The sequence below is a fragment of the Lynx canadensis genome, chromosome A3 (assembly GCF_007474595.2).
Source record: "Lynx canadensis isolate LIC74 chromosome A3, mLynCan4.pri.v2, whole genome shotgun sequence".
In the NCBI taxonomy this organism is placed as follows: domain Eukaryota; kingdom Metazoa; phylum Chordata; class Mammalia; order Carnivora; family Felidae; genus Lynx; species Lynx canadensis.
The window spans coordinates 102,468,438-102,583,093 of NC_044305.1; the positions used below are offsets into that span (position 1 = coordinate 102,468,438).

At 39.6% G+C, this 114,656-nt stretch overlaps 2 protein-coding genes, 1 long non-coding RNA gene and 1 pseudogene across 3 annotated transcripts; 2 read left to right on the forward strand and 2 right to left on the reverse strand.

Annotated features, from left to right (window-relative positions):
* Window positions 1–3,774: 3,774 nt before the first annotated feature.
* LOC115511270 lies at window positions 3,775–18,394 on the forward strand. Its single transcript, XM_032592782.1, has 3 exons — window positions 3,775–4,775; window positions 16,001–16,184; window positions 17,930–18,394. The coding sequence occupies exons 1-3, from the start codon at window positions 4,570–4,572 to the stop codon at window positions 18,392–18,394; spliced, it is 855 nt and encodes a 284-aa protein (XP_032448673.1). The 5' UTR covers window positions 3,775–4,569.
* An 18,075-nt stretch (window positions 18,395–36,469) lies between these two features.
* On the reverse strand, window positions 36,470–111,528 carry ZC3H6 (zinc finger CCCH-type containing 6). Its single transcript, XM_030311130.1, is given in 18 exon segments — window positions 36,470–44,322; window positions 47,726–47,959; window positions 48,515–49,011; window positions 50,301–50,554; window positions 51,438–51,547; window positions 56,193–56,261; window positions 56,264–56,302; window positions 57,139–57,163; window positions 57,165–57,208; window positions 57,211–57,256; window positions 62,996–63,129; window positions 65,461–65,707; window positions 79,188–79,311; window positions 85,029–85,030; window positions 86,495–86,557; window positions 86,559–86,588; window positions 86,590–86,680; window positions 111,106–111,528. Coding segments are annotated over 18 exon segments (3,510 nt in total). The 5' UTR covers window positions 111,138–111,528; the 3' UTR covers window positions 36,470–42,853.
* LOC115510850 lies at window positions 86,602–107,222 on the forward strand. The gene is made up of 4 exons (XR_003967858.1): window positions 86,602–86,682; window positions 94,563–94,568; window positions 97,606–97,612; window positions 107,210–107,222. It is a non-coding gene; the product is annotated as an uncharacterized LOC115510850 (long non-coding RNA).
* Window positions 99,229–99,329, reverse strand: LOC115511389 (annotated as a pseudogene).
* Window positions 111,529–114,656: the final 3,128 nt, after the last annotated feature.

Consider the following 114,656-nt stretch of genomic DNA (forward strand, 5'->3'; position numbering starts at 1 on the left):
GAGGGAGACACAGAATCCGAAACAGGCTCCAGGCTCTGAGCTGTCAGCACAGAGCCCGATGCAGGGCTCGAACTCACGGACCAGACCGCGAGATCATGACCTGAGCCGAAGTCGGCCGCTTAACCGACTGAGCCACCCAGACGCCCCTCTCTTTTCAATTTTAATGATGTCTTTTGTAGTGCAAAAGTTTTAAATTTCCATGAATTCTAATTTCCTGATTTTTTTTCCTTTTATGGATTTTAAACCTATACATTTCCCACTAACTACTGCTTTAGCTGCATCCAGTACATTTTGATCTGTTGTGTTTTCATGTTATTTCAATTCAAACAATTTTCTAAGTTCCCTTGTGATTTCTTCTTTGGTCTATAGGCCATTTATTAGTGTGTTGTTCAATTTTTAAATATTCAAGGATTTCCCAATTTTTTTCTAACGTTTATTTTATTTTTGAGAGAGAGAGAGAGAGAGAGCATGAGCAAGGAAGCGCAGAGAGAGAGGGAGACACAGAATCTGAAGCAGGCTCCAGGCTCTGAGCTGTTAGCACAGAGTCCAACATGTGGCCCGAACTCACAAACCACGAGAAGATCATGACCTGAGCTGAAGTCAGACGCTTAACCAGCTAAGCCATCCAGGTGCCCTTGTATTCATTTCTTTTCTTTTCTTTCTTTCTTTCTTTCTTCTTTCTTTCTTTCTTTCTTTCTTTCTTTCTTTCTTTCTTTCTTTCTTTCTTTCTTTTCTTTTCTTTTCTTTTCTTTTCTTTTCTTTCCCTTTCTTTCCCTTTCTTTCCTTCTTTCTTTTTTTATTTCTTTCTTCCTTTTTTTTAGAAAGAGAGAGGGCACAAGTGAGGAAGGGGCAGAGAGAGAGAGAGAGTCCCATAAAGGGCAGAGAGAGAGAGAGGAGTGGGGTTCACCCAAAGTGGGGCTCAAGCTGACCCAACGTGGGGCTCAAACTTATGAACCATGAGATCATGACCTGCGCTGAAGTCCCATGCTTAACCAACTGGGCCACCCCAGCAACCCTCATTTTTTTTATAGGGCTGCTAACAAATTGGGTAGCTTAAAACAACAGAAATTGATTCTCTTACAGTTCTGAGGCTAGAAGTCTGAAATTAAGGTGTCATCAGGGCCATGCTTTCTCTCAAGGCTCTAGGAAGAATCCTTCTCTGTCTCTTCTAGCATCTGGTAGTTGTCAGTAGTCCCTGGTGCTTCTGGCTGATAGATACATCACTGCAATCTCTGCCTCCGTCATTGCATGGCATTCTGTCTCCCTGTCCAAATTTCTCTCCTCTTATAAGGATATCAGTCATTGAATTAGGGCCTACTCAAATCTAGTATGACCTTATCTTTAACTTGATTACATCCTTCAAAAACCATATTACTAAGTAAAGTTGCTTTCACAGTTCTCAGTAGAGATGAAATTTGGAAGGACACTGTTCAACCCAGCACAGCACTCTGCTGTCTTTGGTTCCTTTTTGCAAGGATAGCTTGTTCCATCACTTTGTGTTCTACCCTATTTGTGTTTTGAATCAAGGTTGTATCTCTTATAGATAGATGGGTTTGCTTTTTAATGCAGTTTGTCGATGTCTGTGTTTTGATTAGGGTGTTTAGAGAATTCAGATTTAATATGATTATTGATTTAGTTATACATTTGTCATTTTGCTATTTGTTTTCTATTTTCTCCTTCTTGATTGCCGTCTTTTATGTTAAGTAATGTTTTCATTATTATTTTTTTTTTTAAGTAGGCTCCATGCCCAACATGGGACTTGAACTCATGGCCCTGAGATCAAGAGTCGCATGCTCTACTGACTGAGCCAGCCAGCTGCCCTTAGTATGCAATTTTAATTCATTGTTGATTACCTTTAGTATTTTTGTAAAAAGATTTTATTAAAAGTAATCTCTGCACCCAATGTGGAGCGTGAACCTATGATCTCAAGATCAAGAGTCACATGCTCCACTGACTGAGAAGGCCAGGCATCCCTACTTTTAGTATTTTTTAAAGTTATTTTCTTGGCATTTGCTTTTGGGATTATAAAGTGCATCTTAAAAAAAACTTTGCTTCAGCTCAGTACTAATTTAATCCTGGTAAAATAATGAAAATTTGCTTTAATGTAGTTCTATTCTCCATCCCCTCCTTCATGCTTTTATTCTTGTAAACCCAACAATATAGTGTTATAATTGTTATTTTACATAATCTTATATTTTTAAATCTGTTAAGAGAAAAAATGCATGTATGGTTTTGATAATTCCTTATGTAAGTAACTGTATAGAAATTTTTCACTGCTTTCTGTTGATTTGAATTACCATCCAGTGCCATTCCCCTATAGGCTGAAGGATAGTATGTCTTGTAATAGACAGACTCTCCTGCCTCTGGGAAATCACTTTCACTGACAACGATCCTGGGTGTCTTCACCCATTGCTCCAAACTGGGTGAGCCAGTTTGGCAATAGAGAAGGCAATAGAGAAGCTGCTGGTCCTCATGGACTTCCCTCCCTCGTAGAGCCCCATGTTGATGGCATAGGTGGAGTCAGCCGCATAGTAGAACTCCATAGAGCTTCACAAAGTCCAGCAAGTACTCAAGCATAAACACACCTTGGATTGTTGTATGCATTTGGTCAGTTTCCAGAGTGCTGAAATGGTTGTTTTAGGGCAGTTCCATCCCATATTTCCAGTTGCTTCTAGGGAAGAGAATTTGACAGTCTCTTCACTCAACTGTTACCAGAAATCGTGCCTCAATCACTATCCTTCCCAACATTTTTGTAATTAATTCCTTGAACCAAATTCCCTCCATTTACAAAAAATTTTTTAGAGAGAGAAAAAAATATTTTTGAGAGAGAGAGAGAGAGAGAGAGAGACAGAGCATGAATGGGGACGGGGGACAGAGAGAGAGGGAGACACAGAATCTAGAACAGGTTCCAGGCTCCAGAGCTTCGAGACAGAGCCTGACGCAGGGCTCAGACTCACAAACTGTGAGATCATGACCTGAGCTGAGGTCGGACACTTAACCAATTGAGCCACTCAGGCAACCCCAGATTCCCTCCATTTTAAATACCTAGAGTCATTTCTGTTTTCTTGACCAGACACAACTCAGACACTGTAATCTTTAGAAACTTACTGAAAGTCCGGGGATGGCTAATAATCTGAATAGGAAATCGTTCTCAAAGATTTGGCACCATTCATACACCCCAGTCTTCAGCTTCCTCACTAATGAAGTGAAACTTTTCATAACAATTAAGTTGTTCCATGGAATAAGTGAGTTGATGTGTGGAAAACATCTGAAAACAGTACACACCTAATATGAATTAAAGTCTATTTTTCCTGTAGCTTAAGCCCTATTCCTTTTATTGTTCTCAAGAAACTGCCAGAATATTCCCTCAACAAACCCTTGTGAAAACCCACACGAGGGAACTAGAAAGAAGCCAAGTTAATTAAACTGCTCAATGATTCATCGTCTGCCTTTCATTAGCCCTGGTGCCAGATTTCCTTTTCATTCCCCACAACAAAACTGACTGAAGACTCAAAGTTGAATCTTATTTTTATGACTGGATTGATTAGAACAGTTCACTTTTCCTCATAGTTTAGTCTAGTTCTTATTCTTTTGAATAAGCATGACTTTAAATACTGCAGAAACAGCAGATCTTCCATAGCTCCATGTATAAATTAGATGTTTGTCAGCAATCCGCCTGTGACGTCAGTAGCAGAGCAGCTAACAGTTGCTGGGCGATTGCCACAGTCTTGAACTGTCGCGTGGATGTAAATAGATTCCTGCTGCCTGGTTAAAAACAAAAGACAAAAAACTGGATTCCTTACATCTAAGTGATTCCGTGGTCTACTGTTTGCCTTAGAGAGTGGGAAGTATCATCTCATAAAGGTAAGCAAAAACCTTCATCTTCCCCCCTCCCCCACCGCCTTGTTGGTTCTCTATGGGAAGCTACACTCTTGGAATTATCGATCAAACATTTCAGCATTGCAATTTTGTCCATTCACCCATACGATGCTTGAAATTTCCATATGGTATCCTCAGCTTGTCATTCAGCCTTGTATACATCCAGGGAAGGAAGTTTATTAACCCCAGGTAAGAGTATTCTTAGGATCTTTGAGAATTTGATTGAGATGCCCATTCAATCTAAGAGAGAACTTTGTCTTGCCACATGGCTTTCTTTCATTCCTTGTTCTGAGAAGCTCCGAAGAATTAAAGACAATATTTCTTTCCTCTACTGTATTAGTTCTACAATAAGAAGACCTCAGTCATATCTTCGTAGTTAGATTCACCATTGGTTAAACTATCTGTTTCATACAGTTTGTGTATGTAAGTCTGTTTTCCATCCTGTTTGCCTTCCTCTAAACCTGTCCCATGTGTCCTTATTTTACTTTTTTACATGTTGCTGCTAAGCCACAATATATTCTGTACTTTGAAGGTCCTGAAAATTACCCCCATTTAGCTCTTTAATATTTTATAGATTTCTTTCCCATTGTAGGGGTAAAATTAGGTGAACATCAAGGCAGAGAAATATTTATACATGTCGGTCAGCATGGGCTAAGACCACATCACACTTCTGTTCAGAGACTAGAAGAGATGGAATCTTTTCTCTCAGAAGACATTGGCTCTATGATACAGAACAAGGCCATTGAGAGAATCATCTCCCCAATGACTGTTCAGCTCTGCCATCTGATCATTTCGATGGAGAAGAAAGACATGGAAAATGAAGCATTTGCCTGTTTGGAGAAGATGGCGGAAGAATTGGCCCAAGCTAGTGAAGACTTTGTGCAAGTTGCCAAAAGGTAAAAAATAATTGCAAAGAACTCAAGCCCTTTACTCTGACAAGCTTGCAGAAGAAGAGGGTTAACTAGAGCCTTGCTGTAGTCTCCTTAATGTTTTCAGAAAGGAAGTCAGGTGGGAAAATAAATTGGTAAAACATAAAGTAAACCTACTTCATAGGTTGTTACTTATTAGTTGGTGTGTACTTTCAGTATACAAACACTTCAGAATTAGTTGGGTTTTCTACTAAGAAGCCAATTATATGCCCCATCAAAAGGTTTCTAGATTTTTTTTCTTCTTTCACAGATTATTTTTTGTTACAGCGATAAGCATTTTCAGGGTTGTCCAAACATAGCTTGCATTATCTGTCATTCAGTGCATTGGGCCTGATCATGAACAAACTTGCATACAAGTTATTTACATATTAAATTCAGTTCCGGGGTTCATATAAAAGGCCTAGTTGTAACAACAAACCAAACTCTATAAATGAAACAGAGTGAACACTACAACAAAAGTTTTACATTTTCACTGCCCCAGACTATAAAAAAACATTTTAATGTTTATTTATTTTTGAGGAGAGACAGAGGACAGAGCACAGGCAGGGGAGAGGCAGAGAGAGAGAGGAGACACAGAATACGAAGCCAGCTCCAGGCTCTGAGTTGTCAGCACAGAGCCCGCGTGGAGCGGTGAACTCATGAACCGTGAGATCGCTTAACAGTTGGACGCTTCACTGACTGAGCCACCCAGGCGCCCCTCACTGCCCCAAAATTAACATAAGTGCAGCAGGTAGACTGACTTTATTTTTTTTTATTTTTTTAACGTTTATTTATTTTTGAGACAGAGACAGAGCATGAACGGGGGAGGGTCAGAGAGAGGGAGACACAGAATCGGAAGCAGGCTCCAGGCTCCAAGCTGTCAGCACAGAGCCCGACGCGGGGCTCGAACTCACAGACCGTGAGATCATGACCTGAGCCGAAGTCGGATGCCCAACCGACTGAGCCACCCAGGCGCCCCTAGACTGACTGTTTAAATGCCAGCCCCAACCACTTGCTGGTTGTCTGGCCACAGCTAACTTCTGAAATCTCTGGGAGACTCATCTGTGAAGGTAGAGACAATAATGAAACCTCCCTCAGACGACTGTCATCAGTGTATGAGAAATAATCCACACAAGTCACTGAGTACAGTGTCTTTATCATGGTAGTTGATAAATAATTCCTGTAGATATACCTTTAAAACAGGAAGAGGACTCATAAATATTCCTCTCTTTCATTCAACAAGTATTTATTGACCTTAGTAAAGTATCAGGTACTATTCAAAGTGCTGAAATATAGCAGTGAATAAGGTGTTCACAGTTTCTGCATTCAGGAGCAGTAGAGCACACAGAAAAGAAAAAAAAAAAAACATAAACACATAACTTCGTCAACAGGAAAAAAAAAAAAAACCAAAACCTAAATAGAAAAGTGGGAAAAGTACAGGTATTTCACTAAAGAAGAAATTATAACAAATTTAAAATTTCTTTTTACATTTATTTATTTATTCTGAGAGACAGAGAGAGACAAAGCACAAGTGGGGGAGGGGCAGAGAGAGAGGGAGACAGAATCCGAAGCAGGCTCCAGGCTCTGAGTTGTCAGCACAGAGCCTGATGTGGGGCTCGAACTCACAAACCGTGAGATCATGACCCGAGCCGAGGTCGGACACTTAACCGACGGAGCCACCCAGGCGCCCTAAAACGGATTTTAAATATGAAAAATATATATAATTTTAGACTCAGTAGTTTGTTTAGCAAACAACAAAATGCAAATAAAAATGGTAAGATGCTATTTTTCTGGCCTCACAGAAATAAAAATTGTGAAAAACTAGAAATAAGCTCAATGTCCCAGTCTAGTAAAGCATGATGTAACTTTATGGTGAGACATAAAATACAAACTAGATGCTAAAAATGTTGATGAACATTTGTAATTAGGGACACCTTGTAGCATTCCTTTACATGGAGAAATTTTTAAGCTAATGTAGAGCCTCAAACTCATGAACCATGAGATCATGACCTGAGCTGGAGTTAGACTCTGAACCAACAGAGCCACCCAGGCGCCCCTGGCTTGTACTCTTCATAAAATGTCAGTAGTCAAGACAGAAGGTCTCAGGAACTATTCCAGAGTAAAGGGGACCGAAGGGACGTGTATTAGTTTCCTGCTGCCTACTGTAATAAGTATCATCAATTTAGGGACCCAAAACAACACAAATTTGTTGTCGCACATTTTTGCAGATTAGAGGTTGGTGGCCTTGGCTGGTTCCTCTGTTTTGGGTCTCACAAACCAAAATTGAGGTGTCTGTGGGTCGGGCTCTTAGGCAGATGCTCTGGAAGAATCCACTTCCAGGCTATTAGGGTTATTGGCCCAATCCAGTTCCCTGTGGTTTATGGGACTGAGAAAGCCATTTCCTTGCTGGCTATTAGCGGAAGGCTGGGCTTTGCTCTTCCCGGCTGCCTGCATTCCCTGTGGCCCCTCCAGCGATGGCAGGTCAAGTTCCTCTCATACTTCAAACCTTCTGACTTCTCCGTCTGCCTTCCTCTTCTATTATTTTTTTTTCTTCCTCTTCTATTTTTAAGGGCTCATGTGAGTACACTGGACCCACCTGTGTAGGTCAGGATACTCTCTCTTTTTTAAGATCAGCTGATTCTTTTTTTTTTTTTTAATTTTTTTTTTCAACGTTTATTTTATTTTTGGGACAGAGAGAGACAGAGCATGAACGGGGGAGGGGCAGCAGAGAGAGGGAGACACAGAATCAGAAACAGGCTCCAGGCTCTGAGCCATCAGCCCAGAGCCCGACGCGGGGCTCGAACTCACGGACCGCGAGATCGTGACCTGGCTGAAGTCAGACGCTTAACCGACTGCGCCACCCAGGCGCCCCTAAGATCAGCTGATTCTTAATCTTAGTTACATCTTGGTTATACCTGCAAAGCCCCTTCATAGAAGTACCAGATTAACATTTGATTGACTAGCCAGGGGATGGGAATTTGGACTGGGACACCTTTAAACTGCCCACAACAGGACTTGACAGTTAAATTTAATGCGTGTTCTCAGAGTGCAGACAACCAGCAAAATTTGAATATTGACTTTAGATTGGATAAGAACATTGTATGAATGTTTAATTTCCTGATTTTGATGATTGTTCTGTAGTTATGAAATTGAATGTCCTTGTTCTTTTTTTTTTTTTTCTAAGTTTATTTATTTATTTTGAGAGAGAGAGAGAGAGGTAGCTCATGCGCATGTACAAGCCAGGGAGAGACAGAGAGAGAATCCTAAGCCAACTCCGCACTGTCAGCACGGAGCCCTATTCAGGGCTTGAACCCACAAACTGTGAGATCATGATCTGAGCCAAAGTCAAGAGTTGGATACTTAACAACTGAGCCACCCACGTGCCCCTGAATGTCCTTGTTCTTAGGGAATGCACATTGAATCATTTTGGGCTAAAGGAGCATGGTATCTGGAACTTTCTATACATACACGCAAACACATACACAAAGAGAAAGAGAGAGAATAAGACATGACAAAATGAGAATAATTAGTGAATCTGGTTGAAGGATATATTGGAGTTCTATAATTTTTGCAACTTTTTGGTGTTTGAAATTATATAAAAAGTTACAAAAATATTGTTGGAAAAATACCCATGCTCAAAAGTTAAGTGAATCAGGGGTGCCTGGGTGGCTCAGTCAGTTGAGCGTCCAACTTTTGCTCAGGTCATGATCTCACAGCTGGTGAGTTCGAGCCCCACGCTGGGCTCTGTGCTGATAGCTCAGAGCCTGGAGCCTGCTTCGGATTCTGTGTCTCCCTCTCTCTTTGTCCCTCCCTTGCTCACTCTCTGTCTCTCTCTCTGTCTCTCTGTCTCTCTCTCTCTCTCTCTCAAAAATGAATAAACATTTAAAAATTTTAAACAAAAAGTTAAGTGAATTAGAAACAAAAAGGATTCAAAACTGTACACAAGTCCTCAAAAACTTAAAATTAGAATTACCATGTGATCAGGAAATTCCAGTTCTGGGTATATATCCAAAAGAATTGAAAGCACAGACTCTACCAGATATTTGTATTCGTGTATTCATAATGGCATTGTTTTTAAGAGCCAAAAGGTGGAAGCAACCAAAGTGTCCATCAATGGTCGAATGCATAAACAAAATGTGGTAACATATACACATATACAGTGGATCATGACTTAGTCTTAAAAAGGAAGGAAATTTTGGGGCGCCTGGGTGGCGCAGTCGGTTAAGCGTCCGACTTCAGCCAGGTCACGATCTCGCGGTCTGTGAGTTCGAGCCCCGCGTCGGGCTCTGGGCTGATGGCTCAGAGCCTGGAGCCTGTTTCCGATGCTGTGTCTCCCTCTCTCTCTGCCCCTCCCCCGTTCATGCTCTGTCTCTCTCTGTCCCAAAAATAAATAAACGTTGAAAAAAAAATTTTTAAAAGGAAGGAAATTCTGACAACATGGATGAACCTTGAGGACACTATGCTAGGTGAAATAAGTGAGTCATACAAATACTGTGTGATTCCACTTATATGAGGGATGTACAGTAGTCAAATTCACAGAGACAGAAAGAATAATGGTTGCCAGGGGGATAAGCAGGGATAAGGGGAGATAGGGAGCTAGTGTTGAATGGGTACAGAGTTTCAGTTTGGGAAGATGAAAAAAGTCTTAGTGATAGATGGTGGTGATGTTTGCACAGCAATGTGAATGTACTTAATGCCACTTTAATGGTACACTTACAAATGGGTAAGCTGATAAATTTGGTTCAGTATATTTGAACATACACATACAAAAAATATGGAGCCGGGGACCGTATATAGTGTGACTCCAATTATATAAAAAGAAAAACATTCATGGAAAGAAACTTGCCAGAGTATTTATAGCAATTTACTTAGGAGTTTGAGAACAGAGTGAATTTATAGCAATTTAATACTCTTTTGTACATTCTTCAGTTTTTTAACACAGTGCGTTTGTAACCACACACACAAAAAAAAAGCACACAAAATTTTGAGAGAAGCTGAGTGTCTTTTTTGTCTGTTTCCATATGAATGCCTTTGTTGTATTGTATTGTCTGTTCCGGGCAAATAAGTGATTTATAAAGAGAATTGTCCATGCTCATGACCATGAGAAATGGTCCAGCTCACCAATCAGGACAATACTGCAAATAATTCATATTCTGATTCGGGTTTGGCTCCATTGGCTTTCTGGGCAGCTCCTTGGGCACTTCTCAAGACAGGCCAAATGGAGGCAATCAGTACAAAACGTGGTAAGTGTTCTGCTGGCAAGTTTCCTTGTCTCTCTCTGCTGGGTAAGCTCTCAGGAAGCCAGAAAGAACTTGCTACATCAGCAGAATAGTGTTGGCAACAGGACAGGCTTCAGGGAAGATCCCACAAGAAAAGGTCAACACAATATATGTTTCCTTTTGCTTAAAAATGTATTGGATGATAAACATTTAGAAAATATGAATGAGATGAGGAAGAAAATAATTGCCCATAAGCCTACTGCCTAAAGATAACCACCATGAACATCTTGGTATACATTGATTAATTTTCCCTTTCTTCCCTCCTCCCACTCCCTTCCCATCCTATTCTCCCCTCTCCCTTTTCTTTCTTTTCTTTCTTTTCTTTTCTTTCTTCTTTCTTTCTTCTTTTTTTCTTCTTCTTTCTTCTTTCTTTTTGAGAGAGAGAGCAGGAGAGAGGGGCAGAGGGAGAAAGAGAGAATCTTAAGTGGACTCCACACTCAGTGCAGAGCCTGACGCAGGGCTTGATCTCATGACCCCTTGATCTCATGATCTCATGACCTGAGCCAAAATCAGGAGTCAGACATTTAGCCAACTGAGCCACCCAGGTGCCCCTCTCCCTTTTCCTTTTTTTAATTCATATAAAAAATATCTGTGTAAATCTGTCTATCTATCTATCTATCTATCTATCTATCTATGTATCTATCTCGTACTGTTATCTCCAGTTCCAGTCTAATACCACAGGGTTCTTTCTTGCCTTCCCCTTTCTTTGTAGCTTCTCCAACATGAGAATCCTGGCTCTCATTATCCAAAATATGTCCACTTATCTGTTCAGCCCTAGTGTACACATTAAAAAGTTGCAAACTTAACCTGTAGCCATATGAGAAACAAATTGACTAACTAGAGGGCAGTATTTGTGTGTAATTTGTTTTGTTTTTAGTCTGACCTTATCCAGGAAAAATACTGTTCTGCAAAGTTACTTAGGTTAGTTCTTTTTCTTCCCAATCCCTTTCAGAGTTGTCATGTTATCCATTTGTAATCATAATAGTTTTGTACTGTTGCATTGCAAATTGCCACAGCTTGAAACAGTACGTATTTATTATCTCACAGTGTCTGTGGGTCAGGAGACTGGGCCTGGGGCAGCTGGTCCACTGCTTTGGGTCTCAGCAGGCTGGGTGAGCTGTGTGACTCAAGTGTCAGCGGGGGCTGCAATAGTTGTGGCTTGGGTCTCTTTTCTAAGCTAACTGGTTGCGGTGGAATTGTTTCTTAGGGTTGCAGAACCAGGGCCCTGACACACGGCCCTCTCCAGAATGTGGCAGTTTGTTTCTTCAAGGCCAACCAAAGAGTGTCCTTGCTGCTTCAAATCTATCACCCACACCCTCTTTTGAAGGCTCACCTGATTTGGTCAGGCCCACTCAAGATACCCTCCTTTTGATGAACTCAAGCCAACTGATTAGAGACCTTAATTACATCTGAAAAAATTTCCTTTTCCATATAACATAACTCGATCATAGAGTGACATTCCATCCTATTCATAGGCCCTATTCACATGTAAGGAAGGAGAGACCATTATACAGGCTGTGTGCACCAGGGGATGAGAATTTGGGGGCCATTTTAGAATTCTGACAATTTTAGTAACCAGTTAAATTTATTTGTTCCTGTTCATGTTTCATTCTGTGTGTTTCCCCACATGCTGGTTGATTTTAAAACATGTATTTTTGGGGGGTGCCTGGGTGGCTCAGTCAGTTAAATGTCCGACTTCAGCTCAGGTCATGATCTTATGGTTCATGGGTTCAAACCCTGTGTCAAGCTCTGTGCTGACAGCTTAGAGCCTGGAGCCTGCTTCAGATTCTGTGTCCCCCTCTCTCTCTGCCCCTCCCCTGTCACACTCTGTGTGTCTCTCTCTCAAAAATAAACAAACATAAAAAAAAAATTTTTAGGGGCACCTGGGTGGCTCAGTTGGTTAAGCGAATGACTTCGGCTCAGGTCGTGATCTCACAGTTCGTGGGTTTGAGCCCCACATCGGGCTCTGTGCTGACAGCTCAGAGCCTGGAGCCTGCTTTGGATTCTGTGCTCCTCCTATGCTCATGCTCTGTCTCTCAATAATAAATAAACGTTAAAAAAAATTTTTTTTTAATTTTTAATTTTGCCCCTCCCATGCTCATGCCCCTCTGCCCCTCCCATGCTCATGCTCTGTCTCTCTCTCTCAAAAATATTAGAAAACATTTTAAATATTTTCTATTAATGTTTAATATTTAAATATAATATTTAATATTTAATATTTTAAAAATTAGAAAATTTTTTAAACATGTATTTTTTTTAAATGTTTGTTTATTTTGGGAGAAAGAGGCAGAGAGAATGGGAGGAGCAGAGAGAGAATCCCAAGCAGGCTCCACTCTGTTAGTGCAGAGCCTGACTTGGGGCTTGATCCCACAAACCGTGAGACCATGACCTGAGCCAAAATCAAGATTCAGACGCTTAACCGACTGAGCCACCCAGTCACCCCTGAATTTTGAATCATAGTTACAAAGGTTTCCTGATACCAAGATTAAAGAGGCATTCACTTATGTTTTTTTCTAGTACTTGTATGTTTTTGATTTCATATTAGATTCCCTAATCCATTCAGAGTTCAATTTTGTGTATATCTTGAAATAGCAGTCTCACTATGTTTTGCCAGATGGCATTCCGTTCTCCAAGCACTGTTTATTATGAAGTCTATTTTTCCCCAAATAATTTGAGATGCCACCTTTATTTTCTCATGTGGGAGGTAATTTTTAAAAATTAAATGCAGTACAGAGGTGCCTTGGTGGCTTAGTTGGTTAAGTTTCTGACTGAATTTTGGTTCACAGTTCATGAGATCGAGCCCCACATCAGGCTCTGCGCTGACAGTGCAAAGCCTGCCTGGGGTTCTCTCTCCCCGTCTCCCCCTGCCCCTGCTTGGCTTGTGTGCACTCTCTCTCTCTCTCCCTCACTATCATTCAAAGTAAATTTTAAAAAATTAAATATGGTACATTATGAATGAAAAGTTTTAGTGCTTCTATATAGCATTGCCTCCTTCTAGAGAAAATTTAATATATTCTGGTGGGCATTTAATGTAGGGAAAGGTCATGCTTATCCAATTGAAGCCTTGAGATGATTCAAGATGAATTTCAGTCTTTGGGAAAAGATATCTATTTCTCGTTTGTTCTTATTCCTGGGGTGTGGCCTTTGGGGGTCACAGCTGGAATCCTGGGGTGTTCCTCAGGCTTGCTTCACATTAACGAGACCCAAACTCTAATTTTTGTCTTCTCAGCATGTTAAGATTGCTGAAGTGGTGTAGCTACCATTTTGTGCATGGCTTTTCTGCCTCGTGGCCTGTTAACTCAGGAATAAGTCCTGGCTGTCTCTGCTGCCCTCTGGGTTTAGTAAACTACTTTATCCATCTTTTAGATCTGTTCTTGGTGAGAAGTTTAGTCTGATACCCTCATGGCTTAAAGCAGAAGGTTGAGAATGTTGGTAATTATGACTCCAAGCATGATCTGAAAGATCATCAATAATACAATTCAAACCAGAGAGTAAAAGCAGATAGAAATCATGCATGAAAACAACAACAACAACAACAACAACAACAACAACAAACAGGGGTGGCACAGTCAGTTAAGCATCAGACTCTTGACCTCAGCTCAGGTCATGATCTCGAGGTTCATCATTTCAGGCCCCACATTGGGCTTGGTGCTGATGGTGTGGAGGCTGCTTGGGATTCTGTCTCTCCTTCTCTTTGACCCTCCCCACTTTGTACTCTCTCTCTCATAATAAATAAATAACCTTAAAAATTTTTTAAAGAAAAAAAATAGTAGAATTGGAGGACAGATCCAAGAGACCCATTTTGCAAATAATGGGGCTTCTAGAAGGATAAAAATGAAGAAATTGAGGAGAGGACGTAATTAAACAAATAATGGAAGAAGATTTCCCTGAGCCTATTAATGACCCAAGTCTGTACACAAAAACTGCTCCCCTGTGGTTCTTGGTGAGGCTAAGGAGAAAAGATACACATAAAACATGTCAAAATTCCTGAACTCTAAGTGCTTTCAGACACAAGAAAAATGAATTACTTACAAAGGAAAATCAATTGGACTGGTATTTGGATTTCACACCTGTAACTCTGGAGGCCAGCAGGTGCTGGAATCGGGTCTGTGGGCAGCCAAGAGGAAAGTCACATCAGATAGAATGGCCCCTCATCATTCCGTTCCCCTGAGCATAGGAAGGATGTATATAGTGCAGATGTGCAAGGATGTAGTCACTCTTACCACCATGTACCCCAACTGCAAAAACCAAGAAGATCAAGGAAAATAAGGATAAACAACACTAACCCACAAGCAGAAACCAGACCTCAAGGTAAGGGAAGATGAAGAAGAAAAGACCTTTGTACAGGACAATATCTTGGAATGCTTAATAGTCAAAATTCTAGGAAGGGAAGATACAATGCTGAGGGAAATTCCAACGGTAGCTTCAAATGAATAACATTAAATGATCTCAGCCAAATCTGAAAGCAGGGATGGGAGTGAGGGGCAAGGGGAGGACAGAAGAATGTCTCACAAGTCTCAAGGAAGAGGGAGGAGCGTGGGGAAGTCCAGCAGGTCACCGTGGGGTGTCTGCTGACATTCTCTGTATGAAGCATCTGTACTCAAGGTCCTATTAGGGCATAGTCATTTGAATCGCCTTAACACAGGACTCCACAGCCTCCTTTCACATATACAGCCCTGATCCTTGACAGTTTTCTCTCCTCTCCTTTTTTTTTAAAGTTTATTTATTTTGAAAGAAACAGAGTGCAAGTGGGGGAGGGGCAGAGAGCGAGAGAGAGAGAGGGAGAGAGAGAATCCCAAGTAGGCTCCACACCGTAGCACAGAGCCTGATGCAGGGCTTGAACCTACGAACCTCAAGACCATGACCCAAGCCCAAGTCAGATGCTTAACCTACTGAGCCACCCAGGTACCCCTCCTGTTTAACATCGAGAAATGAGAAAACCCAGGAAGTCCAGCTGCGTGGGTGGAAGTCCCAGTTCTGCCACTGAGCAGCGGCCAGGATGTGGCAGGTCATATTTACGGGCACGTCCACTGCAGCTGGTGTGCAAATTCTCCAAGAGGAATTAAACGTAAAGTAAGGGAGGGAGGCAGCTGTCATACATTCCTTCCCTCTTCCCTTTACCCCTGGTGTGTCAGCATTTTGCCTTGCGGGGTCGTTTGGTTTGTGTGATTCTGTGTACTGGGAACTCAAGGGATATTTCACATGAGGGTAGCTGGGATGTTGGGAGCCGGCTGGGATAAGGGGCTTTGAAACTGGCTGCCACTAGATAAGGGACCAAAAGCTGAGAGGAGCTTCTCAGTGATTAGCTGGCACTCCTGTGTCTTCTCAGCCTGCAATTCCAAAGGCACAGAGCTCAGCCTCCTTTCCAAAGGATAATCATAAGGGAGCAGAGGACTTTTCTTGTTTTGTTTTGCATGATTGGGGATTACTCTTGAGAGAGAAGTGTTTCCATCACATGAAGACAGTTGCTGTGGACATCTGTGTTATGCAAAATCTCTCCTCTTGATAACATGGATTGAAATGACATTCTAGATATTTCTTTCTTACAAAAAGAGGCTTTTTTTCTTTTGTAGTATTTATACATGTTCATTGCAGCAGAGAAAATGAGAGCAATTCAAAAAGTAATTAAACATATTTTTACATGCCAAGAAAAAAAACAGTTTGATGATTTTCCTTCTAGAGAGAGAGTTCTCTATGTAGATCTGTACATAACTGAAAACAAATCACATCTTGCCATGCATGCCATTCTATAATTTGGTTTTATTTACTCAACACTATGTCTTGGAGAGGCTTCTATCACCATAAATACAGACCTACGTCACCAGTTTAAGGGCTTCACAGTACTCTAAATTCTATGTATCATAACTTCCTTATGGGTATATTTTTTTGTATCACTGTATGTTGGCAATTCTGACTAGAAATGTGTCTGTCCAGGCTGGCAGGAGACTCTGAGGAGGAGTGGCTCTGGGAGGAAATGAGGCCTACTGCTGAGTCTCTGGTCCTGTCTGGAAGGAACATCGTGCTGGTGGCTCAGAAGCTCCATCTTCAGCCGGGATGTCAAAGCCACCAGGAGGAGCTAGTGACTACAGCTCAGCAGATCCTGGTGGACACCACAAAGGTGAGGCTGGTATCAGACTGGCTAGCTGGTTGGTTGGACATAGCTCATTGCTGGGAAGCATGGATGGGGCAAGTCATTCCCACAGTGGATGCCCCTGCAGAGAGAGACCTCTGCCCAAGCTTCCGGCAGGATCACAGCACAGAGTTCATTACCAATTTAATAAATGCTAAGTGTGGAAGCTGCCATGGGGAGCTACTAAATTAGGGTCTTTTAAAAAAAATTTTTTGGGGCGCCTGGGTGGCACAGTCGGTTGGGCGTCCGACTTCAGCTCAGGTCACGATCTCGCGGTCTGTGAGTTCGAGCCCCGCGTCGGGCTCTGGGCTGATGGCTCAGAGCCTGGAGCCTGCTTCCGATTCTGTGTCTCCTTCTCTCTCTGCCCCTCCCCCCTTCATGCTCTGTCTCTCTCTGTCTCAAAAATAAATAAACGTTAAAAAAAAATTTAAAAAAAAAGTTTTTTTTTAAAGTCTTTATTTTTGAGACAGAGAGAGACAAGAGTGTGAGCTGGGAAGGAACAGAGAGAGAAGGAGACACAGAATCCAAAGCAGGCTCCGGGCTCTGAGCTGTCAGCACAGAGCCCGATGCTGGGATCGAACTCATGAACCACGAGTTCATGAGCTGAGCCAAAGTCAAATGCTTAACTGACTGAGCCACTGAGGCGCCCCTAGGGTCTGTGGTCTTAAACCCATGTGTGGCACCTCATCCCCATACTTGGCAATCAACCCCCTAATAAGAAGGTATCACTGAGGGACTCACTTTTCACCTTGCCCTTGGCCAGGAGCTGTGGGGGAACATTTGCTGAAACCTCTGCATGTCTCAACCTATTTGGCAAAACCCGCTCCAAAAGTGAAAAACCTCTGCTGTTAGATCTCCCGAGCTAGACCAGCCGCTTGGCCGCTCCAAGACTCCCCATTTTCCGAACATTCCACCATATGGCACAACTCTTTTAGGTTGTTCCCTGTTAGGATCTATATATATTATCACAGTATTACAGCATTCATCATTAAAGCTTTCATAATGTGGATATTGTTGTGTGGGGTGTGTGGGTGGGAGGGGATGAGGAGTGTTGGCACTGAACAGATCCTCATTAAAGTGAGATTGGAAATGGGGACAAAGCCCATAGAGAGGCAAAGCCATAGGGCTTGGGCCCCTGCTGATGGGAGTAGCAGAGGGAAGAAGGGAGGGTCGTGGAAGTGGTTTGGGTTGCCAGCTCTGTTGCAGGGGATGAATAGAGCCATCCAGGAGGGGTAGAAATCAGGCTAGGAAAGATTCTCAGAGTCACTTCTGGACAGGCCAGTCTTTCCAGCCTCCATCTCCTCAGTCCAAATAGTAAATCCTTCCTGAACACTTTGTGGTAACACGTGGGTTTCCCAATAAGGCAGTTGGTGTACCTCTTCTGACCTGGAGGGTATTCAATCCAAAACCAAGTTGGACCCCACATTAAATGTGGGTCAAAGTTAGGAAGCCTCACGTATTCAGTTAGGGCCAAATATTTTTCCTTAAACATCGCTCCTAGATGACTTGTTGTTGTTTTGGCCCTGACATTCCTATACTATTTAGCCTTGGGGATTTTTGTAAAACAGGGGGGTTAGGAGGTTGAATGGGTGGTGAAGGGGGTGGCAGGGGGTGGAGGGGGGGGGGGGGGGGGGGGGGGGGGTGGGGAGGGAAAGCAGCTGCCGTTGCTTCTGCTATCGCTCCAGGAACATGCCAGCATTTTCAAGCTTCTCTTCCCCTGGCTGCCCATACAGGTCCTGCTCCTAGAAGACGCGGCGATGGCGAGGAAGATAGTGCGGGCGGCGGGTTGGTGCCTGACCTGCCTGGACGCGCTGGAGGACGCGGACGACGCGGCCTCGCTGCGCGGCCCCTTCGCCGACCTGGCCGCCGCGCTGCTACGCCTGGGCCGCCTGACCGCGCGCGGGCCCGGGGAGCGCCTGGACCACGCCGGCCGCCTGCTGCGGGGCTGTGTCCCCGCGCTGCTCGAGGCCGCCCGCGGCCACCTGCAGCGCCCTTGCGACCCGCAGCTGGCCGCTTCCCAGCGCCACACTTTGGCCCAGACCAGGAAGACCCTAGGCGAGCTGCTGGCGCAGCTGGAGCCCAGCGCCGCGGCCCCAGCGGCCAGCGCCCAGACCGGCGCGCTCACCTGGCGCCTGCGGCGGCTGCGGGAGCTTCTGTCGGCGCCCGGGTACGAGCGCATGGCGCGGGCGGCCCTCTAGACGCCCTGTTGGCGGCCGAGTGTGGCCTGCATGCGTCTGGCCGCTTGCTCCGCACCGCCGGAGAGGCTGCGCCTGGTGGCCCGCTGCGGCCAGCTGCTGGAGCTGTCGGAGCGCCGGGCGCCTGGGTCGGATCGACAGGCATCCGGCGAAAGGCCGGGCCTCCGGGAGCCTGGAACCCGGGCAGGAGTGTGCGGATCTGCAGGCCGCCACTGGAGCCCTGTGCCAAGGGGTCCGCTCTGGGCTGCTGCAGCCAGAATCCTGGACACGTTCACTGACACGCAAAGCCCTCTTCAACGACTGGTCCAGGCCGCCTTGGCCACTCGCCCAGTCAGCTCCCTGTGCGATGGCCAGGCCTTGCCAAAGAATCTCCAGCTTTTCCTTGCTGCTTTCCGTGACCATGCCAAGCAGATGCTTAGAGTGGCTCACTTGGTCTTGGTTTGCTGCCCTCGACAACAAACTGGCAAAGACATGGAGGTCACCATGGCAGGCCTTTGGGGCTTGTGGTCAGAGTGCAGCAACTTTCTCACAAAGTCCACAAGGATCTGGTCTGGACTGGAGCCCAGCTGCCTTGCAGGCCTGCTCAGGCATGGACCAGGGCATCGGAAGGCCTGTTGGATGTTTTGATGATGTTCTCAATATCCTGAGTTACTGAGTGGTACCATTCAAGAAATGACCAAGCACTTGGACTTCTTTAGATGGGCTTTGAGAAAGGGAGATTCCAGAGACTTTCCCCAACTTGTGGCATATTTACAGGGTCGGGCCACTCACATAGTGCAGGTGATGAGCAGGTATGTGGACCAAGATCGAGATCCCATTTTCCGGAATGGCCTGAGAGTCTTGATCCAGCAGCTGGAGCAGTCTTCCCTGTTCCTGAGTGCAGCTGCTGAGTGCTGTTTGGGTGGGCACAGTGCTCAGGACACAGAAGTATTTTTAACCATGGCAAAACATCTGATCTGTTCAGCCCAGAGCATCCAAGAAGGGCTGGATGGGACTAACCACCCAGATATCCTCAGCCCGCTTCGGGACCAAGTCCAAAGGTTTGACACTGCTAAGGAACAACCTTATTTTATTCTCCCCAGCCTCCAGGACTCCACAACTCCTGCACTGGAACACCAGGGAGAACCTGGGTTGGGGGAAAGCAATTCAGGCATCTCCTATCCACTGAGGAACAATCTTTCCCACCCTTTGATTCCTGACATGCATCTACAGAGTGGGGACCCTCCACTACCAGCCATCGGCAAATTCATCGTTGCTGTAGAGAGCCAGAGCCACCAGGCAGCGACCACAGCTAGCACCAACCTGCAGGAACAAAACGCCACTGTGGATGCAGCTCAAGAGGCCTTGGCTGGGGAGGGACCACTGGGGTCAGAGGGGATGCCTGGACTCCAAGAAATCCCAACACTAACACCTTCTATTGTTGACCTAGGAACAGAGATAGAACCTTGCACGACTGCTAGAACCGGTGGGCTTCCGGAAGTGGCTCTCCAGCTGTCTGGGAGACCCAGGGAAACCGGGCAGGGCTTGGTAGCCAGGGCTGGTGACTGGTACCCTCTGTGTCAACAGCTCTTTTGTCACAACCCAGCAGGTGATCTTCTAGGGAACATGGCCGTGTTCATGGAGCTGCAGCAGAATTTGGCCTCAGTGGTTCAACTAGCAGCCAAAAGTGAGCCTGTGGATTGGGGTAAGAAGGACCCTGACTCAGCTGGGCGTCCAGAAGCACTTTTACAAATGCAAGGCAGGTTGGAGGAGGTGCAGACCCATGCTAAACAGCTGTCGGACAAGGTTCTGGCTTTCGATAGCCTCCAAGCCCCTACGTCATGGGACGAAAGCTTTGAGGATGGGTGCCTTCGATGGTCAGTGGCTGTCCAAGACCTGCTCCAGTGCATGGAGAGACTCAGCAGGAGACAAGGCCTGTTCTTACTGCCCCTGCGGCGGGCCGTGAAGGACCAGCAGGGACTGCAGGAAGAGTTGGCCCAGGCAGCAGCTGTTTCTCAGAGGCTACTAGAGGCTGCCAGGCTGTCTGGCCTCCTGTGTGGGGACGCGCAGATAAAATGTGAGGTCTCATTTTTGTGCAGGGAAATCCATGTGCTCACAGATGCTCTGCTGGATGTGGCACAGATCCTGGCCTCCTCCCCCAAACCATCTCCCAGTCTGTCCACACGCTTTGAACTCCTCTGCTTGGAGCTCTCCTTTCAAGCCAAGGCCCTCACTGGCCACCTCAGCATCATCAACGCAGACTATGAACATGTCTTCCAAGATGCCTTCTATCCAAGGCTCTCTGTCTGTAAAGAACCTCAGGCCAGGCCACAAAGCTCCCTGGAAAGAATGGTGTCTGGTATCCAAGCTGCACAGGGAATTGTGGCAGGAAGTCAAGAGTCTGGGCCCTGCCAGGAGAACCTTCTTAGGGCTCTGGAGAGCATTTTTGTCCTCACCCAGGAGGTGGCCCAGAGGGTCCCAGTGCTCCAAGAACACTCAGAGGAGTGGAGAATGCACACCCTGGACTGGCTTCAGTGGGAGTGGGCAGCCAAAGCCCATCATGCCATGGCCCAGCTCCAGGCCTGGAAAGGTGGTCACACCAAGGCCTGGGCACTCTTGGCCCAGTGCCTGAAGCCCAGTGATGAGACGACAGTGATGAAGCCCAGGGATGAACAGGCCTCTGCCCAGCCCCAGCTCCACTGTGAGGAGGGTGCCTCAGGAGCTGTTGCAGTGGGCAGTGTGGATTCTTGGGGTGCTGCCCCAAAAGACACCCCAGGGAACTCAGGGGGGGCCTGCACTGTGGACCCAGACGTCACTGGGACAATTGCAGCAGACCTGGACACGGTAGGACTGCCAGCATCTTTCCTTCTCCCCCACCACCGCCCTCTTTCTAGTAACCAAAGGCCACTGCCAAGTTCCAGAAAAAGCTGTCTTGGTGCCCACGTGTGTAATTCACATCTGGCAGGCAGCACAGTACAGCCTTTGAGAGCCTGAGATCAGGAATCAGACTGCCTGGGCTGTGCCTGCCTCTGGCATTTCCTAGCTCTGAGACCTCAGTGAAGCTTCTTAGCTACGTTGGCCTTCAAGATTCTAGTCTAGAAAATGGGAATATTGATACTCTTCTGGCAGAGAGTTAATAAAAGCTTCCATGTAAAATACTCGCACTTGTCTGGCACATAGGAAGGGTCCTCTAAGTAGTGGCTATAATTACTGACTTATGTGAAGTTTTTCCCCGTTGGCCCAACTGGAAATGGTCCCCCTTTGCTGTGACCGACAGCACCTCTCCTGTGGGTCAGGCTGCTTCATGCCGCCTGCACCAATGTGATGTTACCTCCCTGTCCCAATCAGGGTTCTTGTGTTTGCAAATGGCGGGGATCCAGCAGGAAGCAGGGCAGGCAAAAAGAAAGATTTATTAGAAGGGCGCTGGGTCTGTTCAACACCTTCCACACATAGTCATTTCCTTCTAAGGCACCAGACAGGACAGTCAGCCATTGTGGAGCCCAAACATCTGATTTACTTATACCGGCTATCACCAAAGTAGGTTGGCAGTGCCCAAGAAATTCCCTAGCAAGCGTGCTCAGCCCAGCATTTAATTCACCACTCGATCTATCCCCTCCATGACCTCATGCTTGGCTGCATGGACCCTCCCAAACCCTTCCCTGGGCCTTCTCCCAACACAAAGCCCATCAGACCATGTGCCCCCACCCCCTTACTCTTCCTTTTTCTCCCTGAAGTGTCATTACCATGAGAGGGGACCCTCTTCCCAAAGTAGTTGGGAGGAGAGCAGACACAGTGCCTTTTTCCCTACAGCCTAAGGCCTCTTGCCTCAGATTCCCAACCCGCCTAACAGAGGGCTGATGAACAGTTTTGAAGAGGCAGGGAATTATTAAATTGAAGAAGCAACAAGAAAGGATAGCGAAGCCAGATGACGCCTCAATACGCACAAGCACAGAGGGGCGTCTGGGTGGCTCAGTCTGTCGAGCCTCTGACTTCGGCTCAGGTCAGGATCTCGCTTGTGGGGCCTGCATCAGGCTCAGAACTTGTATCTCCCAATTTCGATAGAATTTATTATCATGTTCAAGACTTCACACCTTTCCAACAGTGACACCTAACGGTTATATCCCTTCTGAGGCATTAGTATGCTGCACTGGGGGACTGGAGAAAAAGCAGGGCTGGGGGCAGGCCCGAGGTCCCTCCCACCCCGTTCCCTTCCCACCTGCACCTAGGGCACAGCCCTTGCCCTAAGGAGCTCAGGATCTGACAGGCGAGGCAGAGAGAAATCAAGGCCACTCTTGATCCTCTGCTATTGGATTCGCCTCCAAGCCAGAACAACTTGTCTCAATTCCAGAGTCTGGAAAAGGCTTAGGGGAGGTTCCAAGAAGGGTCCAATAAAAAAATCACCTGGTCCAATAAAAAAATCACCAGGCCTAGTGCTGAATGCCCTGCCCACTTCTGGGTGCCAGCAGTAGCTCTCTTTCTCACTAGAAAATTAACAAGGAAGTCCATGGGAGAGAATTCCTAAGTATTCATATCAGAACTGTAAAGTGCTTTCATGTAGAATGATTGGTGAGAAAGTGTCTGGGTCCCAAAGTTAGAACATTCAAGGATTCCTGCATTTCCTCAAGAAGCTGTAAATTCTCCCATGTAAGGCCTAAAACTTGACAGAAGGAGAGAACAGGTGGTATTTGAACCGTACTGGGATCCCAGCATGCCAGGTTTCTGGATGAACAGAGCCTGGAGGAACAGGGATTCACTGTTTCCCTACCCACGTGGAGTAAACTGCCTGGAGGTGCCAGCATGTGGGGAATCAGCAGGGTGGGAGGGACCTCTTGACTCCCACTCTTCTTTTTTTTAATGTTTTTTTATTTTTGAGAGACTGCATGAGTGGGGGAGGGGCCGAGAGATGGGGACAGAGGATCTGAAGCGGGCTCTGCGCTGACAGCAGGGAGCCCGATTTGGGTCTTGAACTCACGAACCATGGGATCATGACCTGAGCTGGAGTCTGACGTTCAACCGACTGGGCCACACAGGCGCTCCGCCCACCCTTCTTCAAAAAGTGGCGAGAGGGCCCTTGATAGCAGCACAGGAGTTTCAAGGCCTGAGCATCTGGAGTCTCATTAGCTGTACCCTGTCCTTTGGCAGGAGCAGCCGCACAGCCCAGCACCTGGCTCCACAGGCCCCCTGGCCTGGCTGGGCCCTGAGCCGGACCAGCTGCTCCCGGAGGATGGCGGCGTGGAAGGGGGGAGCAGGATCATCCAGATTACCCGCGAGATGGCTACAGAGGTGCTCCTGATGGCTCAGAGTCTGAGGAGGAGAGGACCCGTCTTGGTACTTGGCCTTCAGCGGGCAGCCGTGGTAGCGGGGCTGGGTACCCTGGGGGAAGAGAAGCCCCCGACTGCTGCCCTGCAGGAGGTGGGCCAGGCCAGGCAGGGCAGCTCCCAGGAAAGAAAGACCACACTGTGGACTAGTGGGATTGTAGCATTCTAATGTGCTGCCTTCTTCCTCTGTCTGGGTGTGTCCTAGAGTTCACTTCTCTTTTTCCCTCTTCTTTTGTGCTCAGTCACTAAATCTTGGTCTTATGGCACCAGGGAAGGTAATTTGCCGGAAACTGCAATTCAGTAAAACCAAGGACTCATTCATATCCCCAGAAGGATGAGCTGAAGGGAGCTATTTACATTCTTAAAAATTCCCCCAAATGGAAATAACAGAGCGGCACCCTCCTGATGGATAGCCATTCAGGGCCAGCACAGCCTAGAGGGGGAGGGGGTGGCTTTCCACTGGCTTTTGGAGACCACCTGCAGTGCTGTGTGGCCGTTCTAACTCTCTTTAGTCCTCTTCCTGATTCAAACCCAGCAGCCACCACACCCAAGGCTCAGACCTTTCATTGCCCTGCCCAGTTGAAACAGTCCCTTTTTCACAGGGTCGTTACATCACAACGGGCAGTGGTTACTTCCTGCCGACTCCCATTTTCTTTCCAAACATCTCAGGTATTCTAATTTATATAGGACTTGGGTGCTGGTGGTGCTGTGTGGCTGAGGGCCCAGGAATATACTAATCCTCTACCCCATGGAGTGTTCCCTGGGGAAATGCACACATAAGGGGAAATGCCAAAAGAAATATCAAATGATAATTTTAAAATGTGTGTTTGTTTTGAGTGAGCATAAGTGGGGGAAGGGCAGAAAGAGAGGGAGAGAGAGAATCCCAAGCAGGCTCTGCACTGACAGTGACAGGGCTCATCTCACAAACCGTGAGATCATGACTTGAGCTGAAATCAAGAGTCGGCCACTTAACTGACTGAGCCACCTGGCACCTCAAATGATAATTTTTAACAGTCAGGCTAGTGCCTGGTAAGATGAAGTGCCTCTGCAGAATTCTCCCACAAACCTCCCAAATCTCAATGTTAATACCTCCCAGATTTTAACAACCAAAGTCAAACAGAGAAAAGAATTTAAAATAGCTGGTGAGGGGGAAACTGGCAGCACAGGGGTGCGGGACGTAAGTTTTCCTGAAGCAGAACGTCAGATCCCATGACATTAATCTAGAACCCACCATGCCAGCAGCTCTTCAGCTCAGAGCTGGAGGAGACGAGGAGGGAGGTGGGAAAATTGGAAGACGGTGTCCCTTGGAGAGACAGAAAAGGTAAACACTTCCTTTCGTGGTGGAGGTCTGCATACGCTTACTCTCATGTGGTTACTCGCATCTCTGAGACCTCTTCAGGGGAGCCCTTCCCCTTCCCACATGGAGGTGATCTCATGGTAGACTTGCCACAACATCATGGCATCTCACATCTTCGTTTGCTCAACAAATACTTGTGGAACATCTTCTGTGGGCCAGCAGAGAACAAAGGCATTCCTTAGTCATTGTCCAGCCTGGAGAACTGTAGCAGTACTGTTTACTGTATCAAATATCCCCAGGAAAAGGGGGGGAAAAGGTCTCTCACCTTTTCAGTGAGTCACAGAAGACCAGTGATTCTGAAATCAGGTCATCAAACCCACACTTAGCACATCAAGAGAGCGAGTGGACGCAAAGAGCTTGTCTGTGTCTGTCTTTTATCTATTTTAGTTGCCTCAACATACACCATTACGTTTAAGATTTTATTTGGATAAAAGGTGCTGTTTTCTGTCACCCATTAAGGATCATTTCCCATCTAAGAAGCTGTACGTGTAGCTGTAGTCTACACGTACCTTTGCACCTTTGTTGCAGCCAAGATCACCTTCAACCTGGATGTTCCCCATACCTGGACCTTCTTAGGGGCCTCATTTCTGCCCTGGGCCTGCTGAAAACTAACCCTGAGCCAGTGCAGGCCACAGCCCCCGTGGGAAAAGGGCTAGATCACAAACAGGAGGCTGGGCTGCTTTCCCTTCAGCAGTTCCCCCACAAAAGCAAGGGCGTGGACTTCTTCATTCTGCTGGCTTTCAGGAGAGTAAGCATCTGAGTGGCTGGTCTTGAAGTCTGTGGAGGAGGTTCGAGAGCTTATGGTTTTAGACCAAGCTAAGACACGTTCACTCTGGGGCTGAAGTACATTGTGCTAGGCAAGTTTGGGATGCTTTACGATTTGCCACTGATTTCTTCTGGAAAACCTGTGAGGGCTTTACCTACTTCTGACTTTCATCTCTTTGATATAGACCAAAGATCAGCTCATTACCTCTGCTAGGAAAATCGCGACTTCTGGACAAAAGTTCGCCAGACTTATCCGCATCATCGCCAAGAACTGCATAGATCAAAGATGTTCCCAGGAGCTTTTGTGTGTGGTAGACCAGATTCAAACAATGAGCAACCAGCTCCGCATCATCTCCAGGTAGGAAACGGTTTTGGTTGTGACTGCTGTGCTCTGCTTTCTCAAGAGCCAGAGGGAGGGCTTAGGCAGTTCTTTTTCTTTTTCTTTTTGTATACTTTTAAAAATATTTCCTTCAGGAGCCTACATTTATGTTGAGGATACTAAACAAATGTTGAAAATATAGAGAAGTATTACAGAGGACAAAAAAATACATTTTTAGCCACTGTCATTTCTCCCTTTATCTCAAAAATATTAGATCTGGTAATATACATAAGAAAGGAAAAAAAAGATTGAACATGGAAAACTAGTTCCTGAGGAGGTGTGAACATAAAGTAACCATAAGGGATGTTTAAAACCCAAATACATCAGGACTTCTGTTCCCCTTCAAGGCTCCCCTTGCTTCACAGTGCTGTGCACCTTCTCCAGCGGTCCTATGCCCTCACATCACATCAGAGTTCCATCTGCAAACGTAAATGCCTGATCTCTACTTTATAACCACAGTTAAATTTTGACCATTAGTTCTTTTATTTCTTTTTATACTAGGCATATTTAACCAAAAAATCAGTTATCTAAAAATACATTAATTACAAAGTGAAAGCGCCATGAATGTAATCGGCCTAAGAAAAACTATACCAGTACACGGCTTACATTAAGATTTATTCATTTAATGTGCTCAGACTTTGGAGTTGAGCAGTTTTTATTAATTGTCTCCTTATAACAGCTTTTGTGTTGGTAATATAGAACATCATAATGGCAGCATGGAATGGTTTCATTTCTCCCTGAGTCTCCTGATACCTGCATTGGCACATTTGTCAGTAACAAACTTGTATTCATAATATTCTTTTTTTTAATTTTTATTTTTTGACATTTATTCATTTTTGGGAGATAGTGAGAGACAGAGTGTGAGTGGGGGATGGGCAGAGAGAGAGAGAGAGAGAGAGAGAGAGAGAGAGAATCTGAAGCAGGCTCCATGCTCTGAGCTGTCAGCACAGAGCCTGATATGGGACTCAAACTCACGAGCCATGAGATCATAACCTGAGCTGAAGTCGGACACTTAACCGACTGAGCCACCCAGGTGCCCCAGTATTCTTTTTTTTAAGTTTATGTATTTATTTTGGGGGGAAGAGGGCAGAGAGAGAGAGAGGGAGGGAGGGAGAAAATCCCAAGCAGGCTCCATGCTGTCAACCCAGAGCCTGACACTGGGCCTGACACTCAAACCCACGAACCATGAGATCATGACCTGAGCCAAAACCAAGAGTCAGATGCTCAATTGACTGAGCCATCCAGGTACCTCCTGTATTTGTAATATTCTTATATTATGGGAAAGCTTGATAGCTAAAACTATTATCAGTCACTGTGAGGCATAAAAATAACATTGCTAAGACCAGGGTATATAAATTTTTTAAATAATTATATAAAAATAAAATGTGGCTACTCTTCTCTAGGAAATAATATTTCAGGTATATAATCATCTCAAGGATAGCTACTCAAACTTTACTGCTTAGGAAACAGGAACTGCAGTTAATGTTAGCATTTCAGTTATGGGTCATGTTATAAGGGTACCTGGGATTTGTTTCAATCAGGTATGGTAACACCTGCAAAGGTAGAAAGGACTTTCTTGGAGGAAGAAGATTCCTAGGAACAGGAGGCATAGCATGCCATACAGGACCATGCAGGAAAGTGCCAGAGTTGGTCAAAAAGCAGAGGGAGCAAAGGGGAAACCTGACGAGAGCCTTTACTGGAGTTTTCGTGGGAAGGAATGGGCAAGGCAGGGGAAGCAGGCAAACAGATTTCCGATAGACTGGATTGAATATTTTCAATGACCCCTGGAGTATGGAGATTATCTCTAGTTGTCTGGTACCTAGCCCTGGGGCAGGGCTATGGCCCCAAGGGTAAGAGCTCCACAAAGGAGGTATTCAAGACAGGGCTTTGCACTGGCTAGTTTGCAGGTGTAAGTGCCAGGAGTCGTTTACTGACTCTCTAAGAAGCGGCTAACGCCGCAGGGGCCGTCTTTCCAATGTCAGTAAGGTCCTAAAATGTCAATGCATCAGAAATACAGAAAATAAAAAGACATGATTAATACAGGTATATTTATCAAGCTCTCAATCCTTTAAAGGAGGTGAATTTCATAACATCTTTATTTACCTTTGTAGGAAACAACTTGTATAACTAAATCCAGTTACATTCACTATAAAACAAATATCATTGAGGTGTATAATTTAATTAGGAGGTACCGGTCTGATCTTTGAGTAGAATGTTTTTGTTTTTGTTTTTGTTTTTAATGTTTACTTATTTAGAGAGACAGAGACAGAGAGCATGAGCAGGAGAGGGGCAGAGAAAGAGGGAGACACAGAATCTGAAGGAGTCTCCAGGCTCCCAGCTGTCAGCACAAAGCCTGATGTGGGGCTCAAACTCAGGAACCATGAGACCATGACCTGAGCTGAAGTTGGACACTTAACTGACTGAGCCACCCTGGCGCCCTGAGAACTATTAAGTCCTGAGTACAATTGTATGCAAAATTTCTTGTTGCCTTCCTCATATATGGATGTTGGCATTTGTTCTGCCACGTCTCTTCAGTTATTTTCTTTAAAAACATACTTCTTGTTAATTTGTAGATACTGTCCGATTCATACTTTCTTAGTACTAAAACATAAATTTTATTTTAAAAATGTTACATTTGCCTTCGAAACATTTTTTTTCCCCCAGAGTAGTCCCTGTAAATGCATCCCAGCGTTCTGGAAGAGTCTCACATTGTAGAACCTTCCAGTATTTATTTGAGACGGCATCTCTTCCGAAAAGCCCACAGCTAACATCATCCTCAACGGGGAAAAACTGAGAGCTTTTTCCCTGAGATCAGGAACACGACAGGGATGCCCACTCTCACCGTAGTTGTTTAACATAGTGCTGGAAGTTCTAGCATCAGCAATCAGAGACGGCATCTCTTCCCTGGTGTAACATTGTCTGCTTTCTTCCTGTAAACTCTCAAGTGTAAAGGCCTCTCTGGCAAGAAGCAGGTCCTCTGAAGAGCTCCTGCTGGAAAATGCTCAACAGCTCCTCCGGGCCGTGTCCAAGACCGTGAGGACCACAGAAGCTGCAAGTCTGCGGGTAAGTGCTGACCCCATCTGAAAGTGGCCACTGGCAGAGACTACACACATATGGCACCACGGCTCTGGGCCACAGGCAGAAAGAAACATTTATGAAAATGTAAACTCTGGGGCTTCTGGGTATCTCAGTCGGTTAAGTGTCCAACTCTTGATTTCAGCTCAGATCATGATCTTACAGTTTGTGGGTTCGACAGGGAGCCTGCTTGGGATTCTCTCTCTCCCTGTCTCTCTGCCACTCTTTCTCTCTCTCTCTCAAAATAAATAAATTAATTATTTAAAAGAAATTGTAAACTCCATGTGCACTTGTGATGAGCACTGGCTGCTGCATGGAAGTGTGGAATCACTATATCGTACACCTGAAAATAATCTAACACTGTATGCTAACTATACTGGAATTCGAATTAAAAAAAAAAAAGTAAACTCCATGAAGCCACAGACCTAGCATTGTGGGCTGGTGCATGGAGGTGCTAAGTAAATAGAATGAGAATTTCCATTTCAAGTTTAAAGCAACTTTGTACTGGCTAAGCTCAAAGAGTACATTGAATAGACATGCATTTGAAAAATGGGCATAGTTTAGCTAAGGTTCCAGAGTCTCTTGAAGGCTGAGCTCTTCTGCTTAGGCCTGGCCCGGAGGGAGCCGAGTCCTTCCTTACTGGCATGGCCACAGTCCCAGCCTCCCACTCACCCTGCAGCACCACCTGAGGTGGGACAGTCACCACAGCTCAATCTCCTAGCCACTTGTGTGCAGGAGAACCTGAGGGCAGGGCTGTGTCCTTACCGTGGGCACCTGTGTCCGGGCTCTGCTTAGGCCACTGGCCAAAGACCCACGGATAGTTTGCATAAACCAAAATGAAGAAGGTGAGATCCAAAAGGAGGCAGAATTTGGGGCAGAGAGAGCATTTTTAATTGGCTGCATTCTCCGAACATTCGATTCTGACCAACATAAGATCCTTTGTTCTGTTGTGCTTCTTTCATGAGAGAGGGAATGAGTGGGCTTTAATTCAGAGGATCCCTTCAAACACAGTTCCTTAATCTCTGTTCAATTAGGGCCAGTGGTGCCTGGCCTGGCTCAGTCAGAAGAGCATGTGACTCTTTTTAAATTTAATTTAAAATCTAATCTAATCAAAAATAAAATAAAATCTAATCTCATTTTAGACAGAGCATGTGAGCAGGGGAGGGGCAGAGAGAGAGAGAGAGAGAGAGAGAGAGAGAGAGAGAGAGAGAATCCCAAGCAGGCCCCACGCTCAGCATGGAGCCCAATGCAGGGGTCAATCCCATGACCCTAGAATCGTGACCTGAGCTGAAATCCAGAGTTGGATGCTCAACTGACTGAGCCACCCAGGCGCCTCAAGAGCATGTGACTCTTGATCTCAGGGTCATGAGTTTGAGCCCCATGTTGGGTGTAGTGATTACATACATACATACATACAAGGAAAAAAATTAGGGCCAAAATGTCAGAAAATGAGCTCCACCGTCAGTCAGTGGAGTCTGCTAACTAAGCAAGAGCTCATGTCAGCTGACCTTGGGAAGGTGTGCACAGTGTCCCCCAGGACATGTAATTACCTCTCTCTCCTCCAGGGCTTGAGACAGCCTTCCTCAGATCCAGAAGAACTGGAAGTTGCTGCCTTCTGTGTGCAGTGGAGAAGAAAACTGCTAAGGCACAGACTTCGAGAAACTTCAAACCTGGACTATGATGAGCTGGGCCTGCGAAAAACAAGCACAGAAGGGCCCCCAACATTAGCAGCCCTGTTTCTAGAAGCATTCTAAAGACTGAGAAATACTCTCTGAGTCAGACTGTCTGTTGATGTGTGCCTTGGCCCTGAGATGGGCAGCCCAGAGTGGGGAGTGACTCTTAGGCTGAAATAGGCTCACATTGTAGAACCTTCTACATGGGGGTTGGGCAGGTGTGGGGGGGGCAGGGCCTAGGCCTTGCACAGAGCTGCCTTGGCAGTTCTCCCAGTGAGGAGGAATGTCCCTGGGCCCCTGGTGAGGCTGATCCCCTGGGAATGATACTTAAGTTTCTGGGCTTAGAAGGAACATCACATATAGACTGTGGGAGGAGGGGGGAAAACATCGACGCCCTGTTAGCTTAAGCCTTTATTAAGGTGTTGCAAAGTGAGAACAGTATCAGTTGTGCAGGAAGCCAGGTACTGAAAGATGTGTAAGTTTCACTGGGGAGGTCAGTCAAGTTCAAGGTGTGGGGAAACTGAAGTTTGTGTTAGCCTGGGATGAGCTCCCTATAAGGACTGGTTTGCATGGCTGCTTGAAGATTGGTTTGCACTTTCTAGGATTTTTATTAAACTGGAATCATGTAATAGTGTTCTTTCCTACCCCCCCCCCCCCCCCCCGCTTCTTTCCTTCAGCATGATCACTGCAAGATGATCCTTTTCAGATGCTCAGGACTCTTGGCCATACTTAGGTCCAAAGATTTCCTCCTACGTTTTCTTCTGAAAGTTGGATGTAGAGATTTATCCATTTTATTTATCTTTTTAAATAACCAACTTTTGGTTTTATTGACTTTCTTTCCTAGATTTCTGTTTTCTACTTCATGGATTCCTTCTCTTTAATATATATTTTTTTAATGTTTTACTTATTTTTGAGAGAGAGAGAGAGAGAGAGCACATGTGAGTGGGGGAAGGGCAGGGAGAGAAGGGGACAGAGGATCTGAAGTGGGCTCTGTGCTGACAGCAAGTGAGCCCAATGTGGGGCTGGAGCCCATGAACCAGGAAATCATAACCTGAGCCAAAACCAAGAGACACTGAATTAACTGAGCCACCCAGGTGCCCCTCTTTGATATTTGTTATCATGCCTTTGCGCTTAACTTGTTCTCCTTTTCAAGTTTCTGCATGTGCAACCAGAGATCATTATTCTGTAGCATTCTTTTCTATTACAGGCTCTTACTGCTGTGATTTCTAAGCACTACTTCAGCATTAGCCTCCAATTTTTATGGTTTTCTTTCTCATACATTCTAATTTCCTTTTTGAATTCTTTGTTGACCATGGATTATTTGCAACTGTGTTATTTAGTTTCAAAGTATTTGGGGGGAATTTCCAGGTATTTTTTTCTGTTTTGATTTCGGATTTAATTCCTTTGTGGTCAAAAGACATTCTTTGTATTATTTGAATCCTTTTAAGTTTACCGAGCTTTGTTTTGGGGCCTAGGGTATAGTTTATCTGGATAAATGTTCCACGTGCAGTAGGGAAGAATGTACATTCTGCTGTTGGTAGGTGGAGTCTTCTATGAACACCAGCTGGGGCAAGTTGATCGACTCTTTTGTTCAAGTTTTCCATGATGTTCCCTGATGTTCATTCTACTTTTTCCAACCATTTTGAGCGAAGGGTATTGAAATCTGCAACTAGAAGTGTGAATTTGCCTGTTGGGTTTAATCTCTCTTAAGAGTGACTGTCCTATGCTGCCTGGGGTCCAACTCTGAACTCTATTGTTTTGTATGTTTCATCTGGCTGTTCTGGGGATGAAGGGTGTGTGTGTGTGTGTGTGTGTGTGTGTGTGTGTAACCTAGCCTCTGTTACTCCCTCTTGGCCAGCAGGGGAAGTACTTGTTTCTCTTTTCAAACTACCTTTTCTCTGGCTCATGTTTGAGTCTCCTCTTTCAGAAACATTCCCTGGGTCTTCTCCTGCTATTCAGAACCAAGGTCCAAGAAATATTAGTCTATCACTGCTGTTTTGTTTCCTTACCATCCACCAATCCTTCAAAACTCTGGCTTCATTTTTCATTTTTTTCCCAATTTGTCAGATGCAATGGGCTCTTCTCCAAATTTGGTCTCCCTGAGTTCTTGACTGGTCCAACTCCAGGGACCTCTTCCTTCTTGACACTCTCTCCTCCGTGGGCCTCCTCTCTGCAGTTTTCCCCTTTGCTGACTGCAGCTTTTTATTCCCTTTGCTCCCTTCCCCCACCTCCACCTGTTCTCTCCTCCACATTGTCACCCTTTATCCTCTCTAATTGCAATTTTGTTTAGGTCTCTTTGTGGCTTCAAATCCTTTGCCCCAAGCACAGGGGAACCAGGAGCCAGACTGCTGCCGGCTCTTTGGCCATTGCTGAAGAACTACTGCACCGTCAGAGCAAAGCGTTTTAAGGATAGGCTTGTCGCTTCAGGCATCCGGTCTCTACCCCAGTGCCATGGTGGGGAGGGAGAGCCCTTCCCAGTTGCTCCAGACAGTTGGGAGGGGAGGCTTTTGGAAAGGCCTGTGAGGGAGACAGGTACCAGTTTGGGGGTGGGGTGAAGCTGGGTTGAATCTTGCCACAAGGATGGGATCTGTATCGTGTGTGTCTCATCCGTTCACCCCTGACACCTAGCACGGAGCCCAAAGCGTTCAGTGTTAGAGGTGTGCGAGGGATGGGTTTGCTACTCCATCTGTGAGCGGTTATCCAACATGGCCTCCAGATGGCGATCAGACTCAGCTGTCCTGCCTGTAAGGGGCTGAAACACGTACAGGACCAGTTCCTCCCTGGAAGAGAGGGAGCATTGCAGCATTGGGTCCTTCTCCAAGCACCCTGTGGCTCAGCGGCCACGAGAAGTGGCACCCGGCCACTGTAGTTACATGCTTCCTGCATCTCAGTCTCCTCCATTCAACTGTAAACTCCAAGCCCATCTGCCCCATTTGCATCTGAATCCCCAGAGCCTATTGTGGAGCCTGACAAAGGATAGGGGCTTAGTATTTGCTGAATGAATACATAAAGCATAGGTGGTTATTCACAACTAGCTAAAATATCTTCCTGGTAAAAATATTGCACAAAGTACAGAAAACTAGGCAATCTCCCCATTTTTCTTGTATGTGTGTATATATATGTATACACACACACACACACAGAAATATAATTCACAGCAGTGAAGCTCCAGGTTTATAGAATAAGCCCCACTTCCTGTCTTCCAGGATATTTCTTGGTTTTAAATTCTGGATTGGAAGCAGGGCTATGTGTTGACCTCCTGATAATTTCTAAAGATCTCACTCCACGGGGCACCTGAGTGGCTCAGTCAGTTAAGCAAGCATCTGACTTTGCTCAGGTCATAATCTCATGGTCCGTGGGTTCAATCCCCATGTCCGGCTGTGCTGACAGCTCAGTCTGGAGCCAGCTTCGGATTCTGTGACTCCCTCTCTCTCTGCCCCTCCCCTGCTCACACTGTGTCTCTCTCTCTCAAAAATAAACATTAAAAAAAAATTAAAGATCTCACTCTAGTGTAGTAAAGGCACCCAATCTTCCACACTGTGTATGTACACATATATTTATGCATGTGTTTCTATGCATGTGTAAAATATAAAGTTATGTAATTATTCATTATACACACTATGACAGTATTCAATAATGTTGCTTTCAAAATAAACATTTCACCTTTACAATCTCTTGTAATATTTTGAAACCAAAATTCAAGTCTCGAACTTTTTGTAGACTTTTGACAAGGCTGTGGGAGCTGGAAGCGTGCCACCCATGTGGATAAAGGCCTCTGATCTGCAATTCCAGTCTGTCACGTCCTAGCGATTATTGAGGGAGCTCCTGCTGAGGAACAGAAACCCAGAAACCACGCGAGGTCCTGGGGAAATAGAGGCAAATAGAATAAGAGCTCACAGTGCAACAGAGGACAAATTCTCAGCTCATTCGCACACAGCACAATTAGTTCTCTGCTGATCCAGGGGTGTGACAACCAGAGTGGGGAAGGCACTGGAAAAGAATCCTGGAATGCAAAGCCACAGAGTTTGGACTTTTTGTGCAGATAAGGGAAACCCTGGAGGGCTTTTAAGGCAATGAGTGAAAGGATGATAGCTGCATTGTACGATGAACTAACTGGTTGCTTGCAGCGTGGAGGATTCAGATGTGGGCTCTCGCACTCCATTCGCGTTCCTTTGAGGTGATTCAGCTGTGGGATCTGGCACCCTACCCCAACGTCAGCCAGAGTGTCTCCACTTTCATCCAGTTTGCACACTGGGGTTTCGCATACATTTTTTTTTTTTTTAATTTTTTTTTCAACGTTTTTTTATTTATTTTTGGGACAGAGAGAGACAGAGCATGAATGGGGGAGGGGCAGAGAGAGAGGGAGACACAGAATGGGAAACAGGCTCCAGGCTCTGAGCCATCAGCCCAGAGCCTGACACGGGGCTCGAACTCACGGACCGCGAGATCGTGACCTGGCTGAAGTCGGACGCCTAACCGACTGCGCCACCCAGGCGCCCCTCGCATACATTTTTCATTCGGGAAATGTAGGATATGAAAGCAGTCTATCCTATCCATCTCTGTAACCCAACACCTACTAGCATATGCTGACTGTTCAAACAATCTTTCTCAAATGAGTGATGGATCCCAATTTTGTCTATGAGGAAGGTGATGCTCTGGGAAGTCCCGACTCGCCCAGTATTGCACTGCTCAGGAGAGTATGCTCCAGGACGAGATTGCTAGCTCTCAAAGAAGACTTTTCCACAGAGTTGCTCAATAAGTAAGTCCAGGAATCTACAAGTTCCCCTTATTCAAGACGGTGTGTCCTTGGCCACTGAACATATTAGAACAGAAACCAGAAAACATCTTTTAATGAAGCTTCCAGGCCTTTGAGGGAGTCATGATCAGTCACTTCTTTGTTGCTCCTGTCTCAAAGGGAAGTGCATACCCCATTGTTCTGAGCCCTCCCTCTGTGATGAGGTCCCACTCTGGTCCTGAGGGGTCCTGTTCTGCTCTAAGCAGTCCATTTGCTAGCAACCTCTTGGATTCGATCCTTTAATAGAAAATTGTGAGCTAGGGGCACCTGGGTGGCTCAGTCGATTAAGCGTCTGACTTCGGCTCAGGTCGTGATCTCACAGTCCATGAGTTCGAGCCCCGCGTCGGGCTCTGTGCTGACAGCTCAGAGCCTGGAAACTGTTTCAGATTCTGTGTCTCCCTCTCTCTCTGACCCTCCGCCATTCATGCTCTGTCTCTCTCTGTCTCAGAAATAAATAAATATTAGAAAATTAATGTGAGCTCATCTAAGAGATACTTACATGTCCAGAATGCCGGCAGTCTCAGGAAATAGAGGACTTCAGATGCTACTAACCTGTGTGGCTAAGTGAAGCACAATCTCTGTGCCTCCGATACACTGAAGGACTACCATCTCTTTCTTTCAGGAAGGCCTGGGATGGGGTCCATTTCTAAGTTCTCATACGAGTACATGCTCCCCTGTATTCTGTCTTTAAAGGAAGAAGATGTATTAAAGAAAAGCAACACAGTGCTAGACAGATATTATTAGAAACATTTTTATTTAAAGTCAGACAATAGAAAGGTATGACAGGAAAAAATTACAGAAACTTGCAACAACAGAAGGTAACTTGGAAAGTTATTAGTAAATGAAAAGAAATAATATTCCTGATTTTACCAAATGATTTGTTAGTCTTTAAGTAGAATAATTTATCAGTTTAGCAAAATACACCCTGCTGGTATCTTTTGAACAGACAGTATAGTTAATTTACTAAATTGGTATCTACTAAAACCTTGCAAAGTAAAACAGTCAAGGCAGCATTTCCCCAACATTTGAGATACAACTGGGGGAAATTAAATAATAACATTAGAAATTTTTGTTTTGTTTTAAAATCCCACCTCATTCTGAATAGGTTGAACCTGCGTTTTGGCCCACAGATGGTACTTGGATACCTGATAAAAAAAATGGATGATCATAAGTCTGAACACAGACCGCTCCTCCCCCACCCCAATCCCAAACCCCGCCTCCAAACACAGACACACACTGAATCCTAGGACACAAGTGCCATCAATGCCTTAGTCATGTGCAAGCATAGAAGCCCTGGACTAAAAACAAAAGGACCTGGGCCGCGGAAACCTGGATCTACACTGAGCCCTTTCTGAATCCTGGGTGGGGGAGCCGTGGATTTAGGGTCAGGAATATAAAATTCTTTTTAAAACTTTGGCAAGTATACAAATGACTATTTCTTGATTGTCACTTTTATAAGGAAATATCATTCTACCTTCTGAAAAGATATTCTCCTATCTTATTTGACTTCCCTCTCAAACAAATGGAAGGCAAACTTCTGTAAAACAGAGGTGGACGAAAACCTCTAGTAACAATGATTAGTTCATTATTTTTCACTTTCTCTATTTAACAAGCATATAAAACATATAGTCTATCGCTGACAACTAATATGAAAATATTGCTCATAATGGAGGTCTGGGAATAACATGGCTAGTTGTTTTTGGGGGGAGGCTCTATATATTTAATTGTTTTACAATAAACTATGTATCAGACCTCTGACAAAATAGTATTAGCTAATGCAAGTTTTACTGCTCCTCTTAACCTTAATACCCTCACAGAGGTATTAAAATCAGTAATGAGCAAGGAAGTGTGGGGTCTGATAATTCGGAGCTAATATTTTTCTAAAATGCTATATTAGCTATATATTAACTTCTTCTGACAAATTTAAAGTTTTAAAGACAAGAGATTCAAGGAAAAACAAGGCTATAAAATACATAGAGAAATAGATTTTCTCTATGCCCACAATGATTTTGCCCACTGCAACACATGATTGTTCTATTCCAAAGGGTAATGAAGGGTATTAAGCAACATGCAGGACCCAATATAGAGTCCAATTCATGACATTAAAGGATAAATTACCTTTCAAGGTGTTGGGATAAAGAAAAATTTTAATGTTATTGGAATTTCACCAGGTGGGGTATAACTTCATAATTGTGGTTGATATTTTAAGAACAGGAAGAGAGAAATTAGACAAATATATTGTAAAATAAAAAGAGGTCTCTGATTCTGCAGTTCTTTCTGGTTACAGAAAGAATCCTTCATAGATCTACAGGAATAAATTATTGGCCAATTCAAATTTCTACCATGAAGTAGTAAAGTTAACTTATAAAACTGGAGGGCTCTTGGAGTTATGAATTATTGTAGAAACGTTAAGCTGCCATAACCCTACCTTTACATTGTTTGGTTGGGAGATGGGGAGGGGAAACAAAAAAGAGAAGGTAGGTACCTTGTGTCCACTGAAGGAGGTATACTTTATGAATTGTACTCTTGGACACAATCATGGAGAGGCTCTGCCACATGAAAATCTAAACTTGGATGGATATTGGGAAGCAATTAACAAAGCACCCACCTGTGTGCCTAGAACTAGGCTTGTTGCTGTGGGGAAACAGCAAAGTAGGGAGGCACATACCGGTCTTGCCTCCAAAAGCATAAAATACAATTTAAAATGTGCTTTTTATTTCTTATTTAAAAATTAGAAATTCTAAATATTATGTTGATGTTAACCTAAAGTCCTTTCTTAGGTCTGTATCCTTTCCAAGAAAAGAAGGTTAATACAGGCTTTGTTACAACTGGCAGATACTGCTGATAAATAGCATACTCAAAACAAAACCCCAGCAAAAACAAACAAAACAAAACAAAAGCCCAGCAATTTGGTGATTGGTAGCTACTGAAACTGGTTCTGTAAATCACATTAAACACTTTGGGTAAAGACATTCCATAAATACTAAACAATAAACACACGTGAGGAAAACAGCTCTAGACACTCAAGCCCTGTTTGGTTACATTTTGTTAAAGCTTACATTTCCTAAACTAAGCCTTATTTAAACTAAGTTTACTAACGACTTACATACCCTACTAGACTTAATTTTGACCATTATGTGATCAAACACTGCCAACCCATTTCTGAAAAGATAATTACAGCTCTTCATTTTGGATATTCACAAAAAGCCCAATTACTGAAATGTGCAGGGGCCCTATCAGCCGACCCCGTGACTGCACACAACCCCTCCAAGTTACAGCCTTGAGCGCAGACCACCCCTCTGAGACACAGCCCTTACGCCCAGAAGGGTGAACTCAGGGAGAACATCTCCACCTTAAGACTCTGTGTTGTGCAACTGGAAGGATTTTGACAAGACCTCACATTTAGGTCCCTAGGAAGTGTCAAACTTTAAATTGCCGTGAACAAAGGAAAATGACACCTTTATCAAGCAAGTGGGCACTCAGAAATACCTCTGTGTCATGTGCTTGCAGAAATACATACTAAGAAATGGGAGTAAACATCTCTGTTGTTTCTAAGGCCAATGGCTTTTATAATGAATAAATGGGCCACTTTGCCCACAGTACACATGCTATAATTGAAGCAAATACACCATGCAATATGGACTGTCAGCATTTTTAACCCTCGATCAATATCCAACTTGTACAAAATGGGCAGAGTGGTCAGATCTTGAATAGACACTACAAGTCCATAAAGCTCTAAAATACGAAAGTCCTATGTCTTACTAACACACAAAATGTTAAGGGGGAATTGCTAACTTCATGGGTTAATATTCTGCAAAATAACTTCTTACACAATTCTATTGTGTCTTTAATGTATATCATCTGAGATTTCATAAAACTGGTAAACCACACAAACCGTGTTACTTTAGAATTTGTACAGCTAAATGCACCCTAGTGGAAGTATAATGATGTTTGCAAAAGTTATAAACCAATTTTACATTTTAAAATGCTTTAAAATAATAATTCATTCACTATATCAAATCTATGAGCAGTCAAAATTATACCCATTTCACAGATAAGGAACTGGACATTGGGAAAAAAAGTCCATATATCAATTTAGAACAATATGAATTCATGGTCCTTAAACCCCCTAGCCCTCTTAAGTTCTCCTTTCCTTCTCTCTCTTCTAATTAATTCAGCAAAGCGGCTTATATGTAAGCTTATGCAGGATTTCTTTACTAATCAACTATTCTTCCACTCTTAAAATAAGTAGGACTAGCAAGGAAAACTACTATTTAAAATCCTTATGGCAAGTTAAAAAGACAAATAGAAACCTAAGCAAATCTAATCTACTTAGGCTGTTTTGCTCGCACCCTAATTCTGGGGTTTGGTACATAGAGCTGGGTAACAGAGGGTCCCTACAGAAGCAGACCTAACTGATGAAGCAGAATTTGAAATCACTCCAATATTCGGTTTTCTTTCAGGGTTCAGAATGAGGTCCTAACTGGGAAAGCTCCAGAGACAGGAGTTTTGGGCAAAGACTAAACAAGATATGGGAAAGTAGTTGCCCAATCTAAATTATGATCACCTGGGTATTCCAATGTAACACCCTGATATATCCCATTCCACTCAACATCACAGTAAATAGGGATAAACCTTCTGCCACAAACCAGTATGAATAGTTAAGTTACATCTCAGTCAGTGAGTCTCATCCAGACTCTTTTAGGACACAAGTTACCTCTGTTATCTGTAAATGTTTGGCTTATAAGAATAGGGACATAAAGTACTTTCCAGTGTGCTGGTGTAAATCAACTTACATGGATTCTAACAAACACCGATTCATCTTAAAGGAGGTTATTCATCAGCGGAAATGGGTTATTAGATTTTGGTGAGAAAAAGGAAAAAATAAGATTAAGATAATCTAAGTTGACAGGATACGATAGGATATCCCTTAAGCTAAAGTTATCTCAATTAAAAAAGACCACAAATTAAAATCATTATTTTAAACATAAATATAAAATTTTCATATAAAATATATTGTTAAATTTTAAACTAAGTCCACACTTTCTTATAAAATAGCCTCTAGGACACTAGCTGAGATAATAGGGGCTCAAAAATACTGAGCAAGTGAACATTATAACTTGCATTAATGATACTTAAACCTTACTTTTTAATTAATAGTTCAACATCTCTTGGTAAAAAGGATCTTCTGTTAAGAATTTGGATTCTATTTTGATCTTTAACAAGCCAAATTATCTTTTTTGTATGATATTTAAAATATAAATAGCATTACTTAATATAATTATAAAATACACAAGGGAATTAGAGATTTGCTAAAATTATCCATTTAATTACTAAAATTCAGCAATTTTACTGATTTTTTCCCTGAAAAAGGAGTATTACATATATGTATGTGTGTATAATAAAGTTCATGTGGATAGGAAACCAGAAAATACTTTCTATGGTGGCTTTAAAGTACATTTTTAAACAAAAATGTTATCCAGAGCCATGTTAGGCAACAATGTAACCAAAGTATAAATAGTAGAAATTCACATCCCCTCAAACAACTGTCCTTCCACTTAGAACACAATGAACTTCTTCAGTAAGCAGAGTTGTTGTTCACTTAGCTGCAACTCCATTTAAGCATGGAATCAAAGCAAAACAAAACAAAAACAAAAAAGTGAAGAAGTGAATAGAAAAAATATGCATTAATAGTTAACATATGCTATCTAAGTGTTAGGTTCCTACAGAAATATTTTGCTATGTTTTTAAAATCACTTTTCAAGGGTAGCTGTTTTCATCCAAGGATCGATTTCCCCCTCTTTCACTATCTTTTATAATGAAATGCTCTGTTTTCAAGTTACTTATTGGAGTTGTTACCAACAAACACTGTCACACACATCCAGTTCAAGATATGAATATTAGTGTAATACTTAGTTTCTGTTATAAATAATATATGTATAAAACAAATAGGGCTGCCATTACTTATATACTGCAATAAATACACAAGAATGAATACAAATTAGTTTTCATAAAAATACAATTTCTAGCCAACTTAGGAGATTTCCAATCTATGAGGACATTAAATACTGTAAATACCAGGCAGTCTCCTCTGTTACAGAATGCCAGTCAGGAGAGATCTGAAAGAGATTCTTTATTGGTAGCCATATACAGTTGATTATACCATCTCTGTGTTTTCTTGCTATTTAAGAAAAAATATAGAACCTGGACATTTAAAACATTATCAATGCAATAATCACTACAGACTGTCACTGGATCTATTAAAATTGTGTTAAAAATTACCAAAGTCATGATGGATACAATTATTGCAGCTACATCATTTGAAAAAGTAATATAAATTATGCTGCTAAAGACAAAAAACATTGAAACACATAAACATCACAATGTAACACAGCAATAACTCATAACTATTTAATATGAAAAACTAAATTTAAAAAGTTATGTTAGAGAACTTGGGAATTTTCCACTTTAGCAAAAACTATGTATCTCCAACTTCTATGATACAGTATACAATAAAATACTTTTAAAAGATAGGACATTCAAATGCTTCATTTACACAAATAATATTGCCAATACTAATAAAAGTGATGCCCTTAAACACGAACTGCTCTGCTAATTGTGATTTTAAAAATGTTTTCTTTACTTAATTTTACATTTTAGTTAGCAGTTAGCATTACATATTAATCAGTTCTGGGTTGACAAATAGAGAAGATCCTAGTCAAAATACTGTTGCTCAAAAGTAATGTACATCATATTGCTTGAAACTAACAACCATATAAAAGTGGTAATCGTTTATCTAAACATTGATTATGAAAGACAACTGGCATATATTTGGGCAGAGTGTTGAGTTCATGATGGTTTATTTACGAGAAAAGTACTTCTACCGAAGCTAACATGATAGATAAGTTTCTATGTCAATTACTACAGTCTCTTAAAGTTATAAAAATATTATATAAAATACCACAGGCTTTAGAGGATATAACTTCATGTGGTTCTGATACTAGCAGCTGAAAAGTATTTATAATTTAAAAATAAATAAACTATAGAGGTAAACCAGTTACAAAACAGCAGAGGACTGCAATAGTCACAAGAGTGAAAAGAACTGCTTAATTACACAATAGCTAACAAAATGGTGAAGCAGTTGGATCAAAAGTTTTAAAAACCTCTTTCAGAGATTTGTCATCTGGTTCTTTACCGGGATCATTTTCTGGGGTGGGACTCATCTGTCCTGGCTGTCTTGACTGCCTTGGATCGCTGTACTGGGGTCTAATTAAGCCTGTTAATGCCTGAATAGGAAGACTGTGCACTGCTGGGACCTGAACCACACCAGAACTCCTGAGATTATCTGCCTGTGGGTCAACTGGCCCATCAACAGTGACTTCCACGTTCGGACTGGTTTTCTGTGGCGGGATTGCCTCTCCGGGAGAAGGTTCATTTTTGTCACTACTTTTTAAACTACCACTTTTTTTCTGGTTCTCTGCATTTTCTGTTGCTAGCTCTGATGTAGATGATGAACCATGCTCCCTAGGGTCATACAAACTAATGCCACTAAGAACTGAACTTGGAGTTCCCAGTGGAAGGCCAGCTGAAGAGGAGAGTTTAGGGGCATATGGAGGCAAGGCCCCGGGACTAGAATTGCTAGTTATTGCCCCTGAGGGCTGTGATGAACCAGGGTTTGATCTGGTTAAGTGAGGGGCACTCTTTAATGTATGTGAATCCTTTGTAACTGCCTGATGAGACTCTGTACCATGCTGTCTATGAAGTCTAGGATCAAAATTTTTTTGTAGCCTAGGATCTCCTAACTTACTTCCTGAACTATGTAAGTCCCCAAATTGTTCTAGGTAGCCTTCTCTGTTTGTTGTGTTAATTTTGGCTTTGGCTGCTAATTTTGAATCAACGGGCACGGTGTTTTGATGAAGATCGCTTTTTGTATTCCATAACCTATTGAGCCTCTGGTCAGCTATAAGAGGGGGTAGAGGTAAATTGATTGAAGATACTGGGTCAGGTTTAGGTAAGGGGACTGGAAGTAAGTCTTCTGGAGCCCACACGATGTGTTTTGCAAAGTTGGGTTTGGTTAGGATAATATCCATTTTAATGTGACTGAACTGTCTCAGTTGTGACCTTGGATCCTGGAGCATTATACCAGGGGAAGAATCCAAAGGTATTAAGAAAGCTTTTTCTCTCAATTCTCTTTCTGTATCTTCATCATCATCATCTCCTCTTTTGTGTTTGACAGAGCCAGCATTTGCATGGTGTGAATCAAACTTTGTTCCACCAACGGAAGATCCTGTGTGACTACTTCCATTCCCTCTTAATTTTCTGGGATCCCATGCAAGTCTAAGATCCAGCGGGGCAGACTCAGAAGCTTTTCTCATGTCTTGCCTTGGGATAGTACGAAGTCTAGGGTCAACAACTTGGTTTCCTTTACTTTTCTCTTTAGCAAGTCTTGGATCAGTAGGAGTGCTGAGCTCTGTGGAAGGTTGTTGCTGATTCCTTAAAGTTTCTGTTTGTTTCTGTAATGTTTTCAGTATTGACTTGACACTGCTTCCTTCTTCCTCTTCACTACTGGAATACCAGTTAACAGTATCATCTAAATGTAGACAAAAACTTATTGTAAAGAATGAAACATTCATATTTGGCCTTAATTGAGATAATTTAAAAAACACATGCTATTTCTGAAATAAGTGTAGTCTAACTTCAAGAAAATGCATCATAGAAATGCCAGAGTTTCAACACTGGAACAAAATTAGATGTGGGATGACAATGATCAATTTAGTCGTTATACTCCATAAAGAAAGAAGTGTGATACTAGAATATGTGTAATGTCCTTCCAGCCAGGAGAAAGTCAGAACCTTTCATTCCGACTGGCCAAAGTGTGTGTGGTATGACAGAGTTGGGTAAGAAGAGAAATACTCTTGGAAAAGAACACCAAATGTTTTGGATCTCTTTAATTCAAGTAATACTCAGGTTTCATAGCTCTGGATTTATCAAGATAACAAGGGAGAAATACTTTTTAAAAATCTGGAAAGAAAACAAAAACACTAATAGTACTGGTTAAGGAAGCAATGGGAACTGACCAAATGAGGGATGACGTAGAGATTTTTCATTTATAGCTTATTATATTTTTAGATGCTTGACATATGTGAATATATTAGCTATTTAAACATTTAAAATTAAAAGTAACAAAACTAACATCCTGAAATCTATACACTTTATGGGAACACTTCAGACCTTACTCCTAGTCTATTTAACCTTAGTGTGTTAGATACACTGTTAAGAAGCTTAACTATCAGAGGTATTCTCTCTAGTAGTACAGAAGGGATTATAAACTGATGCTGCAGAAGGGGAGTCTCCTTCCTTTCCATTAAAACAACATACATTAACTCTGAATTGGTTACACACATACACACACACACACACACACTCATACATACATATACATACTAGAATATCTTGGATGAATAGAATATTGTAAATATTCTCATTTTACCTCATTTCATTTCATTAATGTGTTTCTATTACATGGAACTTCAGTGTTACACATTTAGTTTGAACAGAGCTTGCAAAACAAGTACTGAAATTTAGGCTGAAAAGTGTGGTTTAAAATTGTACAGACTGGGGCATGCGGGTGGCTCAGTCGGTTGAGTGACCAACTCTTGATTTCGGCTCAGGACATGATCTCACAGTTGGTGAACTCGAGCCCCGCTCAGGCTCTGCACTGACAGCACAGAACCTGCTTGGAATTCTCTCTCTCTCTTCTTCCTCTCTCTCTCTACCCCTCCCCTGCTCTCTCTCTTTCCCTTTCAAAATAAATAAACATAAGAAAAGTCTTAAAGTAAATTTCAAAAATTGTATAGATTATATCACAATGGAAAAAAGTTTTTTTTTTTAAAGATTTTATTTTTAAGTAATCCCCCTGCCCAATGTGGGGCTCAAACTTAACAACCCCAAGATCAAGAGTCGCATGCTCCACCGACTCAGCCAGCCAGGTGTCCCAACACAACTGAAAAAAGTTTTACTCATATCTCAGTGTCTGAAGAAAACTTTTAGGGGCGTCTGGGTGGCTGAGTCAGTTAAGCTTCCTGCTCTGGATTTTGGCTCAGGTCATGATCTCATGGTCATGAGATTGAGCCCCATGTTGGGCCCTGAACTGATGGTGGAGCCTGCTTAAGATTCTCTCCCTCCCTCTCCCTTGGGCCCTCCCCTGCTTGCGCTCTCTTCTCAATAGAAAAAAAAAGTGAGCTAGCTTTCAAAACAACAACAACAACAACAACAACAACAACAACAGGCTACTTCTACACACTAGATCTCTTTTCTTCTTCTCAGTGACCTCAGGAAGCCTAAAGCTTTTACCTATTGCCCTTATTTTAAATACTTCTGTATAGGAATTTCACTCCTCACAGAATTTGTTACTTGATCCAAATAGGTAAGATGATCCAAATCTGATCCATATAAGGAAAATGCTATTTTATTTTGACTTTCATATCTATAAGCAATCTTAAATCCTTTTTGGAATGAGAATGAGTATATGACAGAAGGAAAGCAAACCAGTAGGGATAGCCCAATGGAAAGGAGATATTAGATAGGAAATGACAGTTATCAGCTTTTTATCAAAGGACAGATAAACTTATAAGGGCATTAAAATTTATAAAAATGAACACAAACACAAAAAACCTAGCTGTTCAAGATTTTTTCTGGACACAGAGAAAAAACTCTCATAAAACATCACCAATTATATAATATTATAGTACAAAATTTTATATCTAGAAAATTTGTAATTTTCTTATTTATGAAAATACAAATCTTTGTAAGACTTTATAGAAAATAATGAAAATTGTTTTTTCTTAAAATTAAGTTTTAGCACTTAAAGGAGCAAACATAAATTGTACAGGAAATTAACTTATTAGGAATCCCTCGTTTCCCCATGATGTTAAATAAATGAAAAGTTAATGCTACCTTCTTTGAAAAGGCAACAAACAATGTTTATATAATAGCTTGTAGCTACCTAATGTTATCTAGTTCTACACAGTTATTTATAAATTTTACGTTTAAGAGTGGGCAAATGGGCACCAGGCTGGCTCAGTTGGCGGAGAGTGTGACTCTTGGTCTGAGTCGTGTGTTTGAGCCCCACAGTGGGTGTGCAGTTAAGAAAAAGGAAATACACACACACACACACACACACACACACACACACAAATAGAGTGGGCAAACACATCAATTTTGTAATTCATAAAAATTTGATGCTTTAAGCTTTCTCTCCTTAACTGAATTAACTAATTGCTATACACTTATCAATATCAAAACCACTAGGGTAAACTTGGTGTCTCCACATAATCTTTAAAAAAATTTTTTTTAAATAATGTTTTTATTTATTTTTTGAGACAGAGAGAGACAGAGCATAGCAGGAGAGGGGCAGAGAGAGAGAGACACACACAGAATCTGAAGCAGGCTCCAGGCTCTGAGCTGTCAGCACAGAGCCTGACGTGGGGCTCAAACTCATGGACTGTGAGATCATGACCTGAGCCGAAGTTGGACGTTTAACCGACTGAGCCACCCAGGCGCCCCTCCACATAATCTTTTATATTAAAAGGAATACTCCTTCATAATATAGTAGAACCTGAAATACACAGCCTGTGCCCATAAAAACTTCTCTAATAACTAAGTCATTTTAAACTTGGGCTAGAAGTCAAACTTCCTGAACTGGAAGATGTCCTGTTTCTGTTCTATTTCTTTCTTCCAAACACAGGACTTATTAGCAAGTCTGCTCAGCCAGGCCTCATACTATAGCTTCAGATCAAACCCTTTGCAATTAATTATTAAAGCATGTATGGCCCTGGAAACCACAATCAATTCCAAGCAGATAGGAGCTACGAGGTAAATTGGAAATAGAATAGATAGTTTAGAGGAACTCCTTTTCCAAGTTTTAACCTATTCAAGACCGTTTCAGGAACCAAGTAATCCAAAGTAAGATGCTATCACAGCACCTGACACACCTTCTTCCTTGCTTGGTGCCCTCTGAGGTTGGGTGCTGCTTGGTTCATCTTCTTCTTGGTATTTCTGAGTAAGTCTCACAAAAAGAGCTCTCTGCACTGCAGGAAGGAGACCTGGTGCAGGCAGGGGGCCGTGGCCCATCGTGTTGCTGCTGCCGTCAGATCCACCACCCCGGTTTGGGGAATCTTGAACAACCGGAGGCTGATGCTGAGCAAATTCAACATGCCACATGCCATCTATACACATAACACAGAAAGACACAGATGCGAATTTAGCACAGAACTCCTCTAGAGGGCACCACAGTGAGTTATAACAAATTGAAGCTCTAATACTAAGTACATTTGATTACCAAATTATTATGTGATTGTAAATGTTTTTTAAAACTATCTAAAGTTCTGGTGTAACCAATGTTTGGTTAAATTTAAAACATATTTTATGGTTTTGGGGGCACCTGGGTAGCTCAGTTCGTTAAGTGGCCAACCTGATTTCGGCTCAGGCCATGATCTTGTGGTTCATGAGATCGAGCCCAGTGTGGGGCTCTGTGCTGACAGGGCAGAGCCTGCTTGGGATTCTCTCTCTCCCTCTCTCTCTGTCCAACTTCATTTGTGCTCTCATGCATGCTCTCTCTCTCTCAAAATAAACTTAAAAAAAAAACAAACATGTTTATGGTTTCAATTTCATTACATTTTACTTAGCTTTATTTAAAACATACATTCTTATGTTTTTAATGAAAGATAGATAACTCCAAAGATTTTAAATTAAAAATGAGTTATTTTAAAAGGAAAACTTACCACCAGAGTTATTGGGTGGCTGGAAATTATGTACAACATGCTGTGAATAGTAATTATCATAAAACTCGGCTGGGTTTTGTACGGACTCGTAACTGGTGTTGAGCTGCATTTCACCAGTACTTTGCAGGTATGACGAACTTGGAGAACAGTGATTCTCTCTAGGTACTTTCATCATGTGTTCTGGAAAGCCTGGGCAATGGTAAGCACCACTCATACTTGGTGGTGTCAAAGGTGGATCTGGTTGAACAAGTACTCCAGCTTGACTGTGAGGACCTAAAATTCCAGGTGGACCAGGTGGCAAAGGTGGGCTGTGCGGCACAGCTGCACACGGATGATGTCCGGGGGAGCCTGGGTGCATCACAGGACTATTATGTCCCTGAGACATATTGGGTCCAGGACCTGGACTTGATCCAGAACTATAGATATGTTGAGGATGTGGACTGCCTTCCTGAAATTGTGGTCCTGGTGGTGAGGCACTATTATAAAATGCTGGTGGCCTGTAGACAGAAGGAATATTTCTTAGCTCAAAGAAAGAGGCAAGTAAGAATGTTACATTTTTAAGTAAGTATTGGTTGAATGTGCTTTTCTATATCAGAACGTGTTTTTAAGAAGCAGTTTATTCCATATTATCTCCAAGTGAAAACACCAATACATGCATCTTGCTTTCATTTTCAGCTCACAGTCTTAACTGCCACTCACTATCACCTGTTCTAAAACTTACTCAGAGATATTTTGAAAAATACAGAAAAGTACAAAAATAAGTAAGAATCACCTCTAATCCCACCACCCAACGATAAATTTTTCTTTATCAGTTCTCTCCTAGTCTAGGCATACACAGATCTTTTTTAATACATAATGAAATTAAAATTATACTACATAAACATACAACTTTTCAATTTCTGATTGATTGCTGGTGGCATATAAAAAGACCTTTAGGTTTTGACTATTGTTCTTCTTTCTGGATATCTTACTAATTTAACTACTATTTCTAATAGTTTTGGCAGTTGGTTCCTTCAGGATTACTGAGGAAAACTGCCCAAATAATGGCCTGTCTCTCCAGGCCATTTTATATCTTTATATCTATTATATCTTTCTCTTTTTGCATTGACGAGGATCTGATCTACAGTATTAGCCAACAGTGCACATACCTGTCTTCTTCTTGACCTTAATAGAAATAATTTTAATGGTTCACATTAACTATGATGTTTCTTATAGAGTTCTTGTTCCTCATTTGCTGACATCTCACTGTTAGGGATCCCTGAGTGTTCAGGGTTAAAAGAACAATCAACAATAGGACTTAAGGCCCAGGTGCACAGACCCTGTGGTGTGGGTAGCAAGGCTGGAATGGTGGTGTTAGAAAATGCAGATCTGGATCCAGCTTATCCAGAGATTTTTCTCTACTAGCCCAAGGAAATATTTCTCTAAAAGAACTAAATATTCTTAAGCCATGCTAATGCCACTATCTGAAGGTGTTATCAGTATCCATGCAGCCTCCTAACAAATTGGGAGAAATATCAATTCATCCACCTGGCAGTGCCCTTCCGGATGGATTACTGTGTGGAGAGGTTTCTGAAGCTGTGTTAAGGATTCCATAGAGAAAAGCATGGATGGCATGCAGTGGAGGGTGGGGACAAAGAGAAAGTAGGAAGTAGCAATTGGGGTGAATGCCAGGTATCTGCTATCTCTACTTAAGTTTAATTATATGATTACCGTGGAATACAAGTTAGTTTCTTAATAAGAATTTTTAGGAGCAAAAATGATATCACTAAAAAAAATTTTAACTTACTTCTTCCCAATCTTATGTGCTAAATCCACAGTAGGTTTCACAACTATTTCAAAAAGAGATGGGATTTTCTTGAAATCATCGGAGAGATCTGTCTGAAAATCATCTTCAGGATCAGAAAAGGGAAAATGCTCTGGTGGGGTTGGCAGAAGCCCAACTCCTGGAGGTGGTTTGGGAAGAGGAGTTATGCCCCGTTTTCTAAGTTCTTCTAATTCTCTTTCATCTTCATTTGTGGCTTCTTCTTCAGTGTTCAACACCTAAAAATAATTGGCAAAGATTACTATTTCAACACAAGCTTTCTTCCTTACATTTAAAATTTTTTCAATGTTTATTTTTGAAAGAGAGTCAGAGAGAGAGAAAGAAAGACAGGGACGAGTGCAAATGAGGGAGGGGCAGAGAGAGAAGGACAGAGGATCCAAAACAGGCTCTATGCTGACAGCAAGAGAGCCAACATGGGGATTGAACTCACAAACCATGAGGTCATGACCCCAGCCAAAGGTGGATGCTCAACCGACTGAGCCACCCAGGCACCCCTCTTCCTTACATTTAAAAACTGTGAACACTTCAATAAACTAGTTTTGATATTAGAAAATTATCATTTTAAAGTTAAAATGGATCAGAGAGAGAAAACTCATTTTTGATAATGAGATTCAAAATGGTAAAGGATATTTCTCAAAGTACATTAGCTTTTTAATAGCAGAACAAGAGTAAGAAAAGATTCTTAATTCCTAGCCCAATATTTCTGCTTTTCTAACACACTACATTAAAAAAATTTTTTTTTAATATTTACTTTTGAGAGAGACAGAGACACAGACAGAGCATGAGCAGAAGAGGGCAGAGAGAGACGGAGACACAGAATCCGAAGCAGGCTCCAGGCTCTGAGTTGTCAGCACAGGGCCCGATGCGGGGCTTGAAACCACAGACCGTGAGATCATGACCTGAGCCAAAGTCGGACACTTAACTGAATGAGCCACCCAGGAGCCCCTTTAACACACTACGTTAATGGATTAAAACCTAAAATAGCAAACCCTTGATTTCTCAGGAGGGCTTTATGAAATGTAATTTGTAAAACATGATTCAAGTCAAATGAATTTGTGGTGAGACCTAACAAATAACTGAAGTGCAAAAGACAGTACTTACTTTGTCCAAAAGTTTCTTTGTTTCTTTAGTCAGATCATCATGGGAAAATTTACAATTGTCTCCTTGGTAACATTTCGCTCCACTGTGATAGAACTTACATGGAAATTCATGTAAATAAAAATATTAAGGAATAAACCAAGTAAAATCAAACCCCAATATTTTTAAACCACAAAACATAACTGTGCTGAGTCAATCATATCATACTAAATTTTCTACAATCATGTCAGATTAGACTACTTAATTTTTTATTTTAAGATTAAGTATTTTAATTTTTTTTTCAACGTTTATTATTTATTTTTGGGACAGAGAGAGACAGAGCATGAATGGGGGAGGGGCAGAGAGAGAGGGAGACACAGAATCGGAAACAGGCTCCAGGCTCTGAGCCATCAGCCCAGAGCCTGACGCGGGGCTCGAACTCACGGACCGCGAGATCGTGACCTGGCTGAAGTCGGACGCTTAACCGACTGCGCCACCCAGGCGCCCCTAAGATTAAGTATTTTAATTAGGCTGCAAACATTCAAAAATTTTAAATCTTTCTTACTATATTAAACTAGAAATTTTTTAAAGAAAAAATACTTACAATTGTTATAGCTAATACTATAGTATTCTAGTTATGTAAGTCCTGTAATTTTCCATAATAAAAATATTATATAAAACAAATTTTGTAGCAAGAGCTTATATCTATGAAGAAAACAAAAGGACTTGATATGTCATGTTAAAGTCAAATATCCCAACATGAAAACTATAAGCAAATCATTCTCATGATTTTGGAGACAAACCTCAAACTTCTAAAGAAAATACTAAATCCGTAAGTTTACTAAAAAAATATACCACTTGTGTTTATGTTCAGGGAGTTCCTGAGTGGTTTTAGCATATTTATTACTATAATCATTACACTGACAAGATCAAGAGAGAGAAATCATATGATCATCTCAGCAGATACAAAAGGCAAATGCTAAAATTCAAAATCTTTTTTCGACTTAAAATAAAAATAAAAACCTCTTAGTAAAATAAGAACACAGTTACTTAACTTGATTTAAAAAATCTTGGGGCGCCTGGGTGGCGCAGTCGGTTAAGCGTCCGACTTCAGCCAGGTCACGATCTCGCGGTCCGGGAGTTCGAGCCCCGCGTCGGGCTCTGGGCTGATGGCTCAGAGCCTGGAGCCTGTTTCCGATTCTGTGTCTCCCTCTCTCTCTGCCCCTCCCCCGTTCATGCTCTGTCTCTCTCTGTCCCAAAAATAAATAAACGTTGAAAAAAAAAAAAAAAAAAAAATCTTAGGGACACCTCAGTTGGTTAAGTGTCCGACTTCGGCTCAAGTCATGATCTCACAGTCTGTGAGTTTGAGCCTGCATCAGGCTCTGTGCTGACAGCTCAGAGCCTGGAGCCTGCTTTGGATTCTGTGCCTTCCTCTCTCTGCCCCCCCCCCCCCCCGCTCTCTCTCTCTTTCTCTCAAAAATAAATAAACATAAAAAAATGTATCTTAGAACTATAGTCACAAGGGGTGCCTGGCTGACTCAGTCGATGGAGTATGGGTACCTCAATCTCAGGGTTCTATTGTTGAGCCCCACATTAGGTGTTAGAATTCACTTAAAAATAAAATCTTAAAAACAAAAACAAACAAATAAAAACCTACAGCCACAAGCCAAAGCAAAAAAGCACGATCATTAAAACACGTATTATGTCTGTCACAATCACTACTGTTGAACATCATGCTGGAAGTGTAGCCAATATAATGAAAATTAAGAAGCTTAGGGGCGCCTGGGTGGCGCAGTCGGTTAAGCGTCCGACTTCAGCCAGGTCAAGATCTCACAGTCCGTGAGTTCGAGCCCCGCGTCAGGCTCTGGGCTGATGGCTCAGAGCCTGGAGCCTGTTTCCGATTCTGTGTCTCCCCCTCTCTGCCCCCCCCCCCCCCCCACCGTTCATGCTCTGTCTCTCTCTGTCCCAAAAATAAATAAACGTTGAAAAAAAAAATTTAAAGAAGCTTAAATGTGATAAAAGAAGTAATTATTATTATTTACAGATGACATAACCCTATGGGGAAAATGTAAGAATAGGCTGAAAGCTTTTATTTCAATAACGTGTTTGGTTTCTAAAGAAATATGCCAAATCTTAAAAAGATTTCCTTTTCTTGAGTAAGTCAAATTTATTATAACATTTTGATAGAGAAAGGAGGATTATTTGTCCTTCTACATATCAAATATACTATTATAGAGGGGAAAAATCAAACAGCACAATGTGTAATAGTAGTATAGAGGTAGATCTGGTCAAGATGCCATTTTAAATCAGTGAAGATGAGACAATAAGTGTAACCATCTGGAAAAAAAATAAGGTCCTTACTGCACATCACACATTAAAAAATAATCCGTATCAACTAAAGGTATAAATATTAAATTAAAAAAAATACAACCTTAACAACCATAGCTGGATAACGTTTTTGTAAAAAATTATGTGTAAAAATATATACATATATACATCCAGTCATACATACATACCTCAGCATGGAAAAAAAATCTTAAAGGCTTCACACCATATTGTTAGCATGGTTATCCATGAAGAGTGAGATTACTTAGGATTAAAAAAAGTCAACTTGAAAATTATCAAACATGTACCAAAGTAGAGAGAAAATGAGCTCCCTCCTGCTGGCCATGTAGGTTCAACAATTTTCATCATTTGGTATTCTGTGAGATCTTTATCACTCCTATACTCTCTTCTCGACTCTCCCCACAAACACTGGAGTATATGAAACACAGCACATTCCAAATACATTACATCAGAAAATGTTTCCAAATTTATTTCAAATGGATAAGGAATATTTTTCTTAGCAATCACAACCTTACCATCAATCTAAAAAAATTAACGCATTAATTTCATGTGATACTGTCAATACACAAATTTTCCAGACTGTTTCCAAAAAATGTCTTTTTATAACTGCTTTATTCACATCAGGATCCAAACATGATCCATAAATTGCATCCAGTTAATAGACCTCTCAAATTTCCTTTATTGATCTCTAGAAGTTCTCCTTGATTTTTGCATCATTTGTTAATTTTACTATTTGTCAATAGATGGTGTTTAAACACTCTGTACTGCATCGTATTAGGAGGCATTTAACGTATAGTTGGCTTTTTTTAGTGAGGTTAAGACCAAGCAGTCAGCCCCAGTGCTGTCAGCCCAATCTACCAATTATAAAGTTGCTCACCAACATTTCACCTAATGAGTTTAGCAGCCATCAGTAATCACTGCCCAGACCAATTAGAAAAGGGTGAATTCACATGTAATTTTGCCAGAGCCTGCCAAGCTCCCATCTATAGGCGTGAACAATTTTGCATTCTTACCACAAAGTTGGAATGTCATCTGTTTTTTCACAGCCTTGCTAACAAACCTTGCTCTCACTTTTAATTTTTGCAAATCTGGAAGATACAAATGGTATCTCGACATACATTATATTATGAACAGGATGGAGCGTCTTTTTATAACATTTTGGGAACATCTGCATTTCTCTATGAATTATCTGTATGTCTTGCTCATTTTTCTTCTCAATTTTTAGAAACTCATGTATTAAGGCTGTTATCTCTCTGTAAGTGATGTAAGTTGCAAATAATTTTTCTCATTTTATTATTTATCTTTGGCTACAGAGGTCATATTTTTGTCATGCAAGTTTAAAAATTTTTGTGCAAATTTTCAATCTTTTATTGCTTCTGGATTTTAAGTCAGACTTGGGAAAGTTTTCTACTCTTCTGGATTATGAAGGAATCCATTCATAAAAATCATTTGATTTGTATGGTTTCACTTTTTATATTTAGCTCTATGATAAAAAGGGATTTTTTTACTTAATTTGTTAATATTATTTTTTGACCTACACAAGACTATTTTAAATTTTAGGTGGAAGAAATAAATGTGAGGATCTGTGAAATATCAGTTTGCTGGCAAGACAGAAATAATCACAGCAAAGCAACACAGACATTAGGGCAAACAGATCCATGGAGCCCAACAGAAAGTCCAGAACAAAACCAAAAACATACATGTAAACACTTCATCTATGATGAAGATGGAGTTTCAAATCAGGGAGGAAAGGCTCCATTAGTTATAAATGGTAATGAATAACCAGCAACATAATGGGGGGCAGTTAACATGGAAAGATTCATGAGATTTAGATATAGATAGACACAAAGATATAGATATATATAAATTTTTTTAAAAGAAGAATTATGTATAATGAAATACCAATTTGAGTGGGGACAGGAGTTACAATTTAAATGTATAGATATCCAAAGAGAAATAGGGAAGAATGTACTGTGTTTGTCACTGTGTGATAAGATTTGATGAGACTTCGGTTTTATAATGTTCAACAATAATAATTTAATACTTATATTCATAAGTAAAATAATTAAGTCATAGAATAAACAGTTTGCCAACTACTCCTTTAGGAAGTACAGTTGCTTGAAATACTTATAAGCTGAGTATATTAAATATAAAGTACCTTTAGTTCACAGATTTTCTTTTCCAAAGGGAAGTTATCTTATTTTCCTAAAGAATACCTCAGTTTGCCCTTTCGAAGCACAAAGGCTACCTAGACTTGGTTTATGTAATGTGCTATTTTAAATTTACAACCAAAGTAGCCTGTAGAGGTTGTACCTAGGATTTTTAAAAAACCTCAGTAATGTAAATAAATAAATAAATAAATAAATAAATAAATACCTCAGTAATGTTTTACAACCTCAATATTTTGGTTAACATATTTTTAATAAAGGATATTATGCATATAAATGCAGTTCTCTCCTTTGGTACAATATCCTTGTAAATAAAATTTGCAGATCTCTTTCTCTTCTCCAACTCTGCATCATGATCAATTTACATGATCTCCCTGTCACAAAAAGAAAAACAAAAAAAAGAGAGGAAAAAGAGAAACATGAATTTTCTCTATCGTATTTCATGGTAGAACTATGGACACATCTTCAGTCTTTAAATAACGAGCTAATAATAATTCAAACAATCCCTTGAATCCTTGCCCAAGACCGTGGATGTGGCCATGTACAGAGGCAGCACAGTGAGCGTGGCCTCAGAGGCTACTGCCTGGCTCTACCAGCACTCACCATTTCTAGCTGAGCTACTGTGGTCCACTTAATTAATCTCCTGGTTGGCCACGTTTAAAGTGGGGAAAATATGAGGTGCCTGGGTGGCTGAGTCAGTAAGACTCTTGGTTCCAGCTCAGGCCATCATCTCATGGTTTGTGAGACTGAACCTGCTTCAGGCTCTGAGCTGACAGCTCAGAGCCTGCTTGGGATTCTGTCTCCCTGTCTCTCTCTGCCCCTCCCCACTTACTCTCTCTCTCTCTCTCAAAAGAAATAAAAAAAAACTTAAAAAAATAATAATAAAATAAAGTGGGGAGAATAACAGTAACTACTTCATAGGTTTGCGTAAAGATTAAAACGTTAATATTAGTGATCCACTTTGAACAGTACTTGCCACATAGTCAGATTATGTGTTTGTTAAATAAAACCTGATTTAACAAAGTATATTACTGTCCCAGAATATAATTAAATGAGCTCTGTGGTACAGTATTTCCATGCAAGATACATTTCAAAGAAATAGCTTTATTACAACTATATGAGAAATGAAAAACCTAATCACCCCCAAAAGACTAAATTTTAAAGATTATTTTGGAAGTTAAAATGACTCATGAGATATCACTATAAATTTACCTTAATACATCTCCCTTCCAGAAAAGTATTTACAGATTTGTTTTCCTTTGTGTTCCACTGTGTGCTGATAATGAATTCCTGAGTCATAACCTTCCATTTCTTTCGCTGGTTTATATACTGTGAGAAAAAAACAATTCATTTGAATACAACATACAAATATAAAGGTATTAAAATGGATAGTCAAATGGATGAGAAAGCAGTGTAATTACAACCTAAAGTGGCCAAGACTGGACATTCAGCATGCTATCATTATTTGGATTTATGTTTCTAATACACTGCTTATTGCTACTAGTGGTTCAAATAACCCTATTTCTATTTTAATGAGGATGTACAACTACTTTTTAAAGATAAAAAGCTTGCAAAATTAACAATAATACTCAGTGTGGCAAAGGTATGATAAAGTGTGCACTCTCATATTATTCTTGATAGCTATGTTATAAAAGACTTATAATATCCATATTGTTAGGACACAGAATTTGTACTTTTCAGGAGTATTCTGAGGGAATCATCAGGGAGGCACACATATATTTATTCACAAAATAACTACTGCAGAATTACTTACATGATAAAACAACAAACAAACAAAAATCTAGAAATACCCTACACATCCCAGATAAGAAGACCAGTTAAATACCTATCACTGGTAGACTACTATGTAATCATTAAAACTGATGAGATGGAGGGGCGCCTGTGTGGCTCAGCTGGTTAAGTGTCGACATCAGCTCAGGTCATGGTCTCACAGTCTGTGAGTTCGAGCCTCATGTCAGGCTCTGTGCTGGACAGCTCAGAGCCTGGAGCCTGCTTCAGATTCTGTGTCTCCCTCTCTCTTGCCCCTCCCTGCTCATGCTCTGTATCTCTCTGTCTCAAAAAATAAATAAAAACTGGGGCGCCCTGGGTGGCGCAGTCGGTTAAGCGTCCCGACTTCAGCCAGGTCACGATCTCGCGGTCCATGAGTTCGAGCCCGCGTCGGGCTCTGGCCTGATGGCTCGGAGCCTGGAGCCTGTTTTCGATTCTGTGTCTACCTCTCTCTCTGCCCCTCCCCCGTTCATGCTCTGTCTCTCTCTGTCCCAAAATAAATACGTTGAAAAAAAAAAAATTAAAAAAAAATAAATAATAAATAAAAATAAATAAATAAAAACATTAAAAAAATTTTAAAAACTGATGAGATGGAGAGACAATTTGGGGACATAAATGTTCATAGGGGTGTCTGGGTGGCTCAGTTGGTTAAGCGTCCCACTCTTAATGTCAGCTTGCATCATGGTATTGCTGTACATGGGATAGAGCCCTGCATTCTCTCTGCACTGGCAGCATGGAGCCTGCTTGGGATTCTCTCCCTCCCTCTTTCTCTCCCTCTTTCTCTGCCCCTTGTACACTCTCGCTCTCTCAAAATTGATAGACATTTAAAAAAAGAAAGAAAGAAAATGCACATAATACTTTACTAAGTGAAAAACTGATCCCAATTTTATAATAAAAAAAGACTGAAGAATAAAAAAGAAAAAAGACTAAAAGAATATACCCCCACATTTAAGAGTATATGTCTCTAGGTGTACTCCTAAAAAAATTAGAGATTTTTTGAATTATGTTTGTACTTCCTTTAAGCAAAAGAGAAAGGATATATTTCCTTTAGCTTTTAAATTAAAAAACAAAACAAAACAGAAAGAAATGTATTGTAGAAAATCTCACAGCCCTACATGTTTCCTTAGTTCTCCTTTAACCCCTATTCAACTTTTTTTTTTTTTCCCTATTCAACTTTCGCTAGGAGTACAAGATTGATTTGTTAACAAGAGTATGATGCTTAGCCATGCTAAGGACTTAAGATTCATGAACTCTATAAAACAACGCTATTTTGGGGCGCCTGGGTGGCGCAGTTGGTTAAGCGTCCGACTTCAGCCAGGTCACGATCTTGCGGTCCGTGAGTTCGAGCCCCGCGTCAGGCTCTGGGCTGATGGCTCAGAGCCTGGAGCCTGTTTCTGATTCTGTGTCTCCCTCTCTCTCTGCCCCTCCCCCCGTTCATGCTCTGTCTCTCTCTGTCTCAAAAATAAATAAACGTTAAAAAAAAAATTAAAAAAAAAAAAAAAAAAAGCAACGCTATTTTTCAAACACCCGGTATGCACCATGCTTGGCATACAGAAGTCAATAGCTACTTGCTCTTATAATTTGATTTGTTTCCCTTTCCCTCAGTTTGCTGGAGATGGAGAACAAAACACAACCTACTGGAAATAGGAGATTTCCAGCAAACACTTGAGGCAAGAGATGGCTAGACTGAAATCTGATCCTCAGCACTTGCATTTGAAATATGCTTTACTGTAGGAATTCTTGGGGGAAAAAAGTACAAAAATACCAAGAAAACAGACAATCCTATAGGTTCTTTTAAAAAATAAGAGCATAATCAAATTGCCCCAGGGAAACGCAATGAAATTGCTTATAATATACTATGACAGAACCATTTAAACTGTCTTAAATTTATGTAGATTTGACTCACAAACATTTTCTATTTCTAGGTTCACTTAGAACAAGTAGATATAAATGACCAGCTCATATATGCCTTCTCTACAAAGAATCGTGGCTATAATAAAATAGGAAGCCAAGGAGAATGCATTACACAAAATCAATGGGCCAGTTTGAAGAATATAACTCTGAAATTAAAAAGTAAAAAATTAGGTAATCACCAAAAAAACCCACCCAAACACCCTGAAAAACACACCAAGTTGCACCTTTATTTCATTAATAACTCATTCTATGTTACTTTCTAATGATATGCCTCATTGTTGTAATAGAGGATAGTGGTTTTTTCCGTTTTGTTCTTTAGTTTGGTAAAAAAGTAGAAAGTATCTCAGTATCCATAACTGTGAGAAATCTAATTATAATCATGATATTCCAGAAAATCTAACTTTAACAATAAAATTTTAGGACAAAATAAAGTGCCTAGAAGATCTGATCTTTTACGTCTGAATCTACAGAAGCAACATGAATGTCCTCTACCCTTAAAGATCACTTGTAATGTAAGAGCTGGAAGAATCAGTCATCTAGTTTGGCACCCTCACTGGACAAGTATAGAAACTGAAGATTAGAGAAATTAGTGACTTGCCAAGGGTCATATGGTGAGTGAGCAGGCAGGTTAGATAGAACTCTCTGCACTGTATCACATTACCTCTAAGAAAACACAATTCAAGAAAAGAGGAAGAGAAAGGAAAAATGGAGGGAGAGGGAGAAAACTAAACTATCTACTTGGTTATTTTAAAATTTACTCTAGAAGATGTATTACACTGGTATAAGGAAAACAAGCATAAATATTTTTTAAATATATAAAGAAGAGGAAATGAAAGGATCTACCAGTAAAATAATATATGTTTACAGAAAATTTAACAGCTGTTATAAAGACAAAAAAATTTAGATGCTTTATGGCTAACAGAATAAATAAGTCTTTCAAATCCATCAAAAATTTGCTTGTTCTGTGACTACCCTTGAGTTTTCAAGACTGTGTGAACATACAAGTATCTGTGAGTTTATCTGGCTTTAGGAAGATCTTACACTCCTTGGAAAGGATGGATCTATATTGGCCACTTTACCATGTTCACTCTATCCTGAATAGGTCTCCCCTAGACTACTCCCAAACATAAGCTACATGCTTGGGCTCTGGCACTCTCCTGGCTGTTTCTGGAATAAGAAGAAATCTCTCTTGACAGCCAATAAACTGAAACAGTTGATAACATTTTAACCTTAATAAACAAAAGGAAAAATATTCTAAATCTGATTAATGTAAAAGAAAGAATTTATTCTGATTTTCTATACCATGATAAAGCATCTTTTAGTTGCAGTCCAGATCAGTAAACACCAAAATGTCAGTGCTTGGGGTGCCTGGGTGGCTCAGTCAGTTAAGCGTCTAACAATGGCTCAGGTCATCTCAAGGTTTGTGAGTTCAAGCCCTGGGTCAGGCTCTGTACTCACAGCTTGGGCAGAGCCTGGGGCCTACTTCATATTCTGTCTCCCCTCTCTCTGACCCTCCCCGCTCACGCTCTGTCTCTCTCTCAAAAATAAACAAACACTGAAAAACAAAAAACAAAAAAAATAATATGTCAGTGCTTGAAGGGCTCCTTAGAGTTAATTTAATTCCATACTTTCATTTTACAGATTAAGCAAATTGAAACTCAGAGACAGGTAGTAACTTGTTCAAAGCCACACTTTCTTGGAAGCTAATTTTTTTTTTTCCAGGTATAGCATGTAGGTATTGGTTATAGGAGAAAACTTACTGTAGAAAGTATTCACATTAATTTAGTCTAGGGAAAGCAGCACATTCTAGGGGAGTCTAGGAAGATGGATAGACAGGTTATAATTACTCAGAAATTCCAAGCTTGTTTCCAAAGCTGCTATTCCATGGAACAGTGAGTGGTTCAGTGAATGTTAATAAATGTGGGTGGGGTGAAGGAGTGAGTTTAGGGTTAAGTAAAATTTGAAAACAGTGGATTGAACAAAGTAAAACAGGATTTTTTTATATCTAACTTGCAAGGAGCCTTTAATACATTAAAAAATTTTTTTTTAACATTTATTTATTTTTGAGACAGAGAGACAGAGCATGAATGGGGGAGGGGCAGAGAGAGAGGGAGACACAGAATCCAAAGCAGGCTCCAGGCTCTGAGCTGTCAGCACAGAGCCTGACGCAGGGTTAGAACCCATGGACCATGAGATCATGACCTGAGCCGAAGTCGGACGCTCAACCGACTGAGCCACCCAGGTGCCCCAAGGAGCCTTTAATACATTAATGTTAACTGAGAACATCAGTGGTAGAGTGGTATGTGTTGGGTTTCACTAATTTACCTGGGCCTGAACTTCTTTTTTTTTTTAGCTCATACTTATTAACATCTCCCTAAATAGTGTACTAACGAATACATATTAAGAAATCTGTGCCCATTATCTTTAAACCCAGACATCAGAAAACCAAGCATTTTCAAATTACAATACATTGCTATCACTTTGTTCCCACTTAAGGTTGCAGCTTTTAATAATCTACCCTTGCTCTGTATAATCCAATCAATCTTACTGGAACAGTGACAGAATACTGAAATTGGGCCACTTTAATCCAGAGTTGCCAAAAGGCTGAAATGTACATGTTCAGAGTTCAATTCAACACATATTTATTCAATATCTACCAAACACAAGGTACACAAATTCATCTTTCCAACCATTTATATCTCTTTTCCTCTCTTTCAATGCTTTCAGTTTTACTAAGTTAATTTACCACTACAGTATCTCCCTTCTTATCAGCCCTGCTACATATTAAGCTATTAGCATTTTAGTTCCATTTGCATCTGGGGAAAATGACTCCTAGGAAAGGAAAATACAGCAGAGAACTAATCGACCATACATTTTTGTTTTCTGACATACCAATTTTATTTTATTTTATTTTATTTTTTTAAACTTTTTTTTTTTAACGTTTATTTATTTTTGGGACAGAGAGAGACAGAGCATGAACGGGGGAGGGGCAGAGAGAGAGGGAGACACAGAATCGGAAACAGGCTCCAGGCTCCGAGCCATCAGCCCAGAGCCTGACGCGGGGCTCGAACTCCCGGACCGCGAGATCGTGACCTGGCTGAAGTCAGACGCTTAACCGACTGCGCCACCCAGGCGCCCCGATACCAATTTTATTTTAAGGTGCTTTCAAACACATCCATTTTATTTCAAGGTGACCTAAATTTGCATCTCTATACTTGTATCATGACTATTAAAACAATTCTTTAATTATTTTTTTAAGAATCTGTTTAAACTCATTTGATCTTAGCTAGAGAATTTTCATTTACTAGGAAAGTAGCATTACAATCACAGTGATTTCTCTGCAGCCAAATAGGTTAAAACTAGTACCTCTTGAAAGTCATCCATTCCTGAAAAAATATTAGGCCCTTTATTGGTTCTTCCCCCACGGTCTTTGCGTTTGATTTTCTTCGGCAAACCACGTCCACGACCAACATTAAAACTTTTAACCCTCTGTTCAATACCTAAAAGAGTTAAAATGTACTTCAAATATTACAGAAAAACAACGCAACTGTCAATCTATTAGCTTATAAGGAACAGCATATTTTTAAATAGTATATAATATACAGTGTCTTTTTCTTTCTCTCTAGATTCAATGAAAAATATTAATTAAGTTTTTCCATTTTACTTTCTGGGTATTGCTTTTCATTTTTTTCTTTTTAAGGGATGTTAATGATAATAAGAAAGCAAGGCACAATACACATGACTAGAGAAGTTAAATCTAGTTTTGTTCTTTTTAATTTTCCTTAGAATAAGAAAACAGTTTTTCAGAGAATTAAACATTATATTCATCCCTAAGGAAGACATTATAGATAGTTGATTAACTTGACCAAATTGAGTTTCTAGTGATAATTTTGAATAGATATCACATATATTTCCAAGTAAAATTTACTTGTCTTACTTTTTAAAAACTTGGTATTAAAAGTATCTAAAATTACCAAAATTAAACATTAGGATAGAATACAGAGTATTTCTCATTTTACCAAAGTCCCATAGAACTAATATTTTCTTACGTATTACGTGATCTTAAACCTACAAAACAGCAATAAATATATGAAAAAAATGTTTTTATCAAAAAGAGTCAAAGAAATTAAAAATTTTAAATAACATCAATTTTCACCTTTTCAAAGAATAGGGTTGGTAGGGATTTGGAGAAACTGGCATTTTCACACACTGGCATGCTGTTAAAAAATTGGTCTATCAACTTTTTGTAAATCAACCTTGGTATGTGGATTAAAATTCTTCAAATGCGTGGCTATATCTTTTGACTCAATTCTGCATTTCAGAATTTATTCTTAAAAAGTATTTGTGAAGATGTTTTCTGAGACATGTATAAATATGCATGGTTAATCACAGAATTAAAAAAAAAAAACCTGGGTGCAACTTAAATGTTAAGTAGCACTTAAATCTCAAGTGGTTACTGTTACACAAACCTAAGACTCTGTGAAACAAGTTATCGTATATCTATTTAATTGAATAGAATGCAGACATTAAAAGCTACTTGTTAGTGGAAGAATGAGATATACTTCATAGTTAAGGGAAAAAACAAGTTAAACAGCATGCATAGTTTTTTGTTAAAAATAACTGTCAGAAAGATTCTGGAAGAATGTACATCAAATATACTAATAGTCACTGTTTTGGGGTGTAGGGATTCAAATTGCTTTTGTTTTATCTTTGATCTTTGTTGGGTTATTGTTTCCACACACAGAAAAGGTTTTCTGCATTTGGCCATGTATTACTTTCATATTTCAGGGGGAGGAAATGAATGTCAAAAATAAAAGAATACTCAATTCTTTAACAGAGCAAACAGGAAGAACTTGAAAGGGAAAACCCCAGGTGGGAATGGATGAGCGAAACCTCTCTATGTTCCCTTATTCCCCAAGTGGAATGATTCCTGACACCACTATGTCTAGACTTCAGGAACAAACTTACTAATTACAATAGCATATGCACAGGCAAATTCTTTTCCTTTTTAGGTCAGCAAAGCCTGGATACATATTTTTCAAAGGAATTTTGCTAAGAAATCAAGAAAAAATAAAGTCATAAAAATTACCACATTTACTCTTAACTAATTCCTTTTTTCAACAATAATTAAAGTGTAGTAACATAGGGTTTGGGTGCTCACTGCTTGACTTCAGCCTCATCTTACTCCAGTTTTCATGAAGCAGATATTGAGTGGACAGTTCTTAAGGTTGATCTGACCCTTATGTGACCCACAGTTTCTATGGCAACTTGCCATGCTCTCTCCAGGCACCATGTGCCTCAATACAGCAGATGAATTGATGATCACTCCAGAAATTTCTTTAGTTTATGTTCTTATTTCCAATCTTGAAGAATATCCATAATCCTAAGTATAAGTACATTTGCACAGCAAAGATGATCACCATCTTTTAAAGTCTAATAAAAGAATAGCTTCCTAGAATTCTCTCCTTACAGGTCTAAAATATAAAGCAATGCATGGAGTAACAGAAACAACTGAAAAAGGTAGGCTATTTTTTCAGTAAACTGGTATTATACAAGGAAAGGGAAAAAAAGTAATGGGAAAATTGTTTTACATTTTTATATACTTTTAAAATATTAGGGTATCTTTCTAACTCAAATATTAAAATACTATGCAGATTAAAATATTTGTAGATGTTTGTCCTCAAAATCTAAAATTAAAGAAAAAAGAATTCGGGAACCACAGGAATAAGCCGATCTTGAGAAGGGACTAAGAAATTTAAGTTTTTACTCCATTGCTACCTGCTGTAATAAGGTTCCCATATTAAAACACAGCCCGACAATTTCACACTTACCTTGCTGAACTTTCATTCTTTGTTTTTTCCCTGGTTCTTTAGAAAATGATCCTAAAGCAGTCGTTGAGGTTTCTTTAGCTTGTCTGTATTGTTTCAGCTGACTGGCAAAATCTTCCTCTGTTTCCTGACTGTAGGTACCAAAGTTGTCATCACTGTAGGTACTGTACTCATCATATTCTTTACTTCTAAATTTTTTGTTATGTTGACTCTTCTTTGATGTCATGTAGCTTCCTGATAAATGTCCATGCTAAGTGAAAATAGACAATAGTTATCAGGATTTTTCAGCTATATAAATGAATTGATAGTAACACAGGACATCTTTTTTCCCCCCAGAAATCTGGAGAAAAAAAGGGGAAAGACAATTATAGTTCTGACTCTTGGCTAGTACTTGTCTATGACAGTATTTAAAACTAAGTTCAAAAAGCCAAGTGCTACTCTGGTATTATCAAACATTATAATTAATGTTCACAGATCCTTGCTGATGAGTGTGTTTTGTTCCCTTTTTGTTTTCCATGTCCAGTGTCTCCGTATTTGTACACAAAAGTATACTTAAAAATCCACACCATTATACATGAATTCCTTCTCTAAAAAGTTGAAAACATCTTTTGGAAAATATATGGGTACCTGGGTGGCTCAATAGGTTGGGTGTCTGACTCTCGATTTTCGGTCAGGTCATCATCTCACGGTTCGTGGGATAGAGTCCTTTGTCAGGCTCTGCACTGGCAGTGTGGAGCCTGCTTGGGATTCTATCTCTCCCTCTCTCTCTCTGCCCCTCCCCTGCTCACATGTGTCCTCCTCTCTCTTTCAGAATAAATGAACTCAAAAAAAAAAAAAAGAAAATAAGGAAAATACAGTAAAATAGCTTGAGGTAGGAGAAAATATATATTCTCCTAACATTGTCCCAAATGACAAGTTTAAGCATCTTATACTTAACAAAAAAACTGTATGTGTGGAAATTTTAGAAAAAGAATATTCTTATTTCTGAGGTCTAACAAGGATTTCTCTAAAACTTAAAAACATCTAGTGAATAAACTGCTGTTGGAAACTATTTACTATACTATACATGATTAATTTTATTTATATTTATTTTACTAAAAGCATATGAAAAATAAGAATACATTTTAGTCCTATAGTTTTATTTAATGGTATTCAATTCTACCTCTATTCACTAAAATACTTTTTATTAGTTCTATCATATCTTCTGTCAATCTTTTAAAAGAAAGGAAGAAAAGATGCACGTAATTGCAATTTGAGGATCTAGCAAAAACCGAGGCCATGATTCATCTCCAGCTTAGCACATTTAAAATATAATGCAAAAATACTGCCTACCCTGGCAGATTACCAACATGAGAATAGTGTTTTTAATAAAACATAGAGAAATATTAAGATCTTCAGTAATTATAAAATAGAAAAAAATAGTTAACTACAAATATCAAATCAATTAGCTCATCAATTTTAAATTTTGAAGACATTGTATTAGATTTCTGATTTGTTTTAAGTAGTATTTTTAAAATTTATAAAAAATTTATAAACTGGTCTCATTTAGCACTTCAGAAATTCAGAAGGGGATTAAGAATTGCAGCCAAGGGGTGCCTGGGTGGCTCAGTCGGTTAAGCGTCCGACTTCGGCTCAGGTCATGATCTCACGGTCCGTGAGTTCGAGCCCTGCGTCGGGCTCTGTGCTGACAGCTCAGAGCCTGAAGCCTGTTTCAGATTCTGTGTCTCCCTCTCTCTCTGCCCCTCCCCTGTTCATGCTCTGTCTCTCTCTGTCTCAAAAATAAATAAATGTTAAAAAAAAAAAAAATTAAAAAAAAAAAGAATTGCAGCCAAAGGGCAGTGTTTCTCAAATTTTTTATAAAAGTACTATGAAAATAATTGTTTAGATTAAGTTGAAGATTAATTTTTAGTTGAGCAGTGCTTATTTTTCCTTTTATTAAAAAATGTGATTCTATGACATACCAGACCAAATGGATTTCATAGATATATTCAGAACATTTTATCCTGAAACAGAATATACATTCTTTTTAAGTGCACACAGAGCACTCTCCAGAATAGATCACATATAAGCCACAAAACAAATCTCAACAAATTAAAAAAGATCAATGTGTCTTTTCTGACCACAAGACAATGAAACTAGAAATCAATCACAAGAAAACCTCTGGAAAGATCACAAATACCTAGAGGTTAAATAACATGCTACTAAACAATGAACAGGTTAACCAAGAAATCAAAGAAATAATAATAAAAAAAAAAAAACATAGAGACAATTGAAAATGAAAACACAATAGTCCAAAATCTTTGGGAGGCAGCAAAAGTGGTTCTAAGAGGGAAGTTTACAGCAATACAGGCTTACCTCAAGAAGCAAGAAAAATCTCAATAACCTAACCTTATGCCTCAAGAAGTTAGAAAAGGAAGAACAAATAAAATCTAAAACCAGCAGAAAGAAGGAAATAATAAAGATAAGGGAATAAGTGATATAGAAACTAAAAAACAACATATCAATGAAACCAGGAGCTGGTTCTTTGAAAAGCTAACAAAATTGATTAAATCTCTGGTCACTCATTTAAAAAAAAAAAAAAGAGGACTCTCATAAACAAAATCAGAAACAGAAGAGGAGAATAACAACCAACACCACAGAAACACAAACGACTGTAAGAGAATATTGTGAAAAATACATCAACAAACTAGACAACCTAGAAGAAATGGATAAATTCCTGGAAACATAGAACCTAACAAAACAATCAGGAGGAAACAGAAAATTGGGACAGACATATTATTAGCAATGAAATTCATTCAGTAATCAAAAAACTCCCAATAAACAAAAGTCCAGGGCCCAGATGGATTCACAGGTGAATTCTACCAAACATTTAAGGAAGAGTTAACACAACAGCCAAAGTATGGAAAGAGCCCAAATGTCCATCGATGGATGAATGGCTAAAGAAGATGTGGTATATATTTACAATGGAGTATTACTCGGCAGTCAGAAAAAATGAAATCTTGCCATTTGCAATGTGGATGGAACTAGAGGGTATTATTGCTAAGCGAAATTAGTCAGGCAGAGAAAGACAATTATCATATGACTTCACTCATATGAGGACTTTAAGACACAGAACAGGGGCCCCTGGGTGGCTCAGTCGACTGGGCCTCCGACTTAGGCTCAGGTCATGATCTCGTGGTTTATGGGTTTGAGCCGCACGTCGGGCTCTGGGCTGACAGCTCAGAGCCTGGAGCCTGCTTCAGATTCTGTGTCTCCCTCTCTCTCTGCCCCTCCCCCCTCACGCTCTGTCTCTGTCTCCTTCAAAAATAAATAAACATAAAAAAAATTTAAGACACAGATCAGATAAACACAAGGGAAGGGAAGCAAAAATAATATAAAAACAGGGAGGGGGACAAAACTTAAGAGACTCTTAAATATGGAGAACAAACAGAGGGTTACTGTTTGTGGAAGGGGGGATGGGCTAAATGGGTAAGGGGCATTAAGGAATCTACTCCTGAAATCATTGTTGCACTATATGCTAACTAACTTGGATATAAATTAAAAAAATAAAATTAAAATTAAAAAAATAAAATAAATTAGAGTTAATACCTACTCCTCTCAAACATCTCCAAAAAACAAAAGAGGAAAGAAAACTTACAAATTCATTGTATGAGGCCAGCATTACCCTGCTTCTAAAACCAGATAAAGACACAACCAAAAGAGAACCACAGGTATCTCTGATAAACACAGATGCAAAAATCCTCAATAAAATCTTAGCAAACTGAATTCAACAATGTTAAAAAAATCATTCATCACATTCAAGAGGGATTTATTCTTAGGATGCAAGGATAGTTCAATATTCATAAATCAATCAACATGATACATCACATCAGTAAGAGAAAGGAAAAAAATATGATCATTTCAATAGATGCAGGAAAAGCATTTGACATAAATACAATATCCATTCACGAAAAAATTCCTCAACAAAGCAGGTTTACAAGGAACATACCTCAACATAATAAAGTACTTATATGAAAACCCCACAGCGAACATATTCAGTGGGGAAAAACAGAGCTTTTCTGCTAAGGTCAGGAACGAGACAAGGATATCCACTCTCATCTCTTTTATTCAACATAGCACTGGAAGTCCTAGCCACAGCAATCAGACAAGAGAAAGGAATAAAAGGTATCTAAATTCGTAGGGAAGGAGTAAAACATTCACTATTTGCATATGACACAATACTATATAGAAAACCCTAAAGACCACTAAAAAACTACTAGAACTGATAAGTGAATTCAGTAAGATCATGGATACAAAATCAATGTACAAAAAGCGTTGCATTTCTATACACTAATGAAGCAGCAGAAAGAGAAATTAAGAAAACAATCCCATTTACAGTTGCACCAAAAATAATAAAATATCTAGGAATAAACTTAACCAAAGGGGTGAAAGATCTGTACTCTGAAAACTATAAAACACTGATAAAAGAAACTGAAGATGACACAAGCAAATGGAAAGACATTCCATGCTCATGGACTGGAAGAACAAATATTGTTAAAATGTCTATATTACCCAAGGCAACCTACACATTTAATACAATCCCTATCAAAATACCAACAGCATTTTTTACAGAACTAGGACAAACAATCCTAAGATCTGTATGGAACCACAAAGAACTCAAATAGGCCAAAGAAATCTTGAAAAAGAAAAACAAAACTGGAGGGGTGCCTGGGTGGCTCAGTTGAGTGAGCAACTCTTTGGCTCTGGTCATGATCCCAGGGTCGTGGGATCAAGCCCAGTGTCAGGCTCCGCACTGAGGATGGAGCCTGTTTGAAATTCTCTCCCTCCTCCTCTGTCCCTCTCCCACTCTTTCTCTCTCTCTCTCTGAAAAATAATTTTAAAAAAAGAAAAACATAACTGGAGGGATCACAATTCTAGACTTCAGCTTATATTACTAAGAAAGCTGTAGTAATCAAAACAGTATGGAACCAGCACAAAGGTAGACACATAGACCAATAAACAAAACAGAAAGCCCAGAAATAACCCCACAATTATATGATCAATTAATCTTCGACAAAGGAGGCAAGAATATTCAATAGGAAAAGTCTCTTCAACAAATGGTGTTGGGAAAACCGGAGAGCTACATGCCAAAGAATGAAATTGGACCACTTTCTTACACCATACACAAAAACAAACTCAAAATGGATTAAAGACCTAAATGTGAAACCTAAAACCATAAAAATCCTAGAAGAGAGCATAGGCAGTAATTTCTCTGACATTAGCCATAACATCTTTCTAGATCTGTCTCCTGAGGCAAGGGAAACAAAAGCAAAAATAAACTACTGGGACTACATCAAAATACAAAGTTTCTACACAGCAAACAATCAACAAAACTGTTGAGTATTTCTTTTTTTTTTTAATTTTTTTTAATGTTTATTTATTTTTGAGAGAGACAGAGACACAGAGCATAAGCGGGGGATGGGCAGAGACAGAGGGACACAGAAGCTGAAGCAGGCTCCAGGCTTTGAGCTGCCAGCACAGAGCCGGACGTGGGGTTCAAACTCACAAACTGTGAGACCAAGACCTGAGCTGAAGTTGGACGCTTAACCAACTGAGCTACCCAGGCGCCCCAACTGTTGAATATTTCCAAAAGATAAATCTAACTGCAAATGATGAAATTTAGGTATCACATCAGTGTTTGATATATTAAATGGATTTAAAACCTTTGTCATTAAGCACAAAAATAATTCTAGCTATTAAAATATTCTGAGAAATGGCAGCTCCATTTACTCCAAAATCAATAGACACACTGAATATACAGATATATTGACCTAACTAGATAAAATTATTAACTAGAGTATAATCCTTTTTAAATTTTAAAAGATATTATAATAAACATCATTTATTCAATAGTTATTGAGCAACCTCAACTATAAAGAAGGCAACAGAATAATGAAAGGCAATAGAAAGAACTCTAACACAGTATTTTTTTTTCTAAGCCTATAAGAAATTAGGAACACCAAATTAGGAAAAAGAATACAGCTCTGTCTACAGAGCTGTATTCTTTTTCCTAATTTGGTGTTCCTAATTTCTTGTAACAGACCAGCAGAAACCAGAACTCAGAAAGTCTAGGGTTTTTCAGATAGGTGCACAATGATCTGAATACTCCCCAGTGTTCCTGAGAGCATCGTGATTTTTCTAGCATAAAATGCGATTTATACTGAAGACTTTGTTCAGATAACACAACATGCCTAAGAAAAATATAAAGTATATCCTATTGTTTAAATTTTTTTCTATTTAAAACACTTCAAATAATTTTTGCACTTAAAGAGATAGATGTCACAAAATTTGTATGTGAAAGCTCTAACCCCCAATACCTCAGAATGTGAGTGTATTTGAAGACAGGGCATTGAAAGAGGTGATGAAGTTAAAATGAAGTTGCTAGGGTGGCCCTGATCCAATCTTACTGGTGTCCTTAGAAGAGGAAATTTGGACACACAGAGATAACAGGGGTGTACATGCACAGCAGAATGACCATGCATGGCATCAAGAAGGTGGCCATCAATAAGCAAGGAAGAGAGGCTAAACTGATCTATCTCTTATGGTCCTCAGAGAAAACCAACCCTGCTGACACCTTGCTCTGGCACTTCTAGCCTCCAGATTACTAGAAAATAAACTTCTGCTATTTAAACCACTAGTCTGGGATATTTTGTTATGACAGTGGTGGCAAACAAATATATGCTGTATGATTTTCAAAGACTTGAAATTTGTGGCATAGGCCTACAAGAGGTTCACTTTAGACCCAAAGACATCTGCAGATTGAAAGTAAGGGGATAGAGAACCATCTATCATGCTAATGGACTTCAAAAGAAAGCTGGAGTAGCCGTACTTCTATCAGATACCTAGACTTTATTTATTTATTTTTTTTTTAAAAAAAAATTTTTTTAACGTTTATTTATTTTGAGAGAGAGAGACAGAGCACAAGCAGGGGAGGGGCAGAGAGAGAGAGAGAGGGAGACACAGAATCTGGAACAGGCTCCAGGATCCGAGCTGTCAGCACAGAGCCCGATGCAGGGCTTGAACCTACAAATCACAAGATCATGACCTGAGCCAAAGTCCGACGCTTAACCAACTGAGCTACCCAGGCACCATAACAACCTAGACTTTAAAACAAAAACTGTAACAAGAGATGAAGAAGGGCACTATATTGTAATTAAGGGGTTTATTCACCAAGAAAATCTAACAATTGTAAATACTTATGCCCCCAACTCGAACAACCCAATATACTAATCAATTAGTCACAAACATAAAGAAACACACTGATAATAATACCATTATGGTAGAGGACTTTAACACCCCACTTACAACAATGGACAGATCATCTAAGCAGAAAATCAACATGGAAACTATAGCTTTGAATGATACACTGGACCAGGTGGACTTAACAGATATATTCAGAACATTTCATCCTAAAGCAGCAGAACACACATTCTTCTTGAGTGCACATGGAACATTCTCCAACAGATCACATACTGGGTCACAAATCAGCCCTCAACAAGTACAAAAAGATTAATACTGTGCCATGCATATTTTCAGACTACAACACTATGAAACTTGAAATCAACCACAAGAAAAAATTTGGAAATACCACAAATACTTGGAAACTAAAGAATATCCTACTAAAGAATGAGTGGGTTAACCAAGAAATTAAAGAGGAAATTAAAGAGTACATAGAAGTCAATGAAAATGAATACATGATAGTCCAAAACCTCTGGGATGCAGCAAAGGAGGTCATAAGAAGGAAGTATATAGCAATCCAGGCCTTCCTAAAGAAGGATGAAATGTCTTGAATACACAACGTAACCTTACACCTAAAGGAGGTGGAAAATAATAGGAAATAAAGCCCCAAACCAGCAAAGAAGGGAAATAATAAAGGTTAGAGCAGAAAACAATGATATTGAAATTAAAAAAAAAAAAAACAGTAGAAAGATAAATGAAATCAGGAGCTGGTTCTCTGAAAGAATTAACAAAAATTGATAAACCCCTAGTCAGATATATCTAAAAGAAAAAGGAAAGGACCCAAATACATAAAATCAAGAATGAAAAAGGAGAGATCAAAACCAACACTGCAGAAATACAAATGAAAATAAGAGAATATTATAACCAATTATATGCCAATGAATTGGGCAATCTGGAAGAAATGGACAAATTTCTAGAAACATATAAACTATGAAAACTGAAACAGGAAGAAACAGAAAACTTAAACAGACTCATAACCAGTAAAGAAATTGAATCGGTAATCAACATTCTCCCAAGAAACAAGAGTTCAAGGCCATGGCTTTCCAGGGAAATTCTACCAAACATCTGAGAGTTAACATCTATTCTTTTGCAGTTGTTCCAAAAAAAGAAATGGAAGGAAAACTTGCAAACTCATTCTATGGAATCTATTTGATTCCAAAACCAGACAAAGACCCCACTAAAAAGAAGAACTACAGACCAATTTCCCCGATGAACATGTATGTAAAAATTCTCAACAAGATACTAGCAAACCTAATCCAACAATACACTAAAAGAATTATTTACCACAATTAAGTGGAATTTATTCCTGGGATGCAGGGCTGGTTCAATATCTGCAAATCAATGTGATAAATCACATTAATAAAAGAAAGAATAAGAACCACATGATCCTCTCAGTAGATGCAGAAAAAGCATTTGACAAAATACAGCATCCTTTCTTGATAAAAACCCTCAAGAAAGTAGGGACAGAGGGAACACACCTCTAGATCATAAAGGCCATATCCAAAAGACCCACAGCTAATATCATCCTCAATGGGGAAAAACAGAGCTTTCCTCCTTAAGTCAGGAACACGACAGGGATGTCCACTCTCACCACTGTTATACAAGATAGTGTTGTCCTAGCCTCAGCAATCAGACAACAAAAAGAAATAAAAGACATCCAAATTGGCAAGTAAGAAATCAGACTTTCACTCTTTGACACAACATGATACTGTATGTGGAAAACCTAAAAGACTCCACCAAAAACTGCTAAAACTGATACGTGAATTCAGCAAAGTCGCAGGATATAAAGTCAGCGTACAGAAATTGGTTGCATTTCTATACACAAAGAATGAATCAGCAGAAAGAGAAATCAAGGAATCTATCCCATTTACAATTGCACCAAAACACATAAAATACCTAGGAATAAACCTAACTGAAGAGGTAAAAGATCTGTTTATGGAAAACTATAAAAAGCTTATGAAAGAAATTGAAGACAGAAAAATAGAAAAACATTCTATGCTCATGGATTAGAAGAACAAATACTGTTACAATGTCAATACTACCCAAACCAATCTACATATTCAATACAATCCCTATCAAAATAACACCAACGTTCTTCACAGAGCTAGAACAAACAATTCTAAAACTTGTATGGAACCAGAAAAGACCCTGAACAGCCAAAGTAATGTTGAAAAAGAAAACCAAAGCTGGAGGCATCACATTCTGAACTTTAAGCTATATTACAAAGTTGTAATCATCAAAACAGTATGGTACTGGCACAAAAACAGACACATAGATCAATAGAACAGAACAGACAATCCAGAAGTGGACCCATTAATGTATGGCCAACTAATCTTTGACAAAGCAGGAAAGAATATCCAATGAAAAACAGGCTCTTCAGCAAATGGTGCTGGGAAAACTGGACAGCGACATGCAGAAGAATGAACCTGGACCGCTTTCTTACACTATACACAAAAATAAACTCAAAATGGATGAAAGACCTAAATGTAGACAGGAAACCATCAAAACCCTAGAAGACAAAATAGGCAGCGACCTCTTTGATCTTGGCCGCAGCAATTTCTTACTTGACACGTCTCTGGAGGCAAGGTAAACAAAAGCAAAAATGAACTATTGGGACTTCATCAAGATAAAAAATCTGCAGAGTGAAGGAAACAACCAACAAAACTAAAAGGCAACTGACGGAATGGGAGAAGATATTTGCAAATGACATATACAATAAAGGCTTAGTATCCAAAATCTGTAAAGAACTTATCAAACTCAAAACCCAAAAAACAAATAATCCAGGGAAGAAATGGACAAAAGACTTGAACAGACACTTTTCAAAAGAAGACATCCAGATGGCTAATAGACACATAAAAAGATGCTCAACATCACTCACCATCAAGGAAATACAAATCAAAACTATAATGAAATACCACCTCATACCTGTCAGAATGGCTAAAATGAACAACTCAGGAAACAACAGATGTTGGCAAGGATGTGGAGAAAGAGGATCTCTTTTGCACTGCTGGTGGGAATGTAAACTGGTGCAGCCACTCTGGAGAACAGTATGGAGGTTAGTCAAAAAATTTAAAATAGGGCTTCCCTACGACCCAACAATTGCACTACTAGGTATTTATCCAAAGGATACAAAAATGCTGATTCCAAAGGGCACATGCACCCCAATGTTTATAGCGGTGCTATTGACAATCGCCAAATTATGGAAAGAGCCCAAATATCCACTGAATGATAAATGGATAAAGAAGATGTGGTATATACATACAATGGAATATTACTCAGCCATCAAAAAGAATGAAATCTTGCTATTTGCAACAATGCGGATGGAACTAGAGTGTATTATGCTACGCAAAATAAGTCAGAGAAAGATAAATATATGATTTCATTCATATAAGGAATTTAAAAAACAAAACAGATGAACATAGGGGAAGGGAAGAAAAAATAAAAACAGAGAAGGAGGCAAACCATAAGGGACTCTTAAATACAGAGAATTGACGGTTGCTGGAGGGGTGTTGGTGGGGGGGGATAGGCTAAATGAGTGATGGACATCAAGGAGGGCATTTGTTGGGATGACCACTGGGTGTTACGTGTAAGTAATAAGCCACTAAATTCTACTCCTGAAACCATTACCACACTATATGTTAGTTAACTAGCTTGGATTTAAATATAATTAGAAAATAAAATAAAATAATATCTGCAGCATGTCTATTCATGTCTCTTTTTCCATACTGAAAATATAAAATATTTTTTCAAAATATCAGAAATCAAAGAATAAAACTGAAAATTGCATTTCTCTCCTTAAAGGCAATACCTCAAAACCACAACAAGAATGCCACTTCAAGGAAGAGCAAATATTGTTAAAATGTCGATACTACCCAAAGCCATCTACATATTCAATGCAATCGCTATCAAAATAACACCAGCATTCTTCACAAAGCTAGAACAAATAATCCTAAAATTTGTATGGAACCAGAAAAGACCCTGAATAGCCAAAGCAATCTTGAAAAAGAAAACCAAAGCAGGAGGCATCACAATCCCAAACTTGAAGCTATACTACAAAGCTGTAATCATTAAGACAGTATGGTACAGGCACAAGAACAGACACTGAGATCAATGGAACAGAATAGAGAACCCAGAAATGGACTCACAAACATATGGTCAACTAATCTTTGACAAAGCAGGAAAGAATATCCAATGGAATAAAGACAGTCTCTTCAGCAAGTGGTGCTGGGAAAACTGGACAGCAACATGCAGAAGAATGAACCTGAACAACTTTCTTACACCATACGCAAAAATAAACTCAAAATGGATGAAAGACCTAAATGTAAGACAGGGCGCGTCAAAATCCTCTAAGAGAACACAGGCAAAAACCTCTTTGATCTTGACTGCAGCAACTTCTTACTCAACACGTCTCTGGAGGCAAGGGAAACAAAAGCAAAAATGAACTACTGGGATCTCATCAAAATAAAAACTTCCACACAGAGAAGGAAACAATCAGCAAAACTAAAAGGCAACCAAAGGAATGGGAGAAGATATTTGCAAATGACATATCAGATAAAGGGTTAGTATCCAGGTTCTGTAAAGAACTTATCAAACTCAACACCCAAAAAACAAAGAATCCAGTGAAGAAATGGGCAAAAGACATGAATAGACACTTCTCCAAAGAAGACATCCAGATGGCCAACTGACACATGAAAAAATGCTCAACACCACTCATCATCAGGGAAATGCAAATCAAAACCACAATGAGATACCACCTCACACCTGTCAGAATGGCTAACATTAACAACTCAGGCAACAACAGATGTTGGCAAGGATGCGGACAAAGAAGATCTCTTTTGCACTACTGGTAGGAATGCAAACTGGTGCAGCCACTCTGGAAAACAGTATGGAGGTTCCTCAAGAAATTAAAAATAGAACTACCCTACAACCCAGCAATTGTATAAATTGGATAAAGCAATTGGATAAATACTAGGTATTTATCCACGGGATACAGGTGTGCTGTTTCAAAGGGACATATGCACCCCAATGTTTATAGCAGCACTATCAACAATAGCCAAAGTATGGAAAGAGCCCAAATGTCCATCGATGGATGAATGTATAAAGAAAATGTGGTATATGTATATATATATACATATATATATATATAATGGAGTATTACTCAGCAATGAAAAAGAATGAAATCTTGCCATTTGCAACTACGTGGATGGAACTGGAGGGCATTATGCTAAGTGAAATTAGTCAGAGAAAGACAAATATCATATGACTTCACTCATATGAGGACTTTAAGAGACAAAACAGATGAACATAAGAGAAGGGAAACAAAAAGAACATAAAAACAGGGAGGGGGACAAAACAGAAGAGACTTACTGGAGGGGCTGTGGGAGGGGCGATGGGCTGGGTAAGGGGCACTAAGGAATCTACTCCTGAAATCATTGTTGCACTATATGCTAATTTGGATGTAAATTAAAAAAAAAAAAAAGAAGAAGAAGTAAAAAGTAACTACCAACAACAACAAAAAGAATGCCACTTCACACGTGTTAAGATGGCTATTATAAAACAAACAACAAAAAAAAAAAAAAAAAGAAGAGGAGAAGAAAACCTAAAGCAAAACAAAATAAAACAGAAAACCCAGAAAATAATGAGTTTGGCAAGGATGTGGAGAAACTGGAAAATCCCATGCATTGTGGTGGAAATGTTAAACAGTGCAGCCATTCTGGGAAACAGTTTGGTGGTTCCTCAGCAAATTAAACATAGAATTAGTATATGATCTAGTAATCCCACTCTTAGGTATACAGTCCAACAGTCAACAGTCAAAAGGTGGGAGAAATTCATGTGTCCATCAACAGAGGAACAAACAAGATATGGTATATCCATACAATCGTATATTATCCAGCCTTAAAAAATGAAATTCTGATACATGCTAGATGAACCTTTAAAAAATTATGATGGGGTGCCTGGGTGGCTCAGTCAGTTGGGCGTCCGACTTCGGCTTAGGCCATGTTCTCACAGTTCGAGGTTTGAACCCCACATCGGGGCTCTGTACTGACAACTCAGAGCCCGGAGCTTGCTCTGATTCTGTGTCTGCCTCTCTCTGCCCTCCCCCACTCCTGCTCTGTCTCACTCTCATCAAAAATAAAGAACATAAAAAAAATTTTTTTAATTATGATAACTGAAGTTGGACACAAAAAGACATATACAGTATGACTGCACCTATATGCCTACAAAGTAGGCAAATTCATAAAGACAGAAAGTAGAGGAAAGGGGGAAGTGAGATGTTCTCATTTAATGGTAACAGCTTCTGTTTGGGATGATGAAAAGTTCTGGAAATGGATAGTGGTGATGGTTGTACAACATTGTGATATACTTAATGCTACTGATTGTATACCTGAAAAATGGTTAAAATCGTAAATTTTATGTTATGTATATTTGAACCACATTTTTAAAAAGCATACCTGAGAAAATGGAATGTCATAATCCCTGTAGAAACCAGCTCTTTTTTTGTGGGAACTTTCTGTATGTTCAACATCTGAATCGAGGCTGTAGTCTGAACTATCATCACTAGACGGAGAATTAATGCTAAAAGGGAAAACACAATTATGTTACATTTGCAAAAGGAAGAACATTTAACTAGTAACTAGTAACTATTAACTTTTCAGCCAGAAGTGCCAACCATATGACAGTATTAGCCTAGTAGGTTCTGAAGTATTCACTGAAAAAATCCTTGCTCTACTACAGGCCACCACCACCCCAACTTCTCTAAAAATTTTCTGAGGAAAAGTGTATCTTCCCCTCTTCTTAGGGACTTAAGAGCAACATTATCATCATCATCCCTGTGATCCAAGGACCTGTGCTCCACTATGCTTAAAGTGATCTTAAAGTTAATCTCTAAAGAATAAAACTAGATCCTCAAAGAGGAACACAGAACATGAGTAGAGTATGAATTGATTTATTTTTACCTAAAATGGCTTTAGAATTCTTACTCTTTTGTGTAAGTACCCTAAAACTAAAAGATACCAAAACATTCCAAACTATAAATATGAACTAAATCCACCCCCAAAAATTGAACAAAGTGAAATGGAAACCAGAAGGGAACTGATAATGATGAGCAGATATCAAGAGTCAGCTTTTAAATATGTGTGCATTTCTTTAAAAAAGTCACCAAATCTCGTGTAGTCAAGTAATTATCTTCTCAGGTTAAGCATTCTTTTAAAGAATTCTTAAAAGTTCTTATCAGTGAAGATCTCAGTAAAATTAGGTGAACTACATTGAACTCGGATGCTTTTACAATAGAAGGATCTGTTTTCCTCTACCCCACGCTTTTTTTTTTTTTTTTTAATGTTTGTTTTGAGAGATCGAGACAGAGCATGAGCAGGGGAGGAGCAGAAAGAGACCAAGAACACATAATCCGAAGCAGGCTCCAGGCTCTCAGCTGTCAGCACAGAACCCCATGCAGGGCTCGAACTCACAAGCCATGAGATCATGACCTGAGCAAAGTCGGACATTAGACCAACTGAGCCACCCAGTGCCCATCCTTTACCCTTTAATTCTTAAAGGTTCTTTAAGAAAAACAAACTTTTCCTCCACTTTGTTCTTAAATGTTTTCAGGTTTTGTTTTGTGGTAGTGCTATTTCTGTTTTTTGCTGATTTGATAGGTGATACGAAGCAATCTTTTCATAATTATGCTATGAAATCCTTCAAACTTAACTATCCTACTATTGTTAATTAGGGCTTGAAATAATTATTGCCCATTTAAAATTTTTTGTTAATGTTTATTTATTTTGAGACACACATGAGCAGGGAAGGGGCAGAGAGAGAGGGAGACACAGAAGGTGAAGCAGGCTCCAAGCTCCGAGCTGTCAGCACAGAGCCCGACGTGGGGCTTGAACCGCGAACCACGAGATCATGACCTGAGCCGAATTCGGACGCTTAAACCGACTGAGCCACCCAGGTTCCCCAATTAGTGTCCATTTAAAAGCCAAGTTTGCTAAGTCACTAGCAGAAGTCAGCTCCAGTTCCAAGGAAAACCTTTCAGTTGAAGATCGCAGAAGGGATAAAACTTGATTAAGAAGAAACTCAGGGGCACCTGGCTGGCTCAGTTGGTGGAGCATGTGACTCTCAATCTCAGGGTTGTGAGTTCAAGCTCCACGTTGAATATAGAAAATACTTAAAAATAAAATCTTAAAAAAAAAACAAAAACAGAAACAGCTCAGACGAAGACAGTGCTTCAGGAAAAACCACCAGGGAAAAGAAGGTTCTGCTTAAGGGAGAAGTTTCTTCAGGCTACTCCAAAAAAGTGAGGCTAAAAAACATATTGACTTTAAGAAGACTATTATCAAAAAATATATACATGTGGCTCATATATAGTAATAAGTAATTATTACCTGAAATTAGCAACTTGACTACATTAAAAATAGGTAGTAAGTACAATATATCAGAAAAGATGGTGTATCACTTCTGAGATTATGTCATAAAAAAGACTATAATTTTCATCTTGGATGCTTTCTCTTGTTCTCTCTCACTCTTGGTCACCTGCCTTGGGGAAGCCAGCTGACATCAATGAGGACACTGAGGCAGCCTGTAGAGAAGTCCACATGGTGAGGAACTGATGAGGCCCGCCAAGAGCCAAGTGAGTGACCACGGAACAGGATCCTACCTCTGTCGAGCCAGCCATGAAATGACTGAAACCTCATGAGAAAAGGTGAGCCAGAATCACCTGGTTTAACTGCATCCAGTTTCCTGACTGACAAAAACTGGGAGATAAATCTCTGTTCTTTTAAACTTCTAAGTTTGGGGTAATATGCTGTTCAGCAATAGTTAACTAATAAGATACTGGTGTCTGGAAATGCTGTGCTTCCATAACAAGTATCTAAAGGCAGGAGGGATTTGCAACCACACAGTGGATGGATATTGGAACGACTTTAAGGAGAGCCTTAGTAAAAGTCTAAATTGCCTTGAATGAGCGGTGCCTGGCTGGCTCAGTTGGAGTAGGCAACTCTTGACCTCTGTGTCATGAGTTTGAGCCCCACGTAGGGGATAGAGATTACAAAATAATAATAATGATAATAATAACAATAACAATACATAAACTGCCTTGAATGATTGTTAGCAAAATTTTGGACTTTGAGGCAACTTAAAGGAAAGTGAGAGATAGCTTATTAAAACTGGAAAAAGGGACATTCTTGTTATGCAGCAGCAGAAAGTTGAACAACACAGCTGCATTCAATAACATGCAAAGTAGAAAATGTTATCTAATGAACTAAGTGACCTAGTTATGATTTTTGAGCACAATGTTGAGGGGTTCCTGGGTAGTTCAGTTGGGTAAGAGTCCAACTCTTTTTGGGTCAGGTCATGATCTCACAGCTTGTGAGATGGAGCTCTGCACTGGCAGTGCAGAGCCTGCTTGGGATTCTGTCTCTTCTTTCTCTCCCTCTCTCTGCCCCCTAACTCGTCCTTGCTCTTTCTCACAAAATAAACTTTTTTTAAAAAGTTTATTTTTTGAGGGGCGCCTGGGTGGCGCAGTCGGTTAAGCGTCCGACTTCAGCCAGGTCACGATCTCACGGTCTGTGAGTTCGAGCCCCGCGTCGGGCTCTGGGCTGATGGCTCAGAGCCTGGAGCCTGTTTCCGATTCTGTGTCTCCCTCTCTCTCTGCCCCTCCCCCGCTCATGCTCTGTCTCTGTCTGTCCCAAAAATAAATAAAAACGTTGAAAAAAAAATTTTTTAAAGTTTATTTTTTGAAATGAAAATGATTTTAAAGCAAAATATTGAAAGTAACTATCTGTCAAAGAAAATAGATAAATGAAAGGCTGTTAAAAAGGAGATGAAACTTGTTAGTTTTGAAAGTTCTTAGCTTCAACAGAGTGAGTTTTAGTTTTGCTTTTCCCTTTTTTCTTTTCATTCTCTTTTTTCTTAGGAAGGCTCTATGCACAATGTGAGGCTTGAACTCAGATTCTGAGATCAAGAGTTGCATGCTCCACCGACTGAGCCAGCCAGGCAATCCCCCCTTTTTTCTAGATTAGTCTGGCCGAAGATTTATACATATATTGTTGATCTTTTTTTCGTAACTACTGACTTTTCATTCTAATTCATTAAGTTCTGCTTGTAACTTTATCAAAAGTCCTTCTTTTTGTTTCTTTTGTTTTGATTTGCCACTTTTCTAGCCTTTAATACTATAATACTATAATTTTCTCCTGATAACTGCTTTAGACATATTCCACTAGTACTTACATATCAAGAGTTCTCATTATTTTCATGAAATTCTGCAGTTTTAATCTGTTTTCCCTATATTCCACAAGCTATTTATAGTAGGTATTTGAATTATAAAGTAAAAAAGGCATTTGTTTTGACTTTATTAGTAATGTCTAGTTTTATTGTATTGTGGTTTGATGTTGCTCTTTGTAACATTTCCACTCTATCAAAGTAATTGGAGCTTGTAAGGCATACTATGTGGCCATATAATGAGAGGATGATGTGTTCTCAGGATTCAGAGCTTACAACTTATTTATAATCTCTCTTTAACATCCTTACCACCTTTTCATCCACTTGATTGATCTAAGAAAGGCATATTGGTGTATCTCCTGTTATTACTATATTCCTATTTCTTCTTGTAGCTCCCATAGTTCCTGCTTTTCAGAAGTTGCTTTTTGGGGGGATATAAAATATTAACAACTTATATTTCATTATGAGTTATAAACTTTAACATCATAAAATGTTCTTCTTTGTTTCTTTCAATTCTTTTTGACCTAAATTTGACTATCTCAGATATCAACATTATGACTTCTGCCTTCTTTCTTTGCATTTGCCTCGCATGTCTTTACCCATTTTTAAAATCTTTTTCTTGTACACAGAGTTGGATTTTGCATTGTTGGGGTATTTAGAAAAGTTTATATTTTTGTCTCAATTATTTTTTTCATACAGTCTTTTTCCAATAACCTTACTTCCTGTCCCTTCTTTGCATACTGTTTCTTTTTTTTTAAGTTTATTTATGTATTGAGAGAGAGCGAGCACACACGCAGGGGAGGGGCAGAGAGAAGGATAGACAGAATCCCAAGCAGACTCTGTGCCATCAGACCAGAACTCAGGAACTGTGAGATCATGACCTAAGCCGAGATCAAGAGCTGGATGCTTAACCAACTGTGCCACCCAGGTGCACATACTGTTTCTTTACCAACAGGACCAATACTGAAGTTTGGCAGTAACCTCTTCTCCTTTCTTTTATTCCCAGGATAATAATTTGAAGCAACATCCTTTTACTCTCTGTTAATAACTATAAGGCAATCAGTAACCTTATTCTTCTTGCCATATACTCTTCTGCTTTTCCTGATATTTTTTTATAGTTGTAATGTACAGATACATAATATACTGCTCTTATGTCCATCATTTAGTCTTAATTTTATAAGGAAATATATGCACGTATATAGATCCCTCTCTTTCAACTAGTCATTTTGGTTATCTAAACTTGCTCTCTAGTAGAGTCTGTAGGAAGGCTCATGATAACAATACTTCCTAAGTTCTACCATATATAGTTTTTCTGAGGACTATATATCTGGAGGTCAGTATTTAGCTGGATATAAAATTCTTGAAACCAATTCTTATTTAATATGGCATTCCATCATCTTTTGGCATAAAATACTGATATCAAAAATTTCTATATAAATCTGATTTTCTTAGGGGCACCTGGGTGGCTCAGTCAGTTGAGCATCTGACTCTTGATTTCAGCTTAGGTCATGATCCCAGGGTCGTGGTATCAAGTCGGGCTCCTCGCTGAGCATGGAGCCTGCTTAAGATTCTCTCTCTCTCTCTCTCTCTCTCTCTCTCTCTCTCTCTCTCTGTCCCCTCAACTGCTTGAGCTTTCTCTCTCTAAAATAAATAATTTTTTTTAATCTGATTTTCTTTTCCTAATAAGGGACTTGGTCTTTTTTGCCTAGATGACCAAAGGATGTGTCCTCCAAATTGTATTTATGCTGTTTGATCATAGCTTTATATTGCTTTCTTAATTTTTTTATCATTTTGTAAATTAGGTTAAATATTTTATATGTTTTGTGGGAATTCTTTCTCTTTTGGAAGAATATTCTGTCCATTATTCACCCTTTTTTTTAAATAGTAACTTACATGGAATGTGATCATGGCTTTATCTTGTTCTCTAGGGTTATTTGTTCTGTTGTTGCATGAAGTATTAATAAATAGGCTATGTATCCCCTGAGATATGCGTCCCTTGCTTCTTTCCCTCATTTTTTTAAATCTATTTCTTTCCTTGCCTGGTCCTAATATACTTGTCCTCTTAATTTAGATTCTACTGCTAGCAGTTATGTTCTCAGTATAGGATTCTGTCCGAGAGAGGGATTTGGTTGATCAGTAATAGGAGTTCATCAGGCCCAGACCATTCAAGCATCATTGAAATTCATGTGATCACCTTACACTCACATGTGAATTGGAACTAGTAAAGCCCCCTCTCACTTTCTGCTGCTGTTCTCAGTTTGGCCTATGGACTTTTCATGTTGAGTGGCAAGGGGATCCCTCCATTTGAGGTAAGATGGCAATTAGTTTTCTAGAGGTCGCATTACCTTCCCTCTGCTTCAGTATGCAAAGTTGCTGATTTAATATACTGGTCTTGTTGCTGTCTGTAGTTTGGCCTTAACCATTTGTATTTTTAAGGTTTGTAGGGTAACTTGTTTCTTTCATTTTTTTAAATGTTTATTTATTTATTTTGAGAGAGAAAGAGAGAGAGCAAGATCGCACTTGTGAGCAGGGGAGGGGCAGAGAGAGACAGAAAGAGAGAGACAGAGACAGAGAGAGAGACAGAGAGAATCCCAATCAGGCTCCACACTACCAGCACAGAGCCCAGTGCAGGGCTTGATCTCACAAGCCATGATAATGACTTGAGCCAAAATCAAGAATTGGATGTTTAACCGACTGAGCCACCCAGGTGCCCCAGATTTTGCTATCGTTATTGCTCTGTTTTATGGGGGGAATTTCAAAAGCTACCCCACTACAGCTGCCAACTTTTCCCTGAGTTCTCATCAGCATAGATATCCTTTCTTTCCTATCCCAAACTACATTATTTTCTATCCAGCACCCTACTCTTTTTTCTTGATCATATTTTCATTTGTTTATTGCCTTCTCCTTCCACTTTTAATGTAATCTGTTAGAGACTGTTTCACTCATTACTGTAACTCTAACACAGAGCACAGAGATTTCCATAGCAAGCACACAATAATACATATGAATGAATAAATAAATAAATGGATGGCAATGCCAATGCTGCTAATTTAGATCTGTAGAGAATAAAACTTTCTTAACCTTTTATCATCAGTTAAAAAGATTTATTTTAACTTGCATTAAAAGTTACCTTGATTAATTTTTAAATCTTTGAGATAATTCATATAATCTTTGTGTTTAGAAAATGTATTACTCACATAAATAAAAGTAATCAATAAGTTTTATAATAAAATAAGCAATGATTGGGGCACCTGGGTGGCTCAGTCAGTTAAGCATCCGACTTTGGCTCAGGTCATGATCTCATGGTTGGTGGGTTCAAGCCCCACGTCGGGCTCTGTGCTGACAGCTCAGAGCCTGGAGCCTGCTTCACATTCTGTGTCTCCCTCTCTCTCTGCCCCTCCCCCACTCATGCTCTCTCTCAAAAATAAACATCAAAAAAAATTTTTTTAATAAAAAAATAAGCAATGATTTATACTTTCTAATTTCCAGTATTTTATATTTCACAAAAATTTACTAAAAGAATTAAAAGTAGATTTCAACTAACCTTATGTTTTTCACGTTTTCTCCTTTTGGATTTTTTCTTCTCTCTTTCTTTCTTGTGTTTTTTTCCTTGATTTTCTATAGGCTTTCTCAGTTTTTCTGCTTCTCATCCTCTTTTGCTTCCTGTTCTTGTGTTTCTTCTTCAAATCCTGCATCATCTATTTCACCATCTTCTAATTCACCATCTTCTCTGTAGAAGACAATTAAATTTTTATTTTAAATGTCAATTTGAAAATGAATCTTCAACGCTTCCAAAAGAAAAATAAGCACATCCAGTAATCTGAGTTATATTCATTTAGACCATGGGTGGCAAATTTTTTCTGTAAGGCCTGCAGGCCACATATGGTTTCTGTTGTGAATTCTCCCTTTCTTTTGGAACAACCTTCCAAAAATCTAAGAACCAGTTTCAGCAACAAATATTTGCCAACCTGTGATTTGGATTAAGATCACTGACTTTCACCAAATGAATGAATAAATGCATGAATGCGGTGCTGGTAGTTTACCATCTACTAAACCAAAGGTTAAACTAAAATACTTCGGAAGTAAACATCTTACTACAGGAAGGAATTTTTAACTTAGTGGTGTGTAAACAACTATAAATAGTTTTAAAATGAAAGCAACCTATATTAATTTTCACCATCAAAGTAAACTTCAAAAAGAAACAGATTTCAATAGGTAGATAAATAGCAAAACCTGAGCCACAGAAGAATCATAAATTAAATTATAAATCATAAATTAAATCTGAATCTGTAAAAAAATATTTGTAGTAAAACCATAAATTGAATTCTACTTTCCAAATACCAGTATCTTTGCTATCATGGAAACTGAACTAAAACAAACTTTTATATTGTTTATGACATTTTTATAGTTATACAAGCCAAAAATATTCAGTATCTTTAAAGGCAAATTAAACAATGATCCTCATAAGAAGATAAATATGTAAAATAAGTTTAGGGGTGCCTGGGTGACTCAGTCAGTTGAGCGTCTTGACTCTTGATTTCGGCTCAGGTTGTGATCTCATGGTTCATGGGACTGAGCCCCATGTCTGGCTCTTTGTTGACAAGAGTGGAGCCTGCTTGGAATTCCCTCTCTCCCTCTTTCTCTGCCCCTTCTCCATGAGTATGTGCAAGCTCTCTCTTTCTCTCTCAAATAAACTTAAAAAAATAAGTTTAGCATTTAATCTTGCTTCCATACAGTTTGAAAAAATGCAAACTGCTATAAATAGTACATGGTGGTGCAGAAAGACAAATGTCTATATAACGGAAGCAAATGAGAAGCAACTAACTATGGTGTACGCATTGTAAATATACTTTAAAGTTACTAGGGATATGTGATTTCTAAAATGCAAAACTGACCATGTACTATCCTGCTCGAAATCTTCAATGATGATATGATGTCTCAAATGTGCTTCAGAACTATTCACTGGGGGAGGGGAAAAGTGGTATCAACAAGATTCGTCATGAGTTGGTAATTGCTCAAATTGTGGGATGTGTAGGATTCGTTTTACTATTCTCTTTGTATGTGTTTGAAGTTTTCCATAATAAAGACAGTACCAATGATTCCCTTCTGACCTAAGAATGATGTCAAAACCTGATATTGCCAAAAACCCCTTTATAATTGTGTCCCTGCTTTCCCAACTACTTTCAATTTCTTGTGTCTCTAGCTTTAAACATTGCCTTAAAAGCTCTCATTGCACTGCTGTTCTCAACGCCAACTCCCACCCCTACACCTGGCTAAGTCCAGTTCATTCTATAGGACCCAGTTCAGATGTCATTTTCTCTGAGATGCTTCCACTGACTACCCAGGTTTAGGTGAGATGCTTCACCCTAAGTACTCCCCTAATAATTCTCACTTCTTTATCTCTGTGCTCTATACATTATGTTCAAATGACCTGAACATATTGGTTGGGGAAAGTAAACTATGACCGTGTCTTTCATAGCTGTATCTCTAACACATAGCATGGTTCCCTGCTGTTCACTGAAGGAATGAATGTATAATATCCATAACCCTTGCATTACAGAACAGGCACATGATACCACTCAAAATTGGCTGTGAAGTCCATGTTATTTTTCCTCAGTTTCTATCATAAAATTAAAAAGGTATATATTCATTTAAGCAGACTTGAAATTTTCTTGTGAGGCAGGCTTGGCATTCTATTTTAACAAAAAAAGTTCTAAACTTTTATAACACTATAAAACCTTAAGGCCCAAGAAAAATGAGTGCATATATTGACGAAAAGATAAGCACAGAATGTTCTGTTCTTAGCAGCTTTAATCACATTAGTAAAAAACTGTTAAAAAATTGTAAAAAAAAAAAAACCCAACAGTAAATGGATAAATACACTGTGCTTTATTTATATAATGTAATACTATAAAGCAAAACAAATTCACCACTACTATACACAATATGGATGAATCTTATAGACACAATTATGAGTAAAAGAAGCCAGATACAAGACAGTACTGTTTGATTCCATTTATATACATATTTCAAGAAAAGGCAAAACTAACCTATGGTGACAGAAGCCAAAATTATGATTACCTCTTGGAGGGTTGTAACTACCAAAAAAAAAAAAAGGGTACTAAAGAACCTTCTGGGGTGTTGAAATATTCGGTATACTGATCTGTGTGGTGATCAATGTGTAAAAGTCATCAAGTTGTACATTTAAAAATTGAATACTGGGGCGCCTGGGTGGCGCAGTCGGTTAAGCGTCCGACTTCAGCCAGGTTACAATCTCGTGGTCCGTGAGTTCGAGCCCCGCGTCGGGCTCTGGGCTGATGGCTCAGAGCCTGGAGCCTGTTTCCGATTGTGTGTCTCCCTCTCTCTGCCCCTCCCCCGTTCATGCTCTGTCTCTCTCTGTCCCAAAAATAAATAAACGTTGAAAAAAAAAATTAAAAAAAAATTGAATACTGCCTATATTTATACCATAATCAAATTTGAACAGCACCAAGAAAATCTATGGGCATTCATCCTTTCTTTTACCATCCTTCTCCTCCAAATTGGGCTCCTTAAAGCATAAATCATTTTATATCTTAAAATCACTAATTCATGCTTAACATTTTGACTAGAGCTATTTAAGTACCTCAGTATTCAAGCTAAAAATGCTGCATATGAATTTATGATCTACTTTACATAAATTCTTTAACTGTGAAATATGGGGTATTTATATCTATCATTAGACAAAAAACACTGAAAGGTATTTTACTTTTCTTTCTTCTCCTTAGCCAGCATTCACACAATAACAAATTTAAACTTGTGAATTCCTATATGCTTCCAAAAAATAGGATAGAAAAAGGACATAAAGAACACTGATCCCCACATCTATGAACTGTTTACAAATGTTTTACAAAAATAAGCTTTGGACACAATGGAAAGCATGTGTGGTGTAATGGGAAGAGGTAACTTCATGGGAAAACAGCCGGATTCTAATTCCAGTTCTGTCACCAAAACAAAACAAAGCTTTCTTGATTGAGCACTTACTAATGTATCAGATACTAATCTAGTTCTGTGAATCAAAAATGGAAGAGATAGTAGATATAGTTAAGAGTGCTTGGCATTCTCTAGATCTTGAATTAGCTCAATGACATTATGAAAGCTGTTTTATTTACTAAACCCAAGATACTTTTCAAAAATTAATAAGTCAAAAAGAGAAACTCCTACCTAGGTCAATTCTACAATGGATGACTTTTTATTAATGTAAAATAATAGAGTGGTTATGTCCTTTTTAGGAAGAGACATATTCATGTTTATGGATATGTAAATAATTGTTCAGTTAACAAACAAAATTATTTTTAAACGAATTTATCTCTTAGGCACAAATCCATAGAGACAGAAAGTAGATTAGGGATTGCCAGGTAGTTTGGAGGAAGGAATGAGGAGTGATTGTCAGCGGTCATGGGGTTTTTCTTTTCGGAGTGATGAAAATGTTCCAGAAATTTTTTTTTAAGTTCTAAAATTAGATAGTCGTATGACTGCACAACTCTGAATATCCTAAAAACCAGTGAATCATATACTTTAAAAAGGTGAATTTTATCTCAATAAAGCTATTATTTTAAAAACAAGTTTTAAAATATTTTATCTCTAGATTTAACTACCTAGATTGCAGACAACTAGAGAAAATCATAATACACTGGTATAAATTTAAAACCCTGAAACTGGTCAATGCCAATGATATGTTCTTATTCTGAGGTAAATTATTCACTAAATCCTTATAAATCGATTTGCTTCATAAAGGATTCTACTTTTCTCCTTTCTGATACTGTTGCTATTAAAACAACTTAATCTGAACCAGTCTTACCTCCACAGGTAGTTTCTGCTTTTTCTTTATGCTTGCCTAAAGGCTCCTGTTACAAGCTACAGATCAGAAACTGAGTCTTCTGGAAGAAACACAAAAGCCTCAATAAAAGACTATACACATACTCCTGATGGATGATATTAAAAGATATTACTCATAAATACAAGCTTCCTGAGATAAGCTGGTATTATCACCAGAAAAAAGGTATTTCTCAGAAGGTACCAAGTGACTGTCAGGATGTCCAGGATGTCTTTACATTCCAGAAGCAGATGACTTTATAGAAGTAGGCTGCTTATCCCAAGACCAATAGAACATAAATTTCCAACCTACTTGAAACTATTGCTTGTAATACTTCTTTTTGTGCTTTTGTTCTAATTCACCTTGTCATTTCTCCTTCACCAAGGATAATGTAGAAGAACTGCTCTGTACTCATACCCTGCCAACCTTACATGTCTCCACATAGGCAGGCTTAACCACAGGCTGACCTAAGCTCTGGCAGAATGCCTCATGATATTCCAGACTATGGAAATATATGCAGTCGTGGCAGGTGCTGCTACAAAGCTCTCTCACCCACTGCCCTAAACTCTTCTGTCTGGCCACCGTTCCTCAGACACAGGGTATCCTACCACTCATGTTGCCTGTGATTATCTGGTTTCAGTGTTACCCAGTGAGACAATGGACAAGAGAAGCTGACACCATGGTGATCTGTTGTCTATGTAAGTAATAAACTGAAATTTACTGGCTGAATTTGTCAGCGTGCTTAACAGAAAACTTGCTTGGCTATAGGCTTGCCCATGCCTACTCTGATCTTTTCCCTCAACTATATAGCTTACATATGATCCTCTTGACAAAGCCTTGACCTAACTCCCTACCTTATACTTCCCAAACTAGATATTTCTTCTCAAGGAAAATACTGTCTGGTCATACCAGGGCCACGGAAGAGTTACCTCACCTGAGTTTTTACGATTTTATGGTTATCCCCAAACTGGACCTTGAACGTTTGTATCCTAGATGACTCATCTTAATTGTTTCAGAAAAAAAGTTTCTCTTTACAAACTACCGTGGTAAAATCTGATGGATATCTACAACATTTGAAGTGTTTTTATCTTTATCCTCTATCTAACAGGTTCTTACAGCCTGTGGAATGTATTTGGTTTGCAGAAACTCAGCTTATCCCTTTTTGACTGTCTATAGCCATGGCAAGTTTCATTACTTGACCAACCTTAGAATTTGTCAAAGCCTCAACTCAAATACAAATTCCTTCCAGAATGAGATTTTGCACAAATTTATGGGCAAAATTTTAAATTCTAGTTAGCCTAAGATCCTGCATAGTCTTATGACAATCCTTCCAAATTCTGCTTAACTCTATGTAAGTTATCTCTATCCCAGAGACAACTAAGAATCCCTTTCTTACTCACTTTTGAGCAATTCCTCTTATGGTTTTACATATGTGACCCTTTTAATCTTTATTTTCTGAATCAACAACATCCTTATTCATATTTGCCTCATCAAAATCTAACTTATATATACAGATAACTGTATATAAAAATATAATAATTAGACGATTTCAGATATTTCCTTCCCATCTCCTTCAAAAGACTATGCTTCTGTGGGAGTGTCTGAAGGAACAATGATTTATCTGGAGGAAAAAAAAAACCAGACACTCCCTTTTATGCTAGAATCATTCGGGCTCTATTTTCAACTACAGAGGTCACGTAACTTGAAAATGTTATCAAAAATTTGTGACTAACATTGACTATAAAGATAAATAATACTGCAAAGCCCCAGAATTACAACAAACTAAAGTCATTGATCTAAGTGGTCGTGGATAACAGCATAGTCCTAAATTTCTTGCTGGTAAGCCAAGAAAAAAATATGAATTACTGCTAATGTTTCCTGCTGCCCACGGAGTAGTATCACAGGGAAAGCTGACCTATCTATATTCAAATAAAAGATAAGACAACTTGATTATCAAAAGTAGACTCAGAAGTCTGAATTTTAAGATCTGATCTCCTAATCAAAGTGAGAGAATCTCTGGTCACTCTAAAGTAATTTCCAGTCACTTCTTATAATAGTCATGGCTATTCTTACTTGTCTGACAGTCTTCTAATTCCAATGCTTGGTCTCCAGAGTCATACATGCTTCTGCACAGCTGTTATTTCATCAGATGGTACAAAAATTCATTTTGCAACAGAAGGAAAACAAAAGGACTCTGATATTCAGTCAGGCTAAATACCAAAGCCTTTGATCACAATTCCTCCAAAGATCATAACCCATACAGCAGTGAATATGTAGCATACTGTTCTATACCGATAGGACTAAGGCAGTACTGCTAAGATAAAACTCCACCAAATTCCTAGCAGGTGCATACAAAAGGGCTGACTCTGTATCTCTGAGCCTAACAGATACGCTCATATCCCACCTCATACCTCTTTATAAAGAAATCTCTATACTTTTGTGACAGCAGAACAAAATCAAAAGGAAGAATTTCTAGTTCCTAAATGACCCAATCAGAACATAAAACCTAGAATTCCTCCTAATATACTTTTCCCCTCTTTTTCACTTTCAGCATGGAGAGACAGGGTGAACTCATTTCTCACCCAGCAAGCAGATTCATAGCTTAAAAAAAAACCTCAGGTGAATTGTATTATTCCTTGAAAGCTATTTAAAGAAACTTTTATTGATCAAAATATAAAATATGTTAAAATTCCAAAGATTAAGATGAAGCTAAGACTAAGATTAGTTTACACAGAGGTATGCCAGAAATCTGACTCATTTTTAGATGTGAGCTTCAAATTTGGCTCTGACCTTCAGGAAACAAGAATTAGGTACAAGAAAATGGTGCATCTTTTTAAAAAAAATTTTAAGTGTTTTATTTTTTTACTTTTGAGAGACAGAGAGAGCAGGGGAGGGGCAGAGAGAGAGGGAGACAGAGGATCTGAAGCGGGCTCTGCGGCTGACAGCAGAGAGCCCAATCCAGGGCTCAAACTCACGAACCTTTGATGATATGACGTGAGCTGAGCTTAACCGAATAAGCCACCCAGGTGCCCCAAGACAACAGTGCTTCTAAGACAAATATAGACCAGTTGCTCAAGAGAGGCATCTTTTTTTTCTAGGAGTGAAACCAGAAAAATTTCTCCCCTGAGTGCTCATAAAGACATTATTAGCTGGTACAATGGTCAGTACTTCACACAATGGACACTATCTTCAGTGCAATAGTTTATCACCTACAGCATGCCCCAATTTGAACCAAGGGTTTGCAGTCAAAATCCAATTGCAAAAAAGCAATTATATGAGGAAACAAAGTAATATTGTTCAAGTATGCAATTGTCTGATGTTCCTATTTTTTAAAAGATTTTATTTTATTTTTTAAGTAATCTCTGTAGCCAACATGGGGCTTGAACTCACAACCCAAGAGTCGCTTGCTCTACTGACTGAGCCAGCCAGGTACCCAACCCCTCTGAGATTCTGATTTAATCCAAGGATGAAATTCACAACATCTAGAGCAGGGATTCTCAAAAACTTTATGTATATAAGAATTTTTAGTCCTCCCAACAGAAAGGGGGGGGGCATTTGTTCATTTAACATGTATTTATTCACCACCTTCTCAGGGGGGATACAATGATAAACCAGAAAGAGACATGGTTTCTTCTCTCAAGAAGTATTTAATCTAGTGATGGGGGAGATAGACATCAATGAAAGAATCACAAATATATATAAAATAACAACCATACAAGTAAATGGAGGAGGTAAATAGTGCTATGAGAGCACAGAATAGGAGAAAGTCATCTGTCAGGGAAGTCTGAAAGGCTTTCCCTGAGGAAGTCATGAATGAATGGAGGTGATGAGTTAGCCTAAGAGATAAAGGGTTGGGGAAGGACCTCTGGTAGACAGAGATAATAAGATAAGCAAAATTTCTGTGTAGAACTGAGACAGAAACTGAGACAATGCCAATGTCACTGGATAATAAAGAAAAAGGGAAAGTTGGTTCAAAATTAGGCTGGTTGCTTCTAGATCATGCAGAGCTTTGATCATATTTGGAGTTTATTCTAATATAAATGAGAAAGCACTGAAGTGTTTCCAGGAAAGAAGGTGATATAATTAGATCTTCATTCTGAAAGATAGCTTTGGGAGTAAAAAACAGATCTAAAGGGGAAATAAAACAGTTGCAGGAAAACAGGATGCCACTGCAAAAATCAAGCAAGAATCCAAAAGAAGAATGGAATATATTTGGAGAATCTAATAACTTGACACTCTCCACCCAAATACATACATTTTACCACAGATGGGGATGTTTATTCTCTAACAGTTCTGAGGCAGAAAAAATGAGCTGAAAATTAGTAATACTGAGAAATTAACAAACTATTATCCTTCAGGCAATCCTCCATTAATATTACAAACATTCCCATAATTTGTATATTTAAATGTCACCTCATTATTCCTGAGGTCATTCCTTTGAATGGGGTCAAGATTTTCCTTAAAAGTAGTAAGGATGTGAATGAATAATGTGTTAATCTTCTATATCACAGGAAGACATAATCCCCATCATTTCAGCCTCAAAATTTTCAAAGCAGGCATTATAATGATCTGACTCAGGTAATGAATTTATCAGTAACATATTAATGAGACGTGAATTCAAGCAATGTAACTTCCTGATAAACCTCCCAGTATAAATTTGGTGCAGAGTATACCATTAAGTTGTTAATTAAAAGACCTGAATGAAGAAAAGGAGTCCTTAGAAGATCTATGCTTTTATTTAAACACATTTTTCAGGGGGCACCTGGGTGGCTCAGTTGGTTGAGTGACCAACTTCGGTTCAGGTCATGATCTCACAGTTTGAATTTGAGCCCCTGCATCAGGCTCTGTGCTGACAGCTGACAGCTCGGAGCCTGGAGCCTGCTTCAGATTCTGTGTCTACCCCCCTCTCTGCCCCTCCCCTGCTCATGCTCTGTGTCTCTCTCTCTCTCAGTAATAAATAAACTTTAAAAAAAAATAAAAAAATAAAATAAAATAAACACAGTTTTCAGGAAATGAAAAGGTTGTTAAAAACAAATGAACTATACATTCAACTCAAGAATTCAGAAATGGGCAAACCCAAAAGAAGAATGAAAATAATAAATATAAGGACAGAAATCAAAAAATACAGAACAAAAACAATAGAGAACATAAATAAAACTAATGGCTATCCTTTAAAGAGAGCATTAACATTCACCATTCACTGTAGTGCCAGCTTGTCTCAGTAGTCCTGCAATTAATCTCTCAAATCTAGATATTAATAAACAGAAAATGCAAATGATTCCATTTTAGCTTTTCCTCTTCTAAGAAAAAGGGTAAGTTAACTTTGTTATTTTTCCCTTAAAGTCCAAAATACTGCTGGAACAGAACCTTTAAAAAACTGGGGGCCATCAGAGGATTATGGATATGTGACTTTAACAAATAATTTAAAAATAGTTTTCAGGGGGCGTCTAGGTGGCTCAGTCACTTAAGCATCCAACTCTTGATGCCAGCTTAGGTTGGGATCTCATGGTCCTGGGATTGAGCCCTGCATAGGGCTCTGTGCTGACCGTGGAGCCTGCTTGGGATTCTCTCTCTTTCCCTCTCTGCTCCTCCCCTCCCCTGTTCACATTTACCCACACACTCTCTCTCAAAATAAATAAACATTAAAAAAATTTTTTTCCAGCAATTTTTAGTCTACCCTTTTTATTATCTAATTCTTTCACTACTTAAGACTATCTTCAATTCCAGCAAATGTGTGTATGACCAAGTAATTCTGAAGTAAAATAACATCTTGAATCAGGTTAGTAAAAAAAAAAACCAAACTAGTATGATAGTTAACAATTACTGAATAATTACTATGCTGCAGACATTTTTGATCCATTTGCTTCATTTTCATGTTAACTCTGAATTATCCCCAATAAACAGGTGAAGAGAAGGGACAAAGACCTTAACTCATTCTGCTAGTAAATGACAGAGCTAGAGCCCAAATTCAAGACAGTCTGATTGCCAGACCCATAGTTCTTAACACATTTGGTCACAGGAGGAAACTGCAAATAGCCAAACCACTTAATATCAGCTAATGTAAAGAAGATTATTTAAGAAGCTCACCAACTAGTAGGTAGGCTATGAGGGTGTTTACTACAAACTTCAACATCTTTGCATGTTTGAAACTTTTCACAATAAAATGTTGAGGAAAAGAAACTTCAACATGCATTTAAGTGGTATTTTAAGAGACGATACAGAGAAACTGTTAAGGTCTAAAAGTTGCATTTCTGACATGCAAAAGTAAATATAACTACTTCAGTTCCACAGAAATTATTTTAATGTTTGTTAAGGAAATGGCAGCCACCAGGCTAGATCAGTTCAACTGATAATATGGGACTTGGAGTTATAAGGTGCTATAGGGTTTTCTTTTTCTTAAACAGTATTTTTCTCAGGGGCTTAAAGAAAATTAGTCCAGGGGCGCCTGGGTGGCGCAGTCGGTTAAGCTTCCGACTTCAGCCAGGTCACGATCTCGCGGTCCGTGAGTTCGAGCCCCGCGTCGGGCTCTGGGCTGATGGCTCAGAGCCTGGAGCCTGTTTCCGATTCTGTGTCTCCCTCTCTCTCTGCCCCTCCCCCGTTCATGCTCTGTCTCTCTCTGTCCCAAAAATAAATAAACGTTGAAAAAAAAAATTAAAAAAAAAAAAGAAAATTAGTCCAAATTTTGTATTATATATATATTTCAAAAAGAAGTAAAAAGAATCAAATCATGCAGAGCTGGAAAATGGGGTTCCCTGTTCATTTCAGGGTCCCAGACAAGCTGATAAAGTACCAGTGTAGTTTAGCTGGAATGTAAATTGGTGCATCCACTGTGGAAAACAGTATGGAGGATGGTCCCGTAATTCCACTACTGGGTATTTATTCAAAGAAAATAAAAACACTAACTTGAAAATGTATAAGCACCCCTATGTTTATTGCGGCATTATTTAAATTCACAAAATATGGAAGCAACCTAAGTGTCCATCAGTAGATGAATGGATAAAGAAGACGTGGAATATTAGCCATAAAAAGAGAATGAGATCTTGACATTTGGGACAACATGTACAGACAGACATAGAGAATATTATGCTAAATGAAATAAGTCAAAGACAAATACCATAGGATTTCACTTACATGTGGAATCTAAAAAATTAAACAAACATACAAGCAAACAAAAAACAGAAACAGATTCATAAATACAGAGAACTGGTGGGTGCTAGAGTAGAGGGGGGTAGGGGAATGAGCAAAATAGATGAAGGGGACTAAAAGGTATAAACTTCCAGTTATAAAATAAATAAGTCACGGGGGCGCCTGGGTGGCTCAGTCAGTTAAGCGTCCAACTTCGGCTCAGGTCACGATCTCATGGTTTGTGAGTTTGAGCCCCACATAGGGCTCTGTGCTGACACCTCAGAGCCGGGAGCCTACTTCTGATTCTGTGTCTCCCTCTCTCTCTGCCCCTCTCCCGCTCAGGCTCTGTCTCTCTCTCTCAAAAATAAATTAAAATGTTAACAAAATTAAAAAAATAAATAAGTTACGGAGATGAAAAGTACGGCATAGGGAATATAGTCAATAATGTTGTGTAATAACATTCTATGGTGACAGATGGTGACACTTATTGTGAGGAGCACAGAGTAATGTACAGAATTGTTAAATCCCTATGTTGTACACCAGAAACTAATATTATATTTTATTGTCAACTGTACTTCAGTAAGAATTTAAAAAAACATGTATTATCCCACTGCTTTCCAGTCTCCAGGGTTTCTGATGAAAAGTACTGTTAAATTTGATTAAAGATCACTTCTGGGACTTGGAAAAGAAAAATGGTGTAGTTTAGGCAATAGCTTACTTAAGGTGAAAGCCTCCATGTCAAAGTCAGAAGATGGAAAGAAAAGAAAGGAATGCTGGAAGTAATGGAAATTGCTATGTTATCACTAGGGTTTGCTGTTCAATGAAAACGAAAAGGGGCTAAGCACCAACATCCAGAAAATAGAGTAGAATACTAATGAGATGGTTGGCTGCCAGAATAGCAATTTTCACCTAACATTAAAGAGGACCCACACCCAAATCAATCAATCAATCAATCAAACAAACAAACAAACAAAACCACCTTATTTAATGAGGACCCAGGATTCTGGCAAAGAGAGATCACCTGAACCTGGAAATTAAAGCAGGAGTGCTAAACAAGAATAATCAAACTTGTGACACGTGAAAACTGGTTACTTAAAAAGGTACTGTAGTAAGGTAGAAGAACAAAAGCTTTAGAGCCAGCAAGATATGGGTTCAAATTCTGCCTCCCAGTCATATACAACCTATATACTAACTTGAACAAATTATTTTACCCCCTAATATTGAGTTACCTCATCTGCAAATAGGATCAATTAATTTACCATCACAAAGTTGTTTAAGGATTGAGATGAGTAGCCCTCAACTGAAGTTTCCTTTCCTCTTTTAATTTACCTGAAATATATGCCTTTTAAACTGATAAGAACAGATACTACACTTGATCTTAGCCAAAAGGCCGAGAAGCGATGAAATATATGCCTTTTAATAGAATGGGTATGGTAGATGACAGGCACTTTCATAGAAATTGGGAAAGGATATAAACCCAAGAAGCATGGATTCCAAGGGGGAAATTTCCTTTATTTTTCTTCAGAAAATAACAATGAAAAATTATCTCAAACAAGTAAAAGCAGAAAAGAAGCTGTGGTAGACCAAATATGAAGTCTGTTCCTTAGGGTATTTCTCCTTTATCCTATCATTAAGCAACACTTGGGTACAGTCTGTATAAAAGCCTCCCATATTTCCAAAGTCTCCTGAACACAACAAGGAAATACAAAATGGAGTATAATACCTAAGGTTCATAGTGATTATGGTGACATTAGATGTTCATGATGATCCAAAGTAACTAAGAAAAGGATAAATCAGTAACTGTCTAGTTAGTATGACAAGAAGGCATGCCATATAAGAGTTCCTTTGAAAATATTTTTAATAAAATTAGTTTCTGATAATCAAATATCTGTTGATGCTAAATTCCCTGCCTCTATCCAATGCCAGATAAAAGAGGTATTATTGTATATTAATCTATGAAATGAAGAATTTTAAAAAATATCCTTGAGCTTGTATGTTTGACACCATGAAGGATAACCACATTACTCCTCAAACATACTTTATGCCATAAGCGAGACAAACTATTAGGGGAATAAAACAAAACTGTGTTAACTTGTCACAAGTTTTTTTGAGACTACATTTTAAAAATTATTCTTTTTTTTTTAATGTTTTATTTATTCTTGAGAGAGACAGAGCATGAAGGAGAAAGGGGCAGAGTGAGAGAAGGACACAGAATCCGAAGCAGGATCCAGGCTCTGAGCTGTCAGCACAGAGCCCCATGTGGGGCTCAAACTCACAGGTCGTGATATCATGACCTGAGCCAAAGTCAGACGCTCAACCGACTGAGCCATCCAAGCGCCCCCAAAATTATTCTTTTTAAAATTTCATTTACTATCTCAGGTATCTCACTAAGCTAAAATTAATTTAGTCTCATTCCCTTTCAATTTATCCTTCTGACTTAGGCTCTCCAATATAGACTGGAGAAGCTGGAAACTCAACAGAAACAAATCTCAGCAAATAAAACACTCTTAGAATTTGAAAGCTAGAAAATAATCTAGGTGTCATGTCATCAGAACAAAAGTTGAAAACATCTTGTTGCATGAATCTATAGTGAACTGGGTAAAACTGCCTACAACCCAGTAATATCCAAAACACCTACTCGGTCTGTAAATCTTAAATATGCCAAATTAACTGATATGAGATTACCTATATGAGGCTCCAGGTTTTGGGGAGGGTGGTAGGAGTAGATTTTTTTTTTAAGATATGCCAAAATTAGTCTTTGGCCTAGGTATCCAGCTAAAGCATGTTTCCTCCATTCTGCCTTGGCCTGCTTCAAGCCATTTCTGGATCCCTGGATATGACATGACTGGAAATTACATGATCCTTAAGTTAGTTACTATTATATCTAATCAGTGCAACAAGGTCACATACATGCACAAAAGGCCATGTCATCTGGATTTACTATTGTATCTGAATTTTCATTTTCCAGGTTTAGAAGGTATTACAGGTAGAGCTTAAAACAAGAATCTTCTTGTGTGTGTTATATATTGAAATTTTATCAATGAGATGAAGTACAAATGTACATTAATGTAAGAGAAAAATGTGTAATTAATGATTATGAAAACCATTTTATGTACAAAAGAAACTAACAATTTTCTAATAGCCAAGTAGAAAACCTGAGTAATATTATTGATAGGGTAAGTTAGCTATTGATTTTAAGAAGAGTATAACAGAAGTCCCTGGGTGGCTTAGTTGGTTAATCATCAGACTCTTGATCTGGGCTCATGTCATGATCTCACCACAGTTCATGAGTTCAAGTCAGGCTGAGGGCTGGCAGTGTGAAGCCTGATTGGGATTCTCTCTCTCTGCCCTCCCCAGCTCACTTGCGCTCTCAAAGTAAATAACTAAACTTAAGGGAGAAAAAACAACAACTAGACCACTAAAATTTCTAATAATAATTTGAGGGATAATATTTCAGAATTATTTACATATTCCAGAAATTTAATCTATGGTGGGGATATTAACTTTAGTCTGAGCTTTGGTCAAACATTGGTTTTCATACTTGGATATCTGGTATTCCAAAAATATATATATATTTGCTACAATATATATATACAGCCAAACTATGTAGGTATTTCTTACATAAATGCATTATTCACTTCTATTTTCATTTGCTTACATAAAACATTTTTTAAATAGGCTCCTATGTATCCCAAGGATATAGAAAATAAACCAACCCACAAGCTCCTTTATGGGCCAAAGAACAGACTTCATGAAAAATTCAAAGCCCAGACACAAGAACCAGTGATCTAACATTTTATTGTCAACTGTCAGTCATCAAAGAAAATTCAAGCAAAAGAGGTATTGGCTCTTCTGATCTCTATGCATTTTCTTTTTTTCTTTTAAATTTTATTTATTTTGAGAGAGAGAGTGTGTGCGCATGTGAGTGGGGGAAGGGCAGAGAGAGAGGGGAAGACAGAGAATCCCAAAGCGGGCTCCGGGCTGTCAGTACAGAGCCCGACTTGGGGCTCCATCTCATGAACTGTGGTGAGATCATGGCCTGAGCATAGATCAAGAGTCATATGCTTAACCAACTGAACCACCCTGGCACCCCTCAATGCATTTTCAATAAATTGTCTTAAAAGGTTAAAATGCATATACAATAGAAGAATTCTTGTTTCCTACAGCTAAAAATGTGCACAGTTACTAAGATTGAACTGATTTCATACTCTTTTAAAAATATGTGAGAAAATTAACATTCTTTATACATTCCATTCTTAATGTTTTAGGATTTAGAAAAACTCTTTGTCATAGAAAATGAATTTGTAGTAAAGTAGGCTCAAATTGCCATGATCAAGTAATATCTAAAAGAAGAAAAAAACAAAACCCAAGCCCTTTTAAGGATCCAATATCCCAATCCAGCATCAGTAAATGCAGTAAGATTTACCACCATTAAGAGGCAATGGCAGCAAGGCAGAGAGTTCGAAACCGAATGCAGCAAGACATAGACTGGTTCTCGCTCAGCTGCTTCATCACCTTGGACAAGTTATTTACCCTCTTAACCTGTTTCCTAAACTACAAAATGAAGATAATAATATCTGTTCTTTCTATGTGGATCAAATGAATTAAAGCATGTGGATTAGAAATAGCAATATATGTAAAATATTAAGTATCATGAGTTCTAAATCTAGGTTCTTTTTTTCTACCTTTTTTTTTTAATGTTTATTCATTTTTGAGAGAGAGAGACAGACACACAGAGCGTGAATGGGGTAGGGGCAGAGAAAGAGGGAGACACACAATCCAAAGCAAGCTCCAGGCTTTGAACCATCAGCACAGAAACTGATGCAGGACTCGAACCCACGGACTGCAATGTGAGGTAATGACCTGAGCCAAAGTCGGATGCTCAGTCAACTGAGCCACCAAGGTGCCCCTTTTCTATCAATTTTATAAATAGATTGTTGTTGATTTTTACATGGTTTTATCCTTTTAATGATAATTAACTTAGGATTCCCTTTAAACACTTCTTGGGACTTGCTTTGGTTACTTGCCATTCAAAAATGTGGGTATGATTTATGAAAGTTGAAGTAATAAAAAAGTTCATTTGGGGGCTCCTGGGTGGCTCAGCTGGTTGAGTGTTGGACTTCAGCTCAGGTCATGATCTCACAATTCGTGAGTTCAAAGCCCGTGTCAGGCTCTGTGCTGACAGGCAGAGCCTGCTTGGATCCCCATCTCTCTCTCTCTCTGCCCCTCTCCAGCTCACACTCACTTGCTCTCTGTCTCAAAAATAATTACTTTTTAAAAAGTTCATTCAAGGGGCGCCTGGGTGGCGCAGTCGGTTAAGCGTCCGACTTCAGCCAGGTCACGATCTCACGGTCTGTGAGTTCGAGCCCCGCATCGGGCTCTGGGCTGATGGCTCAGAGCCTGGAGCCTGTTTCCGATTCTGTGTCTCCCTCTCTCTCTGCCCCTCCCCTGTTCATGCTCTGTCTCTCTCTGTCCCAAAAATAAATAAACGTTGAAAAAAAAATAATAAAAAATAAAAAGTTCATTCAAATTAGTAATGTTAAGCCATGAACTCACATTAAAAAAGTAAAGCAAAAGAAAACAAATACAAAATCATTTTACAATAGAGAAACGTTGCTCTTTGCCAAGAGTAGTAATAATCTGCTAAAACTGCTTTTGCTAAGGTCATCCAGTAACTACTATCTGGGTTGGTACATGGCATCAGCAGTCAAGTAGTATCTCCCAGGAACCAAACACTTCAAAAAAGATACAAGAAATAGGAATGACCTCAGAAAGTTCAACCATAAAATGAAAAGAAGATGAACCAAAACAGAGATGAAGAAGTCAGACACACAGGACCAAGTAAAAGATGACTAAATTTAAGACATTAACATGCAACGAGAAGAAATGTACCTATCAGAAAGGAGGGCTGTTTAACAATAGAAATGTTGAAAAAGGAAAGGTGAAGACACAAATGTGGCCAGTGCCCATGTAAGCACTGCTCAGGAAAGAGGATATCCTGTAAAGCTGACAGATGCAAGTAACTGCTTGGCAGATATATTACGAACTTTATTAGAGCCTGATGCCATTTAAAATTGCAGTCATTTACAATCAACTCCTTCATTCTCATCCCATACTCCTGTTCATTAAGCAACTTTTGATAATTTGGTTTTCCATATAGTAGCCTATATGGAGAGAATACCCTCCCTGGTGAAAACATCTTATCCTCATTTTACATGACTAAATTGGTATTCTGATATACACATACACATTCTCTTGTGATAGAGATGTCTATCCTCAAATAAAAGTGTAAGCTCTACAATCAGATTACTTGAGTTCCCACTGATTTACTCTGTGACCTTGGGAAATTCATCAATCTCTCTTCATTTGTAAAACGAGGGCTGTTATATAGGGTTATTGTGAAGATTAAATGAAGTAATTCATGGAAAGCACTTAAAACAGAACCTGGCACATAGTAAGCACCATAAAAATGTTAGCCACTGTTGGGACGCATGACTGGCTCAGTTGGTTAAGTGTCCAACTTTGGCTCAAGTGATGATCTCGTGGTTCGTAAGCTGGAGTCCCACATCAGGTTCTGTGCTGACAGCTCAGAGCCTGAAGCCTGCTTCAGATTCTGTGTCATCCTCTCTCTGTGTCCCTCCCCTGCTTTTGCTCTCTCTCAAAAAGAAATAAACTTAAAAAAAAAAAAGTTTTAAAAATGTTAACCACTGTTATTATTTTTTAGCATGAATTAACATCCCCAAGTCTGATCAGCCCTGAGACTGATCAGTTTCTGAATCTGAGAGATTAAAGCAAGACCACTGGGGGCATCGATGCACAAAATATATTCTGACAGCCCTAGACTGGCCGGAGGCTTGACTTGGTGAATTCAAGGTCACCCATCTCTCTGAGATTTTTTTGGAAGTCAGATCACTTGTCTGTCCAGGTGAACACTTGACTTCATCGCATAACAAAAGGTCACAAACTCAAATGCATAAGTGGTCAGCAAGTCACTTCATAAGCAGACCTTAGGTGCTGAATATGCAAAGAAAGGATCAGTGAAAAGATTGTGAAGGATGAAGACCACAAGTCTAGTGGCATTCAAGCACAAGTATTGTTAAACATCCTGTCAGGCAAACAACAAGATATTTGGTCTGAAGGCCAGCTATTTGCAAGCCCTGCAGTACTGTTTCATTCATGTTTTTAAAAGTCCTAATTTAGTATATCCTGTGACCAGTTTTCAACCCTTTCCTTTACCTGCTCTGTGATCACCCCTTCCTTGAAACGTTCTCCTCCCTTGGCTTCCAGAAAACCTGTCTTCTTCATGGTCTACTACACATAGCTGGGTGATCTCAGCATCTAGACTAACATCTTTGTTAAAAACTCTCAGATCTTTACCTCCAGTTCTATCAATGCTAAGAAATATCCCATGAATTTTCACTTTTGTCTGCCTTCTTACTGTCAATGCTTTTGATTAGGTCCTCGTTACCCAATTTCTAGATTTTTACAGTGGCTTTGATTCATTCCCTTTTTTCATGCTCCACACCCATCAGCAAATCCTATTGGTTCTATCTTCAAACCATATCCAAAATCCAACCATTTTCACCTCCTTGGCCTAAACCATCATCACTTGTCACTTATATTACTTCAAGCAACTTCCTTTTTACCATTCTTTTACTATAGCATCACCTTGCACCTCCTCTGTTCAAATCCTCCAGTGGCTCCCATACCACTCAGAGTGAAATCCAAGTTCCCTAATATGGCCTTCCAAGGCCCTACACAGTCACCCTTGCCCATCCAACTTCATCTCTTACTTCTCTTCCCCTTGCTCATTCTTTTCTCTAGCCACACTGCCCCCTTTTTTCCTTAATTACACTAGGCTCATTCCTAGTTCTAGGCTTTCTCCACCTTCTGTTCCCTTTATCTAGAATGCTTTTCTCCCAGATGTACTGGGCCTGGATTGTTCATTCTAGGGCTTTGTTCAAATGTTCCTTTTTCAGTTGAATGTTTCCCTAACATACCCTACTTAAGATGGAAATACCCTTCCCACACCCATAGGATAACCCACCTTCCTTTCTATCAGCATTGATCACATTTGTTTTTCATGTTTATCATCTTTTTCTCTAAAGAAAACGTAAGCTCCATTGGGTAAAGGATTTTTTTCTTTATTGCTATCTTTCTTTCCCAAGTCCAAAACAATATATACTAAATATTAGCTGCTTAATATTTCATGAAAATCATTGAAAGCTCCCTAACTTGTCTTCCTTCTACTAATATCCCTTTCCATAGTCTGCCTCCTCCTAGCCTCCAGGTATCATGCCAAAAAATGCACCTGAACATTCTCCTGCTTAAAAAACTTGATGAGAGGGGTGCCTGACTGGCTCAGTCAGAAGAACATGTGATTCTTGATCTCGGGGTCTTGAGTTTGAGCCCCACGTAGGGTAAAGAGATTACTTAAATAAACTACAAAAAAATCAAAAAATTAAAAACTTTGATGAGATCTTTACATCATTCAGGGTCAGATTCCTAACTCACGGAAGCCTTTTCCTCATTCCCCAAAATATGTTGTACATGCTTCACATACTAACACTTTTATCATCTCTAAACCTACTATGCCATTTTACTTCTTCATGCTTTTCATATATTTGTCTCTGGCCAAATTTTTACTCATCCTCCAGACATGATGTCTCCATGAATCCCCCATCTATGCCACTACCACCTTCAATTTATACCTCTATTATATGACTGGTGCTGCAATTATATATTTACCAGTCTGTTTCTTTTACTAGACTATAAGATCCTAGAGAGCAAATTCAGTGAGATTGTATTCAGATTTGTTTCCTCAGTGCTTAACACTATATACTTGGCACAGAATTCTGCTGAATGGAAATTTAATCAATGAAAATTCAAAAGTAAATGAAATGATTTGTTTATGAAGGGCTAAGAAAAGAAAAATGTCTTTCTAAGAGTCAAAGTGGTTTCCAACATCAAACCTGAACATGACGTAGAACTTGAGTTTTTTATATTTGCTAAAGAAAAGCTCACTTTGGTAGTTTTCACAATAGTTAAATGAGTAGATTCAGGAGTAAAAAATAAACTAATGATACAATTTAAGTTTTGCAAGACGAAAAGAGTTCTGAAGATTGGTTGTATAACAATGTGTAGGTCCTTAACACTACTGAACTGTACAATTACAAATAGTTAAGATGTAAATTTTACATGTGTATTTTACCACAATTAAAAATAAAATAAGGCCGCCTGGGTGGCTCAGTCTGAGCGGCCAACTCTTGGGTTTCAGCTCAGGTCATGATCCCAGGGTCGTCAAATTGAGCCCTCCGTGTTTAGCAAGGAGCCTGCTTGAGAGTCTCTCTCACCCTCTCTCTCTCTGCCCCTCCCCAACTTGCATGCAAGCTTGCTCTCTTTCTCTTTAAAAAGAAAAATATATGTGTGTGGGTGTATACATATATACATACATATATACATATATATAAACATATATACACACATATAAACAAATATATATATACATATATATGTAAACATATATATATATAAAACATTAATTAATAGCCTAGTGAGGGAAGGCATTTGCTCAAGTATACATACTAATTTACAAACCAAATATTGTATATAACATCAAGTGAACTCTAATGTGAGATAAGGCATCTGCAATTTTTTAAATTAATATTGACTAAAATGGGAAGAGAGATGAGTATCACCTAATTCAACTACCTTATTTCACAAATAAGATAAACAATCATGAAAAACAAAAAATATTAACCAAGTGAGAGGAAAAATGATGATCAAAACTTAGGTTTTACTGCGAATGCAGGGGTTTCTTAGATTTACCACATTACAACCTACAACAATTCAGAAAGTAAAGGCTGGAACTTAGCGCACTGCATCCCTATGCAGACTTAATGAAGAGTGAAAGTAATACAAGTGGAAGTTTGCATACCTGTGTGCTATCTAGTCTCCATCTGTGGGATCCCCTAGACAAGGTACTGAATGCTGTAATACTATATGCCTCCTCATGGGATTAACGTGAGAATCAAATGAAAGCCCTATTACAAATGTAAAGTGTAATCATCTTCTACATCCTCATCCCTTCAGATTCTCCAGTGCCGTCTCTTAGTAAGGTTTCAATCATTATGTGCAAGGGAGAGAGAAGAGGGAAATAATATAAACTTGTATACGGGTGCCTAGGTGGCTCAGTTGATTAACTGTTTGACTCTGACTCTTGTTTTTGGCTCAGGTCATGATCTCATGGTTTGTGAGAGGGATTCTCTCTCTCTTTCTCTCCCTCTGCTGCTACCCGGCTTGTGTTCTCTCTCTCTCTCAAAATAAATAATCTTTATATATATTGTACACACACACATATATGTATATATGTATATATACACACATATATATGTATGCATACATATATACACACACATACATACACACACTGTAATTCTGACTAGTTGGGAGTTTTGCTGTTCTTGTTTTACATGAGGAAGAAAAGTGGGGAGAGGAGGAAAAGAAGGAGGTGAGGAGGTGGGAAGGTTGCTCATAATGGGCAAAGAATAACTTCCTCCTAAAGGAAATTATTCTACATATCTCTTAACAATTAAAGACTCTCAGAATCACAAGGTCTTATATTGTTCATGTTAAAATTACCATTTTTCCCAGTGCAGGCCCTGTAAAACTCATTTTTAGAATATTTCAGAAAATTATGTAATACTTAGGTATGTATCTATCTTTCCTACTCCACTGTACATGTGTCCAAAACAGGAACTCACAGTATTTAGCCTTTAAAAGTTGTTTGTGAATTGTTTTAATTGGATTAACATCCTGTGAAATATAAAGCTAGGTGGCTGAAGCTGTGCCAAAGAGAACTAGATGAAAGGGAAGAAATGAATGAAAAGAGGTTAAGGATTTTGTCTCACTTTGGATTCTCCCCAACTCCTTCTCCACCTCTATTATTGATTTCTCAGATCCTATGCAGAAGTCCTCTACTAACATTCTATATACCCACAATTTATCGGTATTATTATATTAGTTAACACTAATAAAAATACCATGTTTTCACTCCAGACATGGAAATATTTAAAGAAAAGTACACCAAATGGGTATTTTTTTTAAAGCTGGCAAACAAACCTTGTACAAAATGTTCATCATATAAAACACGTACAAGAGGAGTGCCAGGGTGGCTTAGTCCGTTAAGCATCCAACTCTTGGTTTTGGCTCAAGTCATGACTTCACAGTTCGTGAGATCAAGCCCTGAATCCTGGCTGCCAGCAAGGAGGCTGCTTGAGATTCTCTCATTCTCTCTGTCTCTCTCTCTCTCCCCCCATCTCTTTCTGCCCTTCCCCCAATTGTGCACTCATGCATGTGCGCTCTGAAAATAAATAAATGTTTTTAAAATGCAAGAACTACAATTTTTTTTAAAGAAAAAAAGAAGTTGCCTTCTGAGAATTTCCATTCCCATTTAAAATCTTGTTCTGACACAGAGTCCAAGGGGGAAGAAAGGCTCAATCCCACAAACTGAGATCATAACCTGAGCAGAAATCAAGAGTCAGATGCTTTACCGACTGAGCCACCCATACGCCCTGTAATTCATTATTTTAAAATTCCAAAGTCTTTTTAAAGTCTGGCATCAGAGTTCCTTGCTAGCAAAATTATTTCAATATCTGAATTTGGTGACATGGTTTCTTCATTACATAGAATACATAATTCTACATACTGAAGCTGCTTTGTGAACAGAGAACGTATTTCCTTCTTCCATACAAAATTATGAACTTTATAGCTGCATTAGCAAAACCCAGTCATTGGTTTGTCCACAGATATTCAGAGTGGGAAATTTCTCAAAATATTAATTAACCCATTCCAAGAATTATGTCATTTTAATGACAAGATAATGTAAAATAATCATGAAAATATGTCAAGTGCAAGCCTAAATAGCCATAATTTTTAGGAGTGTTTTTTTTTTTTTTTTTTACTTGCCAAAAATTACTGCATGTTTAATTGACTTGCTTGGTGATCTACTTGTATTATTACCATATGAGAGTTGTTGAAATATCTTTATCACTCTCAAGGTTGCCAAATATTTAGATATTTCGAATTTCAATGATGTTTGTTATTTCTGCTTGTGGGTTTTTTTTTTTTTTTTAAGTGTTTGGAATGCTTTACCAAAAGCATATCACATTACTCCACAGGTAAAATTTAAGCAATTTGTACGGTTTAGACTAGAGTACAATGTATACTTTTGATTACTTCTATTCCCTAAGGAGTCACTGCAGAGTTCCATATTTTTAAATATTCTAAATAAGAATTAGATTCAACAGATTTCATTCCAGTAATTTTAACGAACTAAAGCCCTCCTTTTTTTAATGATTAAGATAGATATCAATGTAAAATAAAAACCTAACCCAAACTTAAATATGCTATTTGCGCTACTAAAATATGTAAATACGCCCAAAACACTAAAAGAACCAAAACTGTTCAAGGCCTAGCAAAAATATCAGAATCTCAATTAAATGTTCAAATTATACACAGTATTTAGAAAATGCAGCTAGATGGGATAATCCGCGGGGTTTTCACTTTAGAAGAAAACTGTGCTACACTAAGCTTTGCAAAACCTAACATTTTTAACTTGAAACTTACTATTTCAAATTCCAAGGGGGTAAGACTATAAACACATGGCCTTTGGGGGTTTAAGTTTTTCCAAAAACAAAAAACAAAAAAAAAAAAAACAAAAACACCAAGTTTATTTTTAGGAGTGTGCTAGGGTAGTAGTCAAACAACACCGACTATTACAAATTCCTGGCTCGTCCCATCAGGAAGTGAACGGCGGACCCTGGGCTGGGAGAGGCTTCATTTCAGCCCAGGCTGGACCGCAGCACCGAGCCCGCACGCGGGAGGCGCCGGGCGCAGACCGAACGGCAGACGGAGCCGCCCGGGGGCGGGGGGCTCGCACGTGCGGGCCGGGGGCGGGGCCGGCCGGAAAGGACCCCGGCGCGGGGAGGCGGGCGCGGCCGGGCCGACCTCCCCCGCGGCCGCCAGCCTGGGCTTTACATAAGGGCGCACGTCATGGAACTGATGGAGCCACACAGAGACGTCTAAGTCATGCAGGAGGCGCGCGGCCCCGGCCCGCTCCCGCCGCCCCAGACCCCTCCTCTCATCCGACAGAAAGACAGACAAGAAGGGTTCCCGACCTGTCGTGCCCTGCATGTTCAGAGTCTGTCATGTTTGGTCAAGAACGGGGCGGGGCTGGAGGACAGGTCTGCGAGGCCGGCGGCGGCGGGGCGCGGGGAGGACCCCTGCGCCGCCTGCGGGTACCTGCTCCCGGCCGCCGCCGAGAGGTGACGAAGTGGTAAAAACTCACGGTTACTAGTGAGCGACACAGACACAGACTTTCCAGTCTATTAACAACCACGCCAGAGAGATGGGACTCTAACTGCAAACACTGGGCAACGGCCCCGCGCTGCCGGCGCTGCCGCTTTAGTCTCTATTCGCCGCCGGTGGCTGAGGCTTGGGAGCGGGCGGGCGGGCGGCGTGCAGCGACGCGGGGATTTGGACACTGGCCGTAACGGTGATTTCTCCTCACCAACATGGCGGCACCCGAGACAGGCGGCTCGATAAAATGGCGCCTGCCGCAACACCTAGCCCGGGACTAAAGGGCAGGAGAGATTCCTCCGCGTGCCGCGGCCCTTGCCCGGCCCGCCGGAGCCGAACGCGTTGGCCATTGGAGGAGGCAGTCCGTCAATCACCTCCAGGGGCGGGTTCCCATCCTTCTCAGTGAACGGCGGAGGCGGCAGCTAGCTGGAGGGGCCGGGCGGCGCCTGGAGTAGTACTGGGCGGGGTAGGAGGCCCGTTGGGCCTTCTTCGGGCCCTCCGGGCCGGTCTTGTGAAAGCCCGCGGGGAAACGGGCGGAAGTCTGGTTCAAGACGCCCCCTAACAAACAGGCCCTCAAAGCCCTTCTGCGGCGTGGTCGGGTGGGGTGATAAAGAACTCGTGGGTAGAGTGAAAAAAAAAAAAATCACTTCGGTCGCTTAAACAATGGGGAAATGTACATTCTCTTACAAAGTAGCACCTATCTTTTTGTAATGTTTAGTGCTTGGGAATGCGTTTTGAGAAAAATGGGTTGACATGTGACTTTTTCTGATAGTTAAAATACTAAATTTACCTACTTGATTATTAGTTAATAAAAGAAAACAAAACTAAATCAGATTTAAGTTATATAGTAAAAAGATTAACATTCCATCTGGAAATATACACGAGTATTTTATTTATATGTATGTATATATTAACTAGGGGTGCCTGGGTGGCTCAGTCGGCTGAGCGTCGGACTTTGGCTCAGGTCATGAGCTTGCTGTCCGTGCGTTCGAGCCCCGTGCAGGGGCTCTGTGCTGACAGCTCGGAGGAGGTTTCAGATTCTGTGTCTCCCTCTCTCTCTCTGCCCCTCCCCGCTCATGCTCTGTCTATCTAACTCTCTCTGTCAATAATAAACACACACAAAAACTAGCCGTCACATGTTTTTATACTTATGAACAGTGTGACCTTTGGAAATATTTTTATTTTTTAAAATATTTTTATTTATTTTTGAGACAGAGACCACATGAGCAGGGGAAGGGCAGAGAGAGAGGAAGACACAGAATCCGAATCAGGCTCCAGGCTCTGAGCTGTCAGCACAGAGCCCTACGAGGGGCTCGAACTCACAGACTGAGGTCATGACCTGAGCTAAAGTCGGATGCTTAACGACTGAGCCCCCCAGGCGCCCCTGGAAATAATTTTTTAATGATAACTCAATGTTTTGGCCTATTCAGTAAATTATTTGGTTCCGAAGGAAAGTTCCTTGTTTTGTAATGAAATGATGGACTTAATGGTAAATCCTCTCAGATATATGACTTTGTGGTATAAATGCATCTGGCTAATGCGTAAATGCAGTGCATTCGGAAGCAATCACAATTAGTCGGTTAAATTTTAAAACGAAAAAAAATTGGATATGTACATTGAAAAAGGAAAAAAATAGCACTTTTTTTTTTTTTTAAGTTGAATGTAGCCATTGATAAGACCTGCACACTGATAAATAATTCTGCGGGCATCCACCACATTTTGACATAATACATTACTAGTAAACATTCGAAAAGTAGATCTATTTTGTCGGGAGTAACAATTAACATTCGGAGTTAGATTAGAATCTCAGGACCTTATTTATTGTAAACCATTTTACCTAGGTCTTATTGTAGCTAATTTGGATAGCCCACTTCTCATTTTCCCTTTATTTTTTTAAAAATAGCTTTTTTGATATTAAAACATATGCCTGAAAATTTACCCATTTTAAGTGTACACTTATATGACTGTTAGTAAATTTACCTAATTATGCAGCTATCACCAACATTCAGTTTCAGAACATTCCCTTCCCCCAAGTGCCTATTTACAATTAATCCTGTCTTGCCACACCGGTGTCAGGCAACTGATAATCTACTTTCTGTCTCTAAAGATTTGCCTTTTTGAACATTTCATGTAAATTGAATTATACATTATTTCATTGTCCCTTTAAAACACCCAGTCACCCCTGCACAATCTGGAGCTCAGCTCTTTCTCTGAATAAAAACTGAATAAAAATATTGCTACTTTAATGCCTGGCTTTGTTTATCTTTGACAATCATCCCCACCCCTAATGCACACAAAAATTGTAACAACTATAAAGGTGCCAACAGGGGAAGGAGTGCTACTGGCATCTAGTGGGGAGAGGCCAGGGATGCTGCTAAACATCCTATTATGCACAGAACTGTCTCCCACAATTACTCAAACCAAAATGTCAAAATGTTGAGGTTGAAAAACTCTGCTGACCAGTAGAACCCAAAGTTTTAGCGATTAGAAGCAAAAATTAAAAAAAAACAAAACAACAACAACAACAACAAAAATTTTACTAGGATGTCAGAGAGATGATAAAGGAAGGGTCCACTCCCATTTCCATGGTTTGACTCCCAGACCCGTGAATCCCGACTATGGGAGAAATAGCACCATATTATTGATTGCTGATTTATAGCATATGTCCACAAAACATACTTTGCATCTAGCTGGTACTGAAACTGGTCCTCAAGAGGCCTTTCCAACATCTTATTAGGTCAGTTGCTTTTTTGTGTGTGTGGTAAAATATATGATATAAAATTTGCTGTTTTAACCATTTTGAAGTGACAATTCAGTGGCATTAACTACATACTGCTGTGCAGCTATCACTGTCTGCTTCTAAACTTTTTCATCACCCCTAACAGAAACTGTAACCATCAAGCAATGACTCCCATTTCCCCCCTCTCCCAGCACCGAAAGTCTCTAATCTATTATTTGTCTCTGTGATTCGCCCATTCTAGATACCTCATATAAGTGTAAACATAGTAATGTATGCCTTTAAAAAAAATTTTTTTTTACATTTATTTATTTTTGATAGAGTGAGACAACGCATGAGTGGGGGAGGGGCAGAGAGAGAGTGAGACACAGAATCCGAAGCAGGTTCCAGACTCCGAGCTGTTAGCACAGAGCCTGACATGGGGCTCGAACCCACGAACCGTGAGATCGTGACCTGAGCAGAAGTTGGACACTTAACCCACTGAACCACCCAGGTGCCCCAGTAATTTATGTTCTTGAGGCAGACTTACTTCACTTAGCATACTGTTTTCAGGGTTCATCATTTGTAGCATGTGTCTGAATTTTATTCCTTTGTATGGCTGAATAATATTCCATTGTATGTATATACCACAAT

What these genes read in the sequence shown, in the direction of transcription:
- LOC115511270 (XM_032592782.1), top strand. Translation starts at nt 4,570, where the DNA reads ATGGAATCTTTTCTCTCAGAAGACATTGGCTCTATGATACAGAACAAG. An exon ending in TTTGTGCAAGTTGCCAAAAG is followed by an intron (nt 4,776 to 16,000) that starts GTAAAAAATAAT and finishes GTGTCTGTCCAG; the next exon opens with GCTGGCAGGAGACTCTGAGG. An exon ending in TCCTGGTGGACACCACAAAG is followed by an intron (nt 16,185 to 17,929) that starts GTGAGGCTGGTA and finishes CTGCCCATACAG; the next exon opens with GTCCTGCTCCTAGAAGACGC.